Raw genomic sequence first — 144,179 nt, forward strand, 5'->3', positions numbered from 1 at the left:
TTTGCCAATAAATGCCCACGATTTGTCCCTCTTCTAGCCGACGCATGGCAAACCAAGCCGAATGGGAAGCTTGCACGGTAAACTGCGTAGTAGCGCAGTGATGTCTGCTAGAACTACGTCGGTATTTCCCCAAAGAGGAAGGGATGATGCAGTATAGCGACGGTAGGTATTTCCCTTAGTGATGAGGCCAATGTTATCGAACCAGTAGGAGAACCTCCTCACACCACGTAAACAACACCTACACACAAATAACAAATACTCGCAACCCGATGTGTTAAAGGGGTTGTCAATCCCTTTCGGGTACGGCGCCTCAAGATAGGCAAATAACGTGAGGTAAAAGTGGTAGATAGTATAAATAGATCGTGGAACAAATAAATTGTAGCAAAGTATTCTTGTATTTTTGGTTTAATAGATCTAAAAAATAAATTCAAAGGAAAGTATCGCAAAGGCAAATATGATGAAAAGAGACCCTGGGGCCGTAGGTTTCACTAGTGGCTTCTCTCGAGAAAAATAGCAAATGATGGGAAAATAATTACAGGCAATTGATAGAACTTCAAATAATCATGACAATATCCAGGAAATGATCATTATATAGGCATCATGTCCAAGATTAGTAGACTGACTCCTGCCTGCATCTACTTCTATTACTCCACACATCAACTGCTATCCAGCATGCATCTAGTGTATTAAGTTCATGAAAAAATGGAGTAATGAAAGAAGAACGATGACATGATGTATACAAGATCCATTTATGTAGAAATAGACCCCATCTTGTTATCCTTAATAGCAATGATACATACGTGTCGTTTCCCTTTCTGTCACTAGGATCAAGCTCCGTAAGATCGAACCCATCACAAAGCACCTCTTCCCATTGCAAGATAAATAGATCAAGTTGGCCAAACAAAACCCAAATATCAGAGAAGAAATACGAGGCTATAAGAAATCATGCATATGAGAGATCAAAGAAAACTGAAATAACTTTCATGGATAAAAACATAGATCTGATCATAAACTCAAAGTTCATCGGATACCAACAAATACACCGCAAAAGGCTTACATCATATGGATCTCCAAGAGACCATTGTATTGCTAATCAACAGAGAGAGAGGAATCCATCTAGCTACTAACTACAGATCTGTAGGTCTACAAAGAACTACTCACGCATCATCGGAGAGGCACCAATGGAAGTGGTGAACCCCTCTGTGATGGTGTCTAGATTGGATTTGGTGGTTTCTGGACTCAGAGGCGGCTGGAATTGATTTTCGTTGACTCCCCATGGTTTCTAGAATATTGGGGTATTTATAGAGCAAAGAGGCGGTTCAGGGGGCACCTGAGATGGGCACAACCCACCTGGGCACGCCTGGGCCCCCAGGCGCGCCCTGGTGGGTTGTGCTCCCCTCGAAGCACCCCGAGGTGCTTTCCTGGCCCATTGGATGTCTTCTGGCCCAAATAAATCCTCAAGAAGTTTTGCTGCGTTTGGACTCCATTTGATATTGATTTCCTATGATGTAGAAAACATGCACTAAACAGCAACTGGCACTGGGCACTGTGTCAATAGGTTATCACCAAAAAATGATATAAAATGACTATAAAATGATTGTAAAACATCCAAGAATGATAATATAACAGCGTGGAACAATAAAAAATTATAGATACGTTGGTGTCGGATTACGGGTTCCGCAAACCCTTGAGAGGTTCGAACTCTGGGGTGCATGCGGAGATCTCAACCCACCCAGCCTTCCTACTCGCGATCCTCCTAAGCCTAGCGTGATGAGCTCAGAGAGACAAAGAGACGTAGCGGTTTATCGTGGTTCGGGCCACCTTGCGGTATAATACCCTACTCCAGCGTTTTTTGTCGATTGCCTCGGAGGGCTGAGGATGAACTAGTACAATGGATGAACTGGCCTTGGGAGGTGAGGTGTCCTTCACACCAAGGGAGCTGGTGAGGTGTGAGCTAGTTCGGCTTGTCTTGCCTCTATTGTGGTGGCTAGTCCTATTTATAGTGGCCTTGGTCCTCTTCCCAAATATTGGCGGGAAGGGATCCCATGACGGCCAGATTTGAAAGGGGACAAGTAGTACAACTTATCCTGACAAAAGTAGTCTTCGCCTGCAAAAAGCCTCTGGTCGTGATGCTGTGGTGGGCTCGTCGATGACCTCCGTCCTGCCGTCCTGGCGGTCTTGGTCTTGTTGCACCAGAACGGAAACCTTTGGCTGATTCCTCGGGACTCCACGCCTGCGGCCTGCCTCCCTTGCACCGAAGAGGAAACCTGTGCTCTGCGCCTGCATGGCGCCAGCCTGGCCTTGGTCGTCATGGATCACGTCAGCTAAGCCTCATCAGGTAAACATTGCATAGAAATCTCTGCCCCTCGGGAGCCAGCCTGAGGAGGCCGATCCCCTCGGGGGGCTTGGCGTCGCGCACCTCGCGAGGTCTGGCCCCTCGCTAGCATCTCGAGTTGTTGATGTTGAAGCTGGGCCGTACCAGGCCGTCGATGGAGCCACGTGGTGGGCCGCAGGCCGGCATGGCTGGATACCCCCATATCCAGGACGCCAACAATAGCCCCCGGGCCCAAGGCGCGCTCGGACTTGGCTTCCAGGCGAAGCCAAAGGGCAAGTGCGGAGCACCACGGGCCTTAGCCGCCTATGTCCTTGATGACGCGTGGCGATTTATGCGACGTGGGTGACTCCACTTCCCCACGCTGCCTCGGCAACTGCTCGACTTGACTGGATGATGTGGCATGCAGAAGATCATGATGACGTGAGGTCGTGGAGGCCGACGGTTGGCCTCTCTTTGGCTATAAATGTGAGGGAGGGGCAGAGCCCCTCACCTATCTCTCTTTCATCTTGCTCCCGCCTACCTCTTCTCTTCTTCATCTCACTCCCATGGCGTCACCAAGGAAGTTTTCGGCGGCCGAGAAGGGGAAGGCTTCCAAGGAGTGGGCAGCCTCTCCGCCTCCCAAGAGAGGCTACGGCCGTCCCCGCAAGTACCCCGTGGCTCCTGCGGTGGTCTCTAGGGGGCATGGGCGCGCACCCCCAGAGGCGGCGTTGCTCTTGGTGCCCGCGATGGCACCTTACTACCTCTTGAGCACTGCGTTGGTTTTCCCTTGAAGAGGAAAGGGTGATGCAGCAAAGTAGTGTAAGTATTTCCCTCGGTTTTTGAGAACCAAGGTATCAATCCAGTAGGAAATTTCACGCAAGTCCCTCGTACCTACACAAACAAACAAGAACCTCGCAATCAACGTGATAAAGGGGTTGTCAATCCCTTCATGGCCACTTGCGAAAGTGAGATCTGATAGAGATAATAAGATAAGATAAATATTTTTGGTATTTTTATGATATAGATTGAAAAGTAAAGATTGCAAAATAAAGTAGATCAGAAACTTATATGATGGAAGATAGACCTGGGGGGCATAGGTTTCACTAGTGACTTCTCTCAAGATAGCATAAGTATTATGGTGGGTGAACAAATTACTGTCGATCAATTGATAGAAAAGTGCATAGTTATTAGAATATTTAGGCATGATCATGTATATAGGCATCACGTCCGCAACAAGTAGGCCGAAACAATTGCATCTACTACTATTACTCCACACGTCGACCGCTATCCAGCATGCATCTAGAGTATTAAGTTCATAAGAACAGAGTAACGCATTAGGCAAGATGACATGATGTAGAGGGATAAACTCAAGCAATATGATATAAATCCCATCTTTTTATTCTCGACGGCAACAATACAATACGTCCCTTGCTGCCCTGCTGTCACTGGGAAAGGACATCGCAAGATTGAACCCAAAGCTAAGCACTTCTCCCATTGCAAGAAAGATCAATCTAGTAGGCCAAACCAAACTGATAATTCGAAGAGACTTGCAAACATAATCAATCATACATAAAAGAATTCAGAGGAGATTCAAATATTTCTCATAGATAAACTTGATCATAAACCCACAATTCATCGGATCTCGACAAACACACCGCAAAAAGAGTTACATCGAATAGATCTCCAAGAAGATCGAGGAGAACATTGTATTGAGATTCAAAGAGAGAGAAGAAGCCACCTAGCTAATAACTATGGACCCGAAGGTCTATGGTAAACTACTCACAACTCATCGGAGAGGCTATGGTGTTGATGTAGAAGCCCTCCATGATAGATTCCCCATCCGGCGGAGCGCCGGAAAAGGCTCCAAGATGGGATCTCACAGGTACATAAGGTTGCGGCGGTGGAAATAGGGTTTCGTGGTGCTCTTGGATGTTTTCAGGGTAAGTAGATATATATAGGCGAAGGAAGTCAGTCAGGGGAGCCACCAGTGGCCCACGAGGGTGGGGGGCACACCCACCCCCCTAGGGCGCGCCCTCCTGCCTCGTGGCGGCCTCAGCTGCTTCTTGACGTCCACTCCAAGTCTCCTGGATAGCGTTTGTTCCAAAAATATATCTCCCGAAGTTTTCATTCCATTTGGACTCCATTTGATATTCCTTTTCTTCGAAACACTGAAACAGGCAAAAAATAGCAATTTGGGTTGGGCCTCCGGTTAATAGGTTAGTACCAAAAATGATATAAAATTGTATATTAAAGCCCATAAACATCCAAAATGGGTAATATAATAGCACGGAACAATAAAAAATTATAGATACTTTGGAGACGTATCAAGCATCCCCAAGCATAATTCCTGCTCGTGCTCGAGTAGGTAAATGATAAAAACAGAATTTTTGATGTGGAATGGTACCTAGCTTATTTCTCAATGTAATTTTCTCTATTGTGGCATGAATGTTCAGATCCAAATGATTCAAGATAAAAGTTCATATTGACATGAAAACAATAATACTTCAAGCGTACTAACAAAGCAATCATGTCTTCTCAAAATAACATGGCTAAAGAAAGCCATCCCTGCAAAATCATATAGCCTGGCTATGCTCTATCTTCATCACACAAAATATTTAAATCATGCGCAACCCCGATGACAAGCCAAGCAATTGTTTCATACTTTGATGTTCTCAAACTTTTTCAACTTTCACGCAATACATGAGCGTGAGCCATGGACATAGCACTATATGTGGAATAGAATGCTGGTTGTGGAGAAGACAAAAAAGGAGAAGATAGTCTCACATCAACTAGGCGTATCAACGGGCTATCGAGATGCCAATTAATAGATATCAATGTGAGTGAGTAGGGATTGCCATGCAACGGATGCACTAGAGCTATAAGTGTATGAAAGCTCAATAAAAGAAACCAAGTGGGTGTGCATCCAACTTGCTTTCTCATGAAGACCTAGGGCATTTTGAGGAATCCTATCATTGGAATATACAAGCCGAGTTCTATAATGAAAAATTCCCACTAGTATATGAAAGTGACAACATAGGAGACTCTCTATCATGAAGATCATGGTGCTACTTTGAAGCACAAGTGTGGTAAAAGGATAGTAACATTGTCCCTTCTCTCTTTTTCTCTCATTTTTTTGGTGGGCTTCTTTGGCCTCTTTTTTTATTTGGTCTTCTTTGGCCTCTTTAATTTTTTTATAAAATCTGAAGTCTCATCCTGACTTGTGGAGGAATCATAGTCTCAAAAATCCTTTCCTCACTTGGGACAATGCTCTAATAATGAAGATCATCACACTTTTATTTACTCACAACTCAAGATTACAACTCAATACTTAGAACAAAATATGACTCTATGTGAATGCCTCCGGCAGTGTACCGGGATATGCAATGAATCAAGAGTGACATGTATGAAAAATTATGGAAGTGGACTTGCCACAAATACGATGTCAACTACATGATCATGTAGAAGCAATATGACAATGATGGAGCTTGTCATAATAACGGAAAGGTGGAAAGTTGCATGGCAATATATCTTGGAATGGCTATCGAAATGCCATAATAGGTAGGTATGGTGGTTGTTTCCAGGAAGGTATATGGTGAGTGTATGGTACCGGCGAAAGTTGCGCGGCACAAGAGAGGCTAGCAATGGTGGAAGGGTGAGAGTGCGTATAATCGATGGACTCAACATTAGTCATGAAGAACTCATATACTTATTGCAAAAATCTACAAGTTATCAAAACAAAGTACTACGCGCATGCTCCTAGGGGAATAGATCGGTAGGAAAAGACCATCGCTCATCCCCGACCGCCACTCATAAGGAAGACAATCAATAAATAAATCATGCTCCAACTTCATCACATAACGGTTCACCATACGTGCATGCTACAGGAATCACAAACTTCAACACAAGTATTCCTCAGATTCACAACTACCCAACTAGCATGACTCTAATATTACCATCCTCATATCTCAAAACAATCATCAAGTATCAAATTGATCATAGTATTCAATGCACTTTCTATGATAGTTTTTATTATACCCAACTTGAATGCCCATCATATTAGGACTATTTTTATAACCATAGCAAATACCATGCTGTTTTAAAAGACTAACAAAATAATATAAGTGAAGCATGAGAGAGCAATAATTTCTACAAAATAAAACCACCGCCGTGCTCTAAAAATATATAAGTGAAGCACTAGAGCAAAACTATCTAGCTCAAAATATATAAGTGAAGCACATAGAGTATTCTAATAAATTCCAATCCATGTGTGTCTCTCCCAAAAGGTGTGTACTTCAAGGATGATTGTGGTAAACTAAAAATCAAAGACTCATATCATACAAGACACTCCAAGCAAAACACATATTGTGTGGTGAATAAAAATATAGCTCCAGGTAAAGTTACCGATGAACGAAGACGAAAGAGGGGATGCCTTCCGGGGCATCCCCAAGCTTAGCCTTTTGGTTGTCCTTGAATTACCTTAGGGTGCCATGGGCTTCCCCAAGCTTAGGCTTTTGCCACTCCTTATTCCATAGTCCATCAAATCTTTACCCAAAACTTGAAAACTTCATGACACAAAACTCAATAGGAAATCTCATGAGCTCCGTTAGTGCAAGAAAGCAAACCACCACTTTAAGGTACTGTAATGAACTCATTCTTTATTTATATTGGTGTTAAACCTACTGTATTCCAACTTTTATATGGTTCATACACCCCCGATACTAGCCATAGATTCATCAAAAATAAGCAAACAACACACGAAAAATAGAATCTGTCAAAAAAAGAACAGTCTGTAGCAATTTGGGCTGGGCCTCCGGTTAATAGGTTAGTCCCAAAAATGATATAGAAGTGTATAGTAAAGCCCATAAACATCCAAAATGGGTAATATATTATCATGGAACAATAAAAAATTATAGATACGTTGGAGACATATCACACCTCTTCTCGTGGCGAGGGCCACCGGCTTCGGAGCAGCCCCCATGACGAAGGGAGGCGCGTCGTGATCGTGTGCCCGCCTCGGTCGCGCTTCTCCTTGCTGGACGTGCTCCCTGAATTCGTGGCGTGGTCCGAGAGCCTGGCCAGCACCTCGCTCCGACTTCCGCATTTCTTCCCCGGCAAGCTTCCTTCTTCGGGGCTCAACGGCCTCTGGCTGCAGGTTGACGGGTGCTACAGCAAGGCTTCGTGGGTTGGTGCCGAGGTTGCCGCCTCCGGCAGCGTGGTCCTGACACGTTGCTGGCAGAATTTCACCCGCGCACGTGGCCTGGGCAGAAGGTGTGCCCTCCACTTCAAGTACGACGGACTGGCGACCCTATATGTGAGGGTGTTCAGGGAGGACGGCCGCCGCATGGGGTGCTACCCGAAGGATGGCAGCGATGACGATGGTGGCGAAGGTGAGCTTGGTCTGGGCGATGTGCGCTCCTCCTCCCGTGACGACAACTCTTCTTCGGATGAGAGCTCGAGCAGTGGTGGCTACAACCAGCCTCCACGTCGTCGTGCTCTGGTCGAGGACGTCGGTGGTTCATCCCGCCGCGACGCTCCAGTGAAGCTGGAGAGTAGCCCGGCGTGAGGCTGGGGGCCGGTGAACATGGACTCAAGGCCGGCAGCCCCAGGTCGCCTACGGGAGAACTGGTAGAGCGTCGTGCCGCCTTGAGGCGCTGCTTGAGGATGCAGCGCTGGTGTCGAGTGTCGGTGTCAAAACCGGCAGATCTCGGGTAGGGGGTCCCGATCTGTGCGTCTTAGGCTGATGGTAACAGGAGACAAGGGACACAATGTTTACCCAAGTTTGGTCCCTCTCGATGGAGGTAAAACCCTACTTCCTGCTTGATTGATATTGATGATACGAGTAGTACAAGAGTTGATCTACCACGAGATCGTAGAGGCTAAACACTAGAAGCTAGCCTATGATGATTATGATTGTGATCGTCCCTCTAAGGACCAACCTCTCCAATTTATATAGACACCAGAGAGGGCTAGGCTTTACATGGAGTCAGTTACAAAGAAGGAAATATAATATCCGGATCGCCAAGCTTGTCTTCCACACAAAGGAGAGTCCCATCCGGACACGGGACGAACTCTTGAGTCTTGTATCTTCACGCTCCAATAGTCCGGACAAAGTATATAGTCCGGCAGTCTGGATACCCCCTAATCCAGGACTCCCTCAGTAGCCCCTGAACCAGGCTTCAATGATGATGAGTCCGGCGTGCAGTTTTATCTTCGGCATTGCAAGGCGGGTTCCATCTCCGAATACTCCAAAATAATTATCGAACATTTAGACCATGTCTGGATCTGCAAGATGATCTTTATACACCACCGTAGAGAGAATGATATTTCACAAATATAACTTGCTAACAACTTTAGACAAAGTGACATGATACTATGGTCGAGTCATTTATTCGAACCGTTTCTCCACAACCAGCCTCAGCGCATATCGCGAGGCGGTTTCCCTTGCATGTCTTGCCGAAGCAGAGATCGTGTCCCCTTATTGCGGGATTCTCATCAATATGTGTATGGGTAACCCAAATGCACCGCTAATTACGGCGAGTGGAGAATGAGCGGGTTCCACCAGGCAAGTGGGGAGGCGGAAAAGCTTTTACCGTCTCTATAAAGAGATAAGGTCTCTTCCTCTTTACCCACGCCTTTTCCCTCTGCTAGTCCATTCCCCTCTGCTCGAGCCCTAGCGCCCAAGCACTCATCTTCTCCATCGAAGAGAGGTTCTTCGAGGATGTCCGGATCCGGAGCAGAAGGCAAGTCGATGGCCTCTACTGTCCAAGAGAAGGATATCAAGAGGCTCCGAGAGGCCGGGTACTTGGCCAAAAATATCGGCCACCGTCTTCCGCCGGCGGGACAGATTGTCCCTACTCCAGAGCCCCATGAGAGGGTCACGTTTCTTTCTCATTTTGTCCGCGTCCTTGGGTTTCCCCTTCACCCATTCTTTCGCGGTATCATGTATTATTACGGCATTGACTTTCATGATCTGTCCCCCAATTCTTTCCTTAATATCTTGACATTCATCGTCGTGTGTGAGGCCTTTCTCCGAATTTCGCCTCACTTCGGCCTATGGCTGAAGATTTTCAATGTGAAGCCCAAGGTGGTGAGTGCCAAACACGCCGAGTGCGGCGGTGCCATGGTGAGCAAGATGCCCAAGGTTGTATGGCCGACGGGCGCCTTCAATGACTCCGTCAAGGAGTGGCAGGAGTAGTGGTTCTATATCACCGAACCGCACGGCAAAAAGTGGGCTGCAGCTCCTGAGTTCAGATCCGGAGCCCCGCTGCAGCTCACGTCCTGGCCCGAGAAGGGCCTGAGCTGGTCCTCGTCCGATGAGTTGTCACTGCTCTAGACGCGCGTCCAGAGTATGATCGACAAGGATGTCAAACTCGTCGACATAGTCTAGGTGATGTTAGTTCGCCCGGTTCTCCCCTGCCAGTGTCGAGCCTATAATTTGTGGCAATATGACCCAACCGAGCACCAGACCCTACGGGAGCTCTATGGTTCCTCCCACAAGGATATTTGGAGGGTGCTCTTTAAGTCTGGCAAATCATGGCTGGGCTCCACCGAGGACCATGGGTATCAATTATCCCACTCCACAAGTCCGGTAAGTTATTGCTATGCTCTGTCCATCCATGCTTCAGTCGGCATGTCCTGAGGGGGACACTTTTATCATGCTTTATCATAACCCCGGGGATGGATAAAAAAGGTGGAGCGGATACATTGTCCTGCCCCACTGCCGGAGGAACTGGCCGGACCTCTTCTGACGAAGACGTTGGTCCCAGCGCCTTACGAGGCGCCGAAGAAAGAGGCTTCCAAGAAGTTCAAGAAGACCCGAAGTGGCCTCCGTTTTCGTGATGCTTCGGACGCAAAATCCGAAGACTCCAGCGACCATCCTTCTTCCAAAAACGAAGAGGAGGAAGCGGAGGAAGACGAGCCTCTCATAGGAGGTGGGAAGAAAAGGATGGCTTCCTCATATGTGGAGGCCGAATCGCCAAAGAGGGGGAAAGGTTCCCTCCCAGAGGCATCCAACACGGCTGCTGATAGCAGCCCGGAGAGGGATCCCAGGGTCCAGCCCCTGGAAAAGTTGTAAGTATATGAAATCCGAACACGCATATGCGTCCGGGGTTGTTTGGGTATAGTAGTTTTAATTGTCGCCATATTTCGTACAGCCCGGCGAGGTCCCACGTCGGACAGTCCTCATCGGAGGATTCGCTGAGCTCAGATGCCCTGGCGATTGAGACGCCTCCAGAGGCCCCTTCCCCGAAGCCTAGGCGCGACACCGAGGCGTCATCTCGGTGGGACCTGGACCAGGGGGGCATATCCTTGGGGCCGGACACACAGGAGCAGCGGCTCCCATGCCTGTCGATGGCGAGGGGGATCTTAGGTCCGGACCCCAGCCAGAAACGGTCCTGGAGACCTTTAAAGCTCTAGGATCGGGTGAGCAGCCGCCTATGGGAGGCTTGCCTACTCCGCCAGTGGCCTCTGTCCAAGCAGAGCTACTGGGCGGCCTATCGACAACGCTAAGAAGCGCGTCTATCATCGATGAGCATTGTGCCCTCATGGGTGCGGTGATTGAAAAGATTCAGTCCGCTGAGAGCAGATTGAACGAATCCTGCCTTAGTCTCATAAAGGGCTTTGAGGTATGTTTTCTAAGAAACCTTTGAGGGATTGTCATAATATGAGTAGTAGCCCCTGATGCACTATCCGGCGAGGGAGAGAGAAAGCCGGACAGGGGATCAAAACATCCATGTTGCAGGAGGCTCAGTTAATGGCGTGTAACCCTTTGTTTGAAAACAGGCGTCTACAGGGGCGACCGCCACTCATAATGCGGAGGTGTCCGAACTAAAGCAGCGTCTGGAACGGGCCGAAGAGGAACTTGGCTGCATGAAGAAGCAGTTTGAGGACAAGCAAGGTATGTCGAAACCTTGTGCCAAGTTTGAGCACGAATTAGAAGTTGTGCCTCATTATGATATCTTCATTGTATGCTCTAGTGGCGAGTGCCGAAATTGAGGCACTGGAGAAGGCTGTGGCTGAAGCCGATAGTAAGGCCGCCACCGAACAGGCTCTTCGTGGGAAGCACGAAGCCAGGGTCATTGAAGCTGAGCGAGAGCTCCTAGAGGCCATGAAGAAAGGCGAGGGCTTGGAGCATAGTCTAGTAGGGAAAGAATCTGTACTCGCCCAAGCTCTCCAAGCCGCCAAGGATGCTCGGGAAGAAGCCCGAGGTGCTCTGAGGGACATTCAGGAGGCCCGGAAGGTTGCGGCTGGTAAGGCCTTTTGTACTCAAATATATTTTTACATGATAATGGAGGGAACTCTAAGCGATAAGCTGAATTCTTGTTTCTCTAGGGGCATTTGTGGATCTACCTCGCAACATATCAGATGCAGCCCAATTCTACCAGACCGAGGAGAAGAAGTCTGCGGAGAGGGATTTCTGGTCGTAGTATTTGGCGCCCAATTATCTAGTTCCCTTTATCGATCAGCTGAAGCAGCTGGTCGAACTGCACTAGGTATCCGAACTAGCCATGAAGGACTTGGTTGTCCTGCTATGGCCCATGGAGCCAATTCCAAGCAGTTACTTCGGACTGGTGAAGCGGATTGTTGTCGCTTGCCCTCGGCTTGATGTCATTAAGCGATCGGTCTGCATAGAGGGTGCATGCATGGCGTTTGCCCGTGCGAAGGTGCATTGGGGGAAGCTTGATGCTGAGAAGCTAATGACTGAAGGGCCGCCGGAGGGTAAGGAGCATCGCAAGCCCGAGTTATACTATGAGGGTGTATTGAAAGGAGCCCGCCTTGCGGTGGATAAGTGTACCAAAGACACTATATTTCCCTGAAGGCGGTCGTGCCATTCTTTGTAATGTGGGATAATGGCACTTTTATTATTTATTGCCTGTTTTATTGAATCGTTTGTTCTTCTTGTGTGGCTGTTTAGTGTATATAAATCTTGAGCGTTGGCCAGTCGTCGGCTTCTGCCCACACGTAAAAAGTACGGGGGTGTTCGGGTCATACGTGAACGCTCTTTATCCCATTGTTGGGTCCTTTTAAGGAGGTGTTCCTCACCACGAACCAGGAAAACAAACTGTAGGGCTTTATCACTCTCACTTGGCCATAGGAATTTGAGTATGGTGGGTGCAGCCCCTAGTGTTTGGAAGGCCGAACTAGGGGCTCTATCGGTGCCTGATCGGAAGACCGATCCATCGCACTTTGCATTTATAATGGCATTATGCGGAATAAACCTTTAAAGATTTTATGACCTCTCGAACAGCTGACCAGCTCTCGCTGTATCATGACAGTCAGTTTTCGGCTTTCTCTACTGAGGTGCTCGTCCGGAAGAACCGGGACACAATCGCAGTAGTTCTCCCAGCGCTACCTTAGCCGATGGAGCGGAACGTAAGGTACCAAAACATGGGAGCCGGGCAAACCCAATTAATGACCCAAGACATGATTCGGAGCTAATGCATATAGTGCTATAAGTTCGGGGTGCCGAGCGACCGAAAAGGTGGTCAGACTTTATTGCCGTACTATGAAGCCCCTGGCCTAATCGGGCATAACACAAGGCGTGGGTGTCGTTTGTGACAAAAAGGTGTCAATGAGAACGGCGGCTGGTAAGTGTTATTTAAGTCTACGTATGGTAGTAAAATGACATGTCTATGCATATGAGTGCGGTTTATGCTTATGAAAAGGAGTGTTTTTGGCGGAACCTGTCGTGGCCAGACTGGAGGAGACTGCCTTACGTGTCCTGCCTTGTGAGTCCGAGCTGATTCCGCATCGCTAGTCCTGCTCTGCGCCAAAGTTAGTCTGTAAAGACAGATGCTTAAAGGCAGCTGCATGTACCGTTGTGGTTGAACCGTGGGTGCCTGATTGGAGCCTGGCTGAACCAGGCTATCATACCATAAAGTAGTTCGGGTTCCTCAACTGTTGTCCGGGTGTTTGGCTGCCAAATCAAAATTTGATAAATAGGCACAACTAGCTATTCCAACGGCGGTATGATTTCCACTCTAAGGGCAGGGTTCGACCTTGCCCATAACCGTGACTATGTCACGCGGGACTGGCCTGATGTTGTACCTCGTTGAATCTAGCCAATCCTGGTTCATCCCGGTAGTATGTGGTAATTACTGTATAAGGGGATAATGCCGAAGACTTATTCTTTGGCGTGGTATTTGTTTGGTGATCCGAAGACAACCATTAGCATGGTGGGTCAGTTTAAAACTTGGCCTTTGCACCTTGCATCTTTGAAGAGATGTTCTTGATAGTTTTATGCCTATGGGGGCTAGTGTAAAATGGAGCCCCCAAGCCACTGGGTAGATATTGAGTGTAATAAAATTGCTATGGCTGGTGTTTGTCCGGACGGTCGATGTGATTAGAAACGATCGGCTATATTTTTGTACTGTGAGGGGATCTTCCTTACCATGTTTGACTGGTCTTTTGTTGTTTGAAACCTCCCTTCATTGTTTCCGGCGCATGATCGACTGTTTTGTTTGGAATATCCGACATTCTCTGTTGGTATGCTTGGCCGCCCTTCTGGGGGTACCATGAATTTCACATGGTTGATCGAGTATGCTGCCAGGGCCTAATGGGCCTGAGTTGTTCTTTTTCCGCTGGCCAGACTGGGGGCCGCTGAATTCGGCACCAACTTCCCTAACTTGACGTTTATGACGATTGCACCGAGGCTTGTGGATGCCTCCTCGTGTTTCCTTCGTATTGTCTTGGACCGTGGTGGTATGTTGATGTTGGGGTATGTGCCTTAGGTTCTCCTTCTTAGGTGGAGGTAGCAAATTATGCCATGCGTGCCCTTTGTCGGGGCGGTCGAGTCTATATTCCTCAGTGGCCAAGACCTTGGTCCATCTATCCGCGAGCAAATTTTGGTCAGCTTTGAGCTGTTGTTGCTTTCTTTGCAGGCTCCTCGCAGTGGCCGTGAGCCATCGCTTGAAGCGAACTTGTTCCACGAGATCCTCAGGCATGCCGAATTCATCATCGTCGAGGCTTACTTCATCTTCGGAGGGGGACATATAGTTGTTCCTCTCTAAATATCCGACCATGGCCAATCCGGCCTGCTTGAAGGTAGGCTGATCAGGGTTGTATTCATCTTTGGCACCATCCGGATTGTTTTCGTCTCCTATGCCGGTATTGCTGTGGTAGGGCTTGGAGCGGCGCCGACGACGCCCATGGTTTGCTTTCTTCCCTGAGGGATTATCCTCCATTGCCTCATCGCCATTGGTTTCCTTCGGGGTGTCCACCATATATATATATATATATATATATATATATATATATATATATATATATATATCATATGAGGAGGTGGCTGTCCACCGCCCCGTGAGCGGTGGTTCCTATTCTTCTCCTGCATCGTGGTCCATACCATCGATGTCTTCGGAGTCGAAGTCAAGCACGTCGGTTAAATCATCGACCGTGGCAATGAAGTGGGTGGTGTGTGGGCAACGAATTCCTTCATCGCCTGCTTCCCACTCGAGCCGGACATAGTTTGGCCACGAGTCTCCTGACAAAGAGAGAGACTTTAACGAGTTCAGCACGTCGCCAAGGGGCGAGTGCTAGAAGATATCCGCAGCGGTGAACTCCATTACCGGAGCCCAACCAGGCTCGGCGGGCTTGGGGGCACGCAGACTGGAACCTACAGCTGGATATGAGTCCGGGCGTCCGGCGTCACAGGCTTCTTTAGGGATGAGGCCTGTGTTCGGCTCTACCGCCGATGAGTGTGCGGCCTGCGGGGCGGGGTCCATCCACCCGTCCTTGGGGAACGTAGTCTGCTCCAGATTTAGGTCCGGGGCTACTGCAGGGGTGATATCCCGAGCATTGTCCGATAGCAGGTCTAGGCCGTGCTCATCGTGACTGTCCGACGCTCCCGGCACAGGCACGAATCCGTTAAAGATCAAGTCTCTGCGGATATCAGTCGTGTAGTTCAGGTTTCCGAACCTGACCTGGTGGTCAGGGGCGTAGCTGTCGATCTGCTCCAGTTGGCCAAGCGAATTAGCCTGCAGTGCGAAGCCGCCGAACACGAAGATCTGTCTGGGGAGAAAAGTCTCACCCTGGACCGTGTTGTTGATGATTGAAGGAACCATCAAGCCATGCAGCACGACACAGAGGAACTCTCAATGAAAGCACCAATGTCGGTGTCAAAACCGGGGGATCTCGGGTAGGGGGTCCCGATCTGTGCGTCTTAGGCTGATGGTAACAGGAGAAAAGGGACACAATGTTTACCCAGGTTCGGGCCCTCTCGATGGAGGTAAAACCCTACTTCCTGCTTGATTGATATTGATGATATGAGTAGTACAAGATTTGATCTACCACGAGATCGTAGAGGCTAAACCCTAGAAGCTAGCCAATGATGATTATGATTGTGATCGTCCCTCTAAGGACCAACCTCTCTGTTTTATATAGACACCGGAGAGGGCTAGGGTTTACATGGAGTCGGTTACAAAGAAGGAAATATAATATCCGGATCGCCAAGCTTGTCTTCCACGCAAAGGAGAGTCCCATCCGGACACGGGACGGACTCTTGAGTCTTGTATCTTCACGCTGCAACAGTCCGGACAAAGTATATAGTCCGGCAGTCCGGATACCCCCTAATCCAGGACTCCCTCACCGAGCTCGTACGCTTACGGGCCCTCTTTGTTTAGCCTTTCCTTTCTCTTGTAATTCGAAAAAAAAGAAATGTACCCTCCGGGAGCATGTAATGAACTATGGCAGTTAAGCCTTTTATGCTATGCTTTCTATCTTGATGCTGTGTTGTAACATTTGTGATCTGGGTAAGTTAGAACAGGAAAACTTAGCTTGGTATGTGCGTAGTAGTTTTCCGCCTCGCGAAGACCTGGCCTCAAGCACATGACGGGGCCTCCTTCCCGGGGAGCCGTGCGGTCTCAGGGGCCGCCGGGGAGCCGCTGCAGGGCTGCTTTCGGAGGAAAAGAAATAACTGACGAGCGACACACTCCTTCTTATGTGAGCCCCTGCCATAGATTACCTCAGACTTGATGCACCGCGTCGTGCTGCCTGGGGGGCACGGTTATGAGGGGTGTTGGTGTCTGCGAGCTTGATCAAGGGCTCCTCGCGAGGATGAAGCCGAAGCATTAGGGGTTCGGCACGGTGCGTGCGTGTGAGGGCAAGCCCAAGGCGCACGCACCTACCTAGCCCCACGCGTGAGGCGTGCGAGAGGGAGTGACGGGCAACTGCCACCCCTCTCATGCCCTCAGGCTAAAAATGGCTCAGGAGAAGGAAACAACTCGAGGAACTAGGGTTCGAAAATACCAAATACATTGAAAGGTCACTAAAAAACTGCAAGCAACTTCGGAAAGCAAATTAACAGCCGCGTCCGGCACCTAATCTAGTCTTCTCACCAGCGCGGAGCTAAGCGTTGCCACTAAGACATGGGAGGGAGCCCCTATGAGGCCCCAGGGTGACTCAGGAGACTCCGGGGCATGTACAGCCCCACTCATTATTACGTGAGAGTGTCACGAGCGGAGACCTTCACAGGCCGGAGCCTTGCTTCACAGGTCGGAGCCTTTCTTGAGGGGTAGAACTTCTAGAGGTGCTGGATGTTCCAGGCGTTCTAGATGGGGGCCCCGTCCTGTGTCTCTAGGCCCGCGGCGCCAGGCCTGGAGACACGGGCAATCCTAAACGTGCCCTTCCACATGGGAGAGAGCTTGTGCAGCCCTTCCCTGGAGAGCACCCGCCTCAGGACGAGGTCACCCACCTCTGATATGTCTCCATCGTATCTATAATTTTTGATTGTTCCATGCAAATATTATTCAACTTTCATATACTTTTGGCAACTTTTTATATTATTTTTGGGACTAACATATTGATCCAGTTCCCGGTGCCAGTTCTTGTCTGTTGCATGTTTTGTGTTTCGCAGAAACCCCATATCAAACGCAGTCCAAGCGGGATAAAAATGGGCGGAGAATTATTTTGGAATATTTGTGATTTTTGGGAAGTAAAATCAACGCGAGATGGTGCCCGAGGTGGCCACGAGACAGGGGCCCACGCCCACTCCAGGTGGGCGCGCCCCCCACCCTCCTGGGCCCCTCGTAAGGTGGTTGATGCCCTTCTTAGGGAGCAAGAAAGATAATTTTTGAAAAAGGATTTGGGCGAAGGTTTCAATCCAATCGGAGTTACGGATCTCCGGATATAAAAGAAACGGTGCCAGGGCAGAATTCCAGAACGCAGAAACACAGAGAGACAGAGAGATAGAACCAATCTCGGAGGGGCTCTCGCCCCTCCCACGCCATGGGAGCCCAGGACCAGAGGGGAAACCCTTCTCCCAATTAGGGAGGAGGTCAAGTAAGAAGAAGAAGAAGGGGGGCTCTCCCCCCTTGCTTCCGGTGGCGCCGCAACACTGCTGGGGGCCATCATCATCACCGTGATCTATACCAACACCTCCGCCATCTTCACCAACATCTTCATCACCTTCCCCCATCTATATTCAGCAATCCACTCTCCCGCAACCCGCTGTACCCTCTACTTGAACATGGTGCTTTATGCTTCATATTATTATCCAATGATGTGTTGCCATCCTATGATGTCTGAGTAGATTTTCGTTCTCCTATTGGTGATTGATGAATTGCTATGATTGGTTTGAGTTGCATGTTTTGTTATTGGTGTTGTCCTATGGTGCACTCCACGTCGAGCAAGCGTGAGGGATTCCTGCTGTAGGGTTTGCAATATGTTTATGATTTGTTTATGGTGGGTGGCGTGAGTGATAGAAGCACAGACCCGAGTAAGTAGGTTGTTTGCGTATGGGATAAAGGGGACTTGATGCTTTAATGCTATGGTTGGGTTTTACCTTAATGATCTTTAGTAGCTGCGGATGCTTGCTAGAGTTCCAATCATAAGTGCATATGATCCAAGAAGAGAAAGTTTGTTAGCTTATGCCTATCGCTCAAATAAAATTGCAACAGTGATTACCTGTCTAGTAAAGTAGTCAATTGCTTAGGGACAATTTCACAACTCCTAACACCACTTTTCCACACTCGCTATATTTACTTTATTGCTTCTTTATCTAAACAACCCCTAGTTTATATTTACGTGTTCTTTATTATCTTGCAAACCTATCCAACCTGCTCCCAATCATCCCGAAGGAATAGGGGTACGGGAGCATCTTCCAATCTCGCCACGTCTTCCCCAACCAAGGATTGGAGGACCGCGGCCAGATCTTCGTCGGCAAGGACTTCGGAGCTCGGGCGAAGGGCGGCGTCGGCCCCCCCGAGCCTCCACAGTGGAAGCGAGTGTTCCCGGAGCGGAGCCACCCGGTGCTCCAGGAACTCCCTCAGGAGCGACGCCCCGGTCAGTTTTGCCGTCGCCATGTTGCCCGGCCACAGGTCCGCGTCCATCCTCTCCAGCACTGGCTTCGTGCGGGGATCAACAAGCTCAACGCGGGACCAAGAGTCGACAGACTTGGGCTGCCACGTGGGCAGAATCAGCTGGGGATGGGTGCACCCAGCATCCACCATGACCCACTTGCTCCTGAAGCCTTCAATCCTCTTCCCGGGCTTCGAGATAGCATTGGAGCTGGCATACGCAACGAAGCTCACGCACGCGGTGATGGGGCCGCGAGAGACCCGGAGGTAAAAGTAATGGCACAGCAAGGCCACTGAGGGCCTTACCCCAACATGAGCCTCGCAGTAGTAGGCGAAAATCGCCAGGAGAAGAACAGAGTTGGGATGGAGGTGCAGAGCTTGCAGATTGTAATGGTGGAGAACAGAAAGGAAGAACTCAGAAAAGGGGGGCACCAGACTGGCGGCGATGGCGCTCACGAAGAGCCTTGGGAAGGGTGGAACCAACTGTGACGCCTCGAGACCGGAGCTTCAGATGCCTTCCAGGGTTTCCGAGATTCGTTGTGTGATTTTGTTTTGTTCGTGCATTCATCTTTGCATCATGTGCATTGCATCATGTCATCTCTTGCATTGCATCGTTTCATCATGCCATCATGCCATTTAATTTTTAAAACTCAACTAAATAAAATTGTATGGATTTTTCGATCCATTTAAATCGAGGGATTTCACTTGTGATTTCTCTTTATAACATATTAAAGCCTCTCAATATTATTAGGGAGCTATATTAAAATATTCCATTATTTGATATTGATCATAACACACTTGCAAATAATTCCCCATGCCGTTGTTATCTCACTTCTTGACCTCAAACGTTGTCCAATAAATTATTTCGTCATTTTCCGGAGCTCCACCAAAAATCCGAACATTTTTGGACCTTCCCAAACCTCACTTCATATTCAAATCATTTGAATTTAATTCAAATGAGTTTGAATTTACATCTTGCAATCTTGGCCATTCCTATTTTTCTTGGATCAAACTCATTTTTATGAGTCCGGGAAAATTGTCTCCACGCGCAAATCCTTTCCCTAACCATCTCTTTCTTTTTCTTCTCTTTAATTGTTTTCTGCTAAGAAAATATAAGAGAGAGAGAGAGAGAAGAGGGCCGCTTCCGCGGAGCCCATTTGACCCAAGGCTAAGCCGGCCCAAGGCCCAGCCCACCTAACCAGCTCTAACCCTAGCCGATCGATCCTCTTTCCCCTCGTTCCCTTCCGCCGCCACGACGCACACCCGCATCGCCCAATCCCCTCGCTCCCGCACCCATCGCATCGAGCCACCCAGCGCCCGATCCCCTCTCCTCGATCGTCCCCTTCCTCTTCGGTGCGCCTCCACCTCGCCCTTCCTTCTTCCTCCACGCGCCAGTACCCGACCTCCCGACCCTGCGCTCTGCCCTCACCGGAGAAGCGGGCCAATCCGGAGCCCCGTCTCTCCTCCTGCCACCCCGTGCCCCTGCGCCACCAGGACCTCCGCCGTTCGCCTCCTGCACCCGTGCACCTCCTCTGCCAGGTGCCGCCGCAGCCAGAGCCCCGGGCCGTTCTCGTCGCCTCCACCCCGCTGCCGAGCTCTCCACCGCGCCCGAACCCATCGCTCGCTCGGCCCTCTCCGTCCTTGTCCCGATCGGGAGAGGCTCCTGAGCCGCGGCCGCCGCCCGGATCCAGCGCCCCCGCGATCGCCGCGGTGCCCTGCGTCGCCGGAGTCCTGCACCAAGACCTCCCCCGCCTCGGTTTTGGTCCTCCCCGCGCCTAGTCCCTCTGCTGCCCCCTGCTTCGTGCCTTCTGTCGTCGTCCCCATTGACCCGAGCGCGCCCCATACGTGGCCTCAGCCTCGAGCTGTTGTCACGATGCCTACCCGAACAGGAGCAATTTCGGATCGCCAAGTCCCCTTCGGAATCATCAAGACCTTCATGTAGAACTACACCCGATGATGCGACAAGTACCCCGACAATGTGTACATCTACACCGCCAAGACCGGACCGACAAGTACCCCGATGTCGCGTGTACCACTACCGTCGACCTGAACATCTACGAAAAACGTTGTACAACTACCGTCGCCAAGACCATCAAGTTCGACTACCACCGACGTGTACAACTTCAGTTGCGAGAACGTCTACTTCCACTACGACACGAGTACGACTACTTCCCCTACGACCCGTGAACGACTACTTCCCTCGACGTTTTTGAACCGCTCCGAAATGCACGCTTCGAAGGTATAAACCCGAGACGACCGCCCATGGATCGAATGCATGTGTTGTATGAGATGTACCATATGTTTGCACCGTGACCGAATTGTCACTCGTTTCCATGCCGTCCTGTGGGAACCCGGAAGCCGGGATCACCCCACCATCTTGCATGACTTGCTCACGCCCATTTCCTTTTGCACCGGTATCTCCATGAGCTACCGGAACCGATATGTTGTCGTGGCATCATTTTCGGATATGTTGCCGTGGCATCATTTTCGGATATGTTGCCGTGGCACCATTTTTGTTTCGCCGCCGTGGCACCCTTTTCGTTCCGCCATGGTGACCAAATGTTTCATATCTTGCTCATGTCAACATTTTCATAAAATTGCTTAAAACTTGCATATGTCATCCGCATCATGATAACAACAATTAAAATGGTTAAAATTGTGTTTGCATTAAACTACTAAATGACATGGGGACTTTCCGAAATTGTTGTTTGTTATTTCCGGCCTCATTTAAACTTACCTAATTAGGTGGTTTCCTTATGCCTCACCTCTTGTCATGTTTAACAACATTTAATATTGTTTGATAGCTTAAACAAGAGAGAACTAAATAATTGATGTGGTGTTTCGTCAATATGCAACTCGTTGCATATTGAGCTCCACTTAATTTGTAGTATTGTTTGTTGCACTTTGCCATGCCATGCCTCTTTAAACCGGACATGCATCATACTTGCTTGTGCATCATGACATGTTTATGCTTGTGTGTTTACCATATTGTTTGCTTCTTTCCGGTTTGCTTCTCTTGTTAGCTTTGGTTTCGTTCCGGAGTTGTGAGGATTCGTTCGACTATGTCTATTTGTCTTCTTCAATGCACTCGTTCTTCTTCCTAGCGGGATCTCAGGCAAGATGACCTTTACCCTCGATATCACTTCTATCTTTGCTTGCTAGTTGCTTCGTTCTATCGCTATGATGCGCTGCCTATCCCTTGTTTACCATGTCTCCCATATTGCCATGTCAGCCTCTAACCTTTTCACCCTTCCTAGCAAACCGTTGCTTGGCTATGTTACGCTTTGCTCAGCCCTCTTATAGCGTTGCTAGTTGCAGGTGAAGTTGAAGATTGCTTCATGATGGACAGGATTATGATTGGGATATCACCATATCTCTTATTTAATTAATGCATCTATATACTTGGTAAAGGGTGGAAGACTCGACCTTATGCCTGGTGTTTTGTTCCACTCTTGCCGCCCTAGTTTCCGTCATACCGGTGTTATGTTCCCAGATTTTGCGTTCCTTACGCGGTTGGGTGATTTATGGGACCCCCTTGACAGTTCACTTTGAATAAAACTCCTCTAGCAAGGCCCAACCTTGGTTTTACCATTTGCCTACCTAAGCCTTTTTCCCTTGGGTTCTGCAGACTCAAGGGTCATCTTTATTTTACCCCCCGGGCCAGTGCTCGTCGTGAGTGTTGGTCCAACCTGTCAACCGCCGGTGGCCACCAGGGGCAACTCTGGGCTGGCCTACCAGAAGTTTGGACAATCCGGTGTGCCCTGAGAACGAGATATGTGCAGCTCCTATCGGGATTTGTCGGCACAGTGGGAGGCTTTGCTGGTCTTGTTTTACCATTGTCGAAATGTCTTGTAAACCGGGATTCCGAGTCTGATCGGGTCTTCCTGGGAGAAGGTCTATTCCTTTGTTGATCGTGAGAGCTTGTCATGGGCTAAGTTGGGACACCCCTGCAGGGTATAATCTTTTGAAAGCTGTGCCTGCGGTTATTGGCAGATGGGAATTTGTTAATGTCCGGTTGTAGATAACTTGACACACCAGATACGAATTAAAACGCATCAACCGTGTGTGTAGCCGTGATGGTCTCTTTTCGACCGCGTCCGGGAAGTGAACACGGCTTTGGGTTATGTTTGACGTAAGTAGGAGTTCAGGATCACCTCTTGATCATTGCTAGTCTCACGACCATTCCTTTGCTTCTCTTCTCGCTCTTATTTGCGTATGTTAGCCACCATATATGCTTAGTCGCTGCTGCAGCCTCACCACTTTACCCCTTGCTTTCCCTTTAAGCTTAAATAGTCTTGATCTCGCAGGTTTTGAGATTGCTGAGTCCTCGTGACTCACCAGATACTATCACAACAGTTGCAGGTGCCGACGATACCAGTGCAGGTGATGCAACCGAGCTCAGATGGGAGCTCAACAAAGACCTTGGTCGTTGCTATGTTTCGTTTCATGTTGATCAGTAGTGGAGCCCAGTCGGGACGATCGGGGATCTAGCAGTTGGGTTATCTTCTTTTCTTTTGGCTTCGTCCATAGTCGGACTGTGTGTGTACTCTGAATGATGTATGATTTATTATATGTTCATTGTGTTAAGTGGCGATTGTAAGCCAACTCTTTATCCCTTTCTTGTTCATTACATGGGATTGTGTGAAGATGACCCTTCTTGCGACAAAACCACAATGCGGTTATGCCTCTAAGTCGTGCTTCGACACGTGGGAGATATAGCCGCATCGTGGGTGTTACAAGTTGGTAATCAGAGCCATCCCCGACTTAGGAGCCCCCTGCTTGATTGTTCGCTGGCGTTGTTGAGTCTAGAACAAAAAATGTTTTGAGTCTTAGGATTATATATATCGGAGAGTAGGATTCTTTTTACTCCTCAGTCCCTTCGTCGCTCTGGTGAGGTCTCCTGACGTAGATGTTTTGTCTTTGCTCTCCTAAAATTTCACTAAAAAAAATTTTAGGATCACGCGAGTATCTTGGAATCGTTCCATTGGTTTTGTGACGAGAACATTGTTCTTGGTGCCTCCTGTCTATTATGTGGCATTGACCCGGGGAGTTGAGCTCCGAGGTGTTGTCGTCATAATTTTATCGTTGCAGTTCTGGAATACCTGAGTTTTGCCGACATCGAAAATCTCTTTTATGTAGTTGTTGGTGAGATAACCTCGATAACCCAGTACTGGGGCGAGCTCGAGAGTATTGCCTCGTATAACAGATGCTTTTCGAAGGTTGAGGTACACGATTTCCGAAGGTTTCTTGGTTATGTGTTGACGGATGGATACAGCTTGGATGTAGGTATCATTAGTTTTGGGTGAGATATATATTGCTTCCCCTGTATCCCCAACACCAGATTGCATAACCAGAAAGTTTCGGGAGTTTTATAGGTGGGAATTCAAGTAGCTCCTAGAATATCTTTTCGACAGATGCATGATATGAGATTGGGGTTCGACGTCTAGTGGTCCGCCTTTCCACGGTCGTTTTTACAGTGGTCTCGTTGTGTCTTAAAGAACCCTTGGCTATGCTGGTTCGGGGACACTTCGTATGTCATGTGCACTGCCTTGTACATGATGGTGCTGTACACTCGAGCCCGTGTGGGCCCCACCATGAAAACTTCGGACGAAATCTCTATCATATGTTTGTTCCGGCTTATTCTGCAAGCCAAATCCTTTGTTTTGTTTTGAGTTGTAGTATTCGAGTTGCTTCGAAGTCAAATGTTGAATCCATACCTTTCATAAATGGTTTTCTCATATTGTTATGTGAATACTAATCCTTCTTCATCATCGAGATTGTCATGTCAATTCTTTTCCAACCGGCACGCTTCTCTTCGAGGTAATCCCATCATTCTCCCCATCCGCAAGATCATTTCTAAGTTTTCTCAATGGTGTTTGTTTCGTTCATCCCAAGTTGTCTTTGTTTTCCCACCCTCCCACCCTTTTTCTTCAAGGAGTCAGATTTCTTGATCATGTATCCCTTTTATCTGTGAGAAGTCTCCTCATTCATTTCTTTCAATGTTCTTATCCGGTGATTCTCAAGAAGATACTAACGGAGCTTCAAGTTTATTATTCTTCGTCTCTTTTCTTTTTCGGTGGATTTAACTCAATTTTTCGGTGTTGATCATATTCCCTTCCTTGTTTCAAGTGTTTTCGTATGCCGGTGTACCTCTTAATCATTCACCTCTCTCTATTCTTATCCGAAGTGCCGAAGATATCTTCGAAGATTCGTGTTTCCATTCTCAATCCGTTCAAGTTATTTCGAGATTATGATCTCATTTAAGTCATTTAATTCAACCGGTGCAATCTCTCTTTCAAGTAATCTTTTCCAACGGTGTTTCCTTTTGAGTGGGCCCTAACCCACAGGTCTTTTCCCAGGATCTTACCTGACTCTTCTAATTTTCCTGGAGCCATTCCCAAATTCTTTTTGAAGTTTGACGTAACAATGAATTTCATCAGTCAGATGTTCTCCAAGATCGATTTAAAATTAATTTTCATTATTGAATCAACCTCTTTGTTTTTTCATTCTTCCGGAGTGTCTCAACAATTCATGGTGGTGTTTCTCGTCGTCATTCTCGAATTTTGAAGACTGAAGAAGGATTTCTCCTAAATCTTGGTCCGTTCTCTTGAAGATTCATGGTTCTAGCGTTATGCCATCCTCTCATAATTGTTTTCGATTATGAGAATTCTTTTCACCCATCCGGGGCATTTCAGGAGTCTTTTCAGTTTGATTCTCCGGAGCCATCATCTCAGAATTCTTCATTCTCAGCGTGTAACTACCGTTCTCCAAATCTTACCCATGCATCGTTCAAATATCCTCTAATCAGTTCATGATCTCTTCGTTCTCTTGTATCTAAATTCTGTCAAGTATCTTCATTCATTTTCCAATTCTTCCTGGTGAATTGTGCCTTTTCTACTTTCATTTTCAATTCGTACGGTGGTTCGTTCAAGATTTCTCTTCCTTCATTATCGTACCAATTAATTCGTTCTTTTGTTGTTTCAATCCTACCGGTGGTTGTTGAAGACCTTCCTCAAGTTGGCGCTATATCTCTCTTCAATCCTTGCAAAAGAATAAGTAGTATGCCAAATCCGTTGTTTGTCATCAATTTAAATTGGTGAAGGATACGCATAACGTAATTCTTATTATTGTTTCATCCAAGTAATCTAGTTTCTTCTTTCCATAGTTGTTCATCATGTCATTTTTCTCGGTTCAAGATGCTTCATCTTTTCTTTTCCGGAGTTCCAAGTTTTTCGCATTATCTTGTCGCGAAGCTCCATCTAAATCATCGCAAGGCTTCACCTTGTGTTTTCAACTTCTCTTTCTTTCGATCATCCTTTTATTACCGGAGTTCTTCATGGAGGCTCTACATGGTGGTTCGTCAAGGATTCATTTGATTCTTCAATTGTTCTTCAAGATTTCTCTTGAAGTTAAGATCAACCAAGCTATACTCTAAAAATAAACATGGTGCTCAACACATGTTTTGTTTTGAAGAGCTCAAGTAATCTTCTTCTTGCATTCTGAAGTGCAATTCTTTCTACCTTATCATTTGAGATGGTGTTATATCATTCTTGACAATTTCCATTCATGTTTCGTGATTCATATGTTGTTAAGAATGAGGTATTTTAAATCCATTAATCTCTTCATTGGAGTTACCTTGTGTCATATTTCACCTAAAGCCTTCCCTAAGGAATGTTGTATTGTGGTGCTTACCAATGATCCAAGTTTTCTCCTATCCTCTCGGCGAAAGCAGTTTTCATCTCTTCGTTGATCTCAAGCAAGCAATTGTTTCCGTTAGTGGCCGGTAGTCTCCTCATAATTTTGAGATGTTTTCCATAAGCCCACTACAAGTTTATTCGTTTCGTTGTTGGTTTCCAACAACTCCGTTATAACCTTCTTGGAAGGGTGCTTTCCAAGCTCATTTGTGGCAGAAATTGGCATTTTGTTCTCCATTCTATTATTCAAATGATCTATCTTCTATTCTTTCTTCCGAAGGCATTGTGATGTTGCTCTCTTCACTCATCATCGCGAATTGTGAGGATCGTGTTCTTTTCTTGCTTATCCATTTAACCCGAGTGCTGTGTTCTCATTCAAGTTCTTTTCATCTTATCAAGTCTTGCATCTCTTTTCAACCGGAGTGCTGTCCGAATTTGATCGTCCTTGTTCCTTGTTTATCTTGTTTCAACCAGAGTGGTTTCAATTCCTTCTTGTCCATTGTACTCATCATTCATAGCTTTACAACCTCCAAGGTTCGCATGGTTTTCCTTGTTTCTATTTTCTACCACTGTGCTCTCAATTGTGTTCAACTCTGTTATGTCCTTTCTTTCAACTTTTCAACCTCTCAAGGTTCTTTGGTTTCACTCTTTTGTCGAAGAAGCAACTTAGCTTTACCTCTTCTCTTCCTCTTCCGTTTTCTCTCCGGTGCCATCCTAGATCTCAGGACGAGATCCTCTTGTAGTGGTGGAGTGTTGTGACGCCCCGAGACCGGAGCTTCAGATGCCTTCCAGGGTTTCCGAGATTCGTTGTGTGATTTTGTTTTGTTCGTGCATTCATCTTTGCATCATGTGCATTGCATCATGTCATCTCTTGCATTGCATCGTTTCATCATGCCATCATGCCATTTAATTTTTAAAACTCAACTAAATAAAATTGTATGGATTTTTCGATCCATTTAAATCGAGGGATTTCACTTGTGATTTCTCTTTATAACATATTAAAGCCTCTCAATATTATTAGGGAGCTATATTAAAATATTCCATTGTTTGATATTGATCATAACACACTTGCAAATAATTCCCCATGCCGTTGTTATCTCACTTCTTGACCTCAAACGTTGTCCAATAAATTATTTCCTCATTTTCCGGAGCTCCACCAAAAATCCGAACATTTTTGGACCTTCCCAAACCTCACTTCCTATTCAAATCATTTGAATTTAATTCAAATGAGTTTGAATTTACATCTTGCAATCTTGGCCATTCCTATTTTTCTTGGATCAAACTCATTTTTATGAGTCCGGGAAAATTGTCTCCATGCGCAAATCCTTTCCCTAACCCTCTCTTTCTTTTTCTTCTCTTTAATTGTTTTCTGCTAAGAAAATATAAGAGAGAGAGAGAAGAGGTCCGCTTCCCCGCAGCCCATTTGACCCAAGGCTAAGCCGGCCCAAGGCCCAGCCCACCTAACCAGCTCTAACCCTAGCCGATCGATCCTCTCTCCCCTCCTTCCCTTCCGCCGCCACCACGCACACCCGCATCGCCCGATCCCCTCGCTCCCGCACCCATCGCATCGAGCCACCCAGTGCCCGATCCCCTCTCCTCGGTCGTCCCCTTCCTCTTCGGTGCGCCTCCACCTCGCCCTTCCTTCTCCCTCCGCGCGCCAGTACCCGACCTCCCGACCCTGCGCTCCGCCCTCACCGGAGAAGCGGGCCAAGCCGGAGCCCCGTCTCTCCTCCTACCACCCCGTGCCCCTGCGCCACCAGGACCTCCGCCATTCGCCTCCTACGCCCATGCCCCTCCTCTACCAGGCGCCGCCGCAGCCAGAGCCCCGGGCCGTCCTCGTCGCCTCCGCCCCGCTTCCGAGCTCTCCACCGCGCCCGAACCCATCGCTCGCTCGGCCCTCTCCGTCCTCGTCCCGATCGGGAGAGACTCCCAAGCCGCAGCCGCCGCCCGGATCCAGCGCCCCCGCGACCGCCGCGGTGCCCTACGTCGCCGGAGTCCTGCGCCAAGACCTCCCCCGCCTCGGTTTCGGTCCTCCCCGCGCCTAGTCCCTCTGCTGCCCCCTGCTTCGTGCCTTCTGTCGTCGTCCCCATCGACCCGAGTGCGCCCCATACGTGGCCTCAGCCTCGAGCTGTTGTCACGATGCCTACCTGAACAGGAGCAATTTTGGATCGCCATGTCCCCTTCGGATTCATCAAGACCTTCATGTAGAACTACACCCGATGATGCGACAAGTACCCCGACAATGTGTACATCTACACCGCCAAGACCGGACCAACAAGTACCCCGACATCGCGTGTACCACTACCGTCGACCTGAACATCTACGAAAAACGTTGTACAACTACCGTCGCCAAGACCGTCAAGTTCGACTACCACCGACATGTACAACTTCAGTTGCGAGAATGTCTACTTCCACTACGACACGAGTACGACTACTTCCCCTACGACCCGTGAACGACTACTTCCCTCGACGTTTTTGAACCGCTCCGAAATGCACGCTTCGAAGGTATAAACCCGAGACGACCGCCCATGGATCGAATGCATGTGTTGTATGAGATGTACCATATGTTTGCACCGTGACCGAATTGTCACTCGTTTCCATGCCATCCCGTGGGAACCCGGAAGCCGGGATCACCCCACCATCTTGCATGACTCGCTCACGCCCATTTCCTTTTGCACCGGTATCTCCATGAGCTACTGGAACCGATATGTTGCCGTGGCATCATTTTCGGATATGTTGCCGTGGCATCATTTTCGGATATGTTGCCGTGGCACCATTTTTGTTTCGCCACCGTGGCACCCTTTTCGTTCCGCCATGGTGTCCAAATGTTTCATATCTTGCTCATGTTAACATTTTCATAAAATTGCTTAAAACTTGCATATGTCATCCGCATCATGATAACAACAATTAAAATGGTTAAAATTGTGTTTGCATTAAACTACTAAATGACATGGGGACTTTCCGAAATTGTTGTTTGTTATTTCCGGCCTCATTTAAACTTACCTAATTAGGTGGTTTCCTTATGCCTCACCTCTTGTCATGTTTAACAACATTTAATATTGTTTGATAGCTTAAACAAGAGAGAACTAAATAATTGATGTGGTGTTTCGTCAATACGCAACTCGTTGCATATTGAGCTCCACTTAATTTGTAGTATTGTTTGTTGCACTTTGCCATTCCATGCCTCTTTAAACCGGACATGCATCATACTTGCTTGTGCATCATGACATGTTTATGCTTGTGTGTTTACCATATTGTTTGCTTCTTTCCGGTTTGCTTCTCTCGTTAGCTTCGGTTTCGTTCCGGAGTTGTGAGGATTCGTTTGACTATGTCTATTTGTCTTCTTCAATGCACTCGTTCTTCTTCCTAGGGGGATCTCAGGCAAGATAACCTTTACCCTCGATATCACTTCTATCTTTGCTTGCTAGTTGCTTCGTTCTATCGCTATGATGCGCTGCCTATCCCTTGTTTACCATGTCTCCCATATTGCCATGTCAGCCTCTAACCTTTTCACCCTTCCTAGCAAACTGTTGCTTGGCTATGTTACCGCTTTGCTCAGTCCTCTTATAGCGTTGCTAGTTGCAGGTGAAGTTGAAGATTGCTTCATGATGGACAGGATTATGATTGGGATATCACCATATCTCTTATTTAATTAATGCATCTATATTCTTGGTAAAGGGTGGAAGACTTGGCCTTATGCCTGGTGTTTTGTTCCACTCTTGCCGCCCTAGTTTCCGTCATACCGGTGTTATGTTCCCGGATTTTGCATTCCTTACGCGGTTGGGTGATTTATGGGACCCCCTTGACAGTTCGCTTTGAATAAAACTCCTCCAGCAAGGCCCAACCTTGGTTTTACCATTTGCCTACCTAAGCCTTTTTCCCTTGGGTTCTGCAGACTCAAGGGTCATCTTTATTTTACCCCCCGGGCCAGTGCTCGTCGTGAGTGTTGGTCCAACCTGTCAACACCGGTGGCCACCAGGGGCAACTCTGGGCTGGCCTACCGAAAGTTTGGACAATCCGGTGTGCCCTGAGAACGAGATATGTGCAGCTCCTATCGGGATATGTCGGCACAGCGGGAGGCTTTGCTGGTCTTGTTTTACCATTGTCGAAATGTCTTGTAAACCGGGATTCCGAGTCTGATCGGGTCTTCCTGGGAGAAGGTCTATTCCTTCGTTGATCGCGAGAGCTTGTCATGGGCTAAGTTGGGACACCCCTGCAGGGTATAATCTTTCGAAAGCCGTGCCTGTGGTTATTGGAAGATGGGAATTTGTTAATGTCCGGTTGTAGATAACTTGACACCAGATACGAACTAAAACGCATCAACCGTGTGTGTAGCCGTGATAGTCTCTTTTCAGCGGACTCTGGGAAGTGAACACGGCTTTGGGTTATGTTTGACGTAAGTAGGTGTTCAGGATCACCTCTTGATCATTGCTAGTCTCACGACCGTTCCTTTGCTTCTCTTCTCGCTCTTATTTGCGTATGTTAGCCACCATATATGCTTAGTCGCTGCTGCAGCCTCACCACTTTACCCCTTCCTTTCCCTTTAAGCTTAAATAGTCTTGATCTCGCGGGTTTTGAGATTGCTGAGTCCTCGTGACTCACCAGATACTATCACAACAGTTGCAGGTGCCGACGATACCAGTGCAGGTGATGCAACCGAGCTCAGAAGGGAGCTCAACGAAGACCTTGGTCGTTGCTATGTTTCATTTCATGTTGATCAGTAGTGGAGCCCAGTCGGGACGATCGGGGATCTAGGAGTTGGGTTATCTTCTTTTCTTTTGGCTTCGTCCGTAGTCGGACCATGTGTGTACTCTGAATGATGTATGATTTATTATATGTTCATTGTGTGAAGTGGCGATTGTAAGCCAACTCTTTATCCCTTTCTTGTTCATTACATGGGATTGTGTGAAGATGACCCTTCTTGCGACAAAACCACAATGCGGTTATGCCTCTAAGTCGTGCTTTGACACGTGGGAGATATAGCCGCATCGTGGATGTTACACCAACCATGAGCACGGCCGCCCCGTCGTTGCATTGCGCCGCCATCATCTGGCACGTCCGAGCAAGGTTCTTCTCTGACACATCCGGAGGATCCAGAGCGGGCGAGTACCATGCTCTGGCCGGGGTCTGGCGAGGCGCCATGCCTTGCTAAGATGCAGGGTTGGAGTAGATCTGTGGATTTCGGAAGCGAGAAGGATAGGAGCGAGAAAGGGGATCTGGGTAATGACTGGAGAAGACAAAGAAGGTAAGCTTGGACGAGTATCGCTCTCTTGTCAATTCGTGCAGTTGCCGAGGCATCGTGGGGGAGCCAGGACGCCCACGTCCAATCAACCACCACGTGGCGCCCAAGGCCGCAGGCTATTGGGGCCCGTGGCGCTTCGCACTTGCCCCTTCGCTTCCCCGCTAAGCAAAGTCCAGGCGCGCCTTGGGCCCGGGGGCTACTGTCGACGTTCTAGGAATGGGGGTACCCAGACTTACCTGCCTGCGGCCTGCGGCGTGGCTCAGGGAGTGGCCCAGTACAGCCCATCTTCATCAACACATGCTCAAGACCCTCGCGAGGGGCCTAGCCTCCCGGGGCGGACGATGGGAGGTTTCCTCGAGCACAGCCTCGTCAGACTGGCTCGCGAGGAGGCGGAGAGATCAAGGCGGGGTACCTCACGAGGTGCCCATGATGTGAGCCATGATGACTGAGGCCAGGCGGGCGCTAGGCGGGCGCCGGCCTGCACAGAGTCCTTGTTTCCTCTTTGGTGCAAAGGGGGCAAGCGCCGGCGAGAGTATCAAGCAAAGGCAGCCATTTTGGTGCAACAAGACCAAGACCAGCAGGACGGCAGGACGGAGGTCATCGTGGAGCCCAGGCCAGCGTCACCGTCAGGGTCTTTGGCAGGCGAGGACCAACTTTAGTTAGGATAAGTGCACTAGATGTTCCCCTTCAAAATGGCCAAATGTTGGCGCCCTTCCCGCTCAATATTTGGGGAGAGACCCAGGGCCTCCGCCTATAAATAGGACTAGCCACCCACAGGGAAGAGGGGGGAGATTTTGGGAAGACTAGCGAGAGAGTGAGGTGACTAAACTCACCCAAGCAGTTCATCGCACCAGCCAAGAATAGACCCTCGCGAGGCTATTCCTCCTTGTACTATTCATCATCAGCCCTTGAGGCAATCCACCACACCACAAACTGGAGTAGGGTATTACACCACAATGGTGGCCTGAACCAGTATAAATCTCGTGTCCCTTGTGTTGTTCTTCATGTAGTTCTAGATCCTTGTGAGGTGACGAGACACGGGTAGGCAGGAGGTGTGATCTCCGCATGCACCCCAGAGTTCAAACCTAGAGGGTCTGCCGGAACCCGAAATTCGACAGGCGCGCCCCCCACACTCCTGGGCCCCTCGTAAGGCGGTTGATGCCCTTTTTTGGCTGCAATAAAGCTATTTTTTGGAAAAAGATCTGGGCGAAGGTTTCAATCCAATCGGAGTTACGGATCTTCGGATATAAAAGAAACGACGCCAGGGCAGAATTCCAGAACGCAGAAACAGAGAGAGACGAGAGATATATCCAATCTCGGAGGGGCTCTTTCCCCTCCCACACCATGGGAGCCAAGGACCAGAGGGGAAACCCTTCTCCCATCTAGGGAGGAGGTCAAGGAAGAAGAAGAAGAAGGGGGGCTCTCTCCCCCTTGCTTCTGGTGGCGCCGGAACGCTGCCGGGGGCCATCATCATCACCACGATCTACACCAACACCTCCGCTGTCTTCACCAACATCTTCATCACCTTCCCCCAATCATATTCAGCCGTCCACTCTCCCTCAACCTGCTGTACTCTCTACTTGAACATGGTGCTTTATGCTTCATATTATTATCCAATGATGTGTTGCCATCCTATGATGTCTGAGTAGATTTTCGTTGTCCTGTCGGTGATTGATGAATTGCTATGATTGGTTTCAGTTGCATGTTTAATTATTGGTACTGTCCTATGGTACTTTCCGTGTCGCGCAAGCGTGAGGTTTTCCCGATGTGGGGTTTGCAATGTTTATGATTTGCTTATGGTGGGTGGCATGAGTGACAGAAGCACAGACCCGAGTAAGTAGGTTGTTTGCGTATGGGATAAAGGGGACTTGATGCTTTAATGCTATGGTTGGGTTTTACCTTAATGATCTTTAGTAGTTGCGGATGCTTGCTAGAGTTCCAATCATAAGTGCATATGATCGAAGAAGAGAAAGTATGTTAGGTTATGCCTCTCCCTTAAATAAAATTGCAATAGTGATTACCGGTCTAGTAAAGTAGTCAATTCTTAGGGACAATTTCACAACTCCTACCACCACTTTTCCACACTCGCTATATTTACTTTATTTCTTCTTTATTTAAACAGCCCCTAGTTTATATTTACGCGTTCTTTATTATCTTGCAAACCTATCCAACAACACCTACAAAGTACTTCTAGTTTCATAATTGTTCTAGGTAAAGCGGACACTAAGCGTGCGTAGAGTCGTATCATTGGCAGATAGGACTTGAGAGAATATTTGTTCTACCTATAGCTCCTCGTTGGGTTCAACACTCTTACTTATCGAAAGAGGCTACAATAGATCCCGTATACTTGTGGGTTATCAACCTCTAATGTCCTGGAGCGGACGCTGCGGTAGTGGCACAGCCGCAGCGCCTGCTAGTACCTCGTCGCCCGGAGCGAGGCTCGGCGGTGGCGTTCCTCCCCCAGCATGAGATCCATCCCCCGCGTGGCATCCTGGCATGCCTCATCGAACGCCAGGACCCATGTGGAGTGATGCTTGACCTCGTGAGGGAGAACCGTTTCTGCTCCATAGACGAGGAAGAACGGTGTCTCTCCTATCGGCTTGGTCGCGGTGGTGCGGATGACCACAGCATAGAATCCATCTCGTCGAGCCAGCCTCTGCTGCAGGCCTTGAGCTTTTTCTTGAAGGTCCTAGTCTTGAGGCCCCTCAGGACTTCTGCATTGGCCCGCTCGGCCTAACCGTTGCTCTGTGGGTGTGCGACTGAGGCGTAGGATATCTGCGTTCCAAGGTTAGCACAGTATATTTTGAAAAGGTTGCTGGTGAATTGCGAGCTTTTGTCGGTGATGATGCGGTTGGGGACCCCAAACCAGCTCACTATTCCCTTGATGAACTTGATAGTCGATCTAGCTGGAATGGTGCGCACGTCTTCTACCTCTGCTCACTTGGTGAACTTGTCGATGACGACATAGAGGTATCGATAGCCCCCTGGCACTGGAGGGAACGACCCCAAGATGTCCAGCCCCCAGACCGCGAACGGCCATGTGAGCACGATTGTCTGGAGGCCCTGCGCAGGCTGGTGGATTTGCTTGGCGTGAAACAGACATGTTTCACAAGAGCGCACCAGCTTTGCGGTGTCGTTGAGCGTGATGGGCCAGTAGAAGTCATTGCGGAACGCCTTGTACACCAGTGTTTGATGAGGAATGATGCCCGCAGTCCCCACCATATATGTCCGCTTGCAGCTCAATCCCCTGTTCCCTGGAGATGCACCACAACGAAACGTCATTGGGCTTCTTGCGATATAGCTCACCATCCTGGATGCACTACGCCGTGGCTTGACGTGCCACGCGCTCGGCTTCCTCCTCCTTCTCCGGTAGGGTCCCTTGAAGCAGGTACGCCTTGAACTCTTCAGTCAAGCACCCCTCTTGAGGATCAAGTGCAAGCAACAGGCGAGCCCCCGAGGGGTGGCCACAGGCTAGGGCGCCCGTCTCAGGTGCCTGAGGCAAACCCTGCTGAGGCGGTGCTGGAGTCGCAGTGGGGGGAGCTGCAGACGGCTTGAAGAGCCTCTCCTCAAACACCCCCGGCTCTCTTGGTGATGTCATCCGCCTCCTTGTTCGTTCCGCACAGCACGTGCTGCAGCTCCACGCCCATGAATCGTTTCTCCATCTTTTACACCTCGTCTAGGTATGCCTCCATATGCTCTTCCTTGGGCGTGTAGTCCTTGTTGGAGAAGTTGACGAGGAGATGAGAGTCGCCCTTGATGGTGAGGCGCTTCACCCCCAGCGCTACCGTGGCTCTGAGCCTGGCGAGCAAGCCTTCTAATTCTGCAATATTGTTGGAGACCTTCTTGCCCTGCTGGAAGCAGAAGCAGAGTTGCACTCCGTAGTAGAGCTTGTCCCTGGCGGGTGAGATGGGGATGGCCCCTGCTCCCACGCCTTATCGCGTGAATGCTCCATCAAAGTACAAGATCCACCCGTCCGGTTCGTTGTCTCCTGGCAAGAGGGAGCGGTCCTCGCTTACTCTGCGGTCGGGAGTGTCATTCCACTCGGCCATGAAAGTTCGCAAGGGCCGCACCCTTAATGACCCTGGTGGTGCGGAACTCGAGATTGAACGCCTAAAGCTCGATGTTCCATTCGGCAACTTGCCCGGCGCCATTCGGGATCCGGAGCACCCTCTCCAGTGGGTATGCCAAAACAACCTTGATGGGGTGGCCTTGACAGTAGTGGCGCAGTTTTCAGGAGGCGACTAGGAGTGCGAGCAGGAGTTTCTGAGGCATGGGGTAGCGCGCGGCCTCCCTCAGTATCGTGCTGACGAAGTAGATAGGGTGCTCGACAAGGGGGGAGGCATCAGCGGAGTCTTGTTCTTCGTGAGGGCGCGAGTCTTCCATGGCTTCATGAGATCCGCCCTCGGGAGCTTTGGTGGGCGTAGGGTCGATCGTGGCTTCGGGAGGAATGCCAACCACCAGGTTGGTCGAGGTCCCAGACGTATCATCCTGAGGGTGTTGTGCCTTGCTCGATGGTTGTGCATCCTGCTGAGGTTTCTTGGACGAGCGTTCCTTCCTCAGTGCCACCAGGGCGGTGCTGGCTGAGTGAGGGGTGGCTGCCAGATAGAGCACCAAGGGCTCGGGAGGGCGTGGTGCCACCATCACTGGCGAGCTGGTCAAATATCTCTTAAGGTCTTGAAAGACTGCATCCACCTCCGGGGTCCACTCGAACAGCTCCTTCCTTTTCATCAGCCTGAAGAACGGGAGGGCGCACTCCCCCTGCTTGGAAATGAAACGCCCAAGCGAGGTTACGCAGCCCACCAGCTTCTGCATCTCCTTCAGGGTCTGAGGGGGCTCATGTCCTCTATCGCCTTGACCTTTTTTGGGTTGGCCTTGATCCCTTTGTGTGACACCAAGAAGCCCATCAGCTTGCCAGAGGGAACCCAAACACGCACTTCTCGGGATTAAGCTGAAGATCCACCTTGTGCAGGCTGGCAAACGTGTCCTCCAGATCTTCTATCAGGGTTCCGGCCTCCCAAGACTTCACCACTATATCATCAACATAGGCCTTGGCGTTCCTCCTGAGCTGCGAGCCTAGGGCGATATGCATCAGTCGCTGGAAGGTTGCCCCGTCATTACACAGCCTAAAGGGCATGCAGGTGTAGGAGTGCACCCCACAGGGGATCATGAATGCCGTTTTATCCACATCCTGCACGACCATCTTGATCTGGTGGTAGCCTGAGAAGGCATCCAAGAAGCACAACAGGTCGCATTCAGCGGTGGAGTCCATGATCTGGTCAATGCGAGGGAGTGGGAAGGGATCTTGCGGGCAGGCCTTGTTGAGGTTGGTGAAGTCGACACACATGCGCTCCTTCCCTCCTTTCTTGGGGACGATGACGGGGTTCGCCAGCCACTCCTTGTATCATACCTCTGCGGCTTGTAGCTTGCGTGTTTCCTCGATGATGAAGGCCTGCCTCTCGGTGGACTGGCGACGAGCATTCTGCTTCACTGGTCGCACGTTTGGGCATGCCCTCAGGTGGTGCTCGATTATTCCCCTTGCGACCCCAGCCAGGTGTTTGGGTTCCCAAGCGAATACATCCTTGTTGGCTCACAGGAAGTTGACCAATGCCTCCTCTTGGTCCCGAGGGAGGCCAACCCCTATGGTGAAGGTGGCGCTGGCCGCTCCATCCTCACAAACCAGCTGTTGCTTCATCTAGGCTCGGTATTGGGAGAACAATTGCTTCTACTTGGTCGGCGCTGCTTCTGGGGCCTCCTGGCCCCCTTTCTCGTAGGGGAGAGCGGACGCGGCTGACCTGAGGGTAAGCTTGAGGGCCTGCAGCGCGCCTTTGGTCTCACCCGCCACTGTGAGGACACTGTTGCTGATGAGGTTGTACGCTTGGTGGGTTTCAGCCATGAACTAGGCCAAGGCCGGGTACCCCAGAATGGCATTGTATGGCAGGTCAATCCTGGCCATGTCGAAGTCGATGAGCTTGATGCGGTAGTTGTCGCGGGTTCCAAAGGTGACAGGGAGGCGGATCTGCCCCAGGGGGCTGGTGGAGCCGCTGCCGACCCCGGAGAAAGGCTTGGAGGGGCGGAGCCGGCTGGGCGGCACGTGCAGCAGGCCGAATGCCTCCGGGGAGAGCACGTTGACGCTGACTCCGCCGTTGATGAGGGTTCTGGTCACAGCCACGTTGCAGATGGTGGGGGTGCAAAGCATTGGGAGCACGCCTGCTCCCGTCATGGCAGCAGGATGATCCTCGAGGCTGAAGGTGAGGTCGGCCTTGGGCGCCGTCCAGCCCGAGGGAGCCCCCGAGCCCGCCTGGGCGGTGCTTACTCGCTGGTAGAACTGCTTGATGTGGCGGTTAGAGGGTGGTACCTGCGAGCCACCTAGGAGAGCTGCAACGACCGGGGCACCGGCGCCGCGTAGCGGGTGAGGAAGAGGTTGCGCAGCTCTTCCCAGGAGGCCACCAAGAACACCGGCAGGTTGAGTAACCAGGCGCGTGGTGCGCCCACAAGGGCCATGGGGAGCCAGTTGGCCTTCACTTTGTCGTCTCCACTGGCCGCCCAGACTGCCTCCTCGTAAGCTTGAAGAAAGGCGGCCAGATCCACCGCACCTTCATAACATGGCGGCATCTCCGGTCGGAACTTGGGCGACCACTGCACCTGCCGCAGGGAGAGCGTGAAGCAGCACAACCTCGGCACTTCTTCGGGAGCGCGTTTTGGCTGGGTCAACAGAGGAGCGCCTGCCATCGGGTCCAGCGACGCGATCTGGCGGTCGGGGTAGAAGATTCCAACGCACCCCTACCCGGCGCGCCAAATGTTGGATTACGGGTTCCGCAAACCCTTGAGAGGTTCAAACTCTGTGGTGCGTGTGGAGATCTCAACCTAGCTAGCCTGCCTACTCGCGATCCTCCTAAGCCTACCGCGATGAGCTCAAAGAGACAAAGAGACACAACAGTTTATCCTGGTTCAGGCCACCTTGCAGTGTATTACCCTACGCCAGCCTTTTTTTGTGGATTGCCTCGGAGGGCTGAGATGAACTAGTACAGTGTATGAAATGGCCTCAGGAGGTGAGGTGTTCTTGAGCCGAAAGGAGCTGGTGAGGTGTGAGCTAGTTCGGCTTGTCTTGCCTCTATGGTGGTTGCTAGTCCTATTAATAGTGGCCTTGGTCCTCTTCCCAAATGTTGGCGAGAAGGGATCCCACAACGGCCGGATTTGAAAGGGGACAAGTAGTACAGCTTATCCTGACAAAAGTAGTCTTCGCCTGCGAAAAGCCTTTGGTCGTGACGCTGTGGTGGGCTCGTCGATGACGTCTGTCCTGCCGTCCTGACGGTCTTGGTCTTGTTGCCCCAGAATGGAAACCTTTGGCTGATTCCTCGGGACTCCACGCATGCGGCCTGCCTCCCTTGCACCAAAGAGGAAACCTGCGCTCTGCGCCCGCCTGGCCTTGGTCATCATGGCTCATGTTAGCTGAGCCTCATGAGGTAAATCTTGCATAGAACTCTCCGCCCCTCGAGAGCCAGCCTGAGGAGGCCCCTCGGGGGTCTTGGCATCGCCCGCCTCGTGAGGCCTGGCCCCTCGCGAGGGTCTCGAGTTTTTGATGTTGAAGTTGGGCCGTACCAGGCCGTCGATGGAGCCACGTGGTGGGCCGCAGGCAGACAGGGCTGGATACCCCCATATCTAGGACGCCGACAGTTGGAGACGTATCGCTCGGGAACAGGCTCACCGATGATACATTTGGCGCCTCTTTGAGCCCACACATGGTCAAACTGCGGTGCGGTGTTGTGAAGCGTGCACTAGAATCCTCCACTATGAACGTCGTGACAAGAGTTCATGATTACAGGCTGGCCAAGGATCCAGCTGGAAGCAGAGCAATGGCAAGCGTCATCACAACAAGAAGTAGATGATTAGATCCTCGTTTCTCCTAGTTTAGTATGCATGCAATTGCTTAGTTTGGTGTTTGAAAATGTTATGTGTGTAGTCACTTGTGTAATTGAATGCTTAATTCGGTTATGCAATGTTGTTTTTTTAAGTTTATATATGTTGATGCGCTCTAGACAGAGCAAATCACATCACACATGGACTAAACATTGCATCCCGTCGGTGATGATTTCATCAATCACTGACAATTGTATACCAGCAATCTTTTGCTCACAACACACATGGCTTGTTAATAGGAACCGTCTGTGTTCTTATCGGTCTTCCCACACATTTCCAATGACAGACCTGTTTGCCTGAACCGTTTCTGTTCCCTTGGCTCAACACAAAAAGTTCATCCGACTGAACTGTATGCCGTATATCCCACACACCTTCATCTGGCTGCCCGTTTCGGTTGTTCTGCCTCATCACAAACAGTTCATCTGAGTGAACCGTATGCTCTACATCGCAAATGCCTTCATCTGGCAGCCCGTTTCTTTTGTTCCTCATCATCGCAAATAGTTAATTGAACTGAACCGTATGCCCTAAATCACGGACGCAACAAAATTCTGAGCCGTGTTTGATGCATCCATCATCCTAAATGTTTTGCACCTTTTTTGACGGGTTTTTTACACCACCATTTGTGATTATTGCATTGCACACAGTTCCGTCGAAGGGTCTCTGATAGTAGTGTTGCCTTACCAGCATCCTGCAGTAGTGTATGCTTGTGGATCATGAAAGGAATGTGAAAATGTAACTATCCCTGGGTGGTTTTGGTAATTCCTAACAACATATAGCCCATTGAGCTAATGCATTTCAAGGTAAATATTTTAGGAAAGCTCAATGATTGGCATGGCATGGATGAGAAAAGTGGAACCCTCAAAATGCTAAGGACAAAAGGATTGGCTCAAGCTCAAAGCACAGGACTCTACATTTTACTTTTAGTGATCCAAGATCACATTGAGTCTATAGGAAAGCCAATACTATTAAGAGGGGATGAGGTGTTGCTCAATGAGTTTCTTGCTCAAAGTGCTTAGTGATATTCTCCAAAATCCCTCAACTACTTTCTCACATCCACATATGTCCCAAACCAAAAGTCAAACTCAGCCCCACCGAAACTGTCTATCCGGCGCCATCGAGTTCAGTTGTCATAGCCATTGCCACAAACCCTAGTCTTTTCGTATCACGGATAGGGATCTCGGTCCCACCGAGAATCTCTCTGTTTCCCTTCGCAACATTTCGGTCAAACCAAGATGAGCGATCGGTCCCACTGAGATTGCAATGCAAACTCACTGTTTCCCTTTCATAACTTTTCGGTCCAACCTAGATGAGCGAATTGGTCCCACCGAGTTTGCCTGACCAACTCTCTGTGTGTCTATTACTAAAATCGGTCTCATTGAGTTTGTGTAATCGGTCTCACCGAGATTACGTTATGCCCTAACCCTAACCATATCGGTCCCACCGACTTGACATGTCGGTCCCATCAAAATTCCTAACGGTCACATTATTTACTAAATCGGTCTGATCGAGTTTCAGGATTCGGTCACACCGAGTTTGATAAGTTGTGTGTAACAGTTAGATTTTGTGTGGAGGCTATATATACCCCTCCACCCACTCTTCATTCATGGAGAGATCCATCAGAACTTGCCTACACTTCCAACATACATTTTCTGAGACAGAACCACTTACACTTGTGTTGAGGTCAAGATATTCCATTCCTACCACATAAATCTTGATCTCTAGCCTTCCCCAAGTTTATTTCCACTCAAACCTTCTTTCCACCAAATCCAAATCCCGTGAGAGAGAGTTGAGTGTTGGGGAGACTATCATTTGAAGCACAAGAGCAAGGAGTTCATCATCAACACACCATTTGTTACTTCTTGGAGAGTGGTGTCTCCTAGATTGGCTAGGTGTCACTTGGAAGCCTCCGACAAGATTGTGGAGTTGAACCAAGGAGTTTGTAAGGGCAAGGAGATCGCCTACTTCGTGAAGATCTACCCTAGTGAGGCAAGTCCTTCGTGGGCAACGGCCATGGTGGGATAGACAATGTTGCTTCTTCGTGGACCCTTCGTGGGTGGAGCCCTCCATGGGCTTGCGCAACTTTTACCCTTCGTGGGTTGAAGTCTCCATCAATGTGGATGTTCGATAGCACCACCTATCGGAACCACGGATAAAAAATCTCCGTGTCAACATTGCGTTTGCCTCCTCAAACTCCTCTCTTTACCTTCATATGCAATTTTTTTACATTCCAATGCTATACTCTTAGAATTTCATGTGTAAGTTGATTGCTTGACTTGTGCTAAGTTGCTAAAATCTGCCAAGAACTAAAATTGGGAAAAGGCTAGATTTTTATTTGCTCAAGTAGTCTAATCACCCCCCCTCTAGACATACTTTCGATCCTACAAGTTGTATCAGAGCTTTGGTCTCCATTTGCTTTGATTTCCATAGCTTTTGGTGTTCATAGCCTTGGTTTCACAACCTAGGAGAGTATGGCATCTAGCGAGGGAAATTACCACCGTAGAGGTCCTTACTTTGATGGTACAAATTTTGCTAGTTGGAAGCATAAGATGAAAATGCATATTCTTGGACATAACCCCGTCGTTTGGCTATTGTGTGTATTAGCTAGCAATGTTAGTACTTTGATGGGAGAGAACCGAACCGTGAAGCCACCGCGGAAGAGTTGAAGATGCTGCAATACAATGCTCAAGCTTGTGATATTCTCTTCAACGGGTTGTGCCCCGAAGAATTCAACGAAATCAGCCGTCTTGAGAATGCAAAGGAAATTTGGATCCTTTCATTTACATGCATGAAGGTACTGACTCCATCAAGGAATCCAAATTGGATGTACTTCAAAGTCAACTTGACAAGTTCAAAATGAAGGATGGTGAAGGCGTCACTGAGATGTACTCTAGGCTTGCTCTTATCACAAATGAGATTGCCGGCTTAGGAAGTGAAGAGATGACCGACACATTCATCATCAAGAAGATCCTAAGAGCCTTGGATGGAAAATATGATACCATGTGAACATTGATCCAAATGATGCCCAATTACAAAGATCTCAAGCCAACGGAAGTCATTCGAAGAATTGTTGCTCATGAGATGTCACTCAAGGATAAGGAAGAGCTCCACAACAATTCAAGTGGTTCTTACAAAGCCTCATGTGAAGCTCCCACATTATCAAGTGAGAAACAAACCTTCAATGAAGAATTGAGCCTAATGGTGCAGAACTTCAACAAGTTCTACAAGAGTAGAAGCAAGGAAAGAAGTTCCAAGTCAAGGCCCTACAATGACAAAAAATCTTCTAGTCGTGAGTGCAATTGCTAAAATTGTGGAAGACCCGGACACTATTCCAGTGAGTGGACGACTCCCTACAAAAGAAGAGAAGATTCTCCAAAAAGAAGGAGTAGAAGAGAAGAATCACCATCAAGAGAAAGAAGGAGTAGAGATGATCGTTATGAACAAAGAACATCTCGGAGAAGCAAGGATTCGGAAAGGAAGGACAAGTCATCAAAGAGCTACACAAAACGAAGACATCAAGCTCATGTTGGTGAATGGGTATCCAGCTCCGACTCTGACAAACACTCCGAGAGAAGCTATCACTCTGACTCCGAATATACTCAAGATGAAGGTGTTGTCGGTCTAGCACTTGTGTCAACCAACTCCTACGACATATTTGACTCACCAAATGAAGGAATTGGAAGATGCTTCATGGCTAAAGGCCCAAAGGAATCACACCCCGACTATGTTGATTTCAATAGTGATGAAGACGACTTGTTAGGTGATGATGATTTACTTGTTGACAACTCTAGTGATGAATACTATGATGAAATGTCAATTAATCATGCTAATCAAGATAAAACGAATGACAATGATAAGGAGAAGATTGAGTGCCTAACTAAAGAACTAAACACTCTTAAGTTAGCTCATGAAACTATCTTGGAAGATCATCGAGAACTTTTAAAGACTCATGAGAAGTTACGCTTTGAAAAGGTCAACCTTGAGCAAGACCATGAGTTTTTAAAGGCAATCAATGATGATCTTTGCAAGAAAAGTTCTTCTTACATTGCCAAACGTTTACTCTTATCTACTTACATGCCACAAGTCAAGTCTAGTAACAAGAACAAAAAGATTCTTCTTCTAGTAGTAACAATAATCATGATAAATCCAATGTTGTTGCTTCTAGTAGTTCTCTTGATTCCACTAATGATTGTCTTAGCCAAGTTACACTTGAGCAAGAAAATAGCTTATTGAAGGGAATTATAGAGAAAGGTGTTTACAAGAGCCTTGCTGGAAGTAAGCAATTCAAGGAAATTGTACACAAGCAAGGAAGGCACCGGAAGAATCAAGGTGTTGGTTTTGGACGAAAGTTCAATGCCAATGGAGTTGAGTGGGAAGAAGATCAATACCCCAAGACGAAGTTTGCTCCTCAACAAGAGAAGTATGATCCTACTTCTTTCAAAGGAACAGAAGCTCAAGATGATCTTCCACCACAAGACCTCAAGCAAAAAGGCAAGGACAAGCTTCAAAAGGAGATTGATGCATTTGAAGAAGCTCCTAAGGCCTTGGTCAAGTGGGTTCCTAAGACTACATCAAGTTCTACTTCAACAAGTATAACTACAACTCCAAGGATTCCCATCAAGATGATGTGGATCCCAAAGAAGAAGAAGTAGAGAGTACTTGAGGGTGACTCCGCCAACATACTTCACTCTTATCATTTTGGCAAGGACAAGTGCAATCAACTTCCACATCTTGCACTAGTTCAATGAGTCACAAACCCTCTTGTTGGTAAGACAAGGGACAAGGTAACCTAATGCTTTCATGGACATCATCTTGTGTGTGCACATTCTATGTCTATGGACTTTGTTCCTTGTGGGACTAACCCGTGTAGGTATTGAAAGTGCAACTCACTCCAATGGATTGCTCCAAATGATCTACATCAACATTGAGCATCCACATCTTCAACACCTACATGAAGTCATCATCGACAAAACACAAGGTTAGTTCATCCCTCTTAAGGGGGATCTCACATCTAGGGGGGGCTTTACTCTAAGAATTGAGCTAAAGCAACTCTAATGGTGTGAACACAACAATGCTTTATGTAAAAGTGGTAACCCCACTTGTGCTTAAACGATGAGTATGACCTATGATCAAATGTTCTCATTTGACTCCTAAGTCAATATATTCATATATAGATGACCTAGTCATCGCCAATTGTTTGGTAGAAGCTAGAATTGGTTGTGCATGCTTTGCCACATATTTCATTTGCCATTTTATTGTGTGAGCATGTTGGTTGCATATTCTACTCATTCGAGGACATCCACTTGTTGTTTTGATTGTTTGGTTTCTTTCCTTTTGCCAAGTGGATGGACAAGAATGCCTAAGAACCTTCTCTAGCTATCTATGCTTTTCTTGTCTCAAACTTTGTTCATGCTATGTCACAAAGTTTGATCAAGTCAGATTCGAACCACTCTGTGTTAGGAGCACTCGGAGTCCCTGATTCGTCATAGACTTAAACTTCCAAAACCTCTTTGTGCATTTCGGCCTGACCGATTCACTCTTTTCGGTCATACCGAGATCACTAAGTTGACCTAGGTTTTCATTCTCGGTGCAACCAATTAGAACCTTTCGGTCACACCGAGTTGCAGTAACTGCTTGCAGTTTTGCTTCTCGGTGCCACCGAGTTGTTCCACTTGGTCACACCGACAGGGTCAGGCTATATATACCCATGGGTCAAATTTTGGAAAAATTTCCGAAACACTTCGCCCGCGCATAACCTGCTCTGCATCTTCGGGTCTCCGGATCGTCCTCTCGCCGTCAGCGACCTCCCGCCGCTGGTCTCCGCCGTTATCAACGGCATTCTACTCCGCAGTTGCCACCGTAGCAAGTTCACCGCCGAGTTAGAGTATGAACTTGATACTTTGTGCTATTCTTTAACTCTGATTCCTAGCACATTGCTTTTCCATGATTCCTCCCACGTATGAAATCTTCCTGTCGAGCAAAAGCATTTCGTAGATTAGATTTGATTTGAAAATTTAGGGTTAGGTTTCCGCCGAACTCATCTCGGACCGACCGAGTTGTAGAAATCGGTCTCACCAATTTGGCTTAAGCCATTGCACATGTGATTTTCGGTCTGACCAAGAATTGCAAATCGTTGTGACCAAGATCAATTCTTTGTGAAACCCTAGCAGTCTCGGTTGCACCAAACTGTGACTCGGTCTGACCGAGTTCACTAGTTTTGGTTCCAAAAGATGCTTCGGTATCACCGTGTCACACCCTAGCTAGTTCATACATTAGAGTGTTGCATCATATCTATTCCATTCAACAGAACTTGAAATGGGGACGAATGAATCCCCAGCCCCCTCTAAACCCAACAAGGGTTTACTAAAAATATTTTCAATGAACCTGAAATGCCCTTCTAAAATGTCCATCATTTTTTGTCTTGGTTCAGAATCTCTGCTAAAAGTGGTGCACAATTTTCTAGGTCATCCTAAGATCTTTGAATTAAATCATAAGTATTTGAATTTGGACATTTAAAATCTAGAAAATATTTTAAATGTCCAAATAATCCTAAACTAAAATGTTCCATGTTGTTTATATTCTAAACAGTGGGCATGAGCAGTTTGGGGATTTTTGGAGTTGCCTAGGTATTTTTAGAAATTCAACAAAGTTACAGAAAAGATAGAAAACAGACATAAAAGAGAGAGAGGGAAACTAACCTGGCAGCGCACCAGCCAGCCCACCTAGCCGGCCCAGCCCAGCAACCGCTCCAGCGAGCTGCTTGGCTAGGCTAGGCAGGAAGGCAGGTGCTCAACGGCGGCTCCAGCGCGCGCCACACAGCTGCTCGCCGCCCTGCTTCCTCCCCTCGCGGCCCTGCTGGCCTGGACGACCTCCATGTCACGCCCCGACCCCTCTGGACACGCCCATTCTCCCCCTGCCGCGCCCGCACCACCGTGAAGCTCGCGCTCTTCGTCGTCCCTGCGCCGCGCCACCGTGTCCAGGAGCTCCGCCTCCCTCCTCTCCTTTGAGATAGCCGAGCCCCGAGCGCTCGCTTGCCCGGAGGCCTCTGCACCGACCTTGCCCAACTCCGCCACCGTCGGAGATCCCTTTCACCGTCGCCGACGCACCAGCTCGTCCCCGACGGTGCCTTCTGCTCCTACAAGACCGCCGTGAGCTCAGCTACCTTCTCCCCCTTCCCTTTCTCGCTCTCGTGCACCACAGCGAGCACATCGAGCTCACCCGCACGCGCCACCGCGGAGCTCGTCGCCGACGAGGCTCCGGCCACCCAATGGCCGCGTCACCGTGTCCACTAGTCTCACCACACCCCCAGGAGCCCAGCGCACTAACTCTCGTGCCTCGCCGTGCTTCCTAGCGACGGCTTCGAGCTCACCCGAGCTCCGGCCACAGCCAAACACATCGCCGGTGCCGTTTCCGGAGACCCCGAGCCCAGCTACCTGCACCACCCGCTGCGGCTCGCTCCCAGCTGCCCGTAGATCCCAACGGCGCCTCGAATGATGCCCTGTAGGCGAAACCCGCACCTGCACCGCCGCATTTGGCCTCGCCGGCGGCTAAATGCCGGTGGGTTTGACCCTGTTGACCTTGACTGGGCGGGCCCAGGTTGACTCCCCCTGAGTCTATGACAAGTGGGGCCCGCTCTGCTAATTAACTTAGGTTAGCACTAACTAAATTTAGTTAGTTTAAATAACTACTAACACGCGGGACCCACTGGTCAGTTTGACCTGGACCAGCTCCGTTGACCACTGACGTCATCCTGACGTAATGCTGACGCAGTAAATTATTTACTGGAATTATTTTTACACAGGAAATTCCAGAAAATACCACAAACTTCAAAAAATCATAGAAATTAATCTGTAGCTCCAAATGCCAAGTGTTATATATGAAAAATGATCGGAAAAATCCAATCTATCCATCTGTACCGGTCTCATGCATGTTTAAACAAGTTAACCTGCTGTTTAGTACAGAACAAGATAAAGCACTTAAAAAGGCCACATATGAGTTTGAAACTTGAATCTTTGGTTCAACATAGTTCAAACCCATCTGGTCTTAGTTGCATTAGCCCAATACACTCATTTTGCCATGTCTCATGCATGCATCATATTGTTGCATATTGTTTGGTGATGATTGTGTATCGGTGCTCTCTGCGGCAAGTTCTGCCCCCGAGGAGTACCGTGATTACCCCAACAAAGAACAATACCAGTGCACCGACCCATCAGGCAAGCAACCAACCATTTGATCATATCGATACAATCCCATGTTCTCGCTTCTGCTCTCTTTTACTGCATTAAGACAATGTGATTCAAACTGATGTGTGCTGCGGTAGTTGAACCCATTTCCTCCGCATGACTTGTCATTGCCACAGTAACTAGATGAAACCCACTAGCATGTGTAGGAGTTGATTGAGCCATATGAATGTGTTGTTACTACCTTGCTATGCCTACTATGCTTAGAATCGTGTCAGGTCTGGTTCATCTGGGTGATGGGCTAGAGTGAAATGATCTAGTTAGTATGAGAGTGATGTGTTGAACACGATTTGGTAAAGGTATCGATGAGAGGCCATGTAGGAGTACATGGTGGGTTGTTTCATTGAAGTCATCCTTAAGCACTGAGATCTGTATGTGTGATTTAAGAATCAGCTACTACCATGCATTGGGCCCGAAACCAATGGACCCTCTTGGCTTCTTATTCACCCTAGTCCTCTGTCCAGGAGTTGCAAGTAGTTTTTGATGTTTGTAGTTTACTGGAGGCCGTGGACAGTGCTGACCGCGGGGTGGGCTGTGATGCGGTAGGTACGTGGCACGGTGTACCGGATGCCCGTTAGGTATCTCGGGAACCCTGCACACATCGTTTGGGGCCGTATGTGGAAACCTCGGCCGGACTCCCTGCGGATGGAACCTGAATAGGCGATAAACCTGGACTAGAGACTTAGGTGTTTAGGTAGGTCGTGGCCGACACCCACGTTGGGCTTCCGCTTGAAGGTTGTCGAGTACATGTCGTGTAAACAGCGGTAAGTGGTGAGAGCGTGTATGAAGAAGTACACCCCTGCAGGGTTAACCTCATCTATTCGAATAGCCGCGTCCGCGGTAAACGACTACTTGGTTACCTATACAGTTCATAGACAAGTAAATGGAAACTGCTAAAAGCCTCAAGATAAGCGTGAGTGCCGAGGATGGCTCTTCTGTAGGAAGACGGAGGTGGATCCTCGGTAGTGTATTGAAGTGGTGAGTAGTGGACTCGAGTGCGCAAAACCATTTCAAGTTGGAGTCTCGTAGGATACCTTAGCCAAGAGTCAAAGCTGGCTTGCTGCAATAACCCCACCAACCTTCTTGATAATGTGCATGTATGTAGGATCTGATGTAAGTCTTGCTGAGTACCTTTGTACTCATGTTGCTTTAATTTACATTTTATAGAAGACGTTACAACCCCTTCTGACGGATTCTTTGTAGACGTTGACATCGATGAGTAGGCTGAGGCCCAGGTGGTGATCCTGAGCTCATGAAGGACCATGTAGTATAGTCAGGCTTACCCAAGCCTCTTTTATTTTACTAGTTGTCTGTACTCAGACAAGTTACTTCTGCTGCTGGCTTGTATGCTTGTATGACTTGAATGTGGGTCGTGTGACCCATACTTGTGTGTATGATATGTATGGCTCTCTGAGCCTTTAAATAAAGTACTTGTGTCGTAGAGTCATGTTGTGATGCCTTGTTGTATTTGCACATATCGAGCATATTGTGTGTATGATTGAAATGCTTGGCATGTGTGGGATCTGACTATCTAGTTGTTTATCCTTAGTAGCCTCTCTTACCGAGACATGTCTCCTAGTGCTTCCACTGAGCCATGGTAGCTTGCTACTACTCTGGAACACTTAGGCTGGCCGGCATGTGTCCTTCTTCGTTCCTCTGTCTGTCCCTTCGGGGAAATTTCATGCGATGAATACCGGAGTCCTGTTAGCCCGCTATAGCCCGGTTTTACCAGAGTCCTGCTAACCCAGTGCTACAGCTCAGATTCACTCGCTGATGTCCGACACGTTCGATGTTGGGTCATGGATGCCTGTCCCTGTAAGTCTGTGCCACTTTGGGTTTACGACTAGCCATGTCAGCCCGGGCTCCTTATCATATGGATACTAGCGACACTATCATATACGTGTGCCAAAAGGCGCAAACAGCCCCGGGCAAAGGTAAGGCAACACCTGTGGGAATACCGTGCGTGAGGCCGCAAAGTGATATGAGGTGTTACATGCTAGATCGATGTGGCATTGAGTGGGGGTCCTGACACACCGAGTTTACAAATTGGTAGCTCCGAAATGCTTTCTGTGGAAAACTAAAACTAAGTTTTTGACTCAATTGTTTTGCAAAAACCTCTGCACTTTGTGATGCTCATCCACTCTACCTCATCTATATCTATTCACAGGGTCTGCTATCAGTGAGTTTGCCTGAAGATGTCTGATCAAAGTGATAGTCAGAACAAGTCAGTGGAACAAGCTCAGATGAGTGAGGGCACTAGTCCCTCAAGCAGTTATGATGAGGGCAGCAGGAGCACTCCCAGCAATTTGCCAAAAGCACCCACAAGGACAAGGAAGAAGAAAACCTCAGATTCTGAAGATGAGGATTACATTGCTTTTGAAGATGAGGCCACTTCAAAGAACAAGGTGCTGAAAAAGGAGTACGGCACAGCTGCTACCAGAAAGCCAGGGATGAAAACAAAGGTTCCAGCAAGAAGAGATCCTATGTCAAAGGCCAGAGCATCCACTCAAGAGACTTTGGGATCTGAACCCAAAAAGGCTAATGCAGAAGGAAAGAAGAAGGAAAGAAAGAGAGGGAGATGGTGCAAGAAAGTTGACCCAATGGCAGAATTTGAGAAGCACTCTTCTGATGAAGAAGAAGAGAAAGAGGATGCTTCACCAGCACCCAAAGCTCAGAAGCTCATGGGAGATGCAATTAAGTTACGGGCTGCTCCATCTAAGCCCAAAGCTGCTCCCAAGGCTGCTTCTCCAGCTCCAAAGCCTAAACCCAAGAGGAACACCAGAAGTATACCTGCTGCATAGCAGAACAAGGCCCCAATGCCTGAAGCTGCTGAAGAAGAAGAAGATTCACTTGTTTTGAGGAAGTTGAAGCCCAAGATTACTGACCATAATGATGCTCATCTGGTAGCTGAAGACATGCACATCAGAAAGGATGCTGGACTGAGACTATGGAGACAGTCAGATCCATATGCTGTGAGGAGAAGGACAGCAGTTGACTATAGATTTCACACAAAGGAGCAACAAGATTTTTATGAGACAATTTTGCTTGACAGGAAGCCCATTGTGTGTGACATGAGATGGATCAACTGGGACTACATCAAGAAAAATGAAGGTCACTATCCAGGAGTATATGACTGCTTCAAAGCATGTGGAGTTGATGATTTTGTTACCCAGAAGCTCACTAACTGGAATGATGAGCTCATCATGCAGTTTTACTCCACAGCTCACTTCTACCCAGATGGGAAGATCATCTGGATGTCTGAAGGTACTAGGTACCAATCCACTGTTGAAGAATGGGCTCCGTTGATCAATGCTCCAAAAGAAAATGAAGATGACTTGGATGTATATGCTGAGAAGAAGAAAGACCACAACACTATGGCACACATGTATAGAGAGATCCCAGATAAAGCTTGGATCTGTACACTTCTTGTTATCTGGTCTACCTACAATCAACTAGATCCTTAGGCACACATTGCTACCCAAGTCTGGATTTCACAAGATGATCAGAGGACATGCTATCAACTTGCTGCATTTGTTTGATGTGCCACAAAAATTCAAAGTCATGAGTCTGATTGTGGAAACAATCAAGAGAACAGTAGCTGATCAGAACAGAAGCTGTGGGTATGCTCCACACATTCAGGAGCTCATCAACTCAAAGATGGGCACAGGCACATATCTATTGGATAAGGAGCATCTACCATTATATCCTGAGTTTGAAGATAACATAGTTGAGATGAATGAGGAGGAACCATCATCTGTGCAAGCACATGAGAAGAGAGAGAAGGCAAGGGCAGAGAAAGCTGCAAAGATGCCAACTGCTGAATAGGCATCTCAGACGTTCCTGAAGAGCAAGCAAGAATAGCTTGTCTATCTGATTGCTCCACCTTGAGAATTGAGAAGGGCTTGCCCACCCTGACTCAAAACCAGGAGAGTTGGGAGAGGATCATTGAGAAGAAATTCTATACTCTTGATGTCAAGGTCACTGAGATCCAAACTGCAGTTGAGCAACTTCAGGAGGATGTGGAGGAGAAGAAGGGCAAGTCTACTACAGATGCATTTGCTAGAGTGCCCAGAGGACAGAGATATGCTGAAGTGCCTGCTCCAGATACTAGAGCTACATCATCGGCACCAGCTGCTACAGCTTCAGTGCCACCAGCTCCAGCAGCCACTCCACCAGCTCCAGCTACATCAACTGATGCTTTTGTCCTTGGAGTCATCTCTATACCACCTCATGAAGACCAAGCCTGAGAGTCGTTTAGCACTATGCATTTTTGAACTTTTTGGTAACTTGTTGCCAAAGGGGGAGAAAAATGTATAGATCATAGGCTTCTAGAGAGAGTGTTGCTTTTTATCTCTCTTGTTTTTGATGGTTGAACTTCTTTATTGTGTGAGCTTACTTGATACACAATGTCTTTTGTGAGATACTTGGATGATCATGTGTTTGATCATATGCTATGCTATCCTTAATGCTTGTTGGATGATATTATCTCTTATATCCTTACACGATCATTCACTTTGCCTGGTGATGAGTGCATATGTTCAATTATTATCATTTTGAGCGCTCCACCAAGATGTATGTGACATGAAAGAGTAACCCATGCTCCTAACACATTGTGCATTTGCAGTCCAAAGCAAATTTTAAATAGTGCACAAATTTAGGGGGAGCTCTTGCTTATCACATACTTCTCAAAGCGACAATGTTTTTAAATCTTATTATCATTTGTCGAAGCTTTGATCTATATGTTGTCATCAATTATCAAAAAGGGGGAGAATGAAAGTGCAACTATCCCTGGGTGGTTTTGGTAATTCCTAACAACATATAGCTCATTGACCTAATGCCATTTCAAGGTAAATATTTCAGGAAAGCTCAATGATTGGAATGGCATGGATGAGAAAAGTGGAACCCTCAAAATGCTCAGGACAAAAGGATTGGCTCAAGCTCAAAGCACAAGACTCTACATTTTAATTTTAGTGATCCAAAGATCACATTGAGTCTATAGCAAATCCAATACTATTAAGAGGGGATGAGATGTTGCTTAATGAGTTTCTTGTTCAAAGTGCTTAGTGATATGCTCCAAAATCCATCAACTACTTCCTCACATCCACATATGTCCCAAATCAAAAGTCAAACTCGGCCCCCGAAACTGTCTATCCGGCGCCACCGAGTTCAGTTGTCATAGCCATTGCCATAAAACCTAGTCTTTTCGGTCTCACCGATAGGGATCTCGGTCCCACCGAGATGGGATTGTAATCTCTCTGTTTCCCTTCATAACGTTTCAGTCAAACCGAGATGAGCGATCGGTCCCACCGAGATTGCAATGCAAACTCACTATTTCCCTTACGTAACATTTCGGTCCAATCGAGATGAACGAATCGGTCCCACCGAGTTTGCCTAACTAACTCTCTGTGTGTCTATTACCAAAATCGGTCTCACCGAGTTTGTGTAATCGGTCTCACCGAGATTACGTTATGCCCTAACCCTAACCATATCGGTCCCACCGAGTTGACATGTCGGTCCCACAGAAATTCCTAACAGTCACATTATTTACTAAATCGGTCTGACCGAGTATCAGGATTCAGTCCCACCGAGTTTGGTAAGTTGTGTGTATTGGTTAGATTTTGTGTGGAGGCTATATATACCCCTCCACCCACTCTTCATTCATGGAGAGAGCCATCAGAACATGTCTACACTTCCAACATACATTTTGTGAGAGAGAACCACCTACACTTGTGTTGAGGTCAAGATATTCCATTCCTAATACACAAATCTTGATCTCTAGCCTTTCCCAAGTTTCTTTCCACTCAAACCTTCTTTCCACCCAATCCAAATCCTGTGAGAGAGAGTTGAGTGTTGGGGAGACTATCATTTGAAGCACAAGAGCAAGGAGTTCATCATCAACACACCATTTGTTACTTCTTGGAGAGTGGTGTCTCCTAGATTGGCTAGGTGTCACTTGGGAGCCTCCGACAAGATTGTGGAGTTGAACCAAGGAGTTTGTAAGGGCAAGGAGATCGCCTACTTCGTGAAGATCTACCCTAGTGAGGCAAGTCCTTCGTGGGTGACGGCCATGGTGGGATAGACAAGGTTTCTTCTTCGTGGACCCTTCATGGGTGGAGCCCTCCGTGGACTCGCACAACCGTTACCCTTCATGGGTTGAAGTCTCCATCAACGTGGATGTACGATAACACCAGCTATCGGAACCACGGATAAAAAATCTCAGTGTCAACATTGCGTTTGCCTCCTCAAACTCCTCCCTTTACCTTCATATGCAATTGTTTTACATTCCGCTGCTATACTCTTAGAATTGCATGTGTAGGTTTATTGCTTGACTTGTGCTAAGTTGCTAAAATCTGCCAAGAACTAAAATTGGGAAAAGGCTAGATTTTTATTTGGACAAGTAGTCTAATCACCCCCCCTCTAGACATACTTTCGATCCTACAGAATTCCTTTATGTATAGTTATATTGTTGAATTCATTCATGATGCTACTGAAAAATTATTAGAGGGAGGAACATATGCTTGTAGGAATTGCAATAATATCAAGTTTCTTCTCTTTATGTTGAAAGTTTTGATGTCGTGCTTGTTTTGCCTTCCTATGCTAGTTGATTCTTGTTCTCATAAGTTGTTTTCTCACAAAATCACTATGCATAGGAAGTGGGTTAGGCTTAAATGTACTTTCCATGTGATTCATGATGCTCCTTTTCATGTTTCAATTCTCTTCTTTTATGTGAGCATCATTTAAATCATAATGCCTAACTAAAAAGGCATTAACAAAAATTGCTTGTTGGGAGACAACCCAATATTTTTACCTACTGTTTTTGTGTGTTCACAAGATTAAGATACTTTAGTAATCATGTTTTGTACTTTTTGTTTCAATAAAGTACCAAGTAAAGGCATTGCGATTATGTTTGGTGATAGTTGATTTTATCTTGTTGGAAAACAGAAACTTTTGCATCAAGTAAAATAATTTTCGCAAACCAAGGAAGCGACGAAAGCTTCTATTTTTTACACAAGATTGATATACAAATTTCCTACATCTTCCTAATTTTTCAGGATTTCTGGAGTCACAGAAGTATGGTTAGAGTAAACATTACTACAAATTGTTCTGTTTTTGGTAGATTCTGTTTTCAATGCATAGTTTGCTTGTTTTCTAATTTCTATGGCTTATATTGCTCAATATAAATTGTGGAAATGATAAGGTACAGTAGGCACTGTGTGAGAACAATTATGAATCTTGTCTTTGATAGTACCAAAGTGAATGTTTTCGCTTTATCATACTAACCTATCTCACGAAGTTCCGTTAAGTTTTGTGTGATTGAAATTTCAAGTTTTGGGTGAGATATCGATATGAGGATAATAAGGAGTGACACGACCCTAAGCTTGGGGATGCCCAAGGCACCCCAAGGTAATATTCATGGAAGATCCAAGAAACTAAGCTTGGGGATGCCCCGGAAGGCATCCCTTCTTTTGTCTTCAACATTATCGGTAACCACACTTGGAGCTATATTTTCATTCATCACATGATATGGGTTTTGCTTGGAGCATCATTTTAGTTTGTTAGGATTTTCTTTCTTTTATTTAGAATAATGTTTTGCATCTTTCATTTCAATAAAAATGTCAAGTATAGCCTTTGCCATCGTTATTTTGCAAGTCTATATGTGGCTGAATGAAAACTTAAAGTTGCACGGTAGTGCATGAATTCTTGCAAAAAATCAAAATGTGATAAATGTTTTTTTTTTTTTGCAAAATAAATAAATTTTCTCCAGTTTGATATTAATTTTAGAATTTTTAAAGCTAGATAAGTATGAATCTTCTTGCATTCTTTATAGACTGTTCTGTTTTGACATATTGTTGTTATGTTCGCATTGTTTGCATATGTTTGGTTGTTTAATGATTCTATTTGAGGATAGGAGTATTAAATATGCAAAGGCATTTAGAGTGCAGTGTTAAATAATAATTTTAGTAATTTTCTAGAGTAGAGAATGCTAATGTTACTGCATTGATTTATACTAACTATGTCACAAGTTCTTGTTGAGTTTTCTATGGATGAAGTTTTTAAGATTTAGGGAAACTGTGATATAAAATGAATTAAGGAGACACAAAATCTCAAGCTTAGGGATTCCCAAGGCATCCCAAGATAATATTTCAAGAAGTCTCAAGCATCTAAGCTTGGGGATGCCCCGGTAGGCATCCCACCTTTCATCATTAGCAATTATCGGTTTGTATCGGTTGAGCCTAAGTTTTTGCTTCTTCACATCATGCGTGCCATTATTGGAATGTCATTTTATTTTGTTTTTCTTGTTGTTTTAATAAAATACTTATATCTGAATGTTTTTAATAAAAGAGAGTCTGTCGGTGTACAAAAGTATGGGCCTTTCTGTACCCCTTACTTGTGCACGGGCAGTCGTTGCCACACCTGCGGCAAGCCTTGCCCCGGGCCGTGGAAGACAGAATACAAGACTACCAAGAGAGCATTCAAGACAGTGAACAAAGAGCAAAAGACGAGCTATGCCTCCCCGACAACATCTTTGCCGGGGCGGCTAGCGTAGCCCCAGCAAGCTACTTGCCGGGGGAACCCGTGAAGCACCAGCAAGGCCATCACCCTTGAGGCTGAGAGCTCCGACATCATCAACAACGTCAATGCCAAGGCTCAAGGGCGCGTGCATAGTAGCATGCAGATCTTTGTGAAGACTAATGGCCTGCAGGTCCACATGGAGATCAGAAGGCAAAGACCCCTGGCAAGGCTCTTGTCGGGGGCGACCGCGAGGCCCCGGCAAGGCCCTTGCCGGGGGCGACCATGAGGCCCCAGCAAGACCCTTGCCGGGGACAATTGTGGGGCCACAGCCAGGCCCACACCCGACAAGGTTTTCGCCACCTAACAGCCATTCCAGCGTGATGACCAGCTTGCCAACTGGGAATATGCCTGTGTGGCGGCATGCATATCTTCATGGAGGCTCTACCACCGCGCCAGCACAACAGCTAGCCAGCAAGCCTAGCGTTGCATGCCTCACCAGCCTGGACATGTGTCAAGGCAAGGAGAGGCGATGATGGACGGGACGACTTCTGTTACCATCCCCGATAAAATTGGAGGGCACATAGGCAGCGCGTTAAATGCGTTTGTCCTACGATGTCAGTGATAAGCTTGTACACTGTAGATACTTTACGCCTCCTGGGTGTTAGTGTGGAGACCCCTTTGACATATAAAAGGAGGCTCGAGGCGTACTGGAGGAGGATTCAGACTTTTTGGACTGGGCATGCATAGCAGATATGTCAGATTACGGGTTTTGCAAACACTTGAAAGGTTCGAACTCTAGGGTACGTGCGGAGATCTCAACCTACCCAGCCTGCCTACTCGTGATCCTCCTAAGCATAGTGCGACGAGCTCGAAGAGACAAAGAGACACATCAGTTTATCCTGGTTTGGGCCACCTTGCGGTGTAATAACCTACTCCAGTGTTTTTGTGGATTGCCTCGAAGGGCTGAGGATGAACTAGTACAGTGGATGAACAGGCCTCAGGAGGTGAGATGTTCTTAAGCTCAAGAGAGCTGGTGAGGTGGTCAGGTGAGACTGGATCTCTTCCAGTTGCCCCCCATCTATGGTGGTGGCCAAGTCCTATTTATAGTGGCCCATGTCCTCTTCCCAAATGTTGGTATGAAGGGATCCCACGATGGCCGGATTCGAAAGGGAACAAGTAGTACAACTTATCCTGACTAAAGTGGTGTTTGCCTGGGAAAAGCCCTTGGTCGTGACGCTGCGGTCGGCTCGGTGATGACCTCCGTCCTGCCGTCCTAGAGGTCTTGGTCTTGTTGCACCAGAATGGAAACCTTTGGCTGATTCCTCGGGACTCCATGCCTGCGGCTTGCCTCCCTTGCACCAAAGAGGAAACTGGCACTCTATGCCCGCTGGCGCCCGCCTGGCCTTGGTCGTCATGGCTCACGTCAGTTGAGCTTCGCGAGGTTGTCACGCCCAATATGCGACTCTATCCTAAAGGAACTCGAAGGTCCCACCAAGGATAGAAGCGCATATTGGAGACTATTTTGCAAGGTGGATATCATTACTTCGTACCATTACATAATAGTTGGGGATACATACAAGAGGCATACAACACCACATGAATACAACAACATCATACATAAGAGCAACATCCGACTATAGATGAAACACGAACAGAAACACAAACGACATCCACCCTGCTAGCCCAGGCTGCCGACCAGGAACCTATCCCCTGAACGACGAAGCAAAAGAAGAACTTAAGACAAGTAAGCATCACTCTCACGTCATGATCGTCGGATAACCTATACCTGCAACTATTGTTGTAGTAATCTGTGAGCCACGAGGACTCTGCAATCCCATTACCATGGGTATCAAGACTAGCAAAGCTTAATGGGAATGGAAAGGATAAGTGGTGAGGTTACAGAAGCGACTAAGCAAGATATGGTGGCTAACTTACGAGTACAAGAATAAGATGAGAAGCTACGGAAACGGTCGCAAACTAGTAATGATCAAGAAGTGATCATGAACTACTTATGTTCAAACATAACACCACCGTGTTCTCTTCTCGACCCACTTGAAAAGAGACCATCATGGTTACACGTGGTTGGGTATTTTAATTCGAGTCTGGTGCCAAGTTCTCTGCAACCGGATATTAACAAATTCCCATCTGCCACATAATAGCATGCATGGCTCTCGAAAGGTTAAACCCTGTAGGGGTGTCCCAACTTAGCCTATTATAATCTCACGATCCGCGGAGACAATCCTCCATCGTGGGACATCCGATAAGACTCGGGATCCCGGTGCACAAGATATTTCGACAATGGTAAAACAAGTCCAGCAAGACCTTCCAATGTGCCGACACCCTGATAGTAGCCGCGCGTATCTCGTCTCAGGCCACGATCAGATTGTCCAAACTTCCGGTAGGCCAATCCAGAGTTGCCCAGGCAGTCATCGGCGGTTGACAAGTTTGGACCAACACTCATGAGGAGCACTGGCCCGGGGGTTGATTAAGAGTCCTCGGGTGCTAGCCGGTCCCTATGCAAGTTTTTAGTTTCTATTAGGCAAATGGTAAAACCAATGTTGGGCCTTGCTGGAAGAGTTTTATTCAAAGCGAACTGTCAAGAGGGTCACATACCCCTCACCGTGTTAGGGACGCAAATCAAGGAACATAACACCGGTATGACGGAAATTAGGGCGGCAAGAGTGGAACAAAACACCAGGCATAAGGCCGAGCAAAAGCGGTAACTTAGCCAAACAACAGTTTGCTAGGAAGGTGAAAAAGGTTAGAGGCTGACATGGCAATTTGGGAGGCTTGATAAACAAGTGGTAGGAAGCGCGACATAGCGATAGCATCAAGACAACTAGCATAGCAATGATAATAGTGAGATCCAGAGTAACGGTCATCTTGCCTGAAATCCCGCTAGGAAGAAGAATGAGACCATGAAGAATATGAATGGGTGAAGGCGAACCAAGCGTAGTCGAACGAATCGTCACGATCGCAACGAAACAAGGGCTATCGAGAAGAAGCAGAACTGGAAAGAAGCAAACAACATGGTAAACACACAACACTAACATGACATGATGCAAAACCAAGTATGATGCATGACAAGGCTTTATGAAGCTACACATGGAAAGGGATGATGCATATAGTAACAACACATCAAAGTAAGTTTAAATGAGGCCGGAAACAACGTATAACAAGTCTGGTAAGTCCTCGTATGCAAATTTCAAAATTGGTCCAGATCTGAATAAACCTTATGTTCAATTTGTTAAACAGAAAATTAAGATGCACCAAGATGATCTACATGAGATTCTAGTCAAGTTACATATAAAGTTCATTTAATTCGGAGCTACTGCCTAGAAGATATGAGCAAAACAAGTTAAACATGGCATTGATGCAAAATGCATTCAAACATCAAGCGAACACACTCAACACAAGGATTCAACATGACATGATGAAACTACATGGAATTCTAAGAAAGTTCCATATATAGCATGCTCAAAACGGAGCAACGGTGCAACACATACACTCCAAACAAGATATAACAACAATCTGCTCAAAACAGCAACTAGGCACTTTGCAATCATCAAAACAACATGCTACAGGAATCATATGAGCACAAACTAGAAATGCACTTCATGTAAAGGTAGAAAACTTCAAATATCATTAAGGTTCAGGTTCATATCCATCAAGATTAAACCAATATGATCAATGCAAAAAGCAACTTTATAACATAGGAGAATATACATGAGCAGAGTTAATATGATGGCATATTGGAGGCATGAAACAAAGCTGCTATAGCAACTATGCATGGCAACCAAGGGCATGGCATCAAAGTACACATAACAAAGAGAAAATAACATCATGGCATCATATACATATGGCTCATGGATTAGTGGGAACCAACAAGACAGGATTGAATGTAGAAACAGTTTCAACAAGTGTAAAACAGAAACATTATGATAGCATGTTTGCAAGCATGGAACAGAGGCATATGTTATCCAAAATTAACAACCATATCATGTGAACAAATTACTCATAGCATACTTCAAAGCATGTAACTGGAGAATCTCCAAAAGAGGTATGGATCAACTAATAAAAATCTCACAACATGGCATCATGAAGTTAATAGAAAACTGGAACATAATATAAGCATGTTCATGGCAATGAAAACATATGGTACCGGACATATATATGGCATCAAATGGCATGGTACGATAGAATAACATGGACGTCAAGCCATGTCAACTAAGAATCTCCAGATTATGCATAAATTAATTGTTAGCATCAAACAAACATAGCAACATGATATGACAGAAACAGACTTGACAGAAAGTAAACAGCAAGTAGCCCACTTCACAAGCTTGACGCACTCACCACAAGGCATATCAAAATAAATGGATTGCGCCCTGCAAATATGGCATGATTATGCTCCTAAAACATGTTGACATGGTTCTCAAAAGAAAATCACACAAAACGATATAAAAATGACAAATAGGCAAGTTATAACCATTTTCAGCAGTTAACAGCAACATGCACTTTTGCAATAGAGATAAAGATATCTATGTGCACCCTAACATGAATTCAAAGAACTCCAACATGTAGAGCATGAAGAGAAGAACATGTGCATATCAATATCATCATCATAGGATCAACAGGGACAAAGTTACACCACTCACAAGATGCATACATTATGTTAAAAAACAGCAGATTTCAGCAGTTTATATCACTTAGCAGATTTGCGACGAATATTAATGAATCAATATTAAAAGTAGCATAAATGCAAAATCAACCATCATTTAGAGAATCATGTAGACATGTCATACACACAAAATGGAGCGGTATGCTTGAAGTTACACCCAGAACAATAATGCAACATGATATGAGTTTTCTCGGGACTTGGTGAAATATACCCTCGCGAAACGGGACGGGGAGGAGCGTGGCGGAGGGATCCAGGGGAGGCGGAGGTGCATTTGGATCGGTGGTCGGGTGGATATCATCCCACCCGTTGGGATCCGAGGCGGGCGGCGGCCGACGACGGCGAGGTCGCCGGAGATGGCGGGGACGGGGCGCCGGCGCGGAGGGCGGTGATCGGCGGTGGCATAGGCAAGCGACGGCGCGGCGGTGGAGGTGCGGCAGCGGCTGGCGCGGCGGCGCAGGCGGTGGGGCATGCGGCGGCGGGACTCGGGCAATGCACGGCTAGAGGCGGTGGGGTTCGGCGACCGGCAGCGAGGCGGCGGAGGGAGGCGAGGGCCTCACCCGGGGAGGCGCTCGGGCAAGCGGCGACGGCATGCGGGCTGCGTGGGTCCGACTCAGGCCCCGCGGGCCGGCGGCGGCGGGAGATGGCGGAGTGCCAGGTGGCGGTGCGGGACCAGACCTGGCGCAGCGGCAGACGTGTCCGGCAGTGGCGCGGACGCGTCCGGTGGCGCGGAGGAGGTGGGATCTAGGGTTAGCGGTGGAATCATCCATGATTTGAGGAGAGGAAGGCCTATTTATTGGTAGAGGGTGCTAGGAGAGCCCTAATAAGGTGTGGTTTTGGCCCACACGATCATGATCCCATGGTGGAGAGCATGGAGGGGAGTTTGATGGGGTAGGTTGGCTGTGTGGAGGGGTGCTGGGCTGCAAAGAGAAGGGGGGTTTCATGGTTACACGGTTAACCGTTGGGGCATCAAACGGCCTCCAAATGGAACGAAATTTTACAGGCGGCCTACCAGTGATGTACCAAGACCACTCGTCAACTCTCGGCCTATTCCGAGAATGTTTTTCTGTAGCCAAAAAACAAGATCTGATAGGTGCGACGGGCGCGTGCAAGTGTGGTTGGGCTGAGAACGGACAACGGAGAGAATCGGGGAAACCCGAATGGATGCAAGTTTTGAAAAACATGTAGATGAAATGCACATGATGACATGGCAAAGTGCAACACGCAAGTGAATGACATGGCAACGACGGTGAATAAACAGAAAACACCTGGCGCATTGGTCTCGGGGCGTTATTGAGGTGCACCTTGCATGGAACTCTTCGCCTCTCAGGAGCCAGCCTAAAGAGGCCAATCCCCTCGGGGGTCTTGGCATCGTTCGCCTCGCGAGGCTTGCCCCTAGCGAGGGTCTTGAGTCATTGATGCTGAAGCTGGGCCATACCAGGCCATCGGGGGAGCCACGTGGTGGGCCGCAGGCGGGCAAGTCTGGATAACCCCATATCCAGAATGTCGATAGTAGCCCCCGGGCCCAAGGCATGCTTGGACTTGCCTTCCAGGCGAAGCCAAAGGGCAAGTGCAGAGTGCCACGGGCCCTAACCGCCTGCGGCCTTGATGACGCATGGTGATTGATGGGACGTAGGTGTCTCCACTTCCCCATGCTGCCTCGGCAACTGTTTGACTTGACAGGACGATGCGGCATGCAGAAGATCATCATGGCATGAGGTTGTGGAGGCCGGCGGTTGGCCTTCCTTGGCTATAAATGTGGAGGAGGGGCAGAGCCCCCTCGCCCATCTCTCCTTCGTCTTCTTGCCGCCTGCTTCTTCTCCTTCTCCGTTTTGCTCCCATGGCGCCGCCGAGGAGGTTTTCGGCAGCCGAGAAGGGAAAGGCTTCCAAGGAGGGACCAGCCTCTCTGCCTCCCAAGAGAGGCCGCGGCCGTCCCTGCAAGCACCCCGCGACCCCCGCAGTGGCCCCCATGGGGCGCGGGCGCACATCCCCCAGGGCCAGCGTTTCTCTTGGTGCCTATGATGGTACCGCTTCTCGCGGTAGGGGCCGCTGGCTTCGAAGCAGCCCCCATGACGAAGGGAGGCGCACCATGTTCGTGCGCCCTCCTCGACCACGCTTCTCCTCGCTGGACATGCTCCCCGAATTTGTGGTGTGGTCGGAGAGCCCGGACGGCACCTCGCTCTGGCTTTCGTGCTTCTTCTCTGGCGAGCTTCCATCCTCAGGGCTCGATGGTCTCTAGCTATAGGTTGATGGCTGCTGCAGCAGAGCTTCATGGATCGGGACTGAGGTCGCTGCCTCTGGTGGCATGGTCTTTACCTGCGGCTGGCAGACGTTCGCCCGCGCGCGAGGCATAGGCGGATGGTGCACCCTCCACTTCAAGTACGACGTCTTGGCGACCCTCTATGTGAGGGTGTTCAGGCAGGATGGCCGCCGCGTGGGGTGCTTCCTGGAAAACGGCAGCGACAACAAGGGTGGCGAAGGTGAGCTTGGCCTTGGCGGTGTGCCCTCCTCTTCTCGGGACGACAGCTCTTCCTCGGATGAGAGCTCGAGCAGTGGTGGCTATGACCAACCCCCACGCCGTCTCGCTCGAGACAAGGACGACGGTGGTTCCTCCCATCGCAGCGCTCTAGTGAAGATGGAGAGGAGCCCGACGTGAGCCTGGGGCCGCCTAACTTGGACTCTAGACCGGCGGGGCCGCAGGTCTCCTATGGGGAAACTGGTGAAGTGCTAGGCTACCTTGAGGTGCTGCTTGAGGACGCGACGTTGGTGTCGGGTTCGTACGTCCTCGGGTCTTCTTTGTTTAGCCTTTCATTTCTCCTGTAATTCAAAAAAAAGATAGTGTATCCCGCCGGGGAGTGTGATGGACTACGGAAGTTATGCCCTTTATGCTATGCTTGCTATTTTGATGTTGTGCCATAATATTTGCACTCTGAGTAGGTCAGGATAGGAAAACTTAGCTTGATATGTGTACAGTGGGATAAGGAATCGAAGAAGAAGAAGAAGAAGAAGAAGAAGAAGAAGAAGAAGAAGCAGAAGAAGAAGAAGAAGAAGGAGGAGAAGAAGAAGAAGAAGAAGAAGAAGAAGAAGAAGAAGAAGAAGAAGAAGAAGAAGAAGAAGAAGCAGAAGAAGAAGAAGAAGAAGAAGAAGAAGAAGAAGAAGAAGAAGAAGAGAAAGGAATATGATTCTGATGACAAGAAGAAGAAGGAATCTTCAAAATCTTTTTCAGAGTCTTCGTCAATGTCTTCATCTCACAAGAAGACCTCATCAAGCAAGGCTCCTGCATTTATTGGCAAGAAAATTGATTCAGAGGAGGAGTCTGCCTCTGAGGAGGCGGAGATGGAGTCACAGGAGGAGTTTGATTCAGGCGTGGCAAGCCTGGCTCTGGCATCAGCGTTCGTCGCCCAGTCTATCTTCAACACTGAAGACAATGGTCACACCGTTGAAGCCAAAGCTGATGATGACGACTCTACTCCTACCTACTGATGACCCACAAGTGTAGGGGATCTATCATAGTCCTTTTGATAAGTAAGAGTGTCGAACCAAATGAGGAGCAGAAAGAAATGACAAGTGGTTTTCAGTAAGGTACACTACAAAAAAGGACACATCTGTGACATTTTGGGCCGAACAAAAAAAATTTATGTCAGACTTATGACACTTCTATGACGATAATTGTGACAAAACCCGGTATCATCATAGATATGGTGGGCTACTACTTCTATGACAAAAAATCATGAAAGAAAATGGGCTTTTCGTCCAGGGTGGGCCGGAGACGCAGCTGCATGACATTCTTTGGGCCGTCCATGACGGAAAAAACCATGGTAGAAGCGAGGGCGAGGAAAATTTTGGGGAGTTCCCGGTTACGGTGGGTGGTCGGGGGCCGAGCGATGCGTGTTTTTCTCGTACATGTACGTGCGTGTGTGCGAGGCTTTCGGCTCTAACTGAACCCGAGCGAGGCGTCACCTAACTGAACCCGAGCGATTACACTGTAGGCTACGCATTACTGAACCCAAGCGATCGAGCGATTCCTTCGCTACCGCTGCTAACTGAAGTCGATCGATGCTGCCTATGGATGAATAGTGAACGTTGCTGGGGGGATTTGGATGAACAGTGAGCGGTGGGGGTGGATGAACAGGACCCCGTGGTGTTGCCTCTGGATGAACAGGACCCCGATTGATCGAGCCGGTTGGGGCTGGATGAACAGGACCCCATGGAGGGCTGGATGAACAGGACGACCCCGTGGAGGGCTGGATGAACAGTAGACGGTGGAGGGGTGGATGAATAGTAGCCCGTGGAGGGGTGGTTGAATAGGATCCCGTGGAGAGGGGTGGTTGAATAGTAGCCAGTTGAGTAGCGCGCGGTGGAGGCTAGATGAACAGGAGCCCATGGATGAACAGTCGCAGGTGGAGGCTGGAGGAGGTCGATGGTGGATGAACATTAGCCTGTGGAGGCTGGAGGAGGTCGATGGTGGAGATGAACAATATCCCGTGGAGTCCCATTTTGCGGTACACCACACCCCTCCCGATGAACATGACCCCCATTTCGACCGTAGCGCTCCAACACAAGTCTGTTTCCTCTGTTTTGCGGTACGCCACACCCCTCCCGATCAACAGGACCCCGTTTCGACCGTAGGAGGTCCAACACAAGTCTGTTTCCTCCGTTTTGCGGTATGCCAGACCCCTCCCGATGAATAGGATCCCGTTTCGAACGTGGCCGGTCAAACATAATGTCATTTCCTTCGTTCTGCGGTACGACAGGCCCCGTTTCCTTCGCCTCTTCCATCCAAGCCCTCCCGATGAACACGACGACGCATTCCGTTTTGACCCAGCCGGTTGGCTCCCCATGAACACGACGACGACGCAGCTTCTCTGTTCTGACACAGCCATGTACACGAGCCCTAGCCTTACGTATGCGCGAGTAGGCGTTCGAGACCCCGCCCGTATGTACATACGTGGCCGTATTTACTTTCTTGCACCCTAGCCGTTGTACGTACGTGTACATGCTACGTGCGCGCCTCTACTATGACATGTGTGCGCCTCTACATCGACCAGTATGTATGTACACGTTCGCGACCAGAATGACAATGCTACGTACGCTTCGACCAGGTGGGTCCCAACTGTCAGGCACTTCCTTGCGTGCGAAGATGTAGCTGGTGGGTCCCAGCAGTCAGGGGGGTGAATCGTTTTTTTTTGCCTGGACGCACTTCCTTGCATGTGAAGATGTAGCTGGCGGGTCCCAGGAGTCAGGGGGAAACATTTTTTTCATGAAATACGGCGGCCCGTCCGGTGGGTCCCTGCTATCAAGTGGAGGAATAATTATTTTTGAGCGTAATAAGGAGGCACTTCCTTGCGGCCGCCGGGGACCCAGCTGTCAGTCTCTCCACGTACAATAATCTTCTGATGGAAGTTGTTCCTTGACCACGTTGACCACGCCACGCTGAGAGCATCAGGACGGTGGACAACAGCAAGGCCTAGGAAGGGGACGACGCGGAGCCAGGGAAGATGCGGCAGTGGAAGCCCGCGCGGAGAGGAGTACAAGGGTTCACTGGTTCGGCTGCGGTGTGAGGCTGCCGTCGGCGCAGAATAATAGTAGAGGGATGGCCTGGCTAGCGGTGGGAGCAGTAGGGGACGGTGAGGCCTTCGCCGTATCACCGTCGGCCACAGGAGACAGGAGCACGCGGCACGACCGGCGCTAGTTTGGGTGGCTGGAGCAAGAAGACCAGAGGTTGAAGAAGCACTACGACCGTTGGATGGACATCGTATGGTCACTGGAGCTAGAATCATTCATATTGGCAGCCCTCCGTCCCCGTCAACTTAGTTGTCCCACAAGTCAGCCTCCCACTATAGTGGGTCCCAGCTAGCAGGGGGTATTAATTTTTTTTGTGCGTAATAAGGAGGCACTTCCTTGTGTGCGAAGATATAGCTGGTGGGTCCGACCTGTTGATAACCCGCAAGTATACGGGATAGTTGTAGCCTCTTTCGATAAGTAAGAGTGTTGAACCCAACGAGAAGCTAAAGGTAGAACAAATACTCTCTCAAGTCCTATCGTCCACTGATATGACTCTACGCACGCTTGACGTTCGCTTTACCTAGAACAAGTATGAAACTAGAAGTACTTTGTAGGTGTGATAGGATAGGTTTGCAAGATAATAAAGAGCACGTAAACATAAAATAGGGGCTGTTTAGGTAAAGATGCAATAAAGTAAATATAGCAAGTGTGGAAAAGTGGTGGTAGGAGTTGTGGAATTGTCCCTAAGCAATTGACTATGTTACTAGACCGGTAATCACTATTGCAATTCTATTTGAGGGAGAGGCATAAGCTAACATACTTTCTCTACTTGGATCATATGCACTTATGATTGGAACTCTAGCAAGCATCCGCAACTACTAAGGATTCATTAAGGTAAAACCCAACCATAGCATTAAATTATCAAGTCCCCTTTATCCCATACGCAAACAACCTACTTACTCAGGTCTGTGCTTCTATCACTCACGCCACCCACCATAAGAAAATCATAAACATATTGCAAACCCTACAGCGGGAATCCCTCACGCTTGCTCGACACGGAGGGCACAATAGGACAGCACCAATAATAAAACATGCAACTCAAACCAATCATAGCAATTCATCAATCACCGATAGGACGACGAAAATCTACTCAGACATCATAGGATGGCAACACATCATTGGAAACTAATATGAAGCATAAAGCACCATGTTCAAGTAGAGGGTACAACGGGTTGCGGGAGAGTGGACCGCTGGATATAGATGGGGGAAGGCGATGGAGATGTTGGTGAAGATGATGGAGCTGTTGGTGAAGATCGCGGTGATGATGATGGCCCCCGGTAGCGCTCCGGCGCCATCGGAAGCATGGGGGAGAGAGCCCCCTTCTTCTTCTTCTTCCTTGACCTCGTCCCTAGATGGGAGAAGGGATTCCCCTCTGGTCCTTGGCTCCTATGGCTTGGGAGGGGCGAGAGCCCCTCCGAGATTTGATATATCTCTCTGTTTCTGCGTTCTCGAATTCTGCCCTGACACTGTCTCCTTTATATCTGGAGATCCGTAACTCCGATTGGATTGAAACCTTCGCCCAGATCGTTTTCCAAAAATTAGCTTTCTTGCAACCAAATAAGGGCATCAACAGCCTTATGGGTGGCCCACGAGAGGGTAGGGCGCGCCCACGTGGAGTGGTGGCGTGGGCCACTCTCGTGGCCACCTCGGGCACCGTTTCACGTAGATTCTTCCTCCCAAAAATCAAAAATATTCCAAAATAATTCTCCGTCCGTTTTTATCCCGTTTGGACTCCATTTGATATTGGGTTTCTGTGAAACATAAAACATGCAACAGACAGGAACTGGCACTAGGCACTGGATCAATATGTTCGTCCCAAAAAATAGTATAAAAAGTTGCCAAAAGTATATAAAAGTTGAATAATATTGGCATGGAACAATCAAAAATTATAGATACGATGGAGACATATCACCTGTCAGTGGGGGCAACGTTTTGTTCGTGAAATATAGAGGCCCTTCCGGTGGGTCCCAGCTGTCAGGTGGAGGAATCATTATTTTGTGCGTAATAAGGAGGCATTTCCTTGTGTGCGACCGTGGACCCAGCTGTCAGCCTCTCCACGTACGGTCCACGTCCAATGGATGTCGTTCGTTGACCACGTTGACCAGGCCGCGCCGAGAGCACCATGGCGGTGGACGACGGCAAGGCCTAGGAAGGGAACGATACGGAGCCGGGGAAGACTCGGCAATGGTTGCCCACGCAGTGGGGAGTACGAGGGTTTACTGGTCTGGCTACCATCGTCGGAAAATAACAGGAGGTGTGGGTGAGTAGAGGAATGGCCTGGCCAGCAATGAAGTAGGGTGGGGTGGTGCGGCGTGTGCGACAGCACAGCCGGCCACGTGAGGCGGGAGCAGGCAGTCCCACCGGCGCTGGTTTGGGCGGCTGGAGCAAGAAGATCAGATATTGAAGAAGCCGCACGGCCGTTGGATTAACATCCAACGGTCACTGCTGCTAGAATCGTTTGTGGACTAAGTTGACAAAGCCTTTCATACACGTCAACCTAGAAGACCCACAAGTCAGCCTCCAAATCTGTCCCAAACAGCATACAGCCCGAAATTTCTAGCTAGATTCAAATTAATTTTAAATCTAAATATACCTTAATTTAAATTCAATGAAATTTTACCCGCACAAAAATTTAAAATATCAAAATTTGAAAGAAAAAAGTATTTTGGAACTAATTACCTGTTTGATGTATTTTTTCATTTTACAGCCCATTTATTATTACTTATAGCCCATTTTCTGGGAAAAATGCATCCCTCCTTGTTTTGAAAGATTTCCTGCCCAGCAGGGCATAGAAAAGCAAGTAGGCCTTCGTTGGTTATTCTGCAAAAAACAAAATAGCTGGCTAGCCATTTTCAGAAAGGACAAAAACAAACTGGGTTGGTCATGTGCTAAACATATGAAATAAAAGCCTGGGCTAGATGGGCCACAGGTCACGCAGAACCCAGTTGATACCCTTCTCCGTCCCGAAAAAACAAAATTACTGCGCGCGCTGCTGGGTCCCTACTATCTCCTCACCATGTACAATCATCTCCTTATTCCTCTCGGTTGTTGACCATGTTGACAACACCGGAGGGTGGTGCCGCGACGAGCGAACCAAGGTGGAGGATGATGGTGAGGCCTCGGACGGGAACGAACAGGAGCCGGGGAAGATGCACGGAGTTTTAGGGTGCGATGTGGCCACGATGCATGCGCGGCAGCATAGCCAGCAGTGGGAGGCGGGAGCGGGCGGTTCCGCTAGTGCTGGTTTGGCTTTGGCAGCTCGAGGAAGAAGAGACTGAAGAAACACGACATACGTTGAATGTCAATCCAACAGTCAAGGTTGGCACAATCGTTTGTTGACTAAGCCGACACCAAGTAGCATACTTTTTTATATATAGGAAGAAATGAAAACTGAGCTCGTTCGCCTGATAACATTCCCAAAACTGTGACCGTTCGATCTTGTGTAGCAACTAAAACTGCAAGGAAAATGCGTTCGTCTGTTGTCCTCCTCCCAGGGAACATTCGCCACATAAGTGACTAGCACCCTTGGTTTTCAACCGAGAGGTCTTGGGTTCGATTCCGAGGAACTCTCAATTTTGTCCTCCTTCCTTCCTCGCCAAAAAAGGGAAATAAAATCAAAGACTTTAGAAGGCGTACAAAACAAGCTAGTGTACCAGTAAAGAGATGTTGCTAAGTTTTAGAAAAAAGAGAGACGTGCTCCTGTAGCTGGTTTGAATCCAAACCTAGATTATGACAATATATAGTGCTATCCTACTCTGCAAGTAATGAAACTGACATATCCAATGTTCACTTCTCCTCTTCTCTACTTACTCTGCCTAGCATCAGAAGCTCTGGACGCAGAAACCATGTCCGCCGGCTGCTCGTCCACCTGCTCTTAAGCAGGCAACAACCAGATATACGCCAAGTCACCACCCATACCATAGCCTGTGGGTCTCATCACACCCCTGCCGGCACGCGCATCGCAGCCGATTGCTCATCGCTACCCGTTGTCGTTGGTGTGGTGCCACTGCTGCAAATCACGTAGAGGCATCCATCGCGTCTCAACCACAATCCTCAACCCTGGCCGAGTCTTCTACAAATGCCCGAATCATGGGGTAATAATATGTTTAAGTGTTGTTCTACTGCTTTTAGTTGCTGATTTGTTTTAGTAGTTTGGTTGATGATCTTCCAATTTGATTCGTGCAGAAAAGGGAAGATTCATGTGATTTGTATTTCTGGGAAGTTGCTGATGTGGGGTATGCAACTATGCTGATTATTTGGTTAGCCGAGGAATCCCAATACCAGCAGGTTGGGGTTATGGACATGTAACTGAAGGAATGGCAGAAGAGGAAGATGCAGAGCAGAAGGTTAAATATGCAGTTCCTCTGATCATGGCCAAGCAACAACTCCTGAACGGACTTGACAGCAATGAGGAGATGAAAGAGCTTGTGAAGATAATGGACAAAATCAATGTGCTCTGTAGGATGATTGTCTCTTTATTGGCAGTGTATGTAGCACTCGTGATGTATTCAGTGGCTATGACATACGCACTTTGCTGAAACTAGTAACGAATGAAACCTGTGTAGCAGGCTGGGCGTAGTGTTGTGAACATCTAATGATTTCTATTAACAAAAATCAAGGGGTATCCCCTTTTTCTCATAAATAAATAAATAGCAGAGGCCCTTTTGGTAATAAGTAAATAAATTAGCAGAGGCCCTAACGGTTCAGCTTTGTTCTCATTCAAAGACGTCTAGCAAATTGCAGTCCAACAGCAAACTATGTTATCAGATTCAAGTTTCACAGCCAAATATGAGTACAACTAAACAACAATGTCATCATATTTTAGTCATCATACAATCACCAAACACAAATCAGCATACATAACAAGTGATATTCTCACAGCAAAATACTAAACAACATGTTCATCGGGTTTCAGCTGTCATAGAAAACACAATTTCACATAGTAGATCAAAAACATCTTCTGACAGGCAAATACGACAAAATCAATGTAATCATCATCCGCAGCAGCAGCGTCAACATCTTCGCCATGTGTATCAATCTGAATCGTAATTCCCCACGGTGTCATCTTCTTCTTCGTCCTCAACATCCTCGAACGTTGGCTTCTTCTTGATCAACTCTTGTATGTCCACATCACGACATGCAATCTTTTTTGCCAACGTCATTGCCGTGATGGTTCTCAAAGATATTAGGAACATCTGTGTTATCTTGTACATCAGGAGCAGTGTAAGCATCATCTTGTTGTGCAACTTCATTAAATGAATTCCTTTGCTCAAACCTTTGCAATACTCTCTAGTCATCACTACGTGCAAATGTGTCTTCCAAGAAAAATATCTATGTTGCTTGATTTACAAAAATAAAAGGCTTGTTGGTCTGGTACGCTACCTTGACATTGATGGATTTGAAATAATCATCAGCTCTGGGTTTTGCGGTCATGGAAAACAGGTTATACCAACGACAGCACAACAGAACCACACACCAATGATCCTCGAAACTGGAGATATACTGCAACTGAACAATGTCTGTTATGTTAGCATACATTTCAATTGTCTCTTTGTCATACATATTCGTGCTCATGATGGCACTATTTTGTGTCTTCCTGCCTTCATCTCGTGCAAGGGTGTTGTAGCGCACATCTCTAACAATGCAAGATTCATAATGTCTTACCCGAGTATCAGGACCCATTGCTAGTGAGTAAAGGGCATCATCAACTGCCTGCCCATCCTCCCGCATCTTCTTAACCTATGGTTAGAAAATAGGTAAGCTGATCATCTTATGTACTCAATATATTAAAAAAACTGACAATGCAATTCAAAAGCTTACATGGCTCGTGAACAATTTTGCAAATCCTGCCATAACCAGTTTGTCAATGTTTCTTGGATTTTGTGGCAGTAACTCCTTTTCGTAGATGCTGCACAACATAGTGATCGTGTCAAACATCTAAATATATAAGAATGTGATGCAAGTTTAGTACATTACAATGTATAAGATGCAGTACTTAGCACTTACTTGATATAAGGTAGTATCTCAGGACAGTTATTCAACACATACCAAACTATTTTGTTTAAATCTTTAGGTGTTGATTCTTCCGTGTAACTCAAACAGAATAATCGAAAACATTGTGCCCGGGATTGTCTTCACCCACCTCTTTGCTAAGATGATCAGCTATTTCAATGTATTTTGAGCAGAATGTCAACGCTTCTGTAGCAATGTAGGCCTCTGCAATGGAACCCTCGGGTCTAGTTCTGTTCCTAACATAGCCCTTGAAAGTGCCTAGCCGCTTTTCAATAGGGTACATTCAGGCATACAGTACTGGACCTCTAAGTAGTGCCCCATCAGGTAGATGAATAGCCAAATGCACCATCACATCAAAGAAGGCTGGAGGATATATCTTCTCAAGGTTGCATAGGATAGTTGGTATCTTGTCTCTAAGATGCTCCAAACCATCTATCCTGAGTTTTCTACTGCAGAGTTCCCTAAAGAATTGTCCCAACACTGCAACTGCTCTGTATAAGTCAGGGCAGCCCAATCATCTAAGGATAACAGGTAAAACCCTTTGAAGTAGGACGTGGCAGTCATGAGTTTCCAACCCTTGTACCTTGTTTCCATCTGCATTGACTCTCCTTTCAGTGTTGGAAGCAAATCCATGTGGGAATCTCATACGTGACAGGACCTCGCAGAATTCTTTTCTTTTTACCTTGTCCAAGACGTACACAGCTGGTGCCATATCCCGTGGTTTACCTTCATCTTGCACCTGCAAATCCTGTCTGATACCCAGGTGTGTCAAATCAATCCTAGATTTTAAGGTATCTTTCGTCTTGCCTTCAATATTAAGAAGTGTGCCGATAATGTTGTCACATATATTTTTCTCGATGTGCATCACATCAAGATTATGCCGCAGATCCAAATCTTTCCAATACTCCAAGTCCCACAAAGTGGACCTGCGGGTAAACAATAATCTCTCTTCTGCCCTGCCAGCTTCCTTTTCCCGCTACCATTACCAGGATGGTTTCCTGGTGTAATATGCCTGACCTTCTCTAATTCCACTTGCAACTCATCGGCGGTGAGCCTCTTTGGCGCATCACGGTTTTCATGCTTTGCATTGAACACATGTCTTTGGTATTTTCTAGGATGCGGCTTGTCCTTGGCAAGGAAACGGCGGTGTCCAATGTAACAGATCTTGCTAAGTATTGCGTATGACAGCGGATTCCTGTCACAGCGAACACATGCATTGTAACCATGTGTCGTTCGCCCTGACATAGTGCCCAAAGCCGGATAATCATGGATGCACCAAATTATAACAGCACGCAGAAAGAAATCAGCTGGTGGGCTGCTATATAGGTCTCGAGTGAGAACACCCCTCCATAGCTGTTGAAGTTCCTCCACAAGAGGCTCCATGAACAAATCAAAATCCTTTCCAGGACTTTTTGGACCTGGGATGAGCAAGGCCATCATGTAGTTTGATTCTTTGGTGCAGACATTTGGAGGCATGTTGTAAGGGATAACAAGCACTGGCCACATGCTATATGTGGCGCTCTGGTGGCCAAATGGGTTAAATCCATCTGAAGCTAAGCCAAGTCTAATGTTTCTCGGGTCAGCAACAAACTTTTTGTGTTTATGATTGAAGCTTTTCCACTCACTACCATGAGATGGATGGCTCATTACATTCTGATCTCTGTACTCCTGGTTCCTAGAATGCCACAGTACATCCTCTCTTGTTTCAGCATCATGAAACAACCTCTGCAATCTTGGTATAATTGGAAAATGTCTCAGAACATTATGAGGAATCCTCTTCACAACATCGCCATCTTTCCATCTTGATGATTTGCATTTCGGGCATTCACTTAAGTTGGCATAATCCTTCCGGAACAGAACACAATTATTCTTACAAACATGGATCATATCATATCCAATTCCAACTGCACGAAGGAAATTCTTCATTTTACTGTAGGTGTGTGGCAGCTCAGACGCATCTGGGAAAGATTTGCAGAAAGCAGCCAACATCGCATCGAATGATTTGTTGGTCATCCGCTCAGATGTCTTCACCTGAAGAAAGGTGACCATAGCTGAGAATACTGACAGCTTATTTCCTGGGGTGACAGCCACATTGTATTGTCCCAACATGCGGGCCCACCGTTTTTCTTCTGCGGGTGAAAGTTCACGGAATGCACGAGCATTTTGTAGCATTGTTTCAATGTTGGTCAAACTCACTGGCTCCGCCACCACCACCTCCTCCTCCTCTTCCACCTGAGCATTAGGCAGATCAAGATGGTGATCTGCTGCTTCCACGTAGTCAATAACATTGACGTTCATAGTTTCACCTTGATGAACCCACCTAGTATATGTGACCGACATCCCATACAAGTGTAGATGATTTTGCACAGTTGACTGGGGTCTTGTAACTGAATTCATACAACTGCTACACGGGCAGAGCACATCTGATTTCGGACCACCGTACTCAGCTCTGATAAAGTTCATGAAGTTTTCAACCCCCTCGACATATGCAGCGGAGAATCTTCGAGCAGAAGTTATCCAAGTCCTGTCCATCTGTTAGACATACAAATTAGTTCTTCTACTAGATATTACAGGAAGAACATGTATGCTTTTTTATGAAGTCCAGCAAAAAATACCTAGGTCGATGTCTAAAGCTATGGCAAGATATTTGGACGAGCAGATCTAAGTAATGAAATATATGTAAAGCTAATTCAGCAAACAGATTTGAGTGCTAAATTATGGCAGGCTGTTTCAGCAGTCAATGAGGCCGAGCACATAGCCATCAAACTATCGAAGGCCATCGCAGCAACAAAGATCGAGTATAAAACGGTGTAGAGCTATTTCACCTAACAGTTTGGCTACTAGACCATGGCAATCTACGTCACAATAAATATATGGCAAGATATTTTAGCAACTAATCAGCCTTGGCATGCCATCTCAGCTAAGCAGATTGAGTGCAGGACAGGGCAAGGAAGCTTCTTAAGCAGAGCATATTGACTGTAAACTACTTCGGCAAACAATGAGATTAACAGCGTCTATCGGCTAACATTCAGCGCTACACCGACATGCACGGGCCCTCACTCTAGAATGCGCGTACCATGGGAGAAGCAGACCGTCGTGCGTCTCCACACGAATGTCGCCAGCGGTGGCGGCGCTGACCATCGTGCACCTCCACAAGAACGTAGCCAATGGTGGCGGCGTGGCTAGAGGATGACAGTCTATGAGAGCGTACTGTGGGAGCGAGAGGATCGCCGTGCGTCCCCTCAATGAACCGCGGCGCCGACGTATCGGTGTGGCGGGGAGGGCGGCTTTGGCGGAGAGAATGGAGTGGAGGGGGACGGGGGAAGGGGTTTGGGGAATATTATTGGCTGGTTGGCCGAAGGGCGGTTGAATCGGATTTGGGGGGAATTTTTGGGTGGGGGGAGGATTTTCGTGCGGTGGGCGGGGGGAGTTTGGCGCATGGTTGGTTTCCCCAAGTGCAGTCCCACGTGTCAGTGAAGAGACAAGCCGAAGCACGTTCCGTTTGCGTGAGCCGTGTGCAGGACCGAACGTGTGTGGGGTACAATGCGACCGCGACAGGAGTGTTGTGAGTGTACCGCCTTTTTTTCCTTTTAAACTAGGTGCTTCGCCCCTTCAAGGAAAAACTTGTTGCTTCGCGTGATCCATCAATACTAATACTAGTATCCGGTAAACCCGACTAAACCGGAGCGGCCGGGTCTTTTCCCGCGCGGTATGCTGGGAGGTTGGCTTAGTTGGGTTTTTTAGGATGAGTAATGCTACACCTACGTAATCCCGGTTACGTAATTAACGTAATGTGAAACGTGTGAGCTGTTGATTGTAGATTGGGGGAGGGAGGGGCCCACCACCATGAAAATCAGGGGAGGAGAGAGGGGGCAATTTACGTTAACCCTTTCGTAGGTTCTTGTAGATGTAGAAAGATGTGAAATGCGTGAATGTGTAGTGGACATACTATTGGAGTGCCTAAGATAAATTGTGTATGTATAGACCCTATTGAGGGAGTCCTGGATTAAGGGGTCCTCGGACAGCCGGACTATATACTTTGGCCGGACTGTTGGACTATGAAGATACAAGATTCAAGACTTCGTTCCATGTCTGGATGCGGCTCTCCTTTGTGTGGAAGGCAAGATTGGATATTCGGATATGTAGATTTCCTTCTCGGTAACCGACTTTGTGTACCCTAGCCCCCTCTAGTGTTTATATAAATCGAAGGGTTTAGTCCGTAGGACAACAACAATCATAATCATGGGCTAGCTTCTAGGGTTTAGCCTCTACGATCTCGTGGTAGATCAACTCTTGTAATACTCATATCATCAAGATCAATCAAGCACGAAGTAGGGTATTACCTTCATCGAGAGGGCCCGAACCTGGGTAAAACATCATGTCCCCTGCCTCCTGTTACCATTAGCCTTAGAGGCATAGTTCGGGACCCCCTACCCGAGATCCCCGGTTTTGACACCGACATTGGTGCTTTCATTGAGAGTTCCACTGTGTCGTTGTGATAAGGCTTGATGGCTCCTTCGATCATCTTCAAGGACGCAGTCCAGGGGGAGGTTTTCCTTCCCGGACAGATCTTCGTATTCGGCGGCATCATACTGCGGGCCAATTCGCTTGGCCATCTGGAGTAGATCGATAGCTACGCCCCTGGCCATCAGGTCAGGTTTGGAAGCTTAAACTATACTGCCGACATCCACGGAGACTTGATCTTCGACGGATTCGAGCCCATGCCAGGTGCGCCGAATGGTCTCGACGGGCATGACTTTGATCTGCCGTCGGATAGTATTCGGGAGATCGCGCCTGCGGTGGCGCCAGGAATCAATCCGGAGCAGATCATGCCTTCCGAGGGCGGGTGGATGGACCCCGTCACGGAGGCCGCACACTCATCGGCGTTAGAGCCAAACACTAATCCCACCTTTTGTGAGGGTGGTGTCATCGGACCCTCGGACTCGTCTCCGGCTACAGGATCCGAACCACGTGCGTCCGTGCCTATCGAATCGGATTGGGCACCCGTCATGGAGTTCACCGCCACCGTCGCGGATATTTTTCAGCACTCTCCCTTAGGAGATGTGCTAAACTCATTAAGGTCGCTTTCCTTGTTGACAGATTCCTGGCCGAACTATGTCCGGCTCCAGCGGGAAGCGGACGACCAAGAAATTCGTTCCCCACTCACCACCCACTTAATATCCACTGTCGATGACTTAACCGACGTGCTTGACTTTGACTCGGAAGACATCGACAGTATGGACGACGATGTAGGAGAAGAAGAGGAACCACCGCCTATAGGGTGCTGGACTGCCACCTCATCATACAATATTTATATGGTGGACACCCCTAAACAAAGCAATGGTGATGAGGAAACGGAAGATAACCCCTTGGACAAGCAATCCAGACACCGGCGTCATCGGCGCCGCTCCAAACCCTGCCATAGCAAAAATAGTGATACCGGCACAAGAAATAACAATCCGAATGGTGCCGAAGACAAGGACAATCCTGCCTGGCCAGGCTTCGAGCGGGCCGAGCAAGAGCATGGGCAAGCTAGCCCTAAAGAACATGCAACTGATGGATTAACAGAGGACGATAATTACATGCCTCACTCCAAAGACGAAGTGAGCCTTGCCGACAAAGAATTCATCGTGCCCGAGGATCCCGTCGAGCAGGAGCGCTTGAAACGCCGGCTTATAGCCACTGTAAAAAGCTTGAAGAAAAAGCAGCAACAACTTCAAGCTGATCAAGATCTGCTAACTGACAGATGGACCGAGGTCCTGGCTGCCAAGGAATACGGACTCGAGCGCCCTAGCAAAAGCAACCCAAAGCACAGGCAGCTACCTCAACTCGAGGAGGAGGCTTTAAAGCCCATGCTACCAGCGCATGATGCGGCTGACCGGCCACCCCGTGGCCTCGACAAACCGGCATACCAACCCGAAGTCCAGACCGCACCCCGTCACCAATCAAACGATAATACTAAGGCCAGGGGCTACACGAAGAACCTGCGAGATGTATTGGAAAACAAAGCAGGACAGTCAAGATCGATCTACGGATCATGGGGGCGCGCCACAAGACGTGACGATGACCGTCACACCGGATACGATAAACCAAAGTCCGGCCGGGCCGAATACAATAGACTAGATTCATTTGAACTACGTCGGGATGTAGCCCGGCATAGAGGTGTCGCACACCCCCTATGCTTCACTGATGAAGTTATGGATCATGAATTCCCAGAAGGGTTTAAACCCATAAACATTGAATCATACGATGGCACAACAGACCCCGCGGTATGGATCGAAGATTTTCTTCTCCACATTCACATGGTCCGTGGCGATGACTTACATGCCATAAAGTACCTACCACTTAAGCTCAAAGGACCAGCTCAGCATTGGCAGAATAGCCTGCCAGCAAGCTCCATTGGCAGTTGGGAGGATCTGGAAGACGCATTCCTCGATAACTTCCAGGGCACTTATGTACGACCACCGGATGCTGATGACTTAAGCCCGGAGAGTCAGCCAGGAAAATCTGGACTCGGTTCCTAACTAAAAAGAACCAAATTGTCGACTGTGCGGATGCCGAAGCCTTAGCGGCTTTCAGCACAACATCCGCAACGAATGGCTCGCCCGACATCTCGTCCAAGAGAAGCCAAAGTCCATGGCAGCCCTCAAGACACTCATGGCCCACTTCTGCGCGGGCGAGGACAGCTGGCTGGCTCGCAGCAACATCACACCCAAAAACTCAGGCGATTCAGACGCCAGGGATAGCAACGGCAAGCCACGACGAAATAGACACAAGCAACAACGCCGAAGACATGACAGTCAATGCCGGATTCAGAGCCTTTAAATCCGGACAGTGGAAAAGCCATTCAAAAGAAACAGTCCGGGCTCGTCCGGCTTGGACCGCATTCTCGATCGCTCGTGTCAAATTCACGGCACCCCTGATAAACCAGCCAACCACACAAACAGGGAATGATGGGTGTTTAAACAGGCCGGCAAGTTGAATGCCGAAAACAAGGAAAAGGGGCAGCATAGCGACTACGAGGAGGAGCCCCGACCGCCGAACACGGGAGAACAGAAGAAATTCCCTCCCCAGGTGAAAATAGTAAATATGATATACGCAGCCCATATTCCCAAGAGGGAACGGAAGCGGGCACTAAGGGACATCTATGCGATGGAGCCAGTCGCCCCAAAGTTCAACCCATGATCCTCTTGTCCGATCACCTTCGATCACAGGGACCATCCTACCAGTATTCGTCATGGCGGTTCGGCCGCATTGGTCCTTGACCCCATCATCAACGGATTCCATCGCACACGAGTCATCATGGACGGTGGCAGCATCCTGAACCTGCTCTATCAAGATAAGTGCGCAAAATGGGCATCGACCCCTCAAGGATCAAGCCCACAAAAACCACCTTCAATTGTGTCATACCCGGTGTAGAGGCCTATTGTACGGGCTCAATCACACTAGAAGTGGTCTTCGGATCTCCGAACAATTTCCGAAGCGAGGAGTTAATCATCGACATCGTCCCCTTCCGCAGTGGCTATCATGCACTGCTCGGACGAACGACATTCGCCAAATTCAATGCGGTGCTGCATTATGCATACCTCAAGCTCAAAATGACGGGACCTCGCAGGGTTATTATAGTTAATGGAAACACAGAGCGCTTGCTTCGCACGGATGAGCACACCGCGGCCCTCGCGGTGGAAGTACAAAATAGCCTTCTTAGGCAAACAACCAATTCGGCGATAAACAAACCGGATACCGTCAAGTGAGTCCGGAGTACTCCACAACAGGATCGTACGGCACGTCCAGAGCTCGACTAGCAATCCGGCCTCCGCCCCAGTCCCAGTCAAACGGAGAAATTTGTGCTGCACATACACAACTACGCACTTAAAATACCCTGGGCGTAGGCGGAGGCACGGCCATGACACGGCCCACAATGCGGTTCGACCGCCCCAGGACACACGCATTTTCGCACCCCTTTTTCTCTCAAATCCCTATCTTCAGGAGGCTCTTCCGAAAGACCGGCTATTGGACACATAGCGGGACAGACACACCAGGAGGACAAGAAGCTTTGGCGTATGAGGGAATCCTCAGGTGGTCTCTGATAACGATCACTATACCTGTTTTACATACCCGCATACCGCCCGCTCATGGTCAGGATGTGTCAAACAGTCCTATTCTGCTTATCGCACTACTTGTATATGTACGCTTGGACGTATCTATTTGAATAACAAGGGAAAATAGTGTACAGCATCAGCTTGCTATTACGTTTATTTAACCCTTTTTCTTTATTGCTTATTTATTATACCCGTGCATTTTGGCACGACCAGTTTGCCAGGGGCTTCAGTACCCCATAATCTGGCAAGACAAGTCCGAACACTTTCGACAGTGCGGCACCCCAAACTTATAGCACTATATGCATCAGCTTCGAATCATGGCTTGGGTCAATAGTTGGGTTTTCCCGGCTCCCATGTTTTAGTACCTTACATTCCGCTATATCAGCTAAGGTAGCGCAGGGAGAACTACTGCGATTGTGTCCCGGTTCTTCAAAACGAGCACCTCAGTAGAGAAAGCCGAAAACTGACTGTCATGATAAGGCGTGAGCTGGTCGCTGTTCGAGAGGTCTCAAATCCTTAAAGATTTTTCCGCTTCAGGCGAGGAATCGGCCTCGTCTAATTTAGGCGTGTATAGCGCCCCGACTCCGATTGTCCGGATATTAGGGGCTTCACCAAAATTTAAAATTGTACTTCTATGGCTAAGTGAGGGCGATAAAGCTATATAGTCGGATTGCCTCATTCGTGGCGCTAAACACCTCCTTCAAAGGACCAAAAACTTGGATAAAGAGTGTTTATACTTATCCCAAACACCCCAGTACTAGTTACATGGGGGCGGAAGCCGACAACTGGCCAACTCTCAAGATTTTCTTAAAACGGCCGCACAGAAGGTAATATTTTAAATTCACACGCGCTACATAGCACACATGAACTGGTTTTCATAATACAGGATGAAATGTGTACATTTATTCAAATATCACATCCTTAGTACATTCATCTGCCACAAGGCGGGCACCCTTAATGACATTTTCATAATACTGTTCGGGGTGGCGATGCTCCTTGCCCTTCGGCGGCCCCTCTGTCACTAGCTTCTCGGCGTCCATCTTCCCCCAGTGCACCTTCGCAAGGGCCAAGGCCCTGTGTGCACCCTCATTGCAGACGGACCGCTTAACGACTTCAAACCACGGACAAGCATTCACAAGCCACTTGACAAAGCCGAAGTAGCTGCTGGGCAGGGGCTCGCTAGGCCACAGCCGGACTATGAAGTCCTTCATGGCCAGTTCTGCCGCCTTGTGAAGTTCGACCAGTTGCTTTAGCTGGTCGCTCAAGGGCACCGGATGTTCGACCCCATTATATTGGGACCAAAACATCTTATCCGTCGAGCTCCCCTCCTCAGCCCAGTAGAACTCTGGGGCATCAGAGATGCTGCGCGGCAGATGTGCCAATGCTCCTGGAGAGCTCCGAATTCGGGTAAGTAAAAGAAAGTCTCTTTCACATGCTTCCTTTGCATAATAAAAGCCTTACCCGCAGCTATCTTCTTGGCCGCCTCAATTTCCTGGAGGGCCTTCTGGGCTTCGGCCGTGGCGTCTACTGCGCTCTGACGGGCCTTCGCAAGCTCCGACTCTCGCATCTTGGAGTCACGCTCCAAGGACTCGAATTTTTTGACGGAGTCCTGAAGCTCTTGTTGGACCTCATCAACTCGTGCCTCTTGTTTTTCGCGCTTGGTGCGCTCCTTGACCTCTTTGTTTTCGGCCTCGTACAGCGCCTTCTCAAGGGCCGTGGCCCCTAGTAAAATTCATTGTGCTTCTATTAGCGTCAACTATGTTTTCCTTTATATATAACATTCAGATGGGGTATTGCTTACCTTTGTTCTCCTCGAGCTGCCTCTTCAGGAGGCCGAGCTCTTCTTTGGCCCGCCCTAGGCTCTGCCTTAGTCCGGAGACCTCCGCAGTGGCAGCAGCGGCGGCCAACAGCGACGCCCGCTTATTCACAAATACATAATATGATTAGACTCATGGGAAAAATATTTGATCCTCTGTTCGGCTTTTCTTCCCGAACACCAAATAGAGCATCAGGGGCTACTGTCAGTACTGTGATACTTTCTCATAATTTAAAATACTTACCTCAAAGCCTGTTAGGAGGCTCGCACAGGCTTCAGTCAATCCACTTTTGACGGACTGAACCTTCGCAATCACCGGACTCATAAGAGTACGCTGTCCTTCATCAAGGGAAGCGCTCTGAAGCGCTTCCACTAAGTTATCCGATGCCTCTGGATGGACAGAGGTCATCGGCACAGACGGCTCGCCCCCCTTGACGGGTAGCTCCCTGCCTGAATCCGGAACCACTAGAGGTTCCGGCGCAGTATCCGGCTGGGGACCAAGCCTATTGCAGCCCCCCTCATCCGAATCCATGGGGATCTTCCCCCCCTCCCCCCCCCATGAGCCCGGCATCAGGATTCTCGCCTTGAGGTGTCTCCAGGACTACCTCCTCCTCGCCCAGGTATCGTCTGAGATAACACCTCGGTGTCATCCACGGGCCGGGGAGTAGATGTCGTCAGGAGCGAATAGTTGTTCATCTCCGACGAGCTCAAGGACCCATCCGAGGAGGACGAGTCGATGTGGGCTTTGGACAGACTGCACAAGCAAATCTTGACATCATAAGTAAAGCTAAAAACATGCAAGAGGTACTATGCAATTCAAATACTTACGACTTCGCCAGGGGCTTGGCCCTGGGTAGCCACTCCTCCTCGCTGTAGGCGGCGGTTGTGGAGTGGTCTGGAGGGAGGGTCCTTCCCTTCTTGGACCCTTTGGCCTCCCTGGAAGGGGCGACCTTCCTTTTCTTCTCTCCCTCGGTTTGTGGGAGAGGGTTTTCCTCTTCCTCCTCCTCATTGTCGTTGGAGGAGTGCGCCTCAGTGTCTTCGGACGATGAGTCCGACACCACCTTGCGTCGGAGACTTTTTCTGGTCCCCGTGGCCTTCTTCTTGTCCTTCTTCTCCGGCACCTCATAGGGTGCCGGAACCAGCATCTCTGTCAGGAGAGCGGTAGCTGGATCTTCAGGCAACAGAGCAGGACAGTTAATCTGCTCCGCCGTCGCCACATAATCCTATTAAATCAGTATGATGGCTTAAGTTTCTCCCACGAACATATTGAGGAAAGGCACATCTTGCAAAATGTGGAATGCTTACCGCATTGGGGTGGCGCTTGGTGCTGAGTCCGCGGTCCTCGGTGGTGGGAGGAGGAACTTCGCTGGCCTTGAACAACACCTTCCAAACGTCTTTGTGCATCGTGTCGAAGAGCACTTATAGTGTTTGGTATTGGGTCGCGTCGAACTCCCACAGGTTGAATGCCCGTATTTGACACGGGAGAATCCGACGAAATAGCATGACCTGGACCACGTTGACAAGCTTGATCTTCTTGGTTGTCATGTTTTTGATGCAGTTCTGGAGTCTGGCCAGCTCCGCGGACGCGCCCCAGGTTAGGCCCTTCTTCTTCCAGGAGGTGAGCCACACGGGGATGCCGTATCAGAATTAGGGGGCCGCCACCCAGTTGGCGTCACGCAGCTCGGTGGTGTAGAACCACCCCGATTGCCACCCCTTCACGGTGTCCACCAAGGATCCTTCAAGCCAGGTGACACTGGGCATCTTGCCCACCATGGCGCCTCCACACTCCGCCTGCTGGCCGACCACTATCTTCGGCTTCATGTTGAAGATCTTTAGCCACAGGCCGAAGTGGGGCCTGATGCGGAGAAAAGCCTCGCACACGACGATAAACACCGAGATATTGAGGATGAAATTAGGGGCCAGATCATGAAAATCCAGCCTGTAATAGAACATGAGCCCGCGGACAAATGGGTGGAGGGGGAATCCCAATCCACGAACGAAAAGGGCGAGGAACACGACCCTCTCGTGGGGTCCCGGAGTCGGAATGATCCGCCCTGCATCCGGGAGCCGGTGCACGATGTCTGCGGTCAAGTATCTGGCCGCCCGGAGCTTCGTAATGTCCTCCTCCTTGACGGAGGAGGCCATCCACTTGCCTCCCGCTCCAGACATGTTTGGCTGTGCAGGGAAAGGGAGAACTGGGGCGCTGGAGCTCGAGCGTGCGGGAATGGATGAGCAAAGAAGGAAGGAGGCGTGGGTGAAAGAGGAGAATCCTTATCTCTTTATAAAGGCGGAAAAAACTGTGCGCCTCCCCACTCGCCCGTTAAAATCGCTTATTGCGCCGGGATTGATGGCACGGTTGGGTTACCCATGCCCATATTGATGAGAATCCCGTGATAAGGGGACACGATCTCTGCTTCGACAAGACGTGTCAAGGTAACCGCCTCGCATTACGTGTAGTAGATGGTTGTGAAAAACGGTTCGAATAATGACCGAACCGTGGTGTGATGTCATGCTATAAAAAGCTGTCAGCAGATTAGATTTGTGGAATATTCTATTCTCTTCGGTGGTATGTGGAATTTGTTTTGCAGAGCCGGACACGATCCTGGTGTTCTAAATCTTCTATGTAGTATTCGGAGAAGGAACCCTCCTTGCAATGCCGAAGACAATCTGCATGCCGTACTCATCGTCATTGAAGCCTGGTTCAGGGGCTACTGAGGGAGTCCTGGATTAAGGGGTCCTCAGATAGCGAGACTATATACTTTGGCCGGACTGTTGGACTATGAAGATACAAGATTGAAGACTTTGTCCCGTGTCCGGATGGGACTCTCCTTTGCGTGGAAGGCAAGCTTGGATATTCAAATATGTACATTTCCTTCTCGGTAACCGACTCTGTGTAACCCTAGCCCCCTCTGGTGTCTATATAAACCGGAGGGTTTAGTCCGTAGGACAACAACAATCATAATCATAGGCTAGCTTCTAGGGTTTAGCCTCTACTATTTCATGGTAGATCAACTCTTGTAATACTCATATCATCAAGATCAATCAAGCAGGAAGTAGGGTATTACCTCCATTGGGAGGGCCCGAACCTGGGTGAAACATCGTGTCCCCTGCCTCCTGTTACCATTAGCCTTAGACGCACAGTTCGGGAACCTCTACCCGAGATCCGCCGGTTTTGTCACCGACACTTTTGTGTTTATTTTACTTTGCATGTTAGCTTTGTCTCGGTTCAATAGAAAGTAGAGTTGGTGATGATGGTGTGCCTGTCATCCTGCAATATAGGTCGTCTAATCTATATCTAACGTATAGGAAGGAAACTATGACAATTTACCCGCACTCCTCTCCACATTTCCAGATAAGGCTTCCCCTCGTTCATCCTTTTCTCCCACAAGATTTTGATCTTTCATGCAATGCACGGGCATCTTGCTAGTACTCCTACAATATACTATATTATTATGAAATTTCATATACACCGGCCGAGATTAATGCAAACACGGCAGATTTTCATTACATTTCGAACTTTTATAGGACAGAAAAATAAAAGAAACCTGACCCAAAACCTATTCTACGGCAGCGACCGACGTCCTCCATCTGCGATCTCTATCTACGGGAGCGGGGTTCAAGACTCGTGAAATGAAGGTGCGGTCTCCGGCGAGGAAGAGTAGAACATGGGATATGGACCGGCCAGTTGGCACACCATGGCCTGCCGCCTCCCATGCCCTCCTCATCCTCGGAGGAGTCCCCGACCTTGGTGGTGCCGGACGTTGGATGACGGCAAGTACGACGTGTGGCTGGGGGTGCTCCCGTCGTCGGCTGCCAGCGTGGCCACCACTTGTGCGGTTGTATCCGCGTCCAGCTACGCCGCTTTTGCGTCGCGAGAGGCGACTTGAGCGAGGGTGGTGACCTCGAGCTTCATCCCTGAAGACAAGCTCTCCCACAGAGCGTACGCACTTGCGGTTATGGCGGATGTGGTGCCAGGTAGGAGGACGATGAGCTATGGTGTGGAGGTTAGCTGGGCGTTGCCGCTTTAAGTAGCGCATTCAGGTGAGGCCCAGCGCTCGGGTGCGTCATTAAGTCGCCAGAGTTGGTTCCTCGGGCACTGAGCCTCTTAACGACGACATACGGACAGACGGCGTGAATGCAGGCAGCTGGCGCCGGCTGGGAACGCACTGTGCGACGGCGCGTGGGATGAGGGTTTTTGGTCTGCCAGGGTAGTCAGCTGCGGTCGTGGCAACGTTGGAGATGACCTTTGCTCACATGTGATCCCCGTGTGTCATTGAAAAAGCAAGACGACCCGGCATGGTCTCAGGTCCTGAGGATGCCGTTGGCCATGCTACACCACTCCGCGGACGCGTCAAGGCGCCCCGTGCATCCTCGACGAGCCGGGTGTTGGGGTGTGTTTGGATTGTGGCCAAAGTGCACCTTACCAAAATTTTGGTCATGACCCAAAGATTGGTCTTTGTTTGGATGGTTGCCATTTTTTGGCATGCCAATGAACTCTAGCCAACTCTCGTTCATTTTTCTTGCCAATATCAGCCAAGTCATGGGCAACCAAAACCTCAACTAAAATTTTGGCTACCCAATGCTTCGATGGGGCAACCTTGGGCACAAACCAAACATACTGTTGGTCGTGCAACAGCACTAACGCCACCCTCGGCACACTGAAACCGACCGTGTCTAGCGACGATGAGCGTGTCTCTCACCGCGGTCGCCATGTACAGAGGTGCTGCTGGAGTTGCGCCACGTTGTTGGCCCCCACGACCCACATGAACGGTTGTCGGTGGCGAAGAGGTCGCGGGCCAGCTCCTCCATTGGACTAGTTTGCGCTATGTCATCCCAACGGGTGTGCCCCACATGTCGGTTTCCCTGTTTTCTCAGCCATATTCGAGCGTCAGTGCTCCTCGTTGCGCATTAGGCCTTTCACTATGTAGGCCAAGCGAGACAACTTATTGTTTATTTGAGCCGTTCAAGTATAATCATGCGGTGTTTTCTTATTTCTCATTCCTCTCCAGCCCTCTTCTCCATCGATCATGTCGCCCTCCGGTCGAGTCCATCCTCCCGCATGCCTCATTTGAACATTCCGCCGAGTATCATTCGCATGTACCCACCCTAGTCCTCTTTCAATCGATATCCCGACCCGAGATGAAATCCATAGAGAACGAGTGGGGGCACGTGCCTAAGGCGGATTCAAAATTTTGAACCGATGATCATAGCATCCGCTAATCATATATAAAGGGTATTCAATGTTTGTTTCGTTTTTGAACATACAATATACTCCCTCCTATCCTTTCTAGTTTACATATAAGTTTTATGTGTAGTCAAAGTATCTCTACTTTGATCAAAAAATATCAACATTCAACAACGCCCAATCAATATTGTTAGATTCGTACGTACTCCTAGATTTGTACTCGAGATGGTTTCCAATTTGTTTTCAACCACATTAATGTGCTTGTTCTCGCGCATGCTCTTCCTACTAGGATTTCGCCATGTATAGCCAGTCCAATAGTAACTTTTTTTAAGCTCCCTGTCCAATAGTACTAGTGGAGTACTGACAACATCTGTACTAGAGTATGCAGTGCTCATAGTAGTACTCCCTACTTCCATTTATATAGGGCTATGTGGAGGAGAGAGATGTGAAAAAGTAAGGGGAGTGAGCTCTCATGCAAGAGCCTAGCTATATACGCATTCCTAGTTAAATACAATAAAAATGAAGAAATAGATAGAGAGGAGATGGAAAAAACTACTAATACAATAGCCAACCTTATAATTTTTTTTGCGGGAAATAGCCAACATTATAGCCCACACTACTGTACGAGTGCATATAATATATGATGGCTATAGATGACATGGCAGTCCCTCATAGCCATCGACTGGCTATATTATTAACCATGCTCTAATGCATTTTTCAATACTGCATTTGACTATTGACAAGATTAATAGTACATGAGATGTATAATGTGAAAATTATATCATTGGAAACTCCTTTCACATACGAATTTGACAGTATGCTTTGTGTAAGTTGCATGTCATATATTATTACTCTAACATTTGGTCAAAGTTAGCGTCGAAAAATGCATTAGGCCCTGTATAATAAATGGAAGGAGGGAGTAGTAGTGGAAGTGAATCCTCTGACATAGGTATCCCTGCCTTACCCTCCCTTTCGGTCACTTACTGGCGGAGCCCATGCTTGCTAGGCCCCGCATGTTAGTTACTCAACGGGTTTGGCCACGTCATTCCCTCTGTTTTTATTTGCTCTGCATAAAATGGAGGGAGTGGTAGTATAAATGACGCGGGCGGTGGAGGGGGAGGGACGTTGGTTTGCTCTCAACTGCGGTCCCACAAGCGAGCGAACACGCAAGATTAAGCGTGTTCCATTCGGTGAGAGACATGGAGGGTCCAGCATGCCGGGCTGCAACGTGAACGCGACAAGAGCGATGTACAGTCAAAACCAATTGACCGGTCGTCACCGGAACTACTATTCACACTAGAACCTTCACTGCTCGGCCTACGCCAGCCACTGCCCCAAAACCACACCTAATCTCCAGCCCATTCCCCCACCTTTCGATCCCCTAGCCTGCCTAGTTCGCCAGAAAGCCATGGTGCGCCGCAAGATCACTTACTACAAGATGCTGACACCGGAGCGCCGCGCAGAAATCGCGGCGGCAGTTGGCACCACAGACCTCCGTTCCCAAGATCTCTTTGTGGCGGGCCAATCCTCGAGTTCTCTGGAGCCAAGCTACAAGGAGGAGGAAGCCGATCCAATCATCATGGCGGAGGCCACGACACAGCAGGCCCCCGATGGGTATGAGACAATGGACGTCGATTTTGTGTCGGCGTCCGAGTCCCCCATGGTGCAGGTGGACCAGCGGTTCAACATGGCGATACTAAAGGAGGACTGGGAGGCAGAGGCTCAAGTCAACATGGAGCGCGTGCATGCTGCTGCCATCGAGGCTCTCCTCGGGCGGAACCGGATGTCGTGGATGTGAACCGGGCGACGGAGGCTCAACTTGAGGTGGAGCGCGTGGATGCTGCTGCCATCGAGGCCCTCCTACAGGTAGAACCGGACGTCCTGGACTTGAACCGGGTGGCAGAGGATCAACTGGACGCGGAGCGTGCGGATGCCGCTTTCATCGATGCCCTCCTGCAGGCGGAACCGTACATCCTGGACTTCGACCGGGCGGCGGAGGCTCGACTCAACACGGAGCACAGATGCCACTGCTATCGAGGCCCTCCTGCAGGCAGAACCAGATGTCCTTGACATGACCCAGGTTGTGCTCACGTTCGTGCAGAGCGCCCACATGCTCCATGTGAACGAGTAGCTGGAGGCCGAGGACAACCACGGTGCGGTGACACACGTCGATGCTACGGCTGGTTCGCGCCGGCAGCCAAAGACAACGAGGTCGTCTCATTCCGCGAGCAGTGATAGTTTTTCTTTATGTTGTTGTTTTTATGGATCTTTTGTTGTGTAAAAACATATATTGTTATGAAAGTCGCCTGACTTGGGTCAATCTACTATTTCAGGCGGTTGGATGAATATCCTACGTCTCCTAACCCTTCTTTCTCACCTCTTCTTCTTCCCCAACAGACCATCGCACGGGCCGTACGGATACTTCCCAACATGCGGTTGGATAAACATACTCTATGAACGAAAATTATGTGTCAGCGGTAGGATGGCTGAGTTTGGTTTGTTCACATGCGACAACACGTGTCAGTGAGGGTGCGTTCCCTTGGTTGGGTTTGCGGCGTGCAGGAGCGACTGTGTGAGGGTGCGGTGCGACCGCGGAGTGCAGGAGCGGCCGTGTGAGGGTGCAGTGCGACCGCGACAGCCGTGCGCAAGTGTACCTCCTTTTCATTTTGAAAACACTAGGCAAGCTTGGCAAAAATGTGTGGCGAAGTATGGCAATGCAAGGCCTAGACCCAAACAGGATAAGTACATACGTACTAGGAGTACTAGTGTTAAAAAGAAGGCGGGGTTTTCCTTCGCGGGATTTAATCGATACAAATCCTCATTTCACGTGTCAATTAATGCGTATTTTTTTCTCCAAAGACCAAAGAGCTAACCATCTCACTCCTCATCGCTTGATTAATGCAGCTCCATGCAAACCAACCTTCTCACTTCCGCATGCATGCAGGGGATATTAATGTCCTTGGTTGCTAGTATGAGGCCAACCCCATCAATTTTTCCTCGATTAGTGTTAGTGGCCTTTTGCAAATTGTAATTTTGATATTACTGGCCTTGTGTACAAAAAATGGAGGTAGTAACTATATTTGACTTCCTTCCCCATTGCGATGACGTCGACGATATCTCAAACGTTGTGGTTTGGCGAAGTGCGTTCGACAGAGAACACCATTGAGGGAGACCACGGTAAGTCTTTCGCAACTGCCGCTTGCAAGCCGAGACAACCGCTTTATTTTGCATCCAGGAAGTCTGTTGAACCAAAGGACGCGTAAATGTACTAGTACTACTAGTACACAATAGCGTCGTCCGTCCATCTTAGTGCGATGAGATGGTTTCTTGAAGAAGGTGATGGAGAAGCGGAGTCAGCGAAGAGTGCAATGATGGTTGCTTCGTCTATGCTTTTGTGATTTGACGCTTCACTGCTTTGTGATTTGTGATAGAAATGATAGGGGAGTAGACTCTATGCGCTATGCTATACTACATGCGTCCAAGCATGGGAGAAAGTGGAGAGACATTGCATTTTTTATTCCTTCAATCAACCAATCAGGGAGTTTCAGTTCCATCTTTTTGGCTTTGGCAACACCGTCCACAATGGTTCCCACGATGCCAAAAGCTATTTTCACATTTGGCCACACATTGTGGATGCCCTTAACATACCACTTGGTTTTACTCTTGTCTGCTATCTATACAAATCTCAATTATATTGATCTAAAAAATTATAGAATCAAGATTAGTAAAAAGGAGGTGATTTTTCGGCGCGGATGGCGGGGGAGGTTTATTATTTTTAGAGGACATTGTCCTAGCGGTTTGCTAACATGTGGTCCCATGTGTCAGTGCTTTACCAAGCCGATCCGTGTCCCACATGAGGCAGAACAACGGCAGAAGCAACACGTGGTTAAGTTGAAGAAGATGAGGGAGAAGCGATTCAGCAACGAGTGAAATGATGGTTGCTTCGTCCCTCCAACTTCTTTTTTTAGCATTATTACTTCGTCCCTCCAACTTAACTGCGGGAAAGGTGTAGCTTTGTGCTTTGATGCCTCATTGCTCATTACTATGTCGGCGCCATGATTGGGGTGCTTCACCCCGGCTGCTCTGCACTATATTCCGGTATGGCACGTGCACCTGGTAGCCTGATGTCCCACATGTCGGTGAACGGGACTAGAAGATTTATGAAAGCAAGCGCTCCACTCTTACGACGGAGGAGTAGACGACACGACGGCCCAGTGAACTGTCAGTTTTTCTGCATAGTACTATAGTTTTGTTGTTTCGCATGATCCATCGATACAAACCCGATTAAATAGGAAAGGGCGTGATTTCTCCCGCGCGGTAGATGATACTGGCCATACATTTCAAAGGCAATTTTAATATATGCAAACTGAATAATTAAGTAACAATATGATATCTAGTAAAACTAAAAAGACATATGATTTATTGTGTTAGAGTGTAGTAGTAGTGTTGTATTGCATAGTTGTTAGATATACCATGCGAGAACGTGTAGAAATGTAGTTTTGGGGTGCCTATAGAGAGAAAAGCGTAATACGGTTACCGAACTTTAGAATAAGCTAATTACGGTCACTATGTACATTTTGCGGTGATTATACGGTCACTTGCTCACGGTTCAGCATCAGATTGCACTCTGTTGACCGGCCAAATAGTCTGCATGGCGCATGTTGACTAGTTAAATTGACCATGTTGCTTGTGGGTCCCACCTGTTGATACGTCTCCAACGTATCTATAATTTTTGATTGCTCCATGCTACTTTATCTACTGTTTTGGACTATATTGGGCTTTATTTTCCACTTTTATATCAAACGGAGTCCAAACGGAATGAAACCTTCGGGGTCGTGATTTTGCAACCGAGCGTGATCCAGGAGACTTGGACCCTACTCCAAGCAGTGCCCGAGGAGGTCACGAGGGTGGAGGGCGCCCCCCCTGGGCGCGCCCCCCTACCTCGTGGGCCCCTCGGAGCTCCACCGACGTACTCCTTCCTCCTATATATACCTATGTATCCCCGAATGATCAGAACAGGAGCCAAAAACCTAATTCCACCGCCGCAACCTTCTGTATCCACGAGATCCCATCTTGGGGCCTGTTCTGGAGCTCCCCCGGAGGGGGCATCCCACCACGGAGGGCTTCTACATCATCACCATAGCCCCTCCGATGAAGTGTGAGTAGTTTACTTCAGACCTTCGGGTCCATAGCTAGTAGTTAGATGGCTTCTTCTCTCTTTTTGGATCTCAATACAATGTTCTCCCCCTCTCTCGTGGAGATATATTCGATGTAATCTTCTTTTTGCGGTGTGTTTGTTGAGACCGATGAATTGTGGGTTTATGATCCAGTATTATCTAAGGAAAATATTTGATTCTTCTCTGAATTCTTTTATGTATGATTGAGTTATCTTTGCAGGTCTCTTCGAATTATCTTTTTGGTTTGGCCAACTAGATTGGTAGTTCTTGCAATGGGAGAAGTGCTTAGCTTTGGGTTCAATCTTGCAGTCTCCTTACTCAGTGACAGAAAGAGTTGCAAGGCACATATTGTATTCTTGCCATCGAGGATAACAAGATGGGGTTTTTATCATATTGCATGAATTTATCCCTCTACATCATGTCATCTTGATTAAAGCGTTACTCTGTTTTTACTTAACACTCTAGATGCATGATGGATAGCGGTCGATGAGTGGAGTAATAGTAGTAGATGCAGAATCGTTTCGATCTACTTGTTTTGGACGTGATGCCTATATACATGATCATTGCCTAGATATACTCATAACTATGCTCAATTCTGTCAATTGCTCAACAGTAATTTGTTCACCCACCATAGAATACTTATGCTCTTGAGAGAAGCCACTAGTGAAACCTATGGCCCCCGGGTGTATTCTCATCATATCAATCTATATCACTTTATTTATTTGCTTTATTTTTACTTTGCCTTTTACTTTTTACGTTGCATCTATCTATCAAAAATACCAAAAATATTATCTCTATCAGATCTCACTCTCGTAAGTGACCGTGAAGGGATTGACAACCCCTAAGCGTTGGTTGCGAGTTGCTATCGTTTTGTGTAGGTACGAGGGACTTGTGCGTGGTCTCCTACTGGATTGATACCTTGGTTCTTAAAAACTGAGGGAAATACTTACACTGCTTTGCTGCATCATCCTCTCCTCTTCGGGGAAATCCAACGCAGTGCTCAAGAGGTAGCAAAAAAATTTCTGGCGCCGTTGCCGGGGAGGCTCACGCAAGCAAGTCAACCATACCAAGTACCCATCGCAATCCCTATCTCTCGCATTACATTATTTGCCATTTGCCTCTCGTTTTCCTCTCCCCGACTTCACCCTTGCCGTTTTATTTGCCCTCTCTTTCCATCTCCTCCTCTCTTTCCGTTTGCCTTTTTCCCGTTACCTTTTCTGTTTGCTTGTGTGTTGGATTACTTGTTGCCATGGCGCAAGAGAATACCAAATTGTGTGATTTCTCGAATACCAATAATAATGATTTCCTTAGTACTCCGATTGCTCCTCTTAATAATGAGTCTTGTGAAATCAACACCGCTTTGCTGAATCTTGTTATGAAATATCAATTCGCCGACCTTCCTAGTGAAGATGCTGCTACTCATCTAAACAATTTTGTTGATTTGTGTGATATGCAAAAGAAGAAAGATACGGATAACAAGATTGTCAAATTGAAGTTATTTCTGTTTTCACTTAGAGATCGTGCTAAAGTTTGGTTTTCATCTTTGCCTAAAAATAGTATTGATTCTTGGAACAAGTGCAAAGATGCTTTTATCTCTAAGTATTTTCCTCCCGCTAAGATTATCACTCTTAGGAACGACATCATGAATTTTAAACAACTTGATCGTGAGCATGTTGCCCAATTTTGGGAAAGAATGAAATTAATGCTTCGCAATTGCCCTACTCATGGTTTGAATTTATGGATGATTATACAAAAAATTTATGTCGGATTGAATTTTGCTTCTAGAAATCTTTTAGATTCGGCCGCGGGGGGAACTTTTATGGAAATTACGTTAGGGGATGCTACCAAATTGCTTGATAATATTATGGTTAATTATTCTCAATGGCACACCGAAAGATCTTCTAGTAAGAAAGTGCATGCTATAGAAGAAATCAATGTTTTGAGTGAAAAGATGGATGAACTTATGAAGATGTTTGCTCCTAAAAATACTCCTCTTGATCCCAATGATATGCCTTTATCTACTTTTCTTGAGAATAATAATGAATCTATGGATGTGAATTTTGTTGGTAGGAATAGTTTTGGAAACAATGCTTATAGAGGGAATTTTAATCCTAGGCCATATCCTAGTAATCCTTCTAATAATTATGGAAATTCCTACAATAATTCTTATGGAAATTTTAATAAGATGCCCTCTGAATTTGAGAGTAGTGTTAAAGAGTTTATGAATTCACAAAAGAATTTTAATGCTTTGCTTGAAGAGAAATTGCTTAAAGTTGATGATTTGGCTAGGAACGTTGATAGAATTTCTCTTGAAATTGATTCTTTAAAGCTCAGATCTATTCCTCCTAAGCATGATATCAATGAGTCTCTCAAAGCCATGAGAATTTCCATAGATGAGTGCAAGGAAAGAACCGCTAGGATGCGTGCTTCCAAAGATGCCTTTATTAAAGCGTGTTCTTCCACTTCCTATGAAAATCAAGATGAAGATCTAAACGTTATTGATGTGTCCCCCATTAAATCTTTGTTTTGCAATATGAATCTTGATGAATCTGAATATGATCTTCCTTTACCTAGAAGGCATTCTAAGAATTCGGAGTTTCTAGATCTTGATGATGAAATTGATGAAAGTGGGATTGAAATAAGTAAAAACCATGATGTTGCTAAACCCACTATTTTGGATCTCAAGGAATTTAATTATGAAAATTGCTCTTTGATTGGTTGTATTTCCTTGTTGCAATCCGTGCTAGATTCTCCTCATGCTTATAGCCAAAATAAAGCCTTTACCGAACACATTGTTGATGCCTTGATGCAATCTTATGAAGAAAAACTTGAGTTGAAAGTTTCTATCCCTAGAAAACTCTATGATGAGTGCGAACCTAGTATTAAAATTAAAATTAAAGATTTTGAGTTTCATGCTCTGTGTGATTTGGGTGCTAGTGTCTCTACTATTCCCAAAACTTTATGTGATTTGCTAGATTTCCGTGATTTTGATGATTGCTCTCTAAACTTCCATCTTGCGGATTCCACTATTAAAAAACCTATGGGAAGAATTAATGATGTTCTTATTGTTGCAAATAGGAATTATGTGCCCGTAAATTTTATCGTTCTTGATATAGATTGCAATCCTTCATGTCCTGTTATTCTTGGTAGACCTTTCCTTAGAACGATTGGTGCAATTATTGATATGAAGGAAGGGAATATTAGATTCCAATTACCTTAAAGAAGGGTATGGAACACTTCCCTAGAAATAAAATAAAATTACCATATGAATCTATCATGAGAGCCACTTATGGATTGCCTACCAAAGATGGCAATACCTAGATCTATCCTTGCTTTTATGCCTAGCTAGGGGCGTTAAATGATAGCGCTTGTTGGGAGGCAACCCAATTTTATTTCGTGTTTTTTGTTTTTGCTTATGTTTAGGAATAAATAATCCATCTACCTTCTGTTTGGATGTGGTTTTATGTTTTAATTAGTGTTTGTGCCAAGTAGAACCTATAGGATAACCTACGATGATAGTTGATTTGATTCTGCTGAAAAACAGAAACTTTGCGCGCACGAATTTAGTTATGATAAATCACAGGAACGTCATTTTGCATTGATTATTTTTGCTGATGATCAATAAACAAATTTGCCAGGACTTACTATTTTTGTAGAATTGTTAGAGTTCCAGAAGTTTGCGCTAGTTACAGATTGCTCTAGACTGTTCTGTTTTTGACAGCTTCTGTTTTTCGTGTGTTGTTTGCTTATTTTGATGAATCTATGGCTAGTAAATTAGTTTATAAACCATAGAGAAGTTGGAATACAGTAGGTTTAACACCAATATAAATAAAGAATGAGTTCATTACAGTACCTTCAGGTAGTCTTTTGTTTTCTTTCCCTAACGGAGCTCACGAGATTTCTGTTGAGTTTTGTGTTGTGAAGTTTTCAAGTTTTGGGTGAATTCTTTTGATGGATTATGGAACAAGGAGTGGCAAGAGCCTAAGCTCGGGGATGCCCATGGCACCCCCAAGATAATCCAAGGACACCAAAAAGTCAAAGCTTGGGGATGCCCTGGAAGGAATCCCCTCTTTCGTCCACTTCCATCGGCAATTTACTTGGAGCTATATTTTTATTCAACAACATGATATGTGTTTTGCTTGGAGCGTCTAGTATTATTTGCGTCTTTGCTTGTTAGTATAATACAATCATCCTTGCTGTACACATATTTTGAGAGAGCCATACATGAATTGGAATTTGTTAGAATACTCTATGTGCTTCACTTATACCTTTTGAGCTTGATAGTTTTGCTCATAGTGCTTCACTTATATCTTTTGAGCGTGATAATTTTTGCTCTAGTGCTTCACTTAGATCTTTTAGAGAATGGTGGTGGATTTGTTTTAAAGAAACTATTGATCTCTCATGCTTCACTTAGATTATTTTGAGAGTCGTTAATAGCATGGTAATTTGCTTAATGCTAATATACTTAGTGTTCAAGACATGTGAAACTTTCTTTTTAGTAAATTGAATACTAAGATAAGTTTGATGCTTGATAATTGTTTTGAGATATGGAGGTAATAATATCAAAGTCGTGCTAGTTGATAATTGTGAATTTGAGAAATACTTGTGTTGAAGTTTGCAAGTCCCGTAGCATGCACGTATGGGTAAAGTTGTGTAACAAATTTGAAACATTAAGTGTACCTGGCTTGTGCATCCTTATGAGTGGCGGTTGGGGACGAGCGATGGTCTTTTCCTACCAATTTATCCCCCTAGGAGCATGCGCGTAGTACTTGAATTTTTTGATGGCTTCTAAATTTTTGCAATAAGTATATGAGTTCTTTTGACTAATGTTGAGTCCATGGATTATACGCACTCTCACCTTTCTGCCTTTGCTAGCCTCTTCGGTACCGTGCATTGCCCTTTCTCACCTTGAGAGTTGGTGCAAACTTCGCCGGTGCATCCAAACCCCGTGATACGATATGCTCTATCACACATAAACCTCCTTATATCTTCTCAAAACAGCCACCATACCTACCTATCATGGCATTTCCATAGCCATTCCGAGATATATTGCCATGCAACTTCCATCATCATCATGACATACATTACTTTTGTCATATTGCCATTGCATGATCTTGTAGTTGACATCGTATTTGTGCCAAAGCCACCATGCATTATTTTCATACATGTCACTCTTGATTCATTGCACCATCCCGGTACACCGCCGGAGGCATTCATATAGAGTCATACTTTGTTCTAAGTATCGAGTTGTAATTGTTGAGTTGTAAGAAAAATAAAAGTGTGATGATCATCATTATTAGAGCATTGTCCCAAGTGAGGAAAGGATGATGGAGACTATGATTCCCCCATAAGTCGGGATGAGACTCCGGACGAAAAGAAAAAAGAAAAAAAAGAGGCCATAAAAAAAGAGAAAGGCCCAAACAAATAAAAAAATATTAAAAAAAGAATGAGAGAAAAAGAGAGAAGGGACAATGCTACTATCCTTTTACCACACTTGTGCTTCAAAGTAGCACCTTGTTCTTCATGTAGTGAGCCTCATACATTGTGCTTCAAAGTAGCACCAAGATCTTCATGATAGTGAGTCTCATAAGTTGTCTTTTTATACTAGTGGGAATTTTTCATTATAGAACTTGGCTTGTATATTCCAATGATGGGCTTCCTCAAAATGCCCTAGGTCTTCGTGAGCAAGCGAGTTGGATGCACACCCACTAGTTTTCTTTTGTTGAGCATTCATAGCTCTAGTGCATCCGTTGCATGGCAATCCCTACTCCTCATGTTGACATCAATTGATGGGCATCTCCATAGCCTGTTGATTAGCCTCGTCAATGTGAGACTTTCTCCTTTTTTTGTCTTCTCCACACAATCCCCATCATCATATTCTATTCCACCCATAGTGCTATATCCATGGCTCGCGCTCATGTATTGCGTGAAAGTTGAAAAGTTTGAGATTATTTGTGTATGAAACAATTGCTTGGCTTTTCATCGGGGGTATAGAACTTGGGAACATCTCTGTGTGACGAAAATGAAGCATAGCCTAACCATATGATTTTGTAGGGGTGAACTTTCTTTTGCCATGTTATTTCGAGAAGACATGATTGCTTTGATTAGTATGCTTGAAGTATTATTATTTTTGTGTCAATATGAACTTTTATCTTTCGGATCTGAATATTCATATCACAATTAAGAAGATTTACATTGAAATTATGCCAAAGTATCACCGCACATCAAAAATTCTTTTTTATCATTTACCTACTCGAGGACGAGCAGGAATTAAGCTTGGGGATGCCTGATACGTCTCCAACGTATCTATAATTTTTGATTGCTCCATGCTACTTTATCTACTTTTTTGGACTATATTGGGCTTTATTTTCCACTTTTATATTACTTTTGGGACTAAACTATTAACCGGAGGCCCAGCCCAGAATTGCTATTTTCTGCCTTTTTCAGTATTTCGAAGAAACAGAATATCAAACAGAGTCCAAATGGAATGAAACCTTCGGGATCGTGATTTTCCAACCGAACGTGATCTAGGAGACTTGGACCCTACTCCAAGCAATGCCCGAGGAGGTCACGAGGGTGGAGGGCGCCCGCCCGTGGGCGCGCCCCCTACCTCGTGGGCCCCTCGGAGCTCCACTGACGTACTCCTTCCTCCTATATATACCTACGTATCCCCGAATGATCAGAATAGGAGCCAAAAACCTAATTCCACTGTCGCAACCATCTGTATCCACGAGATCCCATCTTGGGGCCTGTTCCGGAGCTCCGCCGGAGGGGGCATCCAGCATGGAGGGCTTCTACATCATCACCATAGCCCCTCCGATGAAGTGTGAGTAGTTTACTTCAGACCTTCGGGTCCATAGCTAGTAGCTAGATGGCTTCTTCTCTCTTTTTGGATCTCAATACAATGTTATCCCCCTCTCTCGTGGAGATCTATTCGATGTAATCTTCTTTTTGCGGTGTGTTTGTTGAGACCGATGAATTGTGGGTTTATGATCCAGTATTATCTATGGAAAATATTTGATTCTTCTCTGAATTCTTTTATGTATGATTGAGTTATCTTTGCAAGTCTCTTCGAATTATCTTCTTGGTTTGGCCAACTAGATTGGTAGTTCTTGCAATGGGAGAAGTGCTTAGCTTTGGGTTCAATCTTGCGGTGTCCTTACTCACTGACAGAAAGAGTTGGAAGGCACGTATTGTATTGTTGCCATCGAGGATAACAAGATGGGGTTTTTATCATATTGCATGAATTTATCCCTCTACATCATGTCATATTGCTTAAAGTGTTACTCTGTTTTTACTTAATACTCTAGATGCATGTTGGATAGCGGTCGATGAGTGGAGTAATAGTAGTAGATGCAGAATCGTTTCGATCTACTTGTTTTGGACGTGATGCCTATATACATGATCATTGCCTAGATATACTCATAACTATGCTCAATTCTGTCAATTGCTCAACAGTAATTTGTTCACCCACCGTAGAATACTTATGCTCTTGAGAGAAGCCACTAGTGAAACCTATGGCCCCCGGGTCTATTCTCATCATATCAATCTATATCACTTTATTTATTTGCTTTGTTTTTACTTTGCCTTTTACTTTTTATGTTGCATCTATCTATCAAAAATACCAAAAATATTATCTCTATCAGATCTCACTCTCGTAAGTGACCATGAAGGGATTGACAACCCCTAAGCGTTGGTTGTGACTTGCTATCATTCTGTGTAGGTACGAGGGACTTGTGCATGGTCTCCTACTGGATTGATACCTTGGTTCTCAAAAACTGAGGGAAATACTTACGCTACTTTGCTGCATCATCCTCTCCTCTTCGAGGAAATCCAATGCAGTGCTCAAGAGGTAGCACCTGTCAGTTCGCATAGGGAAAAGGTCAGATAAACACAAATTGACACAGGCGCGACAAGACTCCAACCCGTGCGCGGGAATCACCTGGTTGTGTATGTGTCTGTCAGGGCCTGATGTGTGCGCATGCACGTGTAGGTTGAGCACTTGAGCGTGAGAGTGTGTGTTGGTCGTGTGGTGTACTGGTGTGTACATGCATGCATGCGTGTGTGTGTGTGTGTGTGTGTGTGTTGCATGCGTGCGTGGCTGCGTGTGTACGTGTGAGTGTTGCGTGCATGCGTGGGTGCATGTGTTCGTGTCAGTGTTACGTGCATGCCGTTCGTGTGCATGCATGCGTGTGTGTATAATCACCACACCAGCTTCTGTGTGTTAAAACAGACGACTCAGCATACCAATACAAGGCCACCTTGTCCGCTGTGCCCGCGGTCATGACTTCGAACCACCGTCCAATATTTTTTTGTCGTTTGTTTTCATTCTTACTAGCAAGATGCCCGTGCGTTGCACGTAACTTCAAGATGCATTTCTATGACTAGTTTATCTTGCGAGAGAAAAGGATGAATGAGGGAAGGCCTTATGTGCAAATGTGGAGAGGTGTGTGGGTACCTTTTTGCAAAATTGCCATAGTTTCTTTCCTATCCGTCAGATATAAATCGGACGGCCTATATTGCAGGATGGCAGGCACACCATCATCACTAACTCTGTTTTTATAATAGTGTATTTTATAAGAGTGTAGATGTAGGGTAGATACAAGGCGACAGGTGGGCACGATGGTAGTGAGATAATGTGATGCAACACTAGAGGTGCCATGTGGAGCGTTTAACTGGTCAACTAGTCATGTCTTGAGCAAATACAGAGTTGTACGGTGAGCCCGTGACGGTATAATAACCACAAAACGTAAATGGTGACCGTAATGAGTGGATTCTGAAGTCCAATGTACGTATCATGCTTTCGCTTCAAATACAATGATCATCATTGTATATATCGCGAGAGAAAGATGAAACATGCGTGAATGTGTTGGAGGCTTACTTTTAGAGGACCTGGAGATAGTTTGTGTGCATACGTGAAAGGGGCGTAGAGGGGGTATGCAATGGAGAAAGATATGCTCTTCATTTCTCTTTATTATGCCTAACTTTGTATATAGTATAAAAATATACAAATTCACAGTGCGGAATAAATATCATTGTGGGCACCATGCAATGCAAATTAGCGTTTGTACTCCACCATATAACTTTGTAATGTTGTATATATGTAGAAATTCTACAATAATTTTTTGGCCACACTTTATTCAAAAGGAATGTTGTATGTGAAATAAACGTTAAGAGAGGGCTATTTAGATCAATGGGGTACGTGATGTAACATGTGCGAATGTGTAGTTGATGCATTTGGCAGGGCCTAGAGAGGTATGTTTGTGTATTACGTATTCGAGAGAGGCATGGATATAGGGGCTGGCGGGGGGGCGTGGGAGAGATAGCACGAGAAATGAGAGTGGTCTAGAGAGAGAGACGAATATGACGTCACGGCGTGAGATTCCCTTGAGTGTGTATATGCAAGGGGGGAGGGGATAGAGGCACCAGGAGAAATTTTTTGGTGTGTGTGGTGTTTGTGTTGGTATGTGTGGGTGTGAGAAGATAACGAGACGTGGGGGCAGAGGGTGTGTCACCGCGTTAGGTCCGGTGGGTCGAGGTGAGGCCCTTCGTTCGGTTCCACCCTGTGCCACATTGGTCGGCCCGTGACGCATTTAAGGAGACCCATGGATGACAAGTCGTACATGACAAAGATAGCAGAAATGTGAAGGACTCTGTGTCCACTGACAAAGCTGGCTAGGATTTGTAACCCTAAGTTCTCGGACTAAGGTAACCCCTTTATCTCTGATATCACTATTCATCCAACCTAACTTTAAGGGGCATCCTACAGAATGCTCTGCTAGAATCATACTTGTCGATTAGGAAGAGAGGTGTGAGACAATGCGTGAGAGACATGCCTAAAGATAATGTGCGTACAAGAGACACATAGGCAGGTCTATGTATATAGAAAGGGTCGATGGGTATTGTGCGTGTGTATGCTTGCGAGAGGAAGAGTGCTTGTGATAAAGGTCAGTGAAAATAGTCGTAAATGGTTACGAGAGGGAGGGAGGGTTATATAGAGAGCATGTGTGCGAGAAAGACACCTCGGGAGAGAGTGTGTGAGCATGTGTGAGATACCACCGACGAAGAGTGAAACTACACGTAAAAGACCGATGTACACATTGATTAAAGACACTTTTCAAAAAATCTTCCGATTCAGCGATTGATCTTCCGATTTATCGCTACTCATGGGGTGATCGATAAGATTATGCCTTATCTTCACCGTTTATCTTTTGGACCGATTTATAGCTCTGACAAGTGATTTATCCGGAATCTACCGATAAATTGGACCTATTCATAGCACTATGTTTGCAAAAACTATGTTTGTTTGTGTTTTGTGGACCTTGTTATGCAATATGTATTGTTGTCCTATTTTGTTTGCCATTATACGAGGACTCAAAGGCTAGGAATCAAGGTAAAACTTCTGTCAAATATTTTTTTTTGGTGTTGAATATAGCGTATTTTAGTGTTGGGGACCTGGGATTTGCAAAAAAAATGTCCGATTAATAGTCGACAGATAAAATCGATTAATCGGCCAATTTCCGATTTATCTCTAATCCCAGCTGACCGAGACGCTAACGATAAGCGATATCATCAACATTGATTAAAGATATAAATTGTATCCAAATATTAGGATGGGATCATGATATTTGCAATTCGCGTAAGGAACGGTCATTGATCCATCAGACCTCTAGATTCTATCGAATTTGAGCATGTCTATGTTATTATTCGACACAATTGATCCACATAGTTAGTATTTTGAACTCCAGACAATGCATCGCTTTAGCAATCGAATATAAACGTGAGTATAGTTCATGTTGTGTGTGTATAACACATTATACATATGAAAGTTACACAATGAACATTATAAATAGCTACCTATGAATTAGCATACATTTTAATTCACTTAAGGTGGTTTAAAAAAATCAAATTCAACATGAAGTCCATTCAATTATTTGAATTTGATATCATGGCATTTTTAAATCATACCTAAATTATGGGGGCACCAATCTTAGCTCTGATTTTGTACATAATAGCATATGTAGTCGTGTACAAAATAGACTCAAATTTAGCTCCTCCATTCCAAAATAATCGTGGTTATAGGATTTTCAAGTGTCAAAATTTCAAAAAGAAGCGGATAATTTAATGAGGTTTTCAAACATACAAGGTCAAATATAATGTTGTCTATTTAGGTCAATCCTCATAATTCAAGAGTACTCTAAACGTGAATGCTTGTGTTTCGAAATTTCGAACGAAGCACCAAAAGAGCCCATACTCGCCCGAAACCGCATGAGACGAATGTTTGGTAGTACAACGAAATTACTTTTCTAATAACTCTGACCCGTGAAACCTACCGGCCCGACGTCCAAAGTTCTAAATTGGGGTAGGTTTGTAGCTTCATCTAGAGGCCACGCAACCGCCTCCGAAAAACATTCATACACAATAGCCGCCTAAGCACACATGCATATCGTGGTCCTAAGACTGACAGTAGAATGGGGGTAGGTAAGAGGAGGCAAGATCTCAGCTATGGTGAAGTTGTACACACAAGATTTACGAGTTCAGGCCCTTCACGGTGGAAGCAAAAGCCCTACGTCTCGGTGCCCGGAGGCGGGCGACTGGATTATATGCGTGTGGTGTTACAGGGGGTGCGAACCCTTGTGCCAGAGGAGGGGGTGGCTTATATAGAGTGCGCCAGGACCCCAGCCATCCTCCATTACAAGGGGTTCAATGTACATAAAGACGGGGTGTTACTGATAACGCCAGCCATAAGTGCTATTAATGATCTTAAACACTACAGAGTGAACGCCTGACCGTTGCAATGCTAAGTGACTCCTGGCCTTCAGTAGGTCGAGTGGTTTCTTGTATGGTCGAGTGACATCAGGTAAGAGGGGTACCCGAGTGATATGGTTGGTCGAGTGGCTTGCACTCGACGCCTTCCCTGGATATTCCTTGTTGTGTCTTGGACTTCTTTGCTTCTAGGGTAGTGACCTTGGGTAGGGCGTATAGGTCAGGCATGTAACCCTACCCTAGGCCCGTATCCTCATCATTAGCCCCCGAATGGATTACGGTCCGAGTGGAAAGAAGGTTGAAGTTGATCTTGCTCCGAGCCTTGCGCCTCTCGAGTATTTTATGTAGGACGGAAGACTAATGTTGGAACTTCAGCTTCGATTCAGTCGCCTTGATCGGTTCAGAAAGTTGCCGAGTGAATTTGTAACATCATCTATTAAGTGTTGCTTCTGGGCGCAATATCTTTGGCGCGATTGGTTGAAGTGTATCTCGGATCTCACGGGATTCGAAATTTCGGGGAAGCGCACGGGACGGAGCATGCCGAGGTAAGCGGGGTGGATAAACAGGAGCGCCTCGATCTCTGCGCCACCTTTTTCGCAACGTATGTCGCGCGCGACTGTTGCAGGATTTGATAGGATCGCCTGGACCCAAGTGTTAGCCACCCGGAAGCAGGCCTTTATAAGGCGACGGAGTCGAGGCGCCTGCACTATGCGCGTCCATTTTCCCCTCTTTCTCTCTACTTCTCCACTGCATCCGGCTCCTCTGCTCTCAACGCTGCCGCTCCGCCACCATGGTGAAGGACAAGACAGCAGTGCTGGAACGCGCGAAGAAGGCGATGGGGCCGGCGAAAGGCAAGAAGCAGAATCGTGGGTCGTCGTTGCGCTCTGTGCTGCCGCCAGGCTGGATCCAAGGCGAATGGATCCGGTCTTCGCTCCGCCAGGAAGATCTAGACGGACTGGTGGAATCCGGATTGATCGCCAAGGGCGCGGCGAGGTTGCCGGAGCGGGAGGCTGAGCCACAGCCACGGCCGGGTGAGTGTGTTCTGCTTGCCACCCATGTCGACCGGGGCTTTTTGCTTCCTCCTCACCCCTTTTTCTGGGGTTTCTTGAACTTCTTAGGCGCCCAACTCCATCACTTTTCTCCCAATACCATCACATATCTTGCTGCATTCGTGCCCATGCGCGAGAATTTTTTGGGGTGTCGACCGCACTGGGTCTTTTCAAGCACATTTTCACGATCCGTTCTCAGTTAGTGAAGAAAGCATATACGAGTGACGAGAAAACAAATGTCATTCAGATGTGTGGGGGCTTGGGCATCCAGAAGAGGCAGAGGAGCTCTTTCCCTTCCATGACTCTTCCTGAATCGGACAGGGGCTGGCAGTCGACCTGGTTCTACTTCCAGGACCTCGCAACTCTGGGTCAGTCGACCGGACTTCCCCACTTCACCTTTGATCGTGTTTAGACTCCTTCTTCGCTCAAAGTGACTACTGCTGAGAGCGTGGAGACAAACATGTTAGTTGAGAGGGTGGTCCAACCGATCAATCAGGGCATCACTGGCATGGATCTGCTGGAAGTATTCCTCAGTCGACGCATCCAACCTCTCCAGGCCCATGACCATCCTATGTGGATGTATTCTGGGGTCGACGACACTGCTCGGGTCCATCTAGAGGAAGTACCAGCTAAGACGGTGGCCATGTGGTTGAAGAGCATTATAGGCAACAAGGACAACCCCAGAGGCGCCAGGAGAGTCGACCCCTTCAGGGACAACAATCTGCCAGACAAGGTGTGTCTTCCGTCGACGACTGTTTTTTGGGTATATTTTTGGACTACTCTTGAACCCGACTGACTTTTACTCTACTTCTTGTCTTGTAGGTTTTTACTCAGATGTACTCGATGCCCAATGGTGAACAAGTTCTGGAGCAGGGTGATGACCCATAAGTATAGGGGATCTATCGTAGTCCTTTCGATAAGTAAGAGTGTCGAACCCAACGAGGAGCAGAAGGAAATGACAAGCGGTTTTCAGTAAGGTTTTCTCTGCAAGCACTGAAATTGTAGGTAACAGATAGCTTTGTGATAAGATAAATTGTAACAAGTAACAAGCAATGAAAGTAAATAAAGTGCAGGAAGGTGGCCCAATCCTTTTTGTAGCAAAGGACAAGCCTGGACAATTTCTTATAATGAGAAAAGAGCTCTCGAGGACACATGGGAATTATCATCAAGCTAGTTTTCATCACGCTCATATGATTCACGTTCGGTACTTTGATAATTTGATATGTGGGTGGACCGGTGCTTGGGTACTGTCCTTACTTGGACAAGCATCCCACTTATGATTAACCCCTATTGCAAGCATCCGCAACTACAAAAGAAGTATTAAGGTAAACCTAACCACAACATTACACATATGGATCCAAATCAGCCCCTTATGAAGCAACGCATAAACTAGGGTTTAAGCTTCTATCACTCTAGCAACCCATCATCTACTTATTACTTCCCAATGCCTTCCTCTAGGCCCAAATAATGGTGAAGTGTCATGTAGTCGACGTTCACATAACACCAATAGAGGAAAGACAACATACATCTCATCAAAATATCGAACGAATACCAAATTCACATGACTACTAATAGCAAGACTTCACCCATGTCCTGAGGAACAAACATAACTACTCACAAAGCATATTCATGTTCATAATCAGAGGAGTAATAATATGCATTAAGGATCAGAACATATGATCTTCCACCAAGTAAACCAATTAGCATCACCTACAAGGAGTAATCAACACTACTGGCAACCCACAGGTACCAATCTGTGGTTTTGATACAAGATTGGATACAAGAGATGAACTAGGGTTTTGAGAGGAGATGGTGCTGATGAATATGTTGATGGAGATTGACCCCCTCCCAATGGCAGGATCATTGGTGATGATGATGCTGATGATTTCCCCCTCCCGGAGGGAAGTTTCCCCGGCAAAACAGCTCTGCCGGAGCCCTAGATTGGTTCCACCAAGGTTCCGCCTCGTGGCGGCAGAGTTTTGTCCCGTAAGCTTCCTTATGATTGTTTCCAGGGTTAAAGCCTTCATATAGCAGAAGATGGGCACCGGAGGGCCACCATAGGGCCAAGGAGACAGGGGGCGTGACCAGTAGGGGCGGGCGCGCCCCCACCCTCCTGGCCAGGGTGTGGGCCCCTCCGGTAGTTTGTTCGCTCAATAGTTCTTATTAATTCCAAAAATAACTTCCATGGAGTTTCAAGATTTTTGGAGCAGTGCAGAATAGGTTTCCAATGTTTGCTCCTTTTCCAGCCAGAATTCCAGCTGCCGGCATTCCCCCTCTTCATGGTAAACCTTGTAAAATAAGAGAGAATAGCCATAAGTATTGAGATATATTGTGTAATAACAGCCCATAATGCAATAAATATTGATATAAAAGCATGATGCAAAATGGACCTATCAACTCCCCCAAGCTTAGACCTCGCTTGTCCTCAAGCGGAAGCCGATATCGAAAAATATGTCCACATGTTTAGAGATAGAGGTGTCGATAAAAATAAAATACGGACATGAGGGCATCATGATCATTCTTATAACATCAACATATATAGATTTTGCCATATGATTTCGTATGCTCAAGTAACGATCAATTCACAATGTCAAGTATGGTTCAGAAACGCCATTGGGAACTAACAAACTATAATCTCAGTCATTGAAGCAATTGCAATTTATCATAACATCAGAAAGAGTCAAGAATAGAGCTTTTCAGCAAGTCCACATACTCAACTATCATGTAGTCTTCTACAATTGCTAACACTCACGCAGTACTTGTGGTTAGGGAATTTCAACCGGACACTGAGAAAGATAGGGGCTTATTGTGTTGCCTCCCAACGTATTCACCTTTGGGTGATGTCAACAATAATAATTCATGCTAACTTACATCCATATATATCAAGATCTTTCAAACACGAGGAGCTTGCCAAAGGATAAAATGAAAAAGGGAAAGGTGAAGATCACCTTGACTCAAACATAAAGTAAAAGATAGGCCCTTCGCAAAGGGAAGCAGAGGTTGTCATGTGCTTTTTAGGGTTGGATGCACAAAATCTTAATGCAAAAGAACGTCACTTTATATTGCCACTTGTATGTGGACCTTTGTTGTGCAGTCCGTCGCTTTTATTGCTTCCACAACAAGATCGTATAAAGCTTATTTTCTCTGCACTACTAAGTCATACATATTTAGAGAGCAATTTTTATTGCCTGCAACATGACAACTTACTTGAAGGATCTTACTCAATCCATAGGTAGGTATGGTGGACTCTCATGGCAAAAGTGGGTTTAAGGATATTTGGAAGCACAAGTAGTATCTCTACTTGGTGCAAGGAATTGGCTAGCATGAGGGGGAAAGGCAAGTTCAACATGTCTGGAAGGTCAATGACAATATACTTTAACTGAGATGTGAGAAAACATAAACCATTACGATGTCTTCCTTGTCCAACATCAACTCTTTTAGCATGTCATACTTAATGAGTGCTTCACAATCATAAAAGATGTCCAAGATAATATATTTGTATGTGAAAACCTCTCTTTCCTTATTACTTCATATTAATTGCAACGATGACCAAAACTAAGTTTGTAAACTCTCAACAACTTTTATGCCTCATACTTTCTATGTGTAAAGTCATTACTATCCATAAGATCAATAAGAACTCTTTTATTCTTTCTACTTCCTCAAGATCATAACAACATAGTAAAGCCCTTGACTCAACACTAATTTTTATTATAGATAGCTCACAGACTCGATTACATAAAGAGATCACAAAGCAAAACTCAAAACTAATTGATACTCAATCTACTAGATCAAGATACTAATAAAAGGATTGAACTAAATAAAATGGTAAAGATAGGAGTGTGATGGTGATACGATACCGGGGCACCTCCCCCAAGCTTGGCAGTTGCCAAGGGGAGTGCCCATACCCGTGTGATTATGTCCTCGGAGGTGGTGAAGTAGGAGTTGTTGATGATGTAGGCTTGTCGTCCATCTTCCAAGGCATAGGCTCACCATCATAGAAGGATGATCGAGTATCCGGGATCCTCAAATCTGCAGCCAAAATCATCCTCTTGAATCTATATTCATACTCACAGTTTTGGTTTTGCAGGTCATAGATCTGGGCTTGGAGGCGCTCGATTTTCTCTTAAGGCTTGAAGATGGTCTCCCCAATGACCTTGGCATCTAGCTTGTGGTTGTTGGTGAACTCCGTGATCATCATATGGTTGGAGTTGAGTCCATGCTCCACCATCCCTTGTCACTTGAAAACTTGTTGCTCCATGGCTTCGAGCTTTGTCTCCACGCTTCCGGTACGCCTTGGTCCCTCCACATCGTGAATGTGCAGCACCCCCTCATGCATCTCAATGGTTTGAGGGTGTTGCAGCACCTCCGCGAGATAGGGGTTGATAACCCTCTCGAAAAACTTGTCCTTGGGAGCGCTTGGAGATGCCATGATGCTCTACATCTGTCAGAAAAACAGCTCGAAACAAAAAAAGAGGATATTTGCGTGATACAGTGGTCAAAGCCTTCGGGAGATTATATAATGAATTTTTATCGACAAAAATACGTAACATGCAAGAAAACAGAGTCTGGGAGGCACACGAGGTGGCCACGAGACAGGGGGACGTGCCCAGGAAGGTTGGGCATGCCCTCCACCCTCGTGGAGGCCTCGTGTCCTTGCCGGATTACTTCTTTCTTCCTAAAATTCTTAAATATTCCCAAATGGATAGAAATTGCCTTTAAATTGTTTTGGAGTCGGTTTACTTACCGTACCACATACCTATTCCTTTTCGGAGTCTGGAACGTTCTGGAAAGTGTCCCTTATGTATTCCTCCGGGGTTATGGTTTTGACAATATTAGTTACAACATTGATAGGATTACCTGAGATATAATGTTTAATTCTTTGACCGTTCACCACCCTCAGACTTGTGCCTTCGAAGTTGTTGATTTTTATGGCACCGGAACGATAGACTTCCTCGATAACGTAAGGACCTTCCCATTTAGAGAGAAGTTTTCCTGCAAAAAATCATAAACGAGAGTTGAATAATAATACATAATCACCTATGTTAAACTCGCGCTTTTGTATCCTTTTGTCATGCCATCTTTTAACTATTTCTTTGAATAGCTTGGCATTCCCATAGGCTTGGGTTCTCCATTCATCAAGTGAGCTAATATCAAATAACCTCTTCTCAATAGCAAGTTTGAAATCATAGTTGAGCTCTTTAATAGCCCAATATGCTTTATGTTCAGGTTCAAGAGGTAAGTGACAAGCTTTTCCATAAACCATCTTATACGGAGACATACCCATAGGATTTTTATATGCAGTTCTATAGGCCCACAATGCATCATCAAGTTTCTTAGACCAATTCTTTCTAGATCTATTCACAGTCTTTTGCAAAATTAATTTGAGCTCTCCATTGCTCAACTCTACTTGACCACTAGACTGTGGGTGATAAGGAGATGCGATTCTATGATTAACATCATACTTAGCAAGCATCTTACGGAAAGCACCATGAATAAAATGTGAACCACCATCAGTCATAAGATATCTAGGGACTCCAAAACTCAGAAAAATAACTTCTTTAAGAATTTTAATAGAAGTGTTATGATCAGCACTACTAGTTGGAATAGCTTCTATCCACTTAGTAACGTAATCAACAACAACTAAAATATGTGTGTAACCATTAGAGGCAGGAAAAGGTCCCATATAATCAAAGCCCCAAACATCAAACGGTTCAATAACAAGATAATAATTCATAGGAATTTCTTGACGTCTACTAATATTACCAATTCTTTGACATTCATCACAAGATAAGACAAACTTACAAGCATCTTTGAAGAGAGTAGGCCTATAAAAACCAGATTGCAGTACCTTATGTGCAGTTCTATCTCCAGTGTTGTGTCCTCCATATGATTCAGAGTGACACTTGCGTAGGCTCTGTTCCTGTTCATGCTCAGGTACACAACGTCTAATAACACTGACGGTGTCCTGGACTAGGGGGTACTCAACGCGTCATCTCCCGATCAGTTGGATTGGGCCGAGGACCCCCATGGTCGTATACTCATGGGCCAGTCCGGACAGCTGCCGCATACTAGGAAGAATCCACAATACTTGGCGATCAAGACAATGACTCCTCCCCCACCGGCGTATTCGGCTAGGACTCTTGCTATCCTAGGCCTCTGGTGCATTATATAAACCGGGGCCAGGCTAGTCGATAGACATATACAACAACAATCATACCATAGGCTAGCTTCTAGGGTTTAGCCTCTCTGATCTCGTGGTAGATCAACTCTTGTACTACCCATATCATCAATATTAATCAAGCAGGAGTAGGGTTTTACCTCCATCAAGAGGGCCCGAACCTGGGTAAAAACATCGTGTCCCTTGTCTCCTGTTACCATCCGCCTAGACGCACAGTTCGGGACACCCTACCCGAGATCCGCCGGTTTTGACACCGACATTGGTGCTTTCATTGAGAGTTCCGCTGTGTGATCGGCGAAAGGATCAATGGCTCGACTGCAGGTCAACTGCGACGTCGGCTTCTTCGTCACCAGCTTGACTGGTCACCTTGGCTTGACCGAGGACTGCGCCCTACCTCCGATCGTCATGTTCGGATGAAGGCCTTCATCAACACCAACTCTGATCTCTATCAAGATCATGGAGGAGTCATCCATGGAGCTCGGGGGCTCAACGTCAACATTGCCCTCAGGCGACCGTGCTGTTTTTCTGGACAGCAAACTTGTATCCGCCGCCACCGCCTCCTCGAGTGTTTCTTAAACGATTACTTCAGTGGAATTATGCGGAATTAAGTCTACAACAACCCTGCAAAAATTTCGTCGAGTTACGATGGAGGAATCTCCGGCAATCTCCGATATACCGGAGCCCTGTTGAATCTGGATGAGAATCTGGATGAGTTTAGGGCGTGGTATCCAGCATCTAGCTCAAATGTCCTTTGGAGGATCCAACCGTTGATTTGCTGCGGAATTCCCATATCTACCACCTGCCAAAAATTCAGCTCGATCCGACCGTCCAAACTCCGGGAAACTTCCGATTAGTGCATCGCTTTTTGGATCTGTTTTCTGCGCGAGAACGAATCCGACCCGAATTCATCTTTTTTATGAACGGGATCTCGGACATCCTTTTTGAAGGAAGTTTTCATATGGGGTGTTGTGTTTTATTCTCAAACACATCCCAGTAGTATTAAAAGTAATCTTGCAATACGAACTTCACCGTCGCGCCGGTGTCAAACCAGCCCGACAAAATCACTCCACGGCGGCCGACCTGCGTTAGACACGTCGTCGCTTTGTTGAGCCGAGCTCAATTTCTTCGGATCATCATCTCGGCTAGCCGAACAATAGTTCAGCATCACGAAGGATAAATCGTCACCAACATCGACGCCCCACAGATTACACGGAGCGGGCACACCTACATTGCCACACGGTCACTTCATCAAGCCGGCATCGACCACGTCACGACCTGCATCGCTGGACCGGGGGCTTCATCATCTCTTCATCAGCCTACTCCGGAGACTTCGGCGTTGCTGGCCGACCAGCTCCGTCACGTTAGCTGGACCGAGGGCTTTGCCTCGGCGAGCCAACCTTTGCCAGCATCGCCATGCCGTTGCTTTATCGCCCATCAGGCGATAGGTGTGCGGATCGAGTCCTAATTTTGGGAATCACCTTTCTTCGGATTGCTACAACAAATAAGCCAGGTGCTATTAATCCTAGTATTTTTTGCTTTTTAGGGATTCATTTTTCCCAATGAATTATTACTCTGGTTTGTCCGTCATATGTACGCAGATCTATCAAATGGTGGCCGCATTAATGACGGTCGCATGGTGGTTCGGTCAGTTTCCGTACATAGTCCGGCGGACGCCGCATCCGGAACTCGAACCGACCTGTGAATTCAAGCCTTGCCATGCCTTTACCGCATCACGCCGCCGCCGTGCATCGACATTGACTTCGGCGCCAGGCCATATTTCTTTTATTACTCACTTTGCATAAATTATTTGTTATGCAACGAATTTTTTTTTATTATTATTACTATTATCTCCGGTTGGCACTATCTTTTGTGCACAGGAAAATGATCCAGCCGGACTATATCCTTTGGCGTCACCTCAGCTGGACGGGGGGCTTCGTCAACACTTCATTACCCCATGCCGGGGACTTCGGCATCACCCTGCCATCCTGCATTGACCGTGCTATGTCACCACTTCGGAGTGCCGAGCTCTTTGCTCCGCCACCTCGGGACCGGCTCGGGGATGGAACCTTGTCCCGCATCAAGCTCGGACCGCGTCATCAATACTGAACACATTAACCAACTAAGTTGTATTCATGCTCAAAGTTTTAAATTTTTAACTTGTGTTCGGCTCGGCCAAGCATTATACTTTTTTGGAAAAAAGTTGCTTGTAAAAATTTCCTTGTCCAAACTTTGTTTGTGACGCGCAAATTCAAATACCCCGTCTACTTGGGGCTTCCTTCATGAAGCTTTTTCCTCTTGCATATGGTTATACTTGTACGGCTTCGTTCCTTGTTCGTGTATTACGCCACAATATGCACCATATTGACTTAAGCGATTTGCAAGCTGGGTTGCCTGGCTCCTGTGCTTACCCCTACGTTCCCGATTGTTCGACTAGGGAGTAAGGGGAGCACCACTGCGATTGTCATGATTGGGTCACCCGAGCCGGACATCAGACTGGGTGAAGCCGATAGCTAGCACTCTTATTGTTTTCAATCATGGTCGACACACAACGGAACTCATGAGTACAAAAAATCTATTGCACAAGTCTCATAATAACAATGAGCACCGAAGAAAGGTATCGATGGGGGTACTATTTTCTTCGAAGATGCTTCTTACACTTCACAGTAATATAGCATAAGTTCCCTGAGCGCGCTTTGTCTGTTACAGCCTTATGGCCCGATTGCCTGGTTATTGGAAACACTGTCGATATTCTCGACAGATGGAGTACATAACACTTTTCGGTCCTTGACCGAAGAAGGAGAAGCCGGCGGTCAGTTAAGACGCGTTTAAAGTTTGGTTGAACATAGATATGATATAAGTACTTCGGTACATGCAATCATTCTTTTACCCAAGTCACTTGGGGGCTCTTAAATTTATATGAGCCATTTTATGATAAGTGTTTTTCTTCTTAGTCGTTGCAAAGTTTTTCTTATTATTTATCACTCCTTTTTTCGACACAAGTGTGCGGTCACTAGCCGGGGAGCCTAATTTCTCTCTCAAAGCCGCTAGAGTTTAGTTTGCTAAACTGGCCTAGTAAGAAGTACTCCGCCTTCGGGATAGGAGGTTGAAGCCGTAGGCTGACCCGCTTGAAGTTTTGAGATAGGATGTGTCATGTTAAAGCACGGCAGAAGCACCTTTTTTTTTTCTAAAGTCCAATTTTCGGATTGGCACCGAACACTTGATCTAGTTCGGACATTAACCTTTTGAATAAGTTTTTTGGCTTTTTGAACCCATGGCACTTTTAAACTATTTGTGTGTTTTCAGCACAAGTCTCGCAGTGCAACGTCGTACACCTTTAGAGATTCGGGAAAAACATTCTCGGATATTGCTATATATGCATCGGTTTCGAATTGTGTCTTCGGTCAATAGTTGGGTTGCCTGGCTCCTGCGCTTGCCTCCTATGTTCCGCTTTGTTCGGCTAGGTGTGCAAAGGGAGAACCACTGCGATTGTGCTTCCAGCTCACATGGTTAAGCACCTCAGTGGAGAAAGCCGAAAACTGACTGTCACAATAAGCGTAAACTGGTCGGTGATCCGATGACGTTGTTAAACGACGGGCCATTCATAACAATGGCCGAAGTGTTTACGGCTTGACCTCGACTGTCACCGAACACTACCGGGGGCTATTAACTGGCCTCCCAAACTAAATCCTCGATATTTTGCTCTTACATTGGAGCTGAGGTTTCATGATCATGCTTAGCATGACAACCCAAAGAAAGGAACCGATAGCTGGACTATTTTCTTTGGAAAACATTTCTTCTGTTAAACAGTAATATAACATGTCTCTCCGCGTAGCTTTGTTTATAAAACCGTATGGCCAGATTGCCTTGTTTGTTGTAAATCTTTGCCCTCATAAAGGCTTTATAAAGTAGGACAAACACTCCTCGGCTATTGGCCGAGGAGGTGGAAGCCGATGGTCGGTCAACAAAGTTTTGTACAATACAGTGTTAGCATCCAAGAGGAGCGCCAAGGTGAGGTTCAAACAGAGGGCCGGCCCAAGAGGCAGCCTCGCCTGCCCGCTCGGCTAGCTGGGCCTGAGTGGGCCTGAACCACAACAATACATATACCTGTATCCCGGATGATTCGACACAGCGATGGCATAACGGCTAGCGATAGCGTGTGGCGTGAGTGCTCCTGCATGAGCCGAACCTTATCCCCTTGTAATCCTTCCTCTGTAATTCGAATTCCATGGCGATGGCCTGAATACTAAACCCTAGACCTCACAATCTGGCATCAGAGCCGTTCCTAGTCCTGGAGTTGCCAGTCCACCACCGCCACACGCGATTTGCCGACCGCCGCCGCGCCGAGGCCATGGAGAGAATTCCGCCGGACACAATGGCCATCTACGAACTCCTTCGGGCTGACTTCGATGCCGCCTTCTCCAAGAGCTCGGCGGAGCACAGTGAGGAGATATCCGCCGCCCTCGCCAAGCTCGACACCAAGCTGGACCAGCTCTCGGGCCGCATCGATGACCTCAAGCTCGCCATTGGAGTCGATCTCGACGAACTCCGCGGAGAGATTGGGGTGGACCGAAGCACCACGGCATGCCCCACCGCCCCTTCGTCCCCGTGAGGAACAACAGTGTCGCCCAAGGCCGTGCCGAGCAGCGGATCGGGAGGATCTGAGAATTTCCACGGTGAAGCAGATCACCGAGGAACAATTCCCAAGTATGTGCCCCCTCCCGCCCGAGGTATGTAGTCAGAACCCATTCCGTCGAGGCAAATCATTCAGGCCCCGGAAAATTTTCGTCCAGTCCAGTCTGATGCCGTGGGATTTGGACCTCGAATTGAGTTGCCGCATTTCGATGGATCCAATTCCAAGCTCTGGCAGTCGCGCTGTGAAGATTATTTCTGATTATGGAACACTCCTCAGAGTCAATGGGTGTCGTTTGCATCTGCACAGTTCGAAGGCACAGCTGCCCGCTGGCTGGAGTCAGTCCAGCGTCGCGCCCCTCATGTCAATTGGGCTGAGTTCTGCAATCTTCTGCACTCTAGGTTTGGCAGAAACAAACACCAGAACCTGTTGTGCCAGATGTTCAACATCAGACAGAATGGTTCGGTTGAGGAATATGTTGAGCGATTTGCCGAATTGTATGATCAGTTGACTGCTTATGAGACTAGTCCAAATACTGTGCATTACGTCACCAGATTCATGGAGGGATTAACTCCATCAGTTCGTTTGTTGGTTGGGATTCAGCAACCTGATGACCTCGATTCAGCTTATGCATTAGCCTTGCTGTCAGAAGAATTGGGTGAACACACAGCATACCCGAGCAGTGCAAACCATGGGAGTAAACGCCAGAATTATACAAGCTCTCGATCTTCAGTAAGCAAGATACTGGAGGACAAGAAATCAACAGATCAAGTTCGCACTGGCCCGATTGAAGATCGTTGGGCTGCTCTTCGTGCTTACAGAAAATCAAAGGGCCTGTGTTTTATCTGTGAGAGTGATAGGCTCGTGACCATCGTTGCAAGCAAGAGATTCAGTTACATGTGGTACAAGAAATGCTGGATTATGTTCAGAACATGCCTTCCGACGTGAGTGACTCTGAAGACACGTCTATTGGTGAAGCTAATGCTATCTGTCTGTCTGCTGCTACTTTGGGAGATAACTCAGATCCAGCAGTATCAACCATGAAATTGAAAGTATACTTGCAAGGACAGCCGTTAATATTTCTGGTCGATTCAGGCAGCACGCATTCCTTTCTTGATTGCACAGTAGCAACTTCAGTGCAAGGCATAACTTCTATGCCAATTTACCTAGTTAAAGTGGCTAATGGCAACACAGTTCCTTGTTCTCAACAGTTACTGAATGGCAAGTGGTCCTATGCTGGTCATGAATTTGTCAGTAACTTCAGAGTTTTTCCCTTGGGATCTTACCATGGTATTTTGGGTTTAGATTGGCTCGCTACTCACAGTCTAATGCAGGTAGACTGGGCTGCCCATTGGCTATCCTTCCAGCATTCAAACCAACAGGTTACACTATTAGGTCAAGATGCTGTTCCTCAGGTTTATGCCATGGTGGAACTGTCAGCCTTACTTGTGACTGAAAATTTAGCTGTATCTAAACTACCTTCTGAGATACAAGCACTCCTAACTAAGTATGCTCCTGTATTTGAAGCTCCTTCTGGTCTACCTCCAAGGAGAAAGTATGATCACAAGATTCCTTTAGTACCTGGAGCTCAACCAGTATCCAGTAGGCCTTATAGACTGCCTCCTGCTTTGAAAGATGAAATGGAAACGCAAGTGAAGGAAATGTTAGATGCTGGAATTATAAGACCCAGCACTAGTGCCTTTTCTTCTCCAATGATATTAGTACAAAAGAAGGACAAAACATGGAGACCTGTCTATGATTATAGGAAACTGAATGCTATCACAGTCAAGAGCAAGTATCCAATTCCTGTCATTAATGAGTTGTTGGATGAATTAGCTGGGGCTTGTTGGTTTTCAAAACTGGATCTTAGAGCAGGGTACCATTAGATCATACTAGCTCCAGGGGAAGAGCATAAGACAACATTTCAAACTCATTTGTTGCATTTTGAGATTCTGGTATTATCTTTTGGCCTTACAGGGGGACCAAATACATTCAACTCTGCTTTCTATGAGACATTATCACCCTGTGTTAGGAAGTTTGTGTTGTTTTTCTTTGATGATATCCTAGTATTCGGTGCTTCTTATGCACTACACTTGCAGCACCTAGAGGAAGTGTTGAAGCTGCTGTTACAACATCAGTGGCAAGTAAAGCTGTCCAAGTGTGTTTTTGCACAATCTCAAATTAGTTACTTGGGGCATGTGATTAGTGGCCAGGGAGTAGCTACTGATCCTTCAAAGATATCTACTGTTCAGAGTTGGCCAGCACCTGTGTCTGCTAAGGAAGTGAGAGGATTTCTATGCATTGCTGGTTATTACAGAAAATTCATAGCTCACTATGGCATGATTAGCAGACCACTCACTAATCTTCTCAAGAAAGGAGTTCCATTCCATTGGACACACAATGAACAACAAGCTTTTGTGCTTTTGAAACAAGCTTTGACATCAGCCCCAGTGCTGGCTTTACCTGATTTCTCCAAGAAATTTATTGTGGAAACAGATGCCTGTGATGTAGGAATTGGGGCAGTACTTATGCAAGAAGGCCACCCAATTGCTTATGTGAGTAAAGCTCTTGGACCCAGAAACCAGACACTTTTGGTCTATGAAGATGAATATTTGGCTATCCTCCTAGCAGTGGAATGCTGGCGCCAGTATTTGCAGTTGTCTGAGTTTATTATCAGAATTGATCAGTGAAGCTTGGCCTGTCTGTCAGAACAGCATTTGCACACTAGATGGCAGCAAAAAGCTCTCACCAAGTTAATTGGGCTACAATATTCCATTGAATACAAAAAAGGGGTTGAAAATAGTGCGGCTGACTTGCTTTCTAGATGACCTGTCACTGCTGGGGATGTTCTGCCAGAACTGCAACTAGTTTCCTCGGCTCAGCCCGCTTGGTTGGTGGGTGTGCTGAAGAGTTATGAGCAAGATCCAGTTGCTGTGGAACTGCTACAACAACTGACCACATCTCCTCAGTCTCACAGCAAATTTTCTCTCAAAGCTGGAGTTATCAGACAGGGCAAATGTGTTTGGCTAGGTAATGACTCAATACTACACAACAAAATTTGTGTTGCTTTTCATAACAGTCAATTGGGAGGGCATTCTGGATTTCCAGTCACTTATAAACACATCAGACAGCTGTTCAGGTGGAAGGGGATGCGAAGTTTCATAAAAACTCATGTTCAAAGCTGCATAGTATGCCAACAGGCCAAACCTGAAAGAGTTCCTTCGCCTGGGTTACTGCAACCACTACCAATTCCTTCCCTACCTTGGGAAATGGTAACAATGGACTTTGTTGAAGGATTACCTACATCTGGCCGTTACAACTGTTTGTTCGTGATCATTGACAAGCTTTCCAAATACGAGCATTTTGTTCCATTACATCACCCATTCTCTGCTGAAACTGTAGCTGAAGCCTTTCTGAATTCAGTCTACAAGTTGCATGGAATGCCTCGCTCTATCGTTTCGGACCGTGATCGCATTTTCACTAGCAAGTTTTGGAGTGAGCTTTTTCAGAAATCTGGGGTTCAGCTTCGCATGAGCTCGGCTCGCCATCCTCAATCTGATGGGCAGACGGAGCACGTCAACCAGTAAGTAGAATGCTTCCTGAGATGCTTTGTCAGTGGGCATCCGTCGCGCTGGGCTAAGTGGATTCCAGTTTGTGAATTCTGGTATAACACAAACTGGCATTCAGCTACTGGAAAAACTCCATTTGAGATTATTTATGGGCATGAACCACATCATTTTGGGCTGTCGGCTGAAGGAACGATCTAGTCTGACGATCTACAACAGTGGCTCAGAGATCGCATGGTAGTTATGGATTCAGTCAAACAACATTTGCTCCGTACCCAGCAGCGTATGAAACAGCAAGCTGATAAGCATCGTTCTGAATGCTCGTTTGCGGTTGGAAAACAAGTTTTCCTTAAGCTTCAACCATACCTTCAGTCGTTTGTGGCTCCGTGAGCAAATCACAAGCTGGCGTTCAAGTTTTATGGACCATTTGAAATTGTGGAACATATTGGCGAAGTGGCTTATCGTCTATGTCTTCCTGCTACAAGCAAAGTGCATCTGGTCTTTCACGTGTCTCTGCTCAAGAAAGTGATCAAGCCACAAGACCAGGTGCTCTCACACCTCCCTTCTCCTGATGACCAATTTCAGGTGCCGGAGCAAGTACTGCCGCAGCGGGTGATTCGTCGTGGCTCTGACTACATCATCCAAGTTCTGGTCAAGTGGAGTTCGTCTCTGCTGGATATGGCTACTTGGGAAGATAAAGTCACTCTACAGGAGCGCTTTCCTCGAGCGCCGACTTGGGGTCAAGCCGGTGGTAACAGGGGAGGGATTGTCAGCATCCAAGAGGAGCGCCAAGGTGAGGTTCAAACAGAGGGTCGGCCCAAGAGGCAGCCTTGCCTGCCCGCTCGGCTGGCTGGGCCTGAATGGGCCTAAGCCACGACAATACATATATCTGTATCCCAGATGATTCGACACGGCGATGGCATAACGGCTAGCGATAGCGTGTGGCGTGAGTGCTCCTGCGTGAGCCGAACCTTATCCCCTTGTAATCCTTCCTCTGTAATTCGAATTCCATGGTGATGGCCTGAATACTAAACCCTAGACCTCACATACGGATCCGAGCATTAATGACGTAAAGTACTTGGATACATAGAGTCATTACACATAATTTGTGATTTTACTATGGATACCGATCCTTAATTCGGCCTCCCATGCCCGCATTAAGGCTCGGGGGCTACTGGGCTTCGGGCTTATTATTTACAAATATTAAAGGGGCACATCGATCACCTGATCTAGTGTTGCCACCCAACCAGTGTCTCGGGGGCTGCTGCATTGCCAGTTCTACGCAGAAAATTTTAAGTGCAATACAGTTTCCGAGGAGATTTTGATCCTCAGGTTGGTCGGCCGCACCCAACCTGAGTCTCGAGGACTGAGCACACTGCTTTTTGTGTCCCGAAGTATTGTGCCAAGCTAGGACTTGATCCTCAGACTGATTTTGCAAATCAACCTGAGTCTCAGCGGCTACGGGGATCAGCGGTCTTATGTCATCCTTCATGTGCATCTCGGGTTTTAGACCGATACCCACCTTGAGGGCTACTGGCTATGTATCTCGGCAGAGAATAAATTGCACCAATCAAAATATTGACAAAAATCGGCCCACATTCGGGGAGGTGCACCACCTCGGAAGCAGTCCGGCATAAAGCTCGGGCGCTAGTGGCTGGCTCCATAGAGGGCATTTTCGGCATTAAGCTCAGCTAAACTCCTTCAAACTTCTTTGAACCAAGGTGATTTACGACACCTCGAATACAGTCCGGCGTTGGAGCTCGGATATATAGTCCAGTGTTGGATCTCGGATACAGTCCGGCGTTGGAGCTCGGATACATAGTCCGGTGTTGGAGCTTGGATACATTCCGGCGTTAGAGCCGGGAAGCAGTCCGGCATTGGTGCTCGGCTGCAAGAGATACCTTGAATGCAGTCCGGCGTTAGAGCTCGGACGCAAGAGGACACTGCCTCCCGGGAACAACTCCGAACCCGAGGTGTGGCATAAAAATAACAAGGCATTGATAAAGGCCGGAAACTTAAAGGAGCTCCTCGGATACCCGACGTGTAAACTCGTCGAATGCATTTCGGCGATCCTCAAGATAGAAGATGAGAAGATTTGTTGAACTAGTTTTCAAGACCGGCAACCGAAGATGAAGAACAGTTCGGAAGAATCGAGGAGCGTCCCTAACTTGAAGACCGGTTCAGGGGGCTACTGACGGTGTCCTGGACTAGGGGGTACTCAAGGCGTCGTCTCCCGATCAGTTGGATTGGGCCGAGGACCCCCATGGCCGTATACTCATGGGCCAGTACGGACAGCTGTCGCATACAAGGAAGAATCCACAAGACTTGGCGATCAAGACAATGACTCCTCCCCCACCAGCGTATTCGGCTAGGACTCTTGCTATCCTAGGCCTCTGGTGCATTATATAAACCGGGGCCAGGCTAGTCGATAGACATATACAACAACAATCATACCATAGGCTAGCTTCTAGGGTTTAGCCTCTCTGATCTCGTGGTAGATCAACTCTTGTACTACCCATATTCATCAATATTAATCAAGCAGGAGTAGGGTTTTACCTCCATCGAGAGGGCCCGAACCTTGGTAAAAACATCGTGTCCCTTGTCTCCTGTTACCATCCGCCTAGACGCACAGTTTGGGACCCCCTACCCAAGATCCGCCGGTTTTGACACCAACAAACACCATCTACTCCTTCTTTATAAAGGTGTGGGTCATCCCATAAGTAATGTCTTAAATCATAAAAGAACTTTTTCTTTTGCTGGTACATGAAACTAGGTGGTATAAATTTAGCAACAATGTAATTAGCATAATCAACATACCAAGGAGCAGTACGAGAAGCATTAATGACCGCTAATTGTTCATCAGGAAAGCTATCATCAATAGGTAGTGGGTCATCAAGAACATTCTCTAACCTAGACAAGTTGTCTGCAAAGGGGTTCTCAGCTCCCTTCCTATCAATAATATGCAAATCAAATTCTTGGAGCAAGAGAACCCATCTAATGAGTCTAGGCTTAGCATCTTTCTTCTCCATAAGATATTTAATAGCAACATGATCAGTGTGAATAGTAACTTCGGAATCAACAATATAAGGTCTAAACTTATCACAAGCAAACACAACTGCTAAGAATTGTTTTTCAGTAGTAGCATAATTTCTCTAGGCAGTATCAAGAGTCTTACTAGCATACTGGATAACATTCAATTTCTTATCAACTCTTTGCCCTAGAATAGCACCTACAGCATAATCACTAGCATCACACATAATTTCAAATGGTAAATTCCAATCAGGTGGCTAAACAATAGGTGCAGTGATCAAAGATTTCTTAAGTATTTCAAATGCTTCTACACAATCATCATCAAAGACAAAAGGAATATCTTTTTGCAATAAATTAGTCAGAGGCCTAGAGATTTTAGAAAAGTCCTTAATGAACCTCCTATAAAAACCGGCATGACCAAGGAAACTTCTTATACCTTTTATGTCCTTGGGACATGGCATCTTTTCAATAGCATCAACTTTAGCTTTATCGACTTCAATACCTCTCTTAGAAATCTTGTGCCCCAAGACAATGCCTTCATTAACCACAAAGTGGCACTTTTCCCAATTCAAGCCAAGATTAGTGTCTTCGCATCTCTGCAAAACTCGATCAAGGTTGCTCAAGCAATCATCAAAAGAGGATCCATAAAAGGAGAAATCATCCATGAATACCTCACAAATCTTTTCACAAAAGTCAGAGAATATAGCCATCATGCATCTTTGAAAGGTAGCAGGTGCATTACATAAACCAAAAGGCATACGTCTATAAGCAAAAGTAGTGAAAGGGAAAGTAAAAGTAGTTTTTGATTGATCCTTCACTGACACAGGTATTTGAGAGAAACCAGAATAACCATCTAGAAAGCAGATATGTGTGTGCTTGGATAGTCTTTCAAGCATTTGATCGATAAAAGGTAAAGGGTAATGATATTTCTTAGTAGCTTTATTTAATTTACAGAAATCAATTACCACGGGATCAATTCATCTATATCATAAGGAACGACATTAATACCTCCCTTTTTAGGAACACAATGGACAGGGCTTACCCAATCACTATCAGCAACGGGATAAATTATACCTGCCTCAAGGAGCTTTAGTATCTCCTTTCTTACCACTTCTTTCATCTTAGGATACAATCTTCATTGAGGATCTCTAACTAGTTTGGCATCGTCCTCCAAATTAATTTTGTGTTGGCATAATGTGGGAATGCCTTTGAGATCGTCCAGATTATATCCGATAGCAGCACGGTGCTTCTTCAGAGTTTTTAATAATCTTTCTTCTTCTTGCTCTAAAAGGTTAGCACTAATAATAACAGGATATATTTTCTTTTTATCAAGATAAGCATACTCAAGATTATCAGGTAATGGTTTGAGTTCAAACACGGGATCACCCTTGGGTGGAGGCGGATCCCCAAGAATTTCAATGGGTAGGTTGTGTTTCAGAATAGGTTCCTACTGAAGAAACACTTCATCTATTTCCCTTATTTCCTTCATAAACATATCATTTTCATGGTCTAGCAAATATTGTTATAAAGGATCAGTAGGAGGCACAGCAATAGAAGCAAGACCAATAATCTCATCCTTACTAGGTGATTCTTTATCACGGGGTTGTCTATGAAACTTAGCAAAATTAAACTCATGAGACACATCCCCTAAGCCAATTGTAACAGTATCCTTTTCACAATCAATCCTAGCATTAACAGTATTCAAGAAGGGTCTACCAAAAAAATGGGACAAAAGTCATCTTGTGGGGAACCAAGAACAAGAAAATCAGCAGGATATTTAACCTTCCCACACAAGACTTCAACATCTCTAACAATCCCAAATGGCTTAACAGTATCCCTATTGGCAAGCTTAATAGTAACATCTATATCTTCCATTTCAGTGGGTGCAATATCATGCATAATTTGTTTATATAAGTCATACAGTATTGCACTAGCACTAGCACCCATATCACATAAGCCATGATAACAATGATCTCCTATTTAAAAGAAATAACAGGCATGCCTACAACAGGTCTATGTATCTTAGCATCTGGTCTAGCAATATTAGCAGTCTCACCATAGAAATAAATAACATGCCCATCTAAATTATCATCCAAGAGATCTTTAACCATAGCAATACTAGGTTCAACTTTGATTTGCTCAGGAGGTGTATAAGTCCTAGTATTACTCTTACGAATAACAGTCAAAGTTTTAGCATGATCCTTTATCCTAAAAGGAAAAGGAGGTTTCTCAACATAAGTAGTAGGAACAATAGGATCACTATAAGTGACAGTCTTTTCTTCAACTGTAATAGGTGCAACTACTTTTACTTCAATGGGAGGATTATATTTAAACCACTTCTCCTTAGGGAGATCAACATGAGTAGCAAAAGATTCACAAAAAGTAGCTACTATCTCAGAGTCAAGTCCATACTTAGCGCTAAATCCACAGAAAGCATCGGTATCCATAAAACATTTAACACAATCAAACTTAGGTGTCATACCTGACTCCTTACCATCATCGGAACCCCAATCTTCAGAGTTGCATTTAATTCTTTCCAATAAGTCCCACTTGAATTCAATAGTCTTCAACATATAAGAACCAGCACAGGAAGTATCGAGCATGTTGCGATCATTGGGAGAAAGCCGAGCATAAAAATTTTGAATAATCATTTCTCTGGAGAGCTCATGACTGGGCATGAATATAACATTGACTTAAGCCTCTCCCAAGATTGAGCGATGCTTTCTCCTTCGTGAGGCCAGAAATTATATATGTAATTACGATCATGATGAACAAGATGCATAGGATAGAACTTCTGGTGAAATTCCAACTTCAATCATTTATAATTCCAAGATCCTGTATCATCACATAGCCTATACCATGTCAATGCATCCCCCTTCAAAGATAAAGGGAAGACCTTCCTTTTGACAACAACACCGGGAATACCTGCAAGCTTAAATAATCCACAAACTTCATCCACAAAGATAAGGTGTAAATCGGGATGCAATGTTCCATCTCCTGCAAAGGGACTAGCTAACAGTTTCTTTATCATACCCGAAGGAATCTCAAAGTAAATATTTTCAGTAGGTTTAGTAGGTTGAGGAGCAACTCTTTGCGCTTCTGGTCGGGGTGAAGATACCCCGAGCAAGCCCCTCAAAGGATTAGTTTCCATAGTAACAAGTAACAAAAAATTTCAGCACACTATATAAATGTTTCCTAACCAAGTTCCACTCACCAAAGGCGCTTCACTCCCCGGCAACGGCACCAGAAAAGAGTCTTGATGACCCACAAGTATAGGGGATCTATCGTAGTCTTTTCAATAAGTAAGAGTGTCAAACACAACGAGGAGCAGAAGGAAATGACAAGCGGTTCTCAGTAAGGTTTCTCTGCAAGCACTGAAATTGTAGGTAACAGATAGTTTTGTGATAAGATAAATTGTAACGAGTAACAAGCAATGAAAGTAAATAAAGTGCAGCAAGGTGGCCCAATCCTTTTTGTAGCAAAGAACAAGCCTGGACAATTTCTTATAATGAGAAAAGAGCTCCCGAGGACACATGGGAATTATCTTCAAGCTAGTTTTCATCACGCTCATATGATTCGTGTTCGGTACTTTGATAATTTGATATGTGGGTCGACCGGTGCTTGGGTACTGCCCTTACTTGGACAAGCATCCCACTTATGATTAACACCTATTGCAAGCATCCGCAACTACAAAAGAAGTATTAAGGTAAACCTAACCACAGCATTAGACATATGGATCCAAATCAGCCCCTTACGAAGCAACGCATAAACTAGGGTTTAAGCTTCTGTCACTCTAGCAACCCATCATCTACTTATTACTTCCCAATGCCTTCCTCTAGGCCCAAATAATGGTGAAGTGTCATGTAGTCGACATTCACATAACACCACTAGAGGAAAGACAACATACATCTCATCAAAATATCGAACGAATACCAAATTCACATGACTACAAATAGCAAGACTTCACCCATGTCCTGAGGGACAAACGTAACTACTCACAAAGCATATTCATGTTCATAATCAGAGGAGTAATAATATGCATTAAGGATCAGAACATATGATCTTCCACCAAGTAAACCAATTAGCATCAACTACAAGGATTAATCAAGACTACTAGCAACCCGTGGGTACCAATTTGTGGTTTTGATACAAGACTGGATACAAGAGATGAACTAGGGTTTTGAGAGGAGATGGTGCTGGTGAAGATGTTGATGGAGATTGACCCCCTCCCTATGAGAGGATCATTGGTGATGACGATGGTGATGATTTCCCCCTCCCGTAAGGAAGTTTCCCCGGCAGAACAGCTCTACTGGAGCCCTAGATTGGTTTCGCCAAGGTTCCGCCTCGTGGCGGCGGAGTTTCGTCCCGTAAGCTTCCTTATGATTTTTTCTAGGGTAAAAGCCTTCATATAGCAGAAGATGGGCACCGGAGGGCTACCTAGGGGCCTAGGAGACAGGGGCGCACCCAGTAGGGGTGGGCGCGCCCCCTGTCGGTGTCACAATCAGCGGATCTCGGGTAGGGGGTCCCGATCTGTGCGTCTTAGGCTGATGGTAACAGGAGACAAGGGACACAATGTTTACCCAGGTTTGGGCCCTCTTGATGGAGGTAAAACCCTACTTCCTGCTTGATTGATATTGATGATACGAGTAGTACAAGAGTTGATCTACCACGAGATCGTAGAGGCTAAACCCTAGAAGCTAGCCAATGCTGATTATGATTGTGATCATCCCTCTAAGGACCAACCTCTCTGGTTTATATAGACACCGAAGAGGGCTAGGGTTTACATGGACTCGGTTACAAAGAAGGAAATATAATATCCGGATCGCCAAGCTTGTCTTCCACACAAAGGAGAGTCCCATCCGGACACGGGACGGAGTCTTGAGTCTTGTATCTTCACGCTCCAACAGCCCGGACAAAGTATATAGTCCGGCAGTCCGGTTACCCCCTAATCCAGGACTCCCTCCTTAGCCCCTGAACTAGGCTTCAATGACGATGAGTCCAGCGCGTAGTTTTATCTTCGGCATTGCAAGGCGGGTTCCATCTCTGAATACTCCAAAATAATTATCGAACATTTAGACCGTGTCCGGATCTGCAAGATGATCTTCATACACCACCGTAGAGAGAATGATATTTCACAAATATAACCTACTGACAAGTTTAGACAAAGCGACATGATACTACGGTCGAGTCATTTATTGGAACCGTTTCTCCACAACCAGCCTCGGCGCATATCGCGGGGCGGTTTTCCCTTCATGTCTTGTCGAAGCAGAGATCGTGTCCCCTTATTGCTGGATTCTCATCAATACGGGTACGGGTAACCCAAACGCACCGCTAATTACGGCGAGTGTAGAATGAGCGGGTTTCACCAGGCAAGTGGAGAGGCGCAAAAGCTTTTACCGTCTCTATAAAGAGATAAGGTCTCTTCCTCTTTACCCACGCCTTTTCCCTCTGCTAGTCCATTCCCCTCTGCTCGAGCCCTAGTGCCCAAGCACTCTTCTTCTCCACCGAAGAGAGGTTCTTCGAGGATGTCCGGATCCGGAGCAGGAGGCAAGTGGATGGCCTCTACTGTCCAAGAGAAGGATATCAAGAGGCCCCGAGAGGTTGGGTACTTGGCCAAAAAGATCGGCCACCGTCTTCCACCGGCGGGACAGATCGTCCCTACTCCGGAGCCCCACGAGAGGGTCGCGTTTCTTCCTCATTTTGTCCGCGGGCTCGGGTTTCCCCTTCACCCATTTGTTCACGGTATCATGTATTATTACGGGATTGACTTTCATGATGCGTCCCCCAATTCTTTCCTTAATATCTCAACATTCATCGTTGTGTGTGAGGCCTTTCTCTGAATTTCACCTCACTTTGGCCTATGGCTAAAGATTTTCAGTGTGAAGCCCAAGGTGGTGAGTGGCAAGCACGCCGAGTGCAGCAGTGCCATGGTGAGCAAGATGCCCAAGGTTGTATGGCCGACGGGCGCCTTCAATGACTCCGTCAAGGAGTGGCAGCAGTAGTGGTTCTATATCATCGAACCGCGCGGCAAAAGTGGGCTGCAGCTTCTGAGTTCAGATACGGAGCCCCGCTGCGGCTCACGTCCTGGCCCGAGAACGGCCTGAGCTGGTCCTCGTCCGATGAGCTGTCACTGCTCCAGACGCGCGTCTAGAGTATGGTCGACAAGGACGTCAAACTCGTCGACGTAATCCTGGTGATGTTAGTTCGCCTGGTTCTCCCCTGCCAGCGTCGAGCCTGCAATTTGTGGGAATACGACCCAACCGAGCACCAGACCCTACGGGAGCTCTATGGTTCCTCGCACAAGGATATCTGGAGGGTTCTCTTTAAGTCCGGCAAATCATGGCCGGGCTCCACCGAGGACCGTGGGTATCAATTATCACACTCCACAAGTCCGGTAAGTTATTTCTATGCTTTGTCCATCCACGCTTCAGTCGGCATGTCCTGAGGGAGACACATTTATCATGCTTTATCATAACCCCAGGGATGGATAAAAAAGGTGGAGCAGATACATTGTCCTGCCCCGCTACCGGATGAACCGGCCGGACCTCTTCTGACGAAGATGTTGGTCCCAGCGCCTTACGAGGCGCCGAAGAAAGAGGCTTCCAAGAAGGTCAAGAAGACACGAAGTAGCCTCCATCATCGCGATGCTTCGGACGCAAAATCTGAAGACTCCAACGACCATCCTTCTTCCAAAAATGAACAAGAGGAAGCGGAGGAAGACGAGCCTCCCGCAGGAGGTGGGAAGAAAAGCACGGCTTCCTCATCCCTGGAGGCCGAATCGCCAAAGAGGGGGAAAGGTTCCCTCCCAGAGGCATCCACCACGGCTGCTGATAGCAGCCCGGAGTCGAACCCAGGGTCCAGCCCCTAGAAAAGTCGTAAGTATACGAAATCCGAACACGCATGTGCGTCCGGGGTTGTTTGGGTATAGTAGTTTTAACTGTCGCCATATTTCGTACAGCCCGGCGCGGTCCCACGTCAGGCAGTCCTCATTGGAGGACTCGTTGAGCTCAGATGCCCTGGCAAGTGAGATGGCTCCATAGGCCCCTTCCCCGAAGCCTAGGCGTGACACCGAGGCGTCGTCTCAGTGGGACCTGGACCAGGGAGGCATATCCCTGGGGCCGGACACACGGGAGCAGCGGATCCCATGCGTGTCGATGGCGAGGGGGATCTTAGGTCCGGACCCCAGCCGAACACGGTCCTGGAGACCTTTAAAGCTCCAGGATCGGGTGAGCAGCCGCCTATGGGAGGCTTGCCTGCTCCGCCAGTGGCCTCTGTCCAAGCAGAGCTGCCGGGCGGCCTATCGGCAGTGCTAAGAAGCGCGTCTATCATCGATGAGCATCGTGCCCTCATGGGTGCGGTGATCGAAAAGATTCAGCCTGCTGAGAGCGGACTGAACGAATCCTGCCTTAGTCTTATAAAGGGCTTTGAGGTATGTTTTCTAAGAAACCTTTGAGGGATTGTCATAATATGAGTAGTAGCCCCTGATGCACTGTCCGGCGAGGGAGAGAGAAAGCCGGATAGGGGATCAAATCATCCGCGTTGCAGGAGGCTTACTTAATGGCGTGTAACCCTTTGTTTGAAAACAGGCGTCTGCAGGGGCAACCGCCACTCATAATGTGGAGGTGTCTGAACTAAAGCAGCATCTAGAATGGGCCGAAGAGGAACTTGGCCGCATGACGCAGCAGTTTGAGGACAAGCAAGGTATGTCGAAACCTTGTGCCAAGTTTGAGCACGAATTAGAAGTTGTGCCTGATTAAGATATCTTCATTGTATGCTCTAGGGGCGAGTGCCGAAATTGAGGCACTGGAGAAGGCTGTGTCCAAAGCCGATAGTAAGGCCGCCGCCGAACAGGTTCTTCGTGAGAAGCACAAAGCCAGGGTCACTGAAGCTGAGCGAGAGCTCCTGGAGGCCGTGAAGAAAGGCGAGGGCTTGGAGCAGAGTCTAGTAGGGAAAGAATCCAAACTCGCCCAAGCTCTCCAAGCCACCGAGGATGCTCGGGAAGAAGCCCGAGGTGCTCTGAGGGACATTTAGGAGGCCCGGAAGATTGCGGCTGGTAAGGCCTTTTGTACTCAAAGATATTTTTTTACATGATAATGGAGGGAACTCTAAGCGATAAGCTGAATTCTTGTTTCTCCAGGGGCATTTGCAGATCTGCCTCACAGCATATCAGATGCTGCCAATTCTACCGCACCGAGGAGAAGAAGTCTGCGGAGAGGGATTTTTGGTCGTAGTATTTGGCGCCGAATTATCTGGTGCCCTTTATCGATCAGCTGAAGCAGCTGGTCGAACTGCACCAGGCGGCCGAACTAGCCATGAAGGACTTGGTTGTCCGGTTGTGGCCCGCGGAGCCAATTCCAAGCAGTTACTTCGGACTCGTGAAGCGGATTGTTGGCGCTTGCCCTCGGCTTGATGTCATTAAGCGATCGGTCTGCATAGAGGGTGCACACATGGCGTTTGCCCGTGCGAAGGTGCATTGGGGGAAGCTTGATGCTGAGAAGCTAATGACTGAAGGGCCGCCGGAGGGTAAGGAGCATCGCAAGCCCGAGTTATACTATGAAGGTGTATTGAAAGGAGCCTGCCTTGCGGCGGATAAGTGTACCAAAGACACTATATATCCCTGAAGGCGGTCGTGCCATTCTTTGTAATGTGGGATAATGGCACTTTTATTATTTATTGCCTATTTTATTTAAACATTTGTTCTTCCTGTGTGGCTGTTTAGTGTATATATATCCTGAGAGTTGGCCAGTCGTCGGCTTCTGCCCCCACGTAAAAAGTACGGGGGTGTTCTGGTCATACCTGAACGCTCTTTATCCCATTGTTGGGTCCTGTTAAGGATGTGTTCCTCACCACGAACCAGGCAATCAGACTGTAGGGCTTTATCACTCTAACTTAGCCATAGGAATTCGAGTATGGTGGGCGCAGCCCCTAGTGTTCGAAAGACCGAACTAGGGGCTCTATCGGCGCCTGATCAGAAGACCGATCCATCGCACTTTGCATTTATAATGGCATTATGCGGAATAAATCTTTAAAGATTTTACGACCTCTCGAACAGCTGACTAGCTCTCCCTGTATCATGACAGTCAGTTTTTGGCTTTCTCTACTAAGGTGCTCGTCCAGAAGAACCAGGACACAATCGCAGTAGTTCTCCCAGCGCTACCTTAGCCGATGGAGCGAAACATAAGGTACCAAAACATGGGAGCCGGGCAAACCCAACTAATGACCCAAGACATGATTTGGAGCTGATGCATATAGTGATATAAATTCGGGGTGCCGAGCGACCGAAAAGGTGGTCGGACTTTATTGCCATACTATGAAGCCCCTGGCCTAATCGGGCATAACACAAGGCGTGGGTGCCGTTTGTGACAAAAAGGCGTCAATGAGAACGACGGCCGGTAAGTGTTATTTAAGTCTACGTATGGTAGTACAATGACATGTCTATGCGTATGAGTGCGGTTTATGCTTATGAAAGGGAGTGTTTTTGGCGAAACCTGTTGTGGCCGGACTGGAGGAGGCTGTGTGTGGATCTGAGGTGTATCCGGACTGCCTTACGTGTCCTGCCTTGTGAGTCCGAGCTGATTCCGCGTCGCCAGTCCTGCTCTGCACCAAAGTTAGTCTGTAAAGACAGATGCTTAAAGGCAGCTGCATGTACCGTTGTGGTTGAACCGTGGGTGCCTGATTGGAGCCTGGCTGAACCAGGCTATCATGCCATAAAGTAGTTCGGATTCCTCAATTGGTGTCCGGGTGTTTGGCTGCCAAATCAAAATTTAATAAACAGGCACGACTCGCTATTCCAGCGGAGGTATGATTTCCACTCTAACGGTGGGGTTCGACCTTGCCCATAACTGTGACTATGTCACGCAGGACTGGCCTGATGTTGTAACTTGTTGAATCTAGCCAATCGTGGTTCGTCCCGGTAGTATGTGGTAATTACTGTATAAGGGGATAATGTCGAAGACTTATTCTTTGGCGTGGTATTTGTTTGGTGATCCGAAGACAACCATTAGCACGGTGGGTCAGTTTAAAACTTGGCCTTTGCACCTTGCATCTTTGAAGAGATGTTATTGATAGTTTTATGCCTGTGGGGGCTCGTGTAAAATGGAGCCCCCAAGCCACTAGGTAGATATTGAGTGCAATAAAATTGCTATGGCTGGTGTTTGTCCGGACGGTCGATGTGATTAGAGACGATCGGCCGTATTTTTGTACTGTGAGGGGATCTTCCTTACCATGTTTGACTGGTCTTTTGTTGTTTGAAACCTCCCTACATTTTTTCCGGCGCAGGATCGGCCGTTTTGTTTGGAAGATCTGACATTCTCTGTTGGTATGCTTGGACGCCCTTCTGGGGGTACCATGAATTTCACATGGTCGATCGAGTATGCTGCCATGGCCTAATGGGCCCGAGCTGTTCTTTTTCTGCTGACCGTACTGGGGGCCGTTGAAATCGGCACCAACTTCCCTGACTTGACGTTTATGACGATTGCGCCGAGGCTTGAGGATGGCTCCTCGTGTTTCCTTCGTACTGTCTTGGACCGTGGTGGTGTGTTGACATCGGGGTATGTGCCTTAGGTTATCCTTCTTAGGTGGAGGTAGCAAATTATGCTGTGTGTGCCCTTTGTCGGGGTGGTCAAGTCCGTATTCCTCGGTGGCCAGGACCTTGGTCCATCTATCCACGAGCAAATATTGGTCAGCTTTGAGTTGCTGTTGCTTTCTTTGCAGGCTCCTCGCAGTGGCCATGAGCCGTCGCTTGAAACGAACTTGTTCCACGGGATCCTCAGGCACGCCGAATTCATCATCACCGAGGCTTACTTCGTCTTCGGAGGGGGACATATAGTTGTTCCTCTCTAAGTATCCGACCGTGGCCAGTCCGACCTGCTTGAAGGCAGGCTGATCAGGGTTGTATTCATCTTTGGCACCATCCGGATTATTTTCGTCTCCTGTGCTGGTATTGCTGTGGCGGGGCTTGGAGCGGCGCCGACGACGCCCATGCTTTGCTTTCTTCCCCGAGGGGTTATCCTCTGTTGCCTCATCGCCATTGGTTTCCTTCGGGGTGTCCACCATATATATATATCATATGAGGAGGTGGCTGTCCACCGCCCCGTGAGCGGTGGTTCCTGTTCTTCTCCTGCATTGTCGTCCATACCATCGATGTCCTCGGAGTCAAAGTCAAGCACGTCGGTTAAATCATCGACCGTGGCAATGAAGTGGGTGGTGGGTGGGCAACGAATTCCTTCGTCGCCTGCTTCCCACTCGAGCCGGACATAGTTCGGCCATGAGTCTCCTGACAAAGAGATAGACTTTAACGAGTTCAGCACGTAGCCAAGGGGCGAGTGCTGAAAGATATCCGTAGCGATGAACTCCATTACCGGAGCCCAACCAGGCTCGGCGGGCTCGGGGGTGCGCGGACTGGAACCTACAGCCAGATATGAGTCTAGGGGCCCGGTGTCACAGGCTTCTTTAGGGATGAGGCATGTGTTCGGCTCTACCGCCGACGAGTGTGCGGCCTGCGGGGCGGGGTCCATCCACCTGTCCTTGGGCAACACAGTCTGCTCCAGATTTAGGTCTGGGGCTACTGCAGGGGTGATATCCCGAGCATTATCCGATAGCAGGTCTAGGCTGTGCTCATCGTGACTGTCCGGCGCTCCCAGCACAGGCCCGAATCCGTTGAAGATCAAGTCTCCGCGGATATTAGTCGTGTAGTTCAGGTTTCCGAACCTGACCTGGTGGTTAGGGGCATAGTTGTCGATCTTCTCCAGTTGGCCAAGCGAATTGGCCGGCAGTGCGAAGCCGCCGAACACGAAGATCTATCTGGGGAGAAAAGTCTCACCTTGGACCGTGTTGTTGACGATTGAAGGAACCATCAAGCCTTGAAGCGACGACACAGAGGAACTCTCAATGAAAGCACCAATTTCGGTGTCAAAACCGGTGGATCTCGGGTAGGGGGTCCCGATCTGTGCGTCTTAGGCTGATGGTAACAGGAGACAAGGGATACAATGTCTACCCAGGTTCGGGCCCTCTCGATGGAGGTAAAACCCTACTTCCTGCTTGATTGATATTGATGATACGAGTAGTACAAGAGTTGATCTACCACGAGATCATAGAGGCTGAACCCTAGAAGCTAGCCTATGATGATTATGATTGTGATCGTCCCTCTAAGGACCAACCTCTCCGGTTTATATAGACACCGGAGAGGGCTAGGGTTTACATGGAATCGGTTACAAAGAAGGAAATATAATATCCAGATCGCCAAGCTTGCCTTCCACGCAAAGGAGAGTCCCCTCCGGACACGGGACGTAGTCTTGAGTCTTGTATCTTCACGCTCCAACAGTCCGGACAAAGTATATAGTCCGGCAGTCCAGATACCCCCTAATCCAGGACTCCCTCACCCCCACCCTCCTGGCCAGGGTGTGGGCCCCCTCTGGTAGTTTCTTCGCTCAATAATTCTTACTAATTCCAAAAATAACTTCCGTGGAGTTTCAGGATTTTTGGAGCAGTGCAGAATAGGTTACCAATGTTTGCTCCTTTTCCAGCCAGAATTCCAGCTGCCGGCATTCCCCCTCTTCATGGTAAACCTTGTAAAAAAGAGAGAATAGCCATAAGTATTGAGATATATTGTGTAATAAAAGCCCATAATGCAATAAATATTGATATAAAACCATGATGCAAAACGGACGTCTCACAGGGCCAGGAGGGAGAGAACAGCGTGGAGGAGAGCGGCGAATGGGAATCTTCGGACAAATAAGAGGAGGAGGAAAGCAAGGAGTCGGACGACGAAGAAGCGGTCGACTCGCCGCCTCGCTTAGAACATCGATCCAAGCAACATCATGACCCAACAGGCGGGCGCGATAAGAACGTGGCCCCAAGCACCCAAACGCACAAGCGCACTCGGACGTCGACTCCGGAGCCAACAGAAAAAGTCGCCAAGAAGCCCAAGGTTGCTCCTCCAAAAGCTCGGAAGACTCTGCCCAGGATCAAGATGGATGTTCCTATTGCCTCTGGGTGAGTATCCTTTCTGTGTTTACCTCTACCGACTAATTCTTCCGCGGTGACCGAACGGATCGTGCACCTTTCCAGCCCGACCTTAGCTGCGACTGACATGGATGTTGACAAGGCCCCAGGGGATGAGGAGACCGATGACGCGGCCACATCCCGAGCTGGTAAGTCCGTTCGACCAAAACTTATTTTGTTGATTGAGTTGTCGGTTAGTTGAATCTCCAATGTTCTCTATTTGCTGCAGCTCACCGAGACATCATCGTGCTCCCTGATGATGAAGAAGAAGAAGTTCCTCTGAAGGAGAGGAGGAGGGGAGGCAAGGGCTCGAGCGGGAGGGGGCTTGAAGTTCAAGTCCCTCAGTTGACGCCGGTGCTTGAGGCGGTGGTCGAGCGATCCGGAGATCTGGTTCGGACCAAGGTCACATTTACCGACCCGCTGACGATTGATCACCCATCAGGGTCGACTGCTCTGACTCCTGCTGCTCCAGTGCAACTCCATGCGTCTGACCCCGTGGCTGCTTCCACCGCTTTGGTGCCATAACTATTTGCTACATACCAAACTACAGACGACTCGCCAAGTGCCGCCAGGGAGGCTCTTTGCCAGGTGAATCTTGTTATGGAGCAGGTGAAGGTGATGCATGAGACCTGTCAGGTGGACTATAATGCCAGCACTGCTCTGTATACCAATGTTAAGGTCAGTTACCTCCCGACTGAACTTTTGAATCATGAAAAACTGCCATTGTAGCTTCGCTGTCCATATGTGCATCTACTATCATGGGTCTGTGTTTCATATCCGTTCACCCACTGGGGTGTGCCTGCCTTGGAGTTTAAAAGGTCTTCTACTCCACTTGACTCATGCTGAGTCGAGTGCTTTGTCTGGACCAGTGGGGGCACGCAGAGTGCACCCACTGGTGTAGACCCCGAGACCACGGTCGACTGCTGGCAGTTGGCTGGGGTCTGAGAATCTACTCTCTTTTTTTGACTCACGCTGGGCAGGCCATGCTGAGTGTTGATCCAAACCAGTGGGGGCACGCTAAGTGCACCCACTGAGTGTAGTCCCCGAGACTACTGTTGAATGTTTGCTTCGGCAGTAGTCTTAGAGTTACTTTCATTGTGATTGTCTTTTGTTTCTGTCGACTGATATATATCTCTCGCTGACTGCAGAGGTCTTGTGATCTTGGGGCTCAACTTTCTGAGTTGAACAAGAAGCAAATCAGCCTCAATCTTGATCTTGAACTGGCGAAGAAGAACCTCAAGACTGCTCAGGAAGAAACAACCATCATGGGAGGTAACCAATCGACACTCGTCCACCTTGTGGCTCGCGCCTTTCAGTGTTTTTTCTTTCAGTCTCTTTGAACCGAGTGACTTCACACGAACAGATGTGCGTAGTGAAAACCATCAGCTTCAAGCTCGTCTGAAGAGTGTTGTTTCTTTAGAGAAAATGAAGGAAGCTCTGGAGAAGAAGGATCTGGATCTTGCTGCTGCTCAGAAGGAGGCGTGAGAGAAGACAACGCTTGCAGACAAGAAGCTAGCTTCAGTCGGCAAGTTGGAAGAGGAGAACTTGAAGCTGAAGACTGCCATCTCTGAGGCCAATCGGGAGGTTGAGCAACTGAAGAAGGACAAGGAGAACCTGACCAATGAAGTCGGAACCTCCAATCCAAGACGGGCGAGCTGGAGTCCTATCTGGGACAACTTGCTGCAAAACTGGTCCTGAAGCTTGAAAGTATCATCGTTTGACTGATCAGTTGTCATCGATTGAAATGTCTTGCTATACTGTCGACTCACCATTTTTCCTGATTGTGCAGAACTTTGCCAGGACTTTGAGGCTGAGATTGGGTGGGTTGAGACGGGTCTCGACCCCATCAATTGTCCTGATAAAGATGATGTTGCGATGAGCTTGCTGCGGTTGGAATCACGCATGGACAATGTTGTTGCTTATCTGGCTCGACTGAAGGCGGCGATGACTCGGGTTGATGCCGAACTCTGGCCTCAGGCGGATCTTTCACAAGATCTTGAGTCGCTAATGACTCGGCTGAATCAGATCCCTGGCCGAGTGCATGAATGGAAGAAATCATCTGCCCACTGTGGCGCTGACGTTGCCCTGTCATTGGTCCGAGTGCACTGCAAAGACGCCAGAGAAGACAAGCTGGCGGCCCTCAAGGTTGCGAATACTAAGAAGCACACCTTCTAGTCCTTCATGGACGCCTTCCTTGAGGCTGCCACTCGCATTGCAGACATCATTGATCTTGACAGTTTCTGTGATCCAGCCGGCCCTTCTCTTGACGAGTGACCAAAAAACATTATGCACCACCTTTATTTGCCTCGGTATGTCGAGTGATAGTATAACCGTTAAACTCTTTCGGGCCTGATGCCTGAGCACTTTAATCCGTGGTCTGGAACTTTTGGATTTTTCTGAAGTTGGTTTATCTCTGAATATGTTGTGTTTGTCTTCGAGTGGAACTGGTTCTTCACTCGGAATAGTTCTTGTACCTTTGATGCAGTTCTGAGGAAGAGGTCACAGTCGACCTATACCTCGTGGTCCTTGCGGATCAGGATGGAGCGTCTGTTGGATGAGCCCTTGGCAGCATTCATCAGCTCATCAGCAAGGCACTCAGCAATTGTCTTGACGTTCCTAAAAGCGGTTCGCCTTAGCAGCAGCTGTTGGATGAGCCCTTGGCAATATTGATCAGCTCATCAGCGAGGCACTCAGCAATGGTCTTGACGTTCCTGAAAGCGGTTCGCCTTGGCAACACGATCAATCTCGTCCTTCTTCTTGATGGCGCAACTCTGAGGAGGAGGTCGTAATCGACCTGCACCTCACCGTCCTTGCGGATCGGGATGGAGCATATGGCTAAGTCCTCGAGTGAGAAGATTGGTTCTCACTCGGAATGTATTTTTAAACTTAGGCGAGTACTGGACTGCAGCTAAGCCTCCGAGTGAGAGGATTGCTCACCACTCGGTAGGATTTTTCAAACTTAGGCAAGTACTAGACTGCAGCTAAGCCCCCGAGTGAGAGGATTACTCACCACTCGGTAGGATTTTTTAAACTTAGGCGAGTACTGGACTGTAGCTAAGCCTTCGAGTGAGAGGATTGCTCACTACTCGGTAGGATTTTTTAAACTTAGGCGAGTACTGGACTGCAGTTAAGCCCCCGAGTGAGAGGATTGCTCACCACTTGGTAGGATTTTTCAAACTTAGACGAGTACTGGACTGCAGCTAAGCCCCCGAGTGAGAGGATTGCTCACTACTCGATAGGATTTTTCAAACTTAGGCGAGTACTAGACTGCATCTAAGCCCCCGAGTGGGAGGATTGCTCACCACTCGGTAGGATTTTTTTCAACTTAGGCGAAACAGATTCGCAGCTAAGCCCCGAGTGGGAGGCTTGCTCACCACTCGTAGGATTTTTTTCAACTTAGGTAAAACAGATTCGCAGCTAAGCCCCCGAGTGGGAGGCTTGCTCACCACTCGGTAGGATTTTTTCAACTTAGGCGAAATGGATTCGCAGCTAAGGCACCCATTGGGGGATTTAGAACATGTAAAAAAGGAACAACAATCATTCAGGAGACTGTAAAATCTTTTATAATCAAACTAGAAGGTATCTCTTATTACATCTTAACAGTTTGAATGCTTAAGTGTAAAAGGGGTGGAGCAGCTCCGCATTCCAAGCACGTGGTTCGTCTTTATTGTGCTCGAGGTTGTAAAGACGGTATGCTCCGTTGTGGAGCACTTTGGGGACAATGAAGGGGCCTTCCCAAGCAAGAGCGAGCTTGTGTGGTTTCTTCTGGTCCACCCGAAGAACCAAGTCTCCCTCCTGAAATGCCCGACCCCTCACGTTTTTGGCATGGATTTGACACAGGTCTTGCTGATAAATGGTTGACTGGATCAAGGCCATCTCTCTTTCCTCTTCCAGGAGATCGATTGCATCTTGCCGAGCCTGTTCTACTTCATCTTCTGAGAAAAGTTCGACTCGGGGTGCATTGTGAAGCAAGTCACTCGGAAGTACAGCTTCAGCTCCATAGACTAAGAAGAATGGAGTTCGGCCAGTCGACCGATTAGGAGTTGTTCTCAATCCCCAAAGTACTGATGGAAGTTCATCGACCCAAGCGCCTGCTGCATGCTTGAGGTCACGCATCAATCGGGGTTTCAGTCCTTTGAGAATCAATCCATTTGCTCTTTCAGCTTGTCCATTCGACTGAGGTTGGGCGACTGAAGCATAGTCATGCCTTGGGAAGCACAAAAGGCTTTGAACTCGTCAGAATCGAAGTTCGACCCATTATCAGTGATGATGTTGTGCGGCCATATCTAAATGTTAATTCTCTGATGAAACTAACAACTGTACTTGCTTCAATGTTTTTGATGGGCTTGGCTTCAATCCATTTGGTGAACTTGTCGACTGCTACGAGCACATGGGTAAAGGCACTCCTGTCAGTCCTCAGAGGTCCAACCATATCTAATCCCTGGACAGCAAACGGCCAGACGAGTGGAATAGTCTTCAGAGCTGACGCGGGTTTATGGGACATGTTAGAGTAAAACTGACAGCCTTCACATTTGTCTACTATTTCTTTCGCCATCTTGTTAACATGTGGCCAGTAAAATCCGTCTCGGTATGCTTTGGCCACGATGGTCCGAGAGGATGCATGGAGACCACAGGTCCCGAGTGAATATCATTGAGGATCATTCAGCCTTCTTCTGGTGTGAGGCATTTCTGACTGACTCTAGTCACACTTTCTCTGAACAACTGTCCTCTTATCACAGTAAAGGTTGTGGATTGCCGGACAATCTATTGAGCATCTTCTTCATCCTCTGGAAGTTCTTTCCTAAGAATGTATGCAATGTATGGCACTGTCGAGTCGGGAGTGACGACCAAAACCTCCATGATCAAGTCGACCACGGCTAGGACTTGGACTACAGTCGGATTCGTGGCACTCTTTGGCTGTGGGAGCTCTTCAGTGAAAGGATCTTCCTGAACTAAAGGTGAGTGAATATGTTCCAAAAACACATTGCTGGGAATGGTTTCTCTCTTGGATCCTATCTTTGCCAATTCATCTGCAGCTTGATTTTTTTCAGTCGGGGTATATGGTGAAGCTCCAACCCCTCAAACTTCTTTTCCAAGTTTCTTACTGTGTTGCAAGAACCAGTCATAGCCAGGCTCCTGACATCCCACTCTTTCATTACTTGATTAACCACCAAATCTGAGTCACTGTAGACCATGAGACGATGGACGCTGAGTGAAATGGACATACGCAACCCATATAAAGGTGATTCATATTCAACTTCATTGTTGGAGGAATCAAAATGAATTTGGAGAACATAGCTGAGCTTGTCCCCACGAGGGGATACCAATTGCACCCCAACACCGGAACCATTCAACATCTTGGAGCCATCGAAGAACATGGTCCAATGCTCTGAGTGAACTTGAGTCGGCAGTTGCTACTCAATCCACTCGGCAAGGAAATCTGCAATTGCTTGGGACTTGATAGCTTTCTTTGCCTCAAACTTGATATCCAATGGAAGGAGTTCAATCGCCCATTTTGCCACTCGACCAGTTGCATCTATGTTGTTCAGAATTTCAGATAATGGTGCAGCGCTGACACTGTAATGGAGTGATCAGAGAAATAGTGTGCAACCTTCTTCATGGTCATGTAGATTCCATAAACAAGCTTCTGATAATGCGGATATCTCTGCTTGGATGGAGTCAATACTTCAGAAAGATAATACACTGGGCGCTGAACTTTATATGCTTTTCCTTCTTCCTCCCGCTCGACCGTGAGTACTGTACTGACAACTTGTCGAGTGGCTGCAATGTAAAGCAGTAAAGGCTCTTTCCTGATTGGTGCAGCAAGCACCGGCTGGGTGGAAAGCAGGGCTTTGAGCTCTACAAACGCTGCGTCAGCTTCATCCACTCGAATTTATTAGATTTCTTCATCAGTCGGTAAAGAGGTAATGCCTTTTCACGGAGACAGAAATGAATCGACTCAAGGCAGCTAAACAACCAGCAAGCTTCTGAACGTCATGCACACGCACAGGGCGTTTCATTCGGAGGATGGCACCGACTTTCTCTGGGTTCGCGTCGATCCCCCGTTCGGAAACGAGGAAACCGAGTAACTTTCCACCTGGGACTCTGAATGTGCACTTCGACGGATTAAGCTTGATATCATACCTTCTTAGGTTGGCAAAGGTTGCTGCGAGGTCGGTAAGCAGGTCGGAACCCTTACGCGACTTGACCACAATGTCATCCATATATGCTTCCACATTCCGATTGATTTGAGTGAGCAGGCACTTCTAAATCATCCTCATGAATGTGGCACCAGAATTTTTTAGACCAAATGGCATGGTGACATAGCAAAAGCACCTGAATGGGGTGATGAAAGCCGTTTTTATTTCATCGGGTCCATACAGTCGGATCTGATGACACCCGGAATATGCGTCGAGAAAGGACAAACGCTCACAGCCCACAGTCGAGTCGACAATTTGATCGATGTGGGGGAGAGGGAAATGATCTTTCGGGCAGGCCCGATTGATATGCTTGAAATGGATGCACATACTAAGTGAATCGTCCTTCTTAGGGACCATTACCACATTGGCAAGCCACTCGGAGGGGTAGATCTCCCGGATGAACTCCGCTGCTAGGAGCTGAGCCACTTCCTCGCCAATTGCTTTTCTCTTCTGCACGGCGGACCATCAAAGATGCTCCTTGACAGGTTTGGCCTTCGGATCGACTCGCAAACGGTGCTCAGCCAGTCCCCTGGGTACACCTAGCATGTCAGAAGGTTTCCATGCAAAGATGTCCCAGTTCTCACGGAGGAACTGGATGAGCGCTTCTTCCTATTTGCTGTCGAGTGTTGTTGAGATATGAGTCGGCGCAGCATTGGGATCGGTCGGGTGAATATGAATCGGCTTCGTTTCTCCAGACGACTGGAATGCAGAATCTGTTGCAGGCTTCTTGGCTCGCAACAAATCACTCGGATCTGCATTTTTCTGATACTCTTGAAATTCAACTGTTGCCATTTATGCATCGGCAATTTTAGAACCCTTCTGAAAGCATTCCTCTACTTTCTGCCAATTGCCATTGACTCTGATCACTCCTCTGGGGCCAGGCATCTTCAGCTTGAGGTACACGTAACATGGCCGAGCCATAAAACGTGCATAAGCAGGCCTACACAGAATAGCATGATAAGCACTGGAAATCCACTACTTCAAATGTCAACTTTTTCTTGCGGTAATTCTTCGAATCACCGAAAACTACGTCAAGGGCGATCTGGCCGATTGATTCAGCTTTCTTTCCGGGGATAACGCCAAGAAAACTCATATTGCTTTCGCTAAGCTTGGACATTGGAATGCCCATCCCTTTTAATGTTTCAGCATAAAGGATATTCAGGCCGCTACCACCATCCATTAGCACTTTGGTCAGTCGAGTGCCTTCAACAACTGGGACGACCACCAACGCTTGCCTCCCAGGAGTGGCTATACGCGCCAGGTGATCAGACTGGTCGAATGTGATGGTTGTTTGTGACCATTTCAGGTATGTCGTCGTTGCTGGAGCAACCATATTTACTTCCCTGTTGATAACTTTCAATCGACTCTTTCTCTCAACATCAGCAAAAATCACCAGGGTAGAATTGGCCTTAGGATAACCATCATCTTCCTCATTGTCCTCGTCCTTGTCTGAATCCTTTTCCTTTTCACTAGGTTGTTTCTCTCGGAATTGCTGGATCAGGAGTCGACATTGCCGAGTGGTGTGCTTAGGATAAATCAGATTACCCTCTTCATCCTTCTTCATACGAATGTGACATGGTAAATCCAACACATCATTTCCCGCTTGATCTTTTATCTTCTTAGGGGTCCAGGGCACCTTAGGTTTTCCTTTAAACTTCCCTTGAACTACTGCTGCAGTTTCACCAGGCGTTGCAGGTTCAGCCTTACGTTTCTGTTTCCGATTGGAATTGCCTCCACCGGCGTCCTAGACGACTGGTTTACCCTTTCCACTGCGGAGTTGATCCTCTTCTTCTCTGTTAGCATACTGAGTAGCTATTTCCATCATCCGAGTCAGAGACATATCTCTACTCCGACCGAACAAAGACCAGCTCTCTATATTTAATGCCTTCCTTGAAGGCACACACTGTTTGGTGCTCAGATACATTTTCCACTATGTGATGCAAAGTGGTCCACCTCTGAATGTAATCCCTTAGAGTTTCACTCGGTTTTTGTACGCAATGCTGCAATTCTGTT

This window comes from Triticum aestivum, chromosome 2B (genome assembly GCF_018294505.1).
Source record: "Triticum aestivum cultivar Chinese Spring chromosome 2B, IWGSC CS RefSeq v2.1, whole genome shotgun sequence".
Lineage (NCBI taxonomy): Eukaryota > Viridiplantae > Streptophyta > Magnoliopsida > Poales > Poaceae > Triticum > Triticum aestivum.